Genomic DNA, 133,105 nt, shown 5'->3' on the forward strand with positions numbered 1-133,105 from the left:
TTATTTTCATGCAGGTTTCTACCCAAGCTGTATCAAGCAATCCTGGCCAGTGCCACATTGTCTGAGGATGTCCTCTCATTGAAACACCTCATCCTACGTAACCCTGTGATTCTCAAGCTAGAAGAACCAGCCATTGCTCCTGTATCACAACTAGCTCACTATCACATTCTAGCACAGGAAGATGAGAAGGCAACCATATTGTATACACTGCTCAAACTGAACCTAGTGCAAGGGAAAACCATCATATTTGTCAATACAGTGGACAAGTGTTACAAGTAAGAATGATTATTAAACCAAAATAGTGAAAAACTACTTACATTGGCATTAAACTTGACTTTTCACAAAATACATTGGAGGTTTGATCTAGGGGTCCGAACGTATCAATTCAATGTTACAAGTAAGATTATTAAACCAAAATAGTGAAAAACTACTTACATTGGCATTAAACTTGACTTTTCATTACTTACTTACACTCCGGACATTAAAATCAGCAAAATGTTATCGAGGGGGGGGGGGTCCGAAATACATTGGAGGTTTGATCTATAGTTGAAAGAATTAAGATTTTGATGCCAAAACTCAAAAACAAGGAACTTCTTATATTTTTAGCAATAAAATTTACAAATGTGGAGCTGGGGCAGGTCGATATTTCAAAATCTGAGAATGTGAAAAAATCTAAACCCTGTCAACTATTTGGTTGCCATGGCAGTATCTATGGAAACAAAACTCGCATTTGCGACAGGGGGGGTGGAATCCGGTAGGTCTTTGTTTCCATGGAGGTATGAATATAAGTATACCTCCATGTTTGTTTCCTACTGTCTTTGTTTCCAAGAGGGTGTCACACGAGGTTTGTACTCTAGAGGTCTCAGGTTCAATTCCTGGCATTGTTTTAATTTGCCAGTACAAATGCTAGCCTCATAAATATTATGTTTAAAGGTGATGTGACAAATGCTAAGCCTATGGAAAAACAGAGTGGTAAATTGTATACTTAATTATAAAGTAACAGGTGTCTTCCCATATCACTTATAATTGTATTCTAAAAATTTCCAGATTGAAACTTTACCTGGAGCAGTTCAAAATCTCGACTTGTGTTCTGAATAGTGAACTTCCTGCCAAGGCAAGATGTCATGCTGTATATCAATTCAATCAGGGTCTATACGATGTGATTATAGCATCCGATGAAAAAGCACTGGAAACACCTCAGATAAATTCCACCAACAAGTAAGGAACCATATTAATTTATTTTACTAGGAGTTCAATGAACTGTAGATTTAACTTAACCTCCAGTTTACTTGTCAAGAATTTTGAGTATGTAGATAGCTGAGTAGGTACCTACTCTGAAGTACGAGTGAAAGTTTTTGATTGGTTCAGTCTCAAAGAAGTTACAAACATCAATTTGAATTCTTCCTCTTGTTTTTTTAATTAGGTACCTACTTTAATCTGTGTGCCTGAGTTATTTAAATCTAGAATATGATTTCGTGTTTCATTTCCAGTAGGAAGAGGAAGAGGGATAAGATACAAACATCAATTTGAATTCTTCCTCTTAGTTTTTTAATTAGGTACTTACCTACTTTAATCTGTGTGCCTGAGTTATTTAAATCTAGAATATGATTTCGTGTTTCATTTCCAGTAGAAAGAGGAAGAGGGATAAGGAGTCTGGTGTATCGCGCGGTATTGACTTCCAGTTCGTATCCAATGTGATCAACTTTGACTTTCCTCTTGATATCCAGTGTTATATTCATCGAGCAGGAAGAACAGCCCGGGGTAAAAACCAGGTCAGTAAAACATCAATGATAAAAAAAGTGATATAGTGAACTGCAGAACTCACCCTAGATGAAAGGTCCTTACGAGGCGTCCGATGGTCGGGTCGGGTCAAAATCAATTGAGAAAACTTCTTCCATGCAAGGAACATTTCTGACAAATTTTATACAACCTGGACGAACCCGTTGGAGAATTGTGATGAAAAGTCTGAAATTACCAACTTATGAATGTATACTTTACTTACTACATACAAACAAGATGTGAATTCCTCTTTAATGATGAGAAAAAAAATAGTGATTTGTGAACTGCAGAACTCACCCTAGACGAAAAGTCCTTATGAGGCGTCCGATGGTCGGGTCGGGTCAAAATCAATTGAGAAAACTTCTTCTATGCAAGGAACATTTCTGACAACTTTTATACAACCTGGACGAACCCGTTGGAGAATTGTGATGAAAAGTCTGAAATTGGATACTTACTACATACAAACAAGATGTGAATTCCTCGAGTCAGAACTCACTTCATTGGTTCAATTATCCAGTGTTGGTTTGACTCTGTTCAATTATTACTACTTAGTACTTACCTAAGACATAATAATAAAGAGTACGATAGGTCGAGTGGTAAATCTCTATTTCGCTATGTCAAAGAAAACCAACTCCATGTTGAATACACCAGTTCCAAATATATAAAAACACAAGACACTTTTATGTAGAAAGACTAAGTACGAACATTGAGAAGGAAATCAAAATAAAAACATTATAGGCTATGTAGAAAGACTATGGCACTTGTTATCACAGGAATGAGGAAAGAAGAGGATCTCCCTTGTTATCCCCAGAACTCCCCCAAGGAATATGGTACCGTTTCTAAGAGCTGGCCCTTCAGGGTATTTCTGAACGGCTCAGGACCAAGAGATCTTAGCTCCTTCGGCAAGGAATATGGTACCGTTTCTAAGAGCTGGCCCTTCAGGGTATTTCTGAACGGCTCAGGACCAAGAGATCTTAGCTCCTTCGGAAGTTTATTGTAATGTTTTATACCCTCCTCAAGAAAAGATCCATCCATGATTTTGTTCGAACTGTCAACAATGTTGTTCTTGTATTTCGTATTGTAACCACGAATATCACTTCTCTTGGTGAGGGTAGGAGCAACTTTATGAATTAGACAACAGGAGCCCAGGATTACTTGGGAATACAAGTGTTTAACTCAGTTTGGTTTTGATTCCAGGGTACGGCTTTGTCATTTGTTAGTCTGAGAGAACAAGATCTCATGAATGATGTGAATGAATTATCAGTTTGGTTTTGATTCCAGGGTACGGCTTTGTCATTTGTTAGTCTGAGAGAACAAGATCTCATGAATGATGTGAATGAATATTTGAGAAAAGATCCATCCATGATTTTGTTCGAACTATTAACAATGTTGTTCTTGTATTTCGTATTATAACCACGAATATCACTTCTCTTGGTGAGGGTAAGAGCAAGTTTATGAATTAGACAACAGGAGCCCAGGATTACTTTAACTCAGTTTGGTTTTGATTCCAGGGTACGGCTTTGTCATTTGTTAGTCTGAGAGAACAAGATCTCATGAATGATGTGAATGAATATTTGATGACAAATCTACATGAAGACGATTTCATTATCAAGTGAGTTTCATTTATTTAATTTTTACTACTTGGTACTTACTTACCTAAGACATAATAAAGAGTACGATAGGTCGAGTGGTAAATCTCTATTTCGCTATGTCAAAGAAAACTAACTCCATGTTGAATACACCAGTTCCAAAACAGATCACTGAAGTTAAGCGATGTTGTGTATGGTTGGTGATCAGATGGTCATCAGCTTCTTGAAGTGAGGGTTAAAATTCTAGTGAAAAGGCGAAACATCAAAACCTGTGATATGACAACTTAATGGGAATGAATGTATTCTCTGATTCTCTCTGAAAAAAATGGACCAGCTTTTCCCTCATGTTTGTGGTACCTTTTCTAATTGCAGACCATACCAGTTCAATCTGGATGAAGTGAAGGGATTCGAATACAGAGCCAAGGATGCGTGGAGAAGTGTCCTACATGAAGACGATTTCATTATCAAGTGAGTTTCATTTATTTAATTATTACTACTTGGTACTTACCTAAGACATAATAATAAAGAGTCCGATAGGTCGAGTGGTAAATCTCTATTTCGCTATGTCAAAGAAAACCAACTCCATGTTGAATACACCAGTTCCAAAACGGATCACTGACTTATACGCACGTATTGAACAAGAAAGAAAATGTATACTTACTTAGAAAAACAGATGAAGGAACATTTTTACGGTTACAGTGGTTACAGACATACAGAGCTATGCATTAGAAATTAGAATACAAGTAATTGATTTGATAACTTGGTTGTTCGATCAATGAATAGTTAGCGTCCACCTGTTACGGTTACAAACATACAGAGCTATGCATTAGAAATTAGAATACAAGTAATTGATTTGATAACTTGGTTGTTCGATCAATGAATAGTTAGCGTCCACCTTTCCTCCTCACTTGATGTCACATGCTTCCTCTTCTTCCTTCTCTTCTTTTTCATTTTCTTCTGTTTCCTTCGCTGTGTCCACCTTGTAAGCGCGAGGTCGCGGTTTCAATTCCGCCCGGGACAAACTATATGAGGATGAGGTTTTTGTTTTTCATTGGAACTGTTGGCTTTCTTCTATCCTGTCCTCCTTCTCTTCGATTTCAAGACGATAAGATGAAGTCTAAGTCTCATCTTATCGTCTCATCGTTGAGTTTAATTTTCATCAATCCTCTTGGAAAAAAAATCTCTTTCTGATCACCTACACATTTAAAAAATTTATCCATCTAACAATTCTCGTATTCCCCAGAACTATTTCGAAGACAACCCGACAGATCTGGAGACATTGCGTCATGACAAGGCCTTCGATTTCAAGACGATAAGATGAAGTCTCATCTTATCGTCTCATCGTTGAGTTTAAATTTCATCAATCCTCTTGGAAAAAAATCTCTTTCTGATTACCTACACATATAGAAATTTATCCATCTAACAATTCTCGTATTCCCCAGAACTATTTCGAAGACAACCCGACAGATCTGGAGACATTGCGTCATGACAAGGCGTTATACACGGTGCGTATACAATCTCATCTCGCTGACGTACCGGACTATATTGTACCTCCTGCCCTGAAGAAACTCGCCCGTATTGAAGATGATGGAGACGAGGATGTACGAGCCGAGCCGATCACAGACGAAGAATATAACAAACAATACGAGGAGTATAAGAAACGGAGCAAAGAGAATGAAAGGAATAGTCATTCTTTCTATTTTCTCTACTCTCTCTTTGGAAACCCCTATCTTCTAGAATCTAGATTCTTCTGAATATATATATAAAAAAAGAAATGTGCAATGGACATTTTTCTTTTTAGAAAATCATCATCAAAGCTGATATTTTCATTGCTTCAAGATAATCTGGGATGGCTATTGTGAGTCCCAAATTTGGGCAGATGCCTGGTTTACCCATACTTACCTTGAGATGACCCAACCACAAGTGTACAGGACCAAACAGTGTAAACATTTTATCTTACCTCCAGATCTACAGTCCTATTTTAAATTCTTTTGACATTTTCCCTCTCTGCATTTGCACTGAAGTCACATTGAGTGATAAATAGACCCAGAGATAATATGAGTATGATCAAATGACAAACATTCATGTCAGATCAAAAGGAAATATTACCTACATCCTTTGACTTCAACACAAGTACAGAGACATACGTAATTTCTGTGTCTGTGAGACAGGCACCCACAATATTGCCTACCAACACCCCTATGAATCACCTGAATCAAACCACAGATGACCAGATCTCAATGTAGGTTTCAGAACAAAAAAAAGGACCTATTTGAAACCAACTCACATGAGACAATAGACCCATGGGTTCATTCAGGGATATTACTTTGTAGATAGTGTAGATACCTATCTACTATTTTAAATTCTTTTGACATTTTCCCTCTCTGCATTTGCACTGACGTCACATTGAGTGATAAATAGACCCAGAGATAATATGAGTATGATCAAATGAGAAACATTCATGTCAGATCAAAAGGGAATATTACCTACATCCTTTGACTTCAACACAAGTACAGAGACATACGTAATTTCTGTGTCTGTGAGACAGGCACCCACAATATTGCCTCATTTTAAATTCTTTGGACATTTTCCCCCTCTGCATTTGCACTGAAGTCACATTGAGTGATAAATAGACCCAGAGATAATATGAGTATGATCAAATGAGAAACATTCATGTCAGATCGAGATTGAATTGATCTGAACAATAAAATAAAAAAATCCTACCTACCTACCTAGATCAAAAGGAAATATTACCTACATCCTTTGACTTCAACACAAGTACAGATTTCTGTGTCCGTGAGACAGGCACCCACAATATTGCCTACCAACACCCCTACGAATCACCTGAATCAAACCACAGATGACCAGATCTTCTCCAGATCTACAGTCCCATTTTAATTTTTTTGACATTTTCCCTCTCTGCATTTGCACTGAAGTCACATTGAGTGATAAATAGACCTAGAGATAATATGAGTATGATCAAATGAGAAACATTCATGTCAGATCAAAAGAAAATATTACCTACATCCTTTGACTTCAACACAAGTACAGAGACATACTTAATTTCTGTGTCCGTGAGACAGGCACCCACAATATTGCCTACCAACACCCCTACGAATCACCTGAATCAAACCACAGATGACCAGATCTCCGTTATCATTTGAATGTTCACAATAATGTCAAGGATTATCAATGTCAGCTGTGTGGACTTCAGTTCGAGACAATGATCAAGTTGCGTGATACACCTTGTAGGTATAAAATGTTTCTGGAACACCCTGTGCATAAACAGCTAAGTAGGTGCCTAATAGACATTCATTTTTTTTTTCTTTCAAAGCTCATGTGTTTCCTAAGCCAATCCTTTAGTGTCCAGAGTGTTGTGTACTCTGTTTCCTATTCAACAGGTTGTAACTTAAGAATAATGATTTGTATGTTACAGAGTGGGTAAGAAAGAGAGAAGTCAAATGATTAGATAGTTACCATCTCCTAGTCATCATGGCATACACTCTATCTAACATGAACTCGGCTGCCATGAACTCAGCCATGAGTCAAGCCATGAATATGTTCTCCCATTACAATCATCAGGAATATGTATTGCAAGAGTTGAACCCTCTCATGAAACAGCCCAAACCTGAGCCTATCCATGTGCAACACAATCCTGTACCCCCACCCCCTCCCCCTCAGAATAATATGCCACATGAGTGTCAAACCTGTCATAGGAGATTTGCACAGAAACAAACACTCATTCAACATATGACCACACATACAGGCATCAAAGCTTTCCAATGTCAACTCTGCTTCAAGAACTTTACACAGCAAGGTTCTCTTCAGCGACACATGGCCATCCATAACAATGAACGTCCCTACACATGTGAGATCTGCCACAAATCATTCAGACAGAAGAGTCATCTGACAAACCATGCCAAGTCCCATGTGGATCAGAGAATGTACAAGTGTAACTTGTGTACCAAGTCATTCAATCGATCCGACCATTGCAAACGTCATATGCTTACTCATTCAACAAATCGGCCCATCTACACATGTTTCTTCTGCAATAAAGAATTCAAAGAGAAGTACCTCATGAAGACTCATATTAAGAAGAAGTTGTGTTTCCATGAAGCAACACGCACACGGCGACGTCGGGATAGTAATGAACCTCCCAGGGAACGAATCAAACGAGAGAAATTCCTCTTCCAATGTGAACATTGCTACAAGAATTTCCACCGAAGTACGAAGGAGTTTTCCAACAAGTACTTGGAAAAGTATTGTAAGAACTGTTGTCCTGTGTCCGAGTCGGAGAAGTTTACATTCTTTGAGGAGGAGGTGTACATCTGTTCAGTGTGTAATGGTCCTCCCTTCACCAAGCTCAAGACTTACAACAGACACATGGCCTTGCATAGTCAGGACAGAAAGTTCGAATGTGAAATATGTCACCTGAGATTCCAGAAGAAATATCTACTACGTTATCATTTGAATGTTCACAATAATGTCAAGGATTATCAATGTCAGCTGTGTGGACTTCAGTTCGAGACAATGATCAAGTTGCGTGGAAGTTTGAATGAACGAAGTAAATCCCAAGTTTTAACTCGACGATTTAGCAATTAATTTGTGTGTACTGCCCGTCTGTTTGTTTGTTTGTTCCAAAATAACTCCCGTACGGGTCGCCCGATTTTTAGAAAATTTTGGTATGTTGAACACAAAGGAAATTGAATTTTGGGCTTGATTGGACCTTAGAGGGCCCTTTTCTCGAGTGAATTCTACAGTTTTCTGAATTACTAATTACTAGTTATGTACATAATTCCGATTTCCCTCACAGGAATGTGGCGCTGACTGTGTCAAGTTTCAGAAATCTTGTCTATCTACCAAGTTCACTCAGTCTGCACTAGACAGACCTTATCTCTCCCCTCACGCCTGGGCTAACACATACGGCCAACACAAGCAGCATCTAGAATTCAGTCAGGAGGAATATGTCATGCTTCAGCAGTGTGCTGATCAAGTAGACATCATGTTCACTGCGTCCGCTATGGATCAGGTCAGTATAGAATTCAGTCAGGAGGAATATGTCATGCTTCAGCACTGTGCTGATCAAGTAGACATCATGTTCACTGCGTCCGCTATGGATCAGGTCAATATAGAATTCAGTCAGGAGGAATATGTCATGCTTCAGCACTGTGCTGATCAAGTAGACATCATGTTCACTGCGTCCGCTATGGATCAGGTCAGTATAGAATTCAGTCAGGAGGAATATGTCATGCTTCAGCAGTGTGCTGATCAAGTAGACATCATGTTCACTGCGTCCGCTATGGATCAGGTCAGTATAGAATTCAGTCAGGAGGAATATGTCATGCTTCAGCACTGTGCTGATCAAGTAGACATCATGTTCACTGCGTCCGCTATGGATCAGGTCAGTATAGAATTCAGTCAGGAGGAATATGTCATGCTTCAGCAGTGTGCTGATCAAGTAGACATCATGTTCACTGCGTCCGCTATGGATCAGGTCAGTATAGAGTTCAGTGAGGAGTAAGAAATTTAATATCTAGTACCTACTAAATGACGTGACGGAAAGAAAAATCACATTGTTTTGGGCTTTAAAAAATCGTAAATTTAGTGAGGAGTAAGAAATTTAATATCTAGTACCTACTAAATGACGTGACGGAAAGAAAAATCACATTGTTTTGGGCTTTAAAAAATCGTTTTATTTTTGTATTTACAGACGCACATATCAATATTGTATTGCTCTTTACTAAAGACAAAAGATAAGGTACCTACCCTACCGACTTCATAAAATAAATTTTGTACAATAATTATCGAAATAGCCGCAGTACAAGCGGTATAAACGTTTGAATATTAAACAGACAAAATACAATAAATGATTTCGAACATATTGTGCTGATTGATAATAAGATAATCTACGTACAAAATCCTCCAGGTAAAAAAATCGACACTACCCTACCCACATCATAAAATAAATTTTGTACAATTATCGAAATAGCCGCAGTACAAGCGGTATAAACGTTTGAATATTAAACAGACATGATACAATCAATGATTTCGAACATATTGTGCTGATTAATAATAAGATAATCTACGTACAAAATCCTCCAGGTAAAAAAATCGACACGTTCAGAACGTTTTACCAATACTTCAAGTCAAGTACTACTCTCTGGTTTGCAATAGATTACCTATACACCTACGCAGTGACAATCTGACAATACCTTTGTATTTCCCCCAATAGAAGAAAATCTCTTATTAACAACATTAAATTACATTCAAGACGTTTACCAAGTATACACCTATGCAGTGACAATCTGACAATACCTTTGTATTTCCCCCAATAGAAGAAAATCTCTTATTAACAACATTAAATTACATTCAAGACGTTTACACATGGGCTCTCATTTGAGATTTGAAGACTATTGCTCAAGAAGGGCCTTTTTCGATAAGATGGGTTTTCTAATGCCAAATAAATTTCAAAATCAGTTCCACAAAAAAGAATGTCGAAATATCAGTTATTCACAAAGTTTTGTATTTGTAATTTGTAAAATAGATCGTATCTTTTTGTCAGCAAATGTTGAGTGTGAATCCACTCGTAAAATATTTGTAGCCAAAACCAAAAGTCAGCCCAAGTATAATAACACCAGGGCTGATTGAGAGACTGACGAAAAACGCCGACCCCGTCTGAACACGGGAAAAGGAGAAGAAGACCCTTCTTGAATAACACCCTTCAATTACAAAAATAGGTACTTATCTACATGACAATACATAATTGAATTTTATGAGAGAAGGCCATTTTCTGAATTGTTATCCAATATCCATTGGAAAATGGTTCTTTTTATCATAGTCCTCTGCATTGGCGCAGGCGCACTACCTACCTACTCTAAAGCTGATACCCTCCAACATTGGTGAATACTTGTGCAACTATCCAAATAATATCAAGCTTGCGAGTAACACTTTACACTATTCAATAAATATTAAGTACAATCATTTTTATTTTAATAAATAGGTAAAAACACTACTACAAAGTTCAATAAATAATCTATAGCCCTAAAGTCAAAATAAAGCAACGGATTTCCAGATGTACAAATTAAGTAACACTATTTAAAGCTAAGACCCTAAGAATCAGGCAGGATGAAATGGTTTTAACTCGGTCTAAAAACATGGGCCGAGGTCAATCTAGATGCTAATATGCTATTGCTTTTCTAGACTGAGAACAAAAATATCAATCCCAATTTATCATATTCGATCCCAATTCGAGATAGAAAATAAAACAATACTAATTGCTACCTAATAACAGTAGGTACTGCCACATGTGAAGGTTTGATTGTTGAAAAACGAATTGTCATCTGATAAACAGAATACTCCGTGTTAACATCTGCTAGTTTAAGCTGTCCAATCTGTAGATAAAGCAGCATGTTGCTCACTAAAGTTTGGATTAGATGAGAATGGTTCTACTTGTGCAGGGAATTGCTGCCCCATAGTGAACTGTTGTGTCTGTATGATGTTAGGTACAATATATTGATCCTCATTGTATGCTTCTGATATAGCATGTGGTGCTGGAGCCTCACTGAACTGTGCATGACTAAATGGAGCACCAGTAGACATTTCACTCTTCACTTTGAGTCTCTTGTTACTAGACAACTCTTCTACTTCCGAGTCAAAGTTCTCGCTATAGTCAGGATTAATATGCGCTACATTCTTCACATCCCTCTCCTCTTCCTCCACCTCATTATTCTCCTCTGCTTCTGCTTTGATTTCCAGTGGTAATTCCTCTCCCTCTCCTTCTTCTTCATCATAATCCTCCTCCTCCTCTTCCTCCTCACTTGATGTCACATGCTTCCTCTTCTTCCTTCTCTTCTTTTTCATTTTCTTCTGTTTCCTTCGCTTCCTCACAATCATAGAATCTTCACTTGTCTCGTCATCACTTGTTACTTGCACCTTCTTCTTTCTTCTTTGCTTTCTACTTCCAGATCGTTTCATAGTTGCTGTCTTGCCTTTACATTTTCCTTTTTCCAGATGTCGTTGGAACCCGTTCTCAAACTTAAATGTCTTGTCACACATGTCACACTTAACACTTCTCTTCTTATTATGTGTCTCGAGATGACGACTAAAGTTGAACTTGGTGTAAAACTTCTTACCACATACATGACAGTCCAGTATTAACTTCTTCTCTATTTCATCATGTGTAAGGTAATGTTTACTCAGATGTATCTTCTGTGAGAAGCGTAGATCACACAGATGACATACGAACTTCCTTTCTCCGGAATGCACCAAAGTAAATTTTTGATGGTTAACTTTCAAAAGAGAATAGCTTTCTGTTCTCTCCAACAAAGAAACTGGAAGCCATGTAATGAATGCCGAGTCTGCACTCTACAATGTTGCATTTAAAACTCAACGTATAATGAACGGTACTTACTTTTAACTCACCAAATACACGAAATATCACATTGTTTCCTTGATTTTACCATAATTTAAAGAAATTACACAGTTTCTTTTAAAATAATCATCTTTGGAACACAATTTTAATTTGGAAAAATGCAATAACATTGCAGATTGCACAAATCCTTCATTTTGATTTTTATTTATTTTTTATGCACACGGTTACCAACCGTAATAAAAATAAAACTAATCAGCTGAGGAAAAAAAAAAATCAATCGGACATGTCTACCAATATAAAAAAGTTTTTTTTTTTACAAGAAAAAAATGAGACCAGTGTCGACTCCTCAAATGTTCGAAAAAATTATACGCTCAACTTTTCTCATTAATTTTTCCATTTTTTAGGTTTCCTTCGATTTCTTACTGTCAGCGAATGTTCCATTTATCAAAATCGGTTCTGGAGATTCGAACAATATACCCCTCATAAAATATGCAGCTTCTAAGCAGAAACCTCTGATCATATCAACAGGTAAGTTTATTCATTCCTCCTGATAATTAGGTACATACATAATATACTGTGTAGGTATCGAGATTATCAATTTTATTTGTTTTGATCACAGGAAGCGACGTTGTAAGGACTTTTGCCGTCAAAAATCTCATCTAGGTACCTAGGTCTATTACCTATTACTTCCAACGTTATAGTAAAAAAAAAACTTCTTTTTTCTTTTTTTTTGAGTTTTTATGGTGGGGACTGTAACTGCTAAGGCCTTATCGTCCGAACGCGAAGAGAGAAAGAAGACAGGATAGGAGAAAGCCGGCCGTTCCGAGGACGAACCTAATCTGACCAGGATAAAATCCATCCCGGGCAGGAATCGAACCCGCGACCTAGCGCTTACAACCTGCAAGCTAACTAGGCTGGCAAAAGGAAGCTTGAAGTGTAAATCCGTTTTAATCGACGTGGTGCGGACGGGTTGAAATTTTCGTCACGGGCCTTGCTTAAAATAAGATGGCGAAATGTAGCGCCGTCACTGATGAGTTGAATATTTTTTCCATTTACTCTCTCCCCTCGAAAACAAGAAGTAGTGCGTCTGCGGCGTTGTTGCCCTATGTCACTCACTCCTCTTCCTCACTCTCACTCCATATTATTCATTCCCCATTCAGGTTTTTTTTTTACTTTCTATTTATCTTTACAAAAAATAAAAAAAGTAAGGGGGGAAATTAGCCGAGAAAAACTGCAAAGGGGGTGAATTTTATAAAAATGCGAATGCGACAGAAAAAAAAAATCTGCTTTTTTGATAGGCTTATTAATTTTTACTTTTTCCCCCATTTTATTTCAAATGGAGTGCTGCGCAAGTAATGAGAAATGATAGGAACAGAAAGTTCGACCGCTCGACCTCGTGAAAAGCACACAGCATTTTGCTTTCAATTTTCACGAAATATAAATATGTATACCTACAAAAGTGTAGGTATTTTCCTTTAGTATAGGTACGTACGTATTTATATTAAAATAGGTATCCGAGATTCGAGCTAAAGTAGGTGTCTAAGATCGATAGACCGTCGCTTCGGAAAGTGTGTAGTAAAAAGCTTCAGACAATCAGACCATTTGAGAAACCTCTCGGTGTCAAGTTACACACGTACCGGCGCGGCGGTCTGAGCGTGTATGACCGGCATAATATACGTATGTATGTTTCGATCATATAATTATGTTCGTCTGATTTCGATAACATCTCGGCAGACACGTTCGACACACAAATATCTTCTAGTTAGATTTTAGGATCGATCGGACATCGGGGGCCCTTTTTCTGATATCTACAATCCCCTAGAGCCTGCCACTCAAGATGAGATTTATCGCATCAGCTGATCTGATGAGATTATTTCATGCGATGAAACTCATCGTAAATGGCGGGATTTAGGATTATGTCCTGTACCTACCTGCTACTTGTTCTCACCCATCTGATGAGAGGTATTCTCGTTCTGTCTTGTATTTCGCAGGAATGTTACCTAGTATCGAGCACGTGGATAATATCTACACCACTGTAAAGCAATATCATTCTAACCTATCCATCCTCCACTGTGTATCTGCCTATCCTACCCCATACCATGATATCAACCTCAATGTAATACACACATTGAGATCTCGCTATCCTGACATCCTTATTGGATATTCGGGACATGAGAATGGTGTACATGTGTGTTATGCTGCTGTAGCTATGGGCGCTCAGGTAAGAGTAATACACACATTGAGATCTCGCTATCCTGACATCCTTATTGGATATTCGGGACATGAGAATGGTGTACATGTGTGTTATGCTGCTGTAGCTATGGGCGCTCAGGTAAGAGTAATACACACATTGAGATCTCGCTATCCTGACATCCTTATTGGATATTCGGGACATGAGAATGGTGTACATGTGTGTTATGCTGCTGTAGCTATGGGCGCTCAGGTAAGAGTAATACACACATTGAGATCTCGCTATCCTGACATCCTTATTGGATATTCGGGACATGAGAATGGTGTACATGTGTGTTATGCTGCTGTAGCTATGGGCGCTCAGGTAAGAGTAATACACACATTGAGATCTCGCTATCCTGACATCCTTATTGGATATTCGGGACATGAGAATGGTGTACATGTGTGTTATGCTGCTGTAGCTATGGGCGCTCAGGTAAGAGTAATACACACATTGAGATCTCGCTATCCTGACATCCTTATTGGATATTCGGGACATGAGAATGGTGTACATGTGTGTTATGCTGCTGTAGCTATGGGCGCTCAGGTAAGAGTAATACACACATTGAGATCTCGCTATCCTGACATCCTTATTGGATATTCGGGACATGAGAATGGTGTACATGTGTGTTATGCTGCTGTAGCTATGGGCGCTCAGGTAAGAGTAATACACACATTGAGATCTCGCTATCCTGACATCCTTATTGGATATTCGGGACATGAGAATGGTGTACATGTGTGTTATGCTGCTGTAGCTATGGGCGCTCAGGTAAGAGTAATACACACATTGAGATCTCGCTATCCTGACATCCTTATTGGATATTCGGGACATGAGAATGGTGTACATGTGTGTTATGCTGCTGTAGCTATGGGCGCTCAGGTAAGAGTAATACACACATTGAGATCTCGCTATCCTGACATCCTTATTGGATATTCGGGACATGAGAATGGTGTACATGTGTGTTATGCTGCTGTAGCTATGGGCGCTCAGGTAAGAGTAATACACACATTGAGATCTCGCTATCCTGACATCCTTATTGGATATTCGGGACATGAGAATGGTGTACATGTGTGTTATGCTGCTGTAGCTATGGGCGCTCAGGTAAGAGTAATACACACATTGAGATCTCGCTATCCTGACATCCTTATTGGATATTCGGGACATGAGAATGGTGTACATGTGTGTTATGCTGCTGTAGCTATGGGCGCTCAGGTAAGAGTAATACACACATTGAGATCTCGCTATCCTTGACACAAGTGCGTGAATATCGACATTCACGTCTTCGGTACACAAACGTAGAAGGTGTGATTTTTGTTCATTTTTTTTTAAGCGGGCCCTCGCGGGCCGCGGGTTGGACAAGCCTGCAGTATAGTACGTTCTGTATGTTTTATGTCGGTTCTAAGTGCGAACTTATCTACGCACTGCATTATGATTATCACAAACACTGACGCGAATGTGTTTGTGCTACAGCATTCCCAGTTAGCACGCAAGCTTACATCCAGGGGCTTGATTTTGACAGGATTTCTAAGTCTAACGTCTTAAACTTAAATCCAGTCCGTTGTTACTTACGTTAAGGTACATGTTATAATCCACAGGGAAATATTCGGAGGCAGTGAACGTTAACTCTTCATGACTAATGAGTTCTTCTCGCTATCCTGACATCCTTATTGGATATTCGGGACATGAGAATGGTGTACATGTGTGTTATGCTGCTGTAGCTATGGGCGCTCAGGTAAGAGTAATACACACATTGAGATCTCGCTATCCTGACATCCTTATTGGATATTCGGGACATGAGAATGGTGTACATGTGTGTTATGCTGCTGTAGCTATGGGCGCTCAGGTAAGAGTAATACACACATTGAGATCTCGCTATCCTGACATCCTTATTGGATATTCGGGACATGAGAATGGTGTACATGTGTGTTATGCTGCTGTAGCTATGGGCGCTCAGGTAAGAGTAATACACACATTGAGATCTCGCTATCCTGACATCCTTATTGGATATTCGGGACATGAGAATGGTGTACATGTGTGTTATGCTGCTGTAGCTATGGGCGCTCAGGTAAGAGTAATACACACATTGAGATCTCGCTATCCTGACATCCTTATTGGATATTCGGGACATGAGAATGGTGTACATGTGTGTTATGCTGCTGTAGCTATGGGCGCTCAGGTAAGAGTAATACACACATTGAGATCTCGCTATCCTGACATCCTTATTGGATATTCGGGACATGAGAATGGTGTACATGTGTGTTATGCTGCTGTAGCTATGGGCGCTCAGGTAAGAGTAATACACACATTGAGATCTCGCTATCCTGACATCCTTATTGGATATTCGGGACATGAGAATGGTGTACATGTGTGTTATGCTGCTGTAGCTATGGGCGCTCAGGTAAGAGTAATACACACATTGAGATCTCGCTATCCTGACATCCTTATTGGATATTCGGGACATGAGAATGGTGTACATGTGTGTTATGCTGCTGTAGCTATGGGCGCTCAGGTAAGAGTAATACACACATTGAGATCTCGCTATCCTGACATCCTTATTGGATATTCGGGACATGAGAATGGTGTACATGTGTGTTATGCTGCTGTAGCTATGGGCGCTCAGGTAAGAGTAATACACACATTGAGATCTCGCTATCCTGACATCCTTATTGGATATTCGGGACATGAGAATGGTGTACATGTGTGTTATGCTGCTGTAGCTATGGGCGCTCAGGTAAGAGTAATACACACATTGAGATCTCGCTATCCTGACATCCTTATTGGATATTCGGGACATGAGAATGGTGTACATGTGTGTTATGCTGCTGTAGCTATGGGCGCTCAGGTAAGAGTAATACACACATTGAGATCTCGCTATCCTGACATCCTTATTGGATATTCGGGACATGAGAATGGTGTACATGTGTGTTATGCTGCTGTAGCTATGGGCGCTCAGGTAAGAGTAATACACACATTGAGATCTCGCTATCCTGACATCCTTATTGGATATTCGGGACATGAGAATGGTGTACATGTGTGTTATGCTGCTGTAGCTATGGGCGCTCAGGTAAGAGTAATACACACATTGAGATCTCGCTATCCTGACATCCTTATTGGATATTCGGGACATGAGAATGGTGTACATGTGTGTTATGCTGCTGTAGCTATGGGCGCTCAGGTAAGAGTAATACACACATTGAGATCTCGCTATCCTGACATCCTTATTGGATATTCGGGACATGAGAATGGTGTACATGTGTGTTATGCTGCTGTAGCTATGGGCGCTCAGGTAAGAGTAATACACACATTGAGATCTCGCTATCCTGACATCCTTATTGGATATTCGGGACATGAGAATGGTGTACATGTGTGTTATGCTGCTGTAGCTATGGGCGCTCAGGTAAGAGTAATACACACATTGAGATCTCGCTATCCTGACATCCTTATTGGATATTCGGGACATGAGAATGGTGTACATGTGTGTTATGCTGCTGTAGCTATGGGCGCTCAGGTAAGAGTAATACACACATTGAGATCTCGCTATCCTGACATCCTTATTGGATATTCGGGACATGAGAATGGTGTACATGTGTGTTATGCTGCTGTAGCTATGGGCGCTCAGGTAAGAGTAATACACACATTGAGGCTCAGTCTCGTGGGGAGCTAAAGGGATCCTGGCTGGATCTGAGTGACTGTGGTATTTTCTAATTTTAATATCACATACCTCATAATTATATGAGCGGTTTGGCCAGGCATAAAGTTCGAACAAACACAAACAAACAAATAATCATTTTTATATCAAGCGCGCCGGGAGGCGCGCGAACGTCAAGAGTTCGCAGCACCGCCCGGCCTATATCAACATATTAGATAACAGTTAGGAGTTAGGTACCAAAAAAATGTGCGCATGTAAATCCAGTTACAATGTTACCCAGATCATAACTTGAGTAGAATAACTTGTAGAACGTCAAGAGTTCGCAGCACCGCCCGGCCTATATCAACATATTAGATAACAGTTAGGTCAGTTAGGAGTTAGGTACCAAAAAAATGTGCGCATGTAAATCCAGTTACAATGTTACCCAGATCATAACTTGAGTAGAATAACTTGTAGTTGTATGAGTATAATCCAGTATGTTACTACAGTTCCTATTACCTGAAACCAAACCAACAATATTATTATTTTATCAACCGGCACAATAGCACGTTCAATGCACCAGTTCCCGACAGATCACTGAAGTTAGGAAACGTTGTGCGTGGTTGATATCTGGACAGATGACCGACTGGGACAACACTTGTTTTGCGTCTATTTCGAGAATTCGAGGTGTGCTCAGTCTCGTGGGGAGCTAAAGGGATCCTGGTTGGATCTGAGTGACTGTGGTATTTTCTAATTTTAATATCACATACCTCATAATTATGTATAATTTCACAGTTCTGAACGCTTTTCCTTCACAATACTACAATAGCAATGAAATAAACCTCGCCTTGCGCCCTAATAATAGCTGCATAATAAATAATTAATTAAACAGGAGTAAAAGTTTGAGCTCAAATGCCTTTATAGGTATCACTGTGTACTGTGTAGGTGTACGCTTTTTAAATTCCCACCATTGTTCGCATTTTATCATTTTCCAATTTTCACGTTTTCTGTCCTTGTTATATTAAACAATAAATTTGTTTTTTACCTACTTGAAGTGGCTACTTGTTTAATTTTGTCAAGACGGTTTGCTTAGCTGTTTCGGGGTCCCCGACAGATCACTGAAGTTAGGAAACGTTGTGCGTGGTTGATATCTGGACAGATGACCGACTGGGACAACACGTGTTTTGCGTCTATTTCGAGGTGTCCTCAGTCTCGTGGGGAGCTAAAGGGATCCTGGCTGGATCTGAGTGACTGTGGTATTTTCTAATTTTAATATCACATACCTCATAATTATGTATAATTTCACAGTTCTGAACGCTTTTCCTTCACAATACTAAAATAGCAATGAAATAAACCTTGCCATGCGCCCTAATAAATAATTAATTAAACAGGAGTAAAAGTTTGAGCTCAAATGCCTTTATAGGTATCACTGTGTACTGTGTAGGTGTACGCTTTTTAAATTCCCACCATTCGCATTTTATCATTTTCCAATTTTCACGTTTTCTGTCTTTGATATATTAAACAATAAATTTGTTTTTTACCTACTTGAAGTGGCTACTTGTTTAATTTTGTCAAGACGGTTTGCTTAGCTGTTTCGGGGTGCACTCAGCCTCGTGAGGACAATATTGACTAGGGAAGTTTAGTTGTTACTTACGTTAAGGTACATGTTATAATCCACAGGGAAATATTCGGAGGCAGTGAACGTTAACTCTTCATGACTAATGAGTTCTGTTAACTGTCGCATCTGGTGAACCAAAACACAATACAAGAATCCGTAATTAGTACTTGATAAAAATTGATGCCGATATTTGACTGCCTATAGTACGTTCTGTATGTTTTATGTCGGTTCTAAGTGCGAACTTATCTACGCACTGCATTATGATTATCACAAACACTGACGCGAATGTGTTTGTGCTACGGCATTGTTACCGCTCACAGGGGAGTATCGAACCCGCAACTTCTCAACTGTAAGTCAGAGAGTGCTAGAAGTAGCAAATGTTTGTGCTACGGCATTGTTACCGCAAAACTGCCGCGCCTAGAAACACTGGAAGTAACGAATGTTATATGTCACTTACCTGACTGGAGAGATGTACATCCTTACATTCAACCAGTATCTGTCTGGCACATTGCAAGACTCGATCTGCCTCCTCCTTTGTGTCATGACAGCATTCCACCATCCGGAATAGAAAGAACAAAAGAGTAGAGTTGTGTACTAGTGAGAGACCGATAGGTGCTCCAGCCTCACTGTATGTTACGAATCCTTTGAGTAGAAGTATAACGAAGAGGGATGTGATGAAACATCCAAGCGTAATACCCACGAATGAGACGATGACAGACATTCCACCATCCGGAATAGAAAGAACAGAAGAGTAGAGTTGTGTACTAGTGAGAGACCGATAGGTGCTCCAGCCTCACTATATGTTACGAATCCTTTGAGTAGAAGTATAACGAAGAGGGATGTGATGAAACATCCAAGCGTAATACCCACGAATGAGACGATGACAGAGGATAATATGAACGTGTTGAACATTTTGTTGACGCGTCTGCATGCAGCCACACAGGTATGATGAGTATTGAGTATCTGTGATAGTGTGGACAGGACGGTGCTGGTGGAGGAGGGAGCAGGATTAATACAATGTACACGATGTGCATCACTGAACCACTTGTACTGATCGCCTGGAATATTAGTAGATTCGTATTAGCTTAACCCATCATTTGGGGCTGTTTGCCAAGCGGTTTTAAAGGGTTCTCTCTGCTTTCAAGGAATAAGCACAAGTCCTCACGATGGTTGACTGCGGTTCAGGAGCCAACTATACATGGCCAGAGACCATCACCCCAGTGTATGGCAGATACAAAAAGATATCTTTTCTTTACCCTGCCAACACCATTCGGCGAAAGCTAAAGCCGCTACAACAACAACATCACAATAATAAATATCATTGGAAAGCACCAAACCTATTAGATACAATTCAAAGTTTGTACCTAGGTAACTCATCAGATGGGCGAGAAGAGACACAATCCTAACCTATTAGGTAGTAAGTAAATTAACACGCAAGCATTAGAAAGTAACCCATTGAAATTTTTTGAATCAAATTTTTAACGACTGTGAGAATCGAACCCAGGACCTTCTACATAGCATACAAGCACTGGTCCTAATAAATGTTGCAATGATACTCGTATTTTATTTTTAGACCATGATTTTCCTCTCTGTTTACTAAGGGTTGAAGTTGGATTGTAAAATGACACAAAGTTATTGTAGGGGTAGGAAACCTAATATTACAGCTAATGGCCAATATTTAACAAGTTAATACTCATGGGACATTGCCAAACTTGACCCAATAATTATTGGAACGTACCTACTTTATAGTTTAAACTCCTAATTGAGGTACATATGTATCTTCAGTGCCAATCTAGCTGACAGTACAGTACAAAGTACTCGACCCAGTAATTATGTTAGAAGTTAGAAGATACTTTTTTTTTACATAAGTAAGAAAGTTGAATGTAGGTACTTGTACCTACTAACTTGATTAATGTGTACACAATAATTATTCTGAATTTGATAGTTCCAAGTTCATTACTCTTATATCATTCAAAACAGGAGAAAGGTGGGAGCATAAGTATCTGGTAAAGAACATTACAAAATATTAACCTAATACTGACTGTTAGGTCTAGACTAGTTCAAAATCAAACTTACTTGTCTACATCTAAGCCTCAGAGTTGTTCATGGGAAGGGGGATCACCCCAGGCTTATGCAGATATGTTGACCACTTCCTTAATTCTCCTCACGAGGCTGAGTTCATCCCGACATATCCAGCACCATGTGTTACCCCAGTTATGTTCAAGACACTTTCTGCTAATTTATAGGGCATTAGAGTTGACATGAGACTGTATACCTGGGCCTACATCTAAGCCTCAGAGTTGTTCATGGGAAGGGGGATCACCCCAGGCTTATGCAGATATGTTGACCACTTCCTTGATTCTCCTCACGAGGCTGAGTTCATCCCGACATAACCAGCACCATGTGTTACCCCAGTTATGTTCAAGACACTTTCTGCTAATTTATAGGGCATTAGAGTTGACATGAGACTGTATACCTGAGGATGGGGGGTAAGTTTTTTGAAAGCTAAATCTTACCCATCTCCTGCAGATAAAACACCGGACATTTCTCCTGCCCCACACCTGATGTCAATAGAGGAGGTCCTCCTGATGTTTCCTTTGATAAATCCAATATCACGTCACAAATAACACTGAAGTAAGTTTTGATTATATGAAGCAATGTGACCAGAAACAAATCATGTAGGAGCATTGTAATGTAAGTGAAATAGACAACAACCTGAGAACAAATAAAAGTGGAGGTATCTTTAGAAGTTTAGACTGTCAGCTTAGAACCGAAGTCCCATCTTACATTTAAAAGTCCCATTTACTTCGGAAGTTAGTTGGCTCTTCAAGCTCCATCCAGATACCAACCATGCACGTTGTTCAACTTTACCATCCGTTAAGAACTTACCAACTAGTTAGAGAATCACTGTCAGCTTAGAACCAGAAGTCCCATCTAACATTTCAAAGTCCCATTTACTTCGGAAGTTGGTTGGCTCTTCAAGCTCCATCCAGATACCAACCAGCCACGTTGTTCAACTTTACCATCCGTTAAGAACTTACCAACTAGTTAGAGAATCTAAACTTTACCTCGAATGCGAAGTAGAAGAGTTTGCTCTTGATAAAGGCTTGATCTTGATCTGCACAGAACGTGAGCGTATCAAAGAACAGTCTTATCACGAGATGAAGCATGATGGGCAAGAATTTCATGGCCAGATTAGTCTGAATTTGGAATCGTTTGAGTCGAGTCAGTTTGCAATGGATGTGATCTAGTGTGGCAAACAGGTTGAGTAGGATCTTCTGAGCATTGCTCTGGAAAACACAAGGAGGATTATATCAGATGAGAACAGTACAACAGATGAAATCCCAGAGAAGAAGTGGAGATTAGTCTGAATTTGGAATCGTTTGAGTCGAGTCAGTTTGCAATGGATGTGATCTAGTGTGGCAAACAGGTTGAGCAGGATCTTCTGAGCATTGCTCTGGAAAACACAAGGAGGATTATATCAGATGAGAACAGTACAACAGATGAAATCCCAGAGAAAAAGTGAATAAAGCATAGGTAATGCCAGGGACCACTCTTTACTTGGACCAAAAAAGCCGGGTACTATTTCACCAAATACTGTAAGATGGTATAGAAAAGCTCTTAAGGTAATTAAAAAGGGTAATAAACAAAGATAAAAAAAGGAAAGAAAACGTACTTACTTTCATGGAGAAGAACATGGAGGCCACAACAAACACAGTGTCTGTAATATGGAATATAATCAACGTGACAAACACTATGATGAACTTATGCTCGATAGTTTTGTTCTTAATGTTGAAGAAGTTGACTTCTATGTTAAGAAACGTGAACACGGTGGCTGCGATGGTGATTGCTATGAGTAGATAGGAGTACAACATCCACAATATAGAGGACTTGTCAGACTTCGTGTCAGAGTTCATGTTAACATGCATCAGACCGAACATTTTCAAACAGAAGAACAAGTTTGAGAACTTCACGGAGAGGGTTAATTTGTTATACATTGTGTGCAAAATTATCTTTTTTAAATTTGTTATACAAACTTTTAATTCTAAATTTTAATTTTACAAACTTTTAATTCTAAATTCTAATTTATTTTCACTTTTCTTTGGTATCTGGATCTATGAATTTCTAACAATAATAAAAATCACACTTCGGGTTAACTATATCATCACCACACCACCACTGTACAGATTTATCAAGCATTTTCATTAAAATTCTTTTCAATTTGTTTTTCTTGGTATCATTTTCATAATTTCTTGGGAAGCCATCAAACACGATACACGACAAACTGTTAGCGCTAAATGAGCCGTTTTCATTGCTCGTGGGTTTGGGATATCTACCTCTAGATATGCAAGCTTTCCAGGTAATTAATTAAAAACTTTTAAGGTTGAACAAATTAAAAGTTGAATTGGGCCATTGTATATAAATTACTTTTCCATGGCATACGCGTGTTTTATTGTATCTGAAATCTATACTACCTACGTTGAACATAATTAGGTACATTTTTGTGGATAATTATGTACAAAGTTGCTAACTTTTCGCTAATAGCAAGGTAATTATTAGCCCTATCATTATTAAATCGGAAGATAAAAGGCTAATAAATTAACTTGAGCTTGGACAATAATTATGACGTGACGTTTACAATAGATAGGTAGGTATCTATAGTCTTTAAATATCTATTAGATTTCCGTTAAGGAAAGGGAAATAATATTTTAATATTCCTTGTTTTAAAACTTAACTTCTCGATAGTTACGAGAATAATGAGTAAGTACTTCCAAAAGAGTTTATGAAAAATGTAAAACCAATATTTTGGGTTGTGAAATTTATGTTTTAAATTAGATGTTTGCATGCAGCAGACCAACACTGTTGGGGAACAGAGAGGGTTCGTATAGTGAGTGAGAGGGGAGAGGAGAGATGGGCACGAAATTTCAACGAGTAGCCTGACTAAAAATAGGCGGTAAAAAAAAAAAAAAAAAAACTGTTTAACTAAAAAAAACTGTATTTAAACAGTCAGTCCGATTTGAATGAAATTAGGCCAAAAAATAATACAATAAATAATAACGAAAATAAAATTATATAACAAAAAAAATCAAGCAACGTAACTTTCTCAGAACGAAATGGAAAATTTTAGTCGAAATTTTCCCGACACCCTGAACACTGGATCTATTGTAACATGGATATTGTAAGAAACGTCCTTATTAAAGTAGTTCAAAGGGACACTCATATTAGGAATAGGTATCATTAACTCTAGAACTTCCCAAGTGTCATTATGAACCAAGCATTTCATATATGTCAGCATACGAGGAAATACAGAAAGTCCTATAGTCGTATATTGCGATGCTATGAGCTTTTGAGTTTTGACATAATTTGTTTACGATAGTCCGAAGGGAATATTGAATGTTATAACACTAGTCGTAATGTGCGAAGCTATTCATGCGATTTTAGATAAAAAAAAAATTAGAGTGACGATGCTAAAGAAGCACGAAAAAGAGTAAAAGTAGGACAGTAAATATTTTTTAATCAATTACTTGATTTATTTGCAAAATAAGTTGCTATTAATTATATATATAAAAAAAGAGAAAGGGCTAAAATGAAAGCTATTTGAATACAAAAAGGAAAGGGGTTTTTGGTAACTATTTGTATGAAGATAAAATACAATTTACAAAAGATGAATTAAAAACTTGAACCTACAGAGGCAAAAATCACCATAAAGTCTTGCCTTTTAGATATCGCCACGCCAGTTACTGTGGCTAAAGACAAAACTATTTATGACAAGAAAATACTTAACTTGGTATCTTAGTAAACAACACTTGAACATTAAGGATGTGATGTTCCATCACTTTTCACGAATGAGCCCAGATCATACATGACGAGAAACATTTTTATTCGAACATCATGGGATTGAAACATTGTTGACATCCACTCATCTTCCAGTTGAGATAGGGAACTGATTTTGTTCACTCGTATAGATAATTGCTCCTTAACCCATTTGATTATCATCTGAAAAATGAAGGAAGAGAAAGTATAAAAACATCTTGCCTTAGGCCCGTCCCGCGATATTACCGCACAGGAGTAGCGCGATATTACCGCACACCTGAAAGGGATGTGATGTGATGTTCCATCACTTTTCACGAATGAGCCCAGATCATACATGACGAGAAACATTTTTATTCGAACATCATGGGATTGAAACAAATATATTAGAATAATACCTATTTAGTATGAAACTCAAAGTCACTATTCACTAGCTTCAACTTTCATTTCACATTAGAAACAACACCAATCAACAAAATGTTGACATCCACTCATCTTCCAGTTGAGATAGGGAACTGATTTTGTTCACTCGTATAGACAGTTGCTCCTTAACCCATTTGATTATCATCTGAAAAATGAAGGCAGAGAAAGTATAAAAACATCTTGCCTTAGGCCCGTCCCGCGATATTACCGCACAGGAGTAGCGCGATATTACCGCACAGGAGTAGCGCGATATTACCGCGGAGTAGCGTGATATTACCGCGGAGTAGCGCGATATTACCGCGGAGTAGCGCGATATTACCGCGGAGTTTGTGCTACGGCATTGTTACCGCAAAACTACCGCGCCTAGAAACACTGGAAGTAACGAATGTTGTATGTCACTTACCTGACTGGAGAGATGTACATCCTTACATTCAACCAGTATCTGTCTGGCACATTGCAAGACTCGATCTGCCATCATTAGCTTTTGAAAATTTTCCGTGAGCTGTTGTTGATGTTTTTGTTGTTTTGTAGTTGTTGTTGTTGTTGTTGTTGTTGTTGTTGTTGTTGTTGTTGTTGGTGTAGTTGTTGTTGTTGTTGGTGTAGTTGTTGTTGTGTAATTGTTGTTGTTGTGTAATTGTTGTTGTTGTTCTGTAATTGTTGTTGGTGAAATATCATTTTGATAGGTACCTAACTAAGCCTTTAGTAGTTTAGTAATTAAAACCGCTAGTACTGTTAACTGTAAAAATACAGGAAAATACCGCTAAACGTTGTTCCGATGTTCATAAAAATTACTAATTGGGGGGTTTTAGGTATGGTTTTGGGGGGGTCTACTCTCATAACTTTTTCGATATCTGGCGTGATATTACCGCGGAGTAGCGTGATATTACCGCGGAGTAGCGCGATATTACCGCGGAGTAGCGTGATATTACCGCGGAGTAGCGTGATATTACCGCGGAGTAGCGCGAGATTACCGGCCCGTGGGCGCCGCCCAGTGCAACTTTTGCCGATTTTCAGATTTTTCCCTTTACTTACTCATCAAGACTTACCATCCTGCCAAATTTCATAAAATAAGCGATTTTCAAACCGTTTTTTCTACCCCTTCCGGTAAAGCTAGAACTTCGGAATTTCGCAGGTATAATAAGGAAGTATAGGTTAACATATGGTCCAAATTTCGTGAGATTACATTGAAAATTGACGGAGTTAAGATAGGGGTAAAAATGCGTCGAAATGTTTCGTGTAATATACACACTGGCGTGCTCAGGCCGGAACTTGGCCTGGCGCAATGCCGTGCGCCTAGATTTAGTATGAAACTTTGAAACTCAAAGTCACTATTCACTAGCTTCAACTTTCATTTCACATTAGAAACAACACCAATCAACAAACATTTTGCAAACTTTCTAGGAGAAGCAAAAAAATTGAAATGAATTGGATCAGGATTCCAAAAATGTACAATCCTCATATTCCAAGGGGAAAAATGGTTGCTAGGCGGTGTACATAAAAAGACACGAGTTGCGTCAAAGTTTCATCTAGTAAAATATGACTAGATTATAGTAAGAAAGATTGTCTACAGTAAAAACCAAGATCACAATAATAAGCCTAGCCTAGCCTAGCCTAGCTAGCTGGCAGTTTCAAAGGGTTCTCCCTGCTTTTAAAGAATAAGCACAAGTCCTCACGATGGTTGACTGCGGTTCAGGAGTGGCGGTTTCAAAGGGTTCTCCCTGCTTTTAAAGAATAAGCACAAGTCCTCACGATGGTTGACTGCGGTTCAGGACGAGCCAAAACATGGCCAGAGACCATCACCCCGGTGTATGGCAGATACAAAAAGATATCTTTTCTTTACCCTGCCAACACCATTCGGCGAAAGCTAAAGCCGCTACAACAACAAAATCACAATAATAAATATCATTGGAAAGCACCAAACCTATTAGATACAATTGAAAGTTTGTACCTAGGTAACTCATCAGATAGGCGAGAAGAGACGCAATCCTAACCTATTAGGTAACAAGTAAATTAACACGCAAGCATTAGAAAGTAACCCATTGAAATATTTTGAATCAAATTTTTGACGACTGTGAGAATCGAACCCAGGACCTTCTACATAGCATACAAGCACTGGTCCTAATAAATGTTGCAATGATACTCGTATTTTATTTTTAGACCATGATTTTCCTCTCTGCTTACTAAGGGTTGAAGCTGGATTGTAAAATGACACAAAGTTATTGTAGGGGTAGGAAACCTAATACTACAGCTAATGGCCAATATTTAACAAGTTGATACTCATGGGACATTGCCAAACTTGACCCAATAATTATTGGAACGTACCTACTTTATAGTTTATACTCCTAATTGAGGTACATATGTATCTTCAGTGCCTATCTAGCTGACAGTACAGTACAGTACAAAGTACTCGACCCAGTAATTATGTTAGAAGATACTTTTTTACATAAGTAAAATACTCATGGGACATTGCCAAACTTGACCCAATAATGGGGCACAACCAAATGACAATTTTTTTCGAGATAGATTCCTATTCCGATGTAAAAGTACCCAAAAAGTGCATTGGCGCACTCAAAAACATCCAAAACGGTCCCTAATATGTATCTTCAGTGCCTATCTAGCTGACAGTACAGTACAAAGTACTCGACCCAGTAATTATGTTAGAAGATACTTTTTTTTACATAAGTAAGAAAGTAGAATGTAGGTACTTGTACCTACCAACTTGATTAATGTGTACACAATAATTATTCTGAATTTGATAGTTCCAAGTTCATTACTCTTATATATATCACTCAAAACAGGAGAAAGGTGAGAGCATAAGTATCTGGTAAAGAACATTACAAAATATTACCCTAATACTGACTGTTAGGTCTAGACTAGTTCAAAATCAATCTTACTTGCCTGGTAATCCGGAAGTCACGGGTTCGAATATCTAATAGCATATCACTCAAAACATGAGAAAGGTGAGAGCATAAGTATCTGGTAAAGAACATTACAAAATATTAACCTAATACTGACTGTTAGGTCTGTACACAATAATTATTCTGAATTTGATAGTTCCAAGTTCATTACTCTTATATCACTCAAAACAGGAGAAAGGTGAGAGCATAAGTATCTGGTAAAGAACATCACAAAATATTAACCTAATACTAACTGTTGGGTCTAGACTAGTTCAAAATCAATCTTACTTGCCTGGTAATCCGGAAGTCACGGGTTCGAATATCTAATAGGTAAACTCATACTTGTGTTTATAGGCAGGCCAGCGACACACTGGACATTGGGAATGTCCTCTACGTAACCAGCTCAATACACATGTCTTATGGAAATGATGAGCACATGGTAATGCTAACAGTACAGTACGTAGCTCATAGGATTCCAAACATATGGCGCAGTCCTGTACACGGATCAGTCTACACTCTAGGTAATCACACACATCACTACCAATGTCCACATGTGTGTTCCTATTGTCCACGCCATGTGAATCATTCTCGTTTGATGATATAGGTTGAACAGCCTCAGCTGAGGACGTACCATGAGTATCTCTGTTACTAGAGCGCATATTGCCTACACCTGGGGAAGGCCTATGATTTGTATCTTCACTTTCCGACATCGTGTCTGTGTCCACATTTGAGGACGTGGTATGAACATGAGTAGCTCTGTGTGATATGCTATGTATAGCAGCATGGTTACGAGAGGGGATAGTGTCCACACTGAAGGACGTGCTATGGGTCGTATCTTCACTCTCAGACATGGTATCTGTGTCCACATTTGAGTACGTGGTATGAATAGTAGTAGTTTGGCTGATAGAGGCAGAGGAACGCTTGTCCTCATGTCTGGACACGCTATCAACATCTCGTTTGCTCTCAGGTCTGTTACCAAGACATCTCGGATCTTCTCCATCCATAACACTGACTAGAAGTTTCATCTCCTTGTGTGGACAGGGTCGCCATCCTCTGTATTCAAACACAGGTAGATCTGATATGTAGTCTACACGTGGGGATGCCTGCAGCCACAGGTTAGGTACATTGAACACGCGTGGGGACCTCGTGATCACCAACTGTTCAAACCTGAGGTCGAATGTCACATCTGAGGACAAATGTCTACTAGGCCCTGCTGTATCACTCGGGCGGAATAGCGAGTTTACAATGAATGAGTTACCGAGAGGAAACACATCCCAATACCATGCACTATGACACCGGAATATCTTCCTACTGAGGAATCCATAGAGTACAAAGCTCATTACAAACACTACAGGATGATGGTATAGACACAGGAGATCAGCACGTAGCATAGCGCCTAGGGGAGAACAGTTGAGATGACGTAGGATAGAGATCAGATGGGTGACGGGCAGTGTAGGCCAGGACATGTTGTATAGGACTAAGCTCAGTAGGAACAGAAACAGATTGTAAGTCGTGATCAGGAAACCACCACGTATCAGATATAACCAACCTGTACATCCTTGCATCTGAAACACACAGGAATCAAGTTAAGTAACGGTGTGCGTGGTTGGTATCTGGACGAGTGAACAACACCTTGCTGGCTATTTCAGGGTGAATCATCTAGTTTCATAAGTTCAATAAGAAGTGACATTTATTAGACTTTTCGTAGAGGTTGGAACAAAGTCTCTTACCTGACAGATATCAATGACTGCTAGCATATTGGTTAGAACCAAGGCTACAATAAACACATCATTCATCTCTGGTACTATCAGCTTGAGGAATAAGTTCATATGGAATAAATTGTAATGTTCAGCTGGTAGTTTGCCATACACGGATGTGATGTTCCATCACTTTTCACGAATGAGCCCAGATCATACATGACGAGAAACATTTTTATTCGAACATCATGGGATTGAAACAAATATATTAGAATAATATTTAGTATGAAACTCAAAGTCACTATTCACTAGCTTCAACTTTCATTTCACATTAGAAACAACACCAACCAACAAACATTTTGCAAACTTTCCAGAGAGAAGCAAAAAAAATTGAAGTGAATTGGATCAGGATTCCAAAAATGTACAATCCTCATATTCCAAATTACCGCACAGGAGTAGCGTGATATTACCGCGGAGTAGCGCATTACCGCACAGGAGTAGCGTGATATTACCGCGGAGTAGAGCGATATTACCGCACAGGAGTAGCGTTCCAGTTTCCCTCGCAAGGAGTCCTCTCTTCCAAGGAAAGCATTATGCAACCTCAATAGACTCCGCACAGATCATGGATGCTGCAACTCATGTCTGTTCAAATGGGGGCTAACTGACGACGAAAAATGCGAGTGTGAGTGTGAGAACAGACTACTGACCATATCCTGTATCTCTGTCCATCTCTGTCATTTAAGGGAAATATTGAGGATATCAAAACACTTAGTTCAGAAGCAACAGACTACTGACCATATCCTGTATCTCTGTCCATCTCTGTCATTTAAGGGAAATATTGAGGATATCAAAACACTTAGTTCAGAAGCTGTTGCCTGGCTACAGAGTTTACCCCTATAAGTAGATAGAAGTGTTATTATTGTTTTTATTAAACGTTCCTTGTATATCTTTTGAAAAAATAAAACATCCATAGGATAAACAAAAAACTGTGGAGTAGCGCAATATCATTTGTTTTTATTAAACGTTCCTTGTATATCTTTTGAAAAAATAAAACATCCATGGGATAAACAAAAAACTGTGGAGTAGTGCAATATCAGCACAGAGGGATTCTCAGTCCTCCCTATACAGCATACCTATTGTTGTTGAATTATTTCAGGGTAGATATTTGACTTACATGTATTTTAGGCGTGTTGGATGTTCGAATAATGACATGGTCTTTGGGTCGATTACCTCTGGGTAGTGCCAGTAATAGAATGGGTTCCAGCCAATTCCTTCTGATACATAACCTGTTGGAAAATATACATTTGGTTTAAATTTAACATGCACAAAACATTGTTGAAGTGCCTAATAGAAAAAAAATAGGACTGTAATTTTTGTATGACCCATTTCTTTGATGCTTGTTACACTTGCTCTTTCTAATGATCTTAAATTCTTACTTTTTTTAAATAATACTCACTCCCTATCTGGTAGAATTACTACTACTAGACTGTGGTATACTCGGTGTGTTATTAGAGTCTTCATCTTTCTTCAGAGAGAATATTCCGAATTTGATGGTGACGGGATAGATATTTCCTCACAGAGGTAGAATTACTACTACTAGACTGTGGTATACTCGGTGTGTTATTAGAGTCTTCATCTTTCTTCAGAGAGAATATTCCGAATTTGATGCGACCTGGAAGAAGAAAGGAAGTGGAGTTGTCAATGGTTGGTCGAAGGAGCAAGGTCTTGATTTTTTTTTCTTTTTACTTGACGATTTTATGCGCTTCTTGAATAACATGAACGTAGGTATGTATACAATGATGGGAATAATAATAATTGACTAATTGGTACTAATCTTTCCCAATAGGAATGTAGTTTTGCGGAATATAATTTTTGAAATTACTGTGAGAATTTATTTGTTTGTTTTCTTTATACTTAAAGACCAAGTAACGTTGTGTTGGACTCAACTTGAAAGAGAAAAAGTTCTTTCAAATATACTTTACCAGTAAACTTGATGCTGAGTGCAGCAAAGAAGAGAGGCGTGTGTATCAAATGAGAGAAGAGAACTACTTTAACATTATCATCAGACTTGGTTGTTGACATCCACTCATCTTCCAGTTGAGATAGGGAACTGATTTTGTTCACTCGTATAGATAATTGCTCCTTAACCCATTTGATTATCATCTGAAAAATGAAGGAAGAGAAAGTATAAAAACATCTTGCCTTAGGCCCGTCCCGCGATATTACCGCACAGGAGTAGCGCGATATTACCGCACAGGAGTAGCGCGATATTACCGCACAGGAGTAGCGCGATATTACCGCACAGGAGTAGCGCGATATTACCGCACAGGAGTAGCGCGATATTACCGCACAGGAGTAGCGCGATATTACCGCACAGGAGTAGCGCGATATTACCGCACAGGAGTAGCGCGATATTACCGCACAGGAGTAGCGCGATATTACCGCACAGGAGTAGCGCGATATTACCGCACAGGAGTAGCGCGATATTACCGCACAGGAGTAGCGCGATATTACCGCACAGGAGTAGCGCGATATTACCGCACAGGAGTAGCGCGATATTACCGCACAGGAGTAGCGCGATATTACCGCACAGGAGTAGCGCGATATTACCGCACAGGAGTAGCGCGATATTACCGCACAGGAGTAGCGCGATAGTACCTACAGGTTCTGTGTGTTATCTGGCTACAATACAAAGTGTTGTAAAGAAAGTCATAGCAAAATTATAGAAATAAAAGTGACAAACTCTTCTTATGTGTTATAGTAATCCTGAGGAAAACAATAGTGTAAATTCCTGTAGATCAGTATGTTGTAATCAACAAAATAAGTTTAAAACCATCATTTATCACTACTCAGTTTGATTCATGCTGTTATCAATACAACATATTCCCTGATTTCCCTGATTATTTTTTCTGCTTGGAATGAGGACGTTGCATAGTTTGGTTCTTAGACTGAACAGGTTGCATAGTTTGGTTCTTAGACTGAACAGGTTGCATAGTTTTGTTCTTAGACTGAACAGGTTGCACAGTTTGGTTCTTAGACTGAACAGGTTGCATAGTTTGGTTCTTAGACTGGACAGGTCTCACATTGGGAGACTGTGGAGATGATGGAGGAGGAGGAGAGGGTGGTGGTGTTGAGCTTGTCATATACAATGCTTTGTACCTTTCTTTCGGTTTAGCCTTTATTCCCCCATGAGATCTTTCTATCTTAGTAGCATGTAGTCCAGCACCATAGAGATCTTGGTTGATAATATAGTTATACAGAATAAGAAAAACCAGTGGAAGAATGTAGGGCTGATTGTATAAGAGAGTGTTGAGACCAGTGTTCGTGTAGAGTGCAGAGACTTGGGCAAGAACAAAGCCACAAGAAAAAACTGAAAGTTGCAGAGATGAAAATGTTGTAAGTAATGGACATGTGGGCTAACAAGAAAGGACAGAGAGAGAAATGATAAAATCTGCAAAACTATGAAAGCAGTACATTGAGATGGTTTGAACATGCAGAAAGGAGAGATGAGAGTTACATAAATAGAAAAAAAGTAGAGAATATAGTCATTCAAAGGAAGAGAAAGAGGGGGAGACCAAAACTGAGTTGTAGAGATATTAGAGATAAGGTCAACGGAGACCTGAGAGAGAAGGGATGGGAAAGGGAGGTGTTGGATAGGAGGGTATGGCAGAGATAAAGGAGGCTAACACCCACCCCAAATAAAATTTGAAAAAGATGAAGTGAAAGGATCCCTGCTTCTATCTTCTAATTTACAACATTTAGTTACAGTGGGAATGCTTTCAAATGTATTGTATGTACCTACAGGTTCTGTGTGTTATCTGGCTACAATACAAAGTGTTGTAAAGAAAGTCATAGCAAAATTATAGAAATAAAAGTGACAAACTCTTCTTATGTGTTATAGTAATCCTGAGGAAAACAATAGTGTAAATTCCTGTAGATCAGTATGTTGTAATCAACAAAATAAGTTTAAAACCATCATTTATCACCACTCAGTTTGATTCATGCTGTTATGAAATTTTACAATACAACATATCCCCTGATTATTTTTTCTGCTTGGAATGAGGACGTTGCATAGTTTGGTTCTTAGACTGAACAGGTTGCATAGTTTGGTTCTTAGACTGAACAGGTTGCACAGTTTGGTTCTTAGACTGAACAGGTTGCATAGTTTTGTTCTTAGACTGAACAGGTTGCACAGTTTGGTTCTTAGACTGAACAGGTTGCCCTATCCAAGGCACAATCAAACACTCCTGTTTGTATAGCAAATGGAGCCAGGTGGTGTTTAAGATATCGCCAAGAATAATCGTCTAGCAATGGTTCATGCCGCTTCTTGCTAGCAGGCATCACTTGAACAAGCCACACACTATCCTTTGTATCCTCTACTTTCTCATTGAAATGAGATCCTCCCGTGAATAGAGAGGAAGGAGGCGGGTGAGAATTGACGGTAAGTGGAAACTGATTTTTATTTTATTACTAGCAGGTTGCATAACTCGACATCGGTTTAGATTTCTTCAAAAATCCTTTCTTATAACACATCTAGGACATATGAGGAACATTCCTACCAAAGTACAGATTATTTAGTTTATGGGGAACCTACTCCTATAAAAACAAAAAAAAAAAAAATCATACCAATGTTTTTCATTTAGATGGTGGGGCTATGTAATATAGGTACATATTAGATTTAATTAGCTATTGATATGGCTGTGTAATATAGGTACATATTAGATTTAATTAGCTATTGATATTTGAATTTTGTTTTCCTCAGGTACTAGACGTCTGATGCATATTCCTCACGAGGAGTTTGAGAAAGTGATGAACCAATGTTTCAATGTATTTCTAACTTGGGATGATGAGTTCGAAAAGTTACTCTGCATCATGAGGTAAGTATGTATTTGCTATTATAGTATTTTATACATGGGTTGAGAAAGTGATGAACCAATGTTTCAATGTATTTCTAACTTGGGATGATGAGTTCGAAAAGTTACTCTGCATCATGAGGTAAGTATGCAGTTTGGTTCTTAGACTGAACAGGTTGCATAGTTTGGTTCTTAGACTGAACAGGTTGCACAGTTTACATGGGTTTGCCCGTTGATTTGTTAGAAAAAAAAAACTGTCCATCAAACGGAACCGAAAAAAACTCAGCTACTAACAAAGCCTAACCAGATTTTCGGTTAGTAAAAAAAGGAGCTTTATTTAAGTTTGTGCAATTTCGTCAAACTAAGAAAAGACCTTATTGTCCTCCCCTAGGGATCGTATGAAGAAGAAACGTGATGAATCCACAGGGAAATCAGCATGGCGTGCTGCTCCCTCACATAAACGTCTACAATCCCGTATGGAAGCTATTGATGGAGGAGGAGGAGAGGGTGGTGGTGTTGAGCTTGTCATATACAATGCTTTGTATCTTTCTTTCGGTTTAGCCTTTATTCCCCCATGAGATCTTTCTATCTTAGTAGCATGTAGTCCAGCACCATAGAGATCTTGGTTGATAATCAAGTAGTAAATTTCTCCCTTAGCAGTGATGGTATAGTCAGGATAGAACACAGAATAATACCCCACAAAAACACAAATGTGAAAAAAAGGCCAAGTTCCTATCCAAAAATGTCGGCCCTTAAAAGTGGTGAGATCAGACAAAGTACTTAGTGTGCCAAAGCTCTTCAACAGCAAACTTCTTCTAGACCCTTGGTTCTCAAAATTTGCAGTAGATACCTAACCCATCTAATATTTTCCACATTGTGTGAAAGGAAAAAAAAAAACACAGATTATGGTTTTTTAGAATTTAGATGGCTCTGAATAGATAATATTATGACCTGAGGAAACCAAGAGGAAATTATACCAAGTCTTGAAGGGAAGAAAAAACTCACCAGAATCATTGAGTAATTCCACCAGTTGTTGCTTCTCAAGTACTCCAGTGTAACTGATACCTCTTGAATCTAACAAGAGTTTTAACTGACGTACATTGAGTACTATTGGATCTACAAGATCATTGGGAAGATAGCCATGATGATACCACAGGACCAAGTCTAGGATTCGGGACACAATGAATACCAGGATAAAGTATGTTATGAGAATGAATATTCTGACCCAGTAGTTTTTTACTTCCATGATGTTCCTGGTTTGATTAATTCATGTGATGAAAGGAATCTAAAAAAAAAAAAAAAAAGTAACTGATGGCTACAAAGAAAATTGTCTTCCATCTGGCATTAAATCAGAGCATAGTTCATAGGGTAGTGCTTCAACAGCATTGTTTTGTACTGTGTTGAGAAAGTAAATTAAATGAGAAATAGGAATAAGGTCACTCAACAAGTTTTTAGCCTTGACTATTTCACTGAAGAATTACTAGAGAGATTTCACATCCTTCCCATAATAATCCCCATAATGCAAACCCATGTCGATATAGACACCATGTTCCTTTATCATGTTGTTAGATTTAGCAAAACGTGTGAAAACCAAAATACGATAACCCAAGCAAACCTAGAGGATGCTCAAGTAATCATACCTTTTATTTGTTCAATGTTTCGTCTTGTCCTAATGAATGAAATTAATAACAAATTATTCAAATCATTTTTTGAATTAATTAATTAAAAACAAGAAACAATGATTTCTTAAAATTATTTGTTTTCTCAATTTAATTATTCTACCGTGTTTGTCATCTGTTACATTCTTTTTTGTACAAATGAAAACCTCGTACAAACAGAATTTTCTTACAATGAAATGAAATTATAAATTGCACAAGTTTTCCTAGTACACTAATGTTCTACAGTTTCTTATTCAGTCCACACAAATGATTTATAATATTAATATGATTAGATCGTATGGAAAATCATAGAGTACTAAGCTCAAGACCTCCTATTTGACCTGAGCTCCTAGATAAGAAAAATATTTCAGCCCACACAAATGATTTATCATATTAATATGATTAGATCGTATGGAAAATCATAGAGTACTAAGCTCAAGACCTCCTATTTGACCTGAGCTCCTAGATAAGAAAAATAAATTGCACAAGTTTTCCTAGTACACTACTACACTAATGTTCTAGTTTCTTATTCAGTTCACACAAATGATTTGTCATAGTAATATGATTAGATTGTATGGAAAATCATAGAGTACTAAGCTCAAGACCTCCTATTTGACCTGAGCTCCTAGATAAGAAAAATACAAAGGGTACCTACTTTTTCTGGGTACCCACAGTTAGTGTAAAATTTCCAGTACTCCAAACTCCAAAGTGGAGCAGTGTAGTGAATAAGTCCCAAGTATGTATATTTACCTTCATAGGATCCTTTTGAGCACTGATGAGAACATCAGATAGACCTTGGGTTCTGAGAATAAAATCCGAGATCTCCTTGGTTCTTTCTTGCTATTAAAACACGTAACTTTCGACTTTCAGAAGTGTTCCATTTTCAATTTTCATTTTTGTTGATTTGTTCTGTTCCTTTACTTCCTTTCCTTTTCCCTTTCTGAAATCTGATTTCTGAACTTTTGTTGATATAAAAAGATAAGGCACTTTTGCCTCCTTTTCATCCGATCGTGAAGGCACCTTATACACGATCAAGATCAAAATCAATCACATGAAACAAATCAATCAGCCATGATCACGCCGTTGAACCAATGAAAATAGAGTAGAAAGGTGACCAAATGATCTCATTGGTTGATGCATCTAATGGCAATGGCACTCGATCGGTTGTTTTCTCTTTTTAGTCCGTCCTTCCTTTATCTAATAATAAAAGGTATAGTGGACGGACTATTGTATTCGCTTCGGTGTCTGTCCGTCAGTCTGTCTGTCAGTCTGTCTTTTGAGAAAACTTAACTATTGATGAAAGTGTAGGCAACTCTATCATTCAGCCGAAATGGGAGAAGGCGAGCTAGATAGCCTGGATCCCAACACATCCATCGACCAGACCACAGCCCTCGTAGAGTATTCAGATTTCATCGAGTTCTTCAGGAAGATTGTCAAGTTTTCTCTACTCGATGAACAAGCTGACCAAATCCTTGATTTTGCATTGAAAGAAAAAACCAATCAGGATTACATCAAGAAGTTCATAAAAGACATCCATGTGTCCACACTGTTTGTGCAGTACTCAACGAATAGAGGTAAGAAGGACAAGCATATTGTTAGATTTGTCTATTCCTACTGACAGAGTTGTGAAGTAATGATTACTTGATGTAATTAATTCCTAGTTCTAATTACTAGCTCATGTAGTTGTAATCAGTTTGGGCAATTATTGACTATGTTTGTAATATTGCTTACATCAATATGAGTCACATATCTACCACATAGGTGGCGCTGGGTTAATATTATAGTCTACTGATTGACTATGTTTGTAATATTGCTTACATCAATATGAGTCACATATCTACCACATAGGTGGCGCTGGGTTAATATTATAGTATTTGTTAACTAATGAGAATGCTTGGTTAGACCTGAAGAGCATCTTTAAAGGTTAACATCTCTGAGATCAATGATCTCAACATGTTTTTAACCTAAGGCCAAACTGGTTTACATTTTAAATCTGACTACTTAAAGTGTTTCCATTTTCTAAATTGATTTTTCATAACATTACAAACATATTGTAGGTATTATGTAAATGCAAATTCTACAACTTCAGTGCTCACTGCAGCATTGTAGGATTTTCCCAATATCTCAATAATCCTAAAATCCAATGTTTACGTACCATGCTGGCACCGGTTGCTATGCCATTTATATGTCATAGCTACTCATTTTCCTCACGAGGCTGAGTTGGCCCCGCAACAGCCAGTCACAGAATCAATCATTTGCATGATACAAATTTCTTAACCCTGCCGGGAATCAAACCCGGGTCTCCCACATGCAAGGCAAGTGCAGTGACCACTATGCCATGGGAGCTGACTTACATATTGTATTATACTTTCAGATGAGGAATCCGAGCAAGGTGGAGGTGATGAGGAGAAGGATAGTCCACAGTTCATTATATTCAATGAAGTGCATTTCACCAACACTAAGATGGCAAGGTAAGAAATAAATCTCAAGGTAAAATTAGATGCTGTGTTTACTCCTGTGAATTTCAATGAAAATAAAATTATAGTTATACAGAATAAGAAAAACCAGTGGAAGAATGTAGGGCTGATTGTATAAGAGAGTGTTGAGACCAGTGTTCGTGTAGGAGAACCAATGTGATAGTAGTGATCGTAACGCCCACCACACTGGTAGTGACAGTGTCCAGTACTGTGGTGAAGATAGCATTGACAAGTGTTAGACAGAGGAGAATAGAGCACAGCAAGTAATTCCCCTTCTTGCGGATATAGAACCAATGTGATAGTAGTGATCGTAACGCCCACCACACTGGTAGTGATAGTGTCCAGTACTGTGGTGAAGATAGCATTGACAAGTGTTAGACAGAGGAGAATAGAGCACAGCAAGTAATTCCCCTTCTTGCGGATATTTTACGCTGGTACATTTACCATGCTATTTACGCTGGTACATTTACCATGCTATTTACGCTGGGTCTGTTGGTAAAAACTTTACGCTGGCTTGCGGATAGGCAAGATCTTTTTGGCGTACTTTTGTTCTTCTGGTGTGCCACTGATAATTAACATTTGTAGCTCATACACACTCAATGACATGAGGCCCAGGTTGAGCGCGGAGAATATAAAGGAAATAGTCAGGCAGAGTATCATGGCAACTATATCTATCCAGGACATGAGGGACACATCTGATAAACCAGAAGGATCATGCTCACTACGTAGCTGTTCATGTTGGGGTAATCAGACTATGCCGATTTCTGATCTTACTACTGAGAGTTAACACAGTGTCAAGGATTTTCTTTTGATTCACAGAGGTCAGAATTTCTTAAACTCTAGATTAACTGAAACTCTTTGTGGTAAGATCAGGCATTAATGCAGTAATGGAAAAAGAAACATCTTTTCCCAAGTATGATTTAACTCTTAATTTCTCCCCGCAGGTAAAGGCTGGGAGAACTACATCGAGGGTCAGAAGCTGAAGGCAGACGGTGATAGTTTCCGTCTGCTTTTGATTCACAGAGTTCAAAATTTTTTAAACTCTAGATTAACTGAAAATTCTTTGTGGTAAGATCAGGCATTAATGCAGTAATGGAAAAAGAAACATCTTTTCACAAGTATGATTTACTTAACTCTTAATTTCTCCCCGCAGGTAAAGGCTGGGAGAACTACATCGAGGGTCAGAAGCTGAAGGCAGACGGTGATAGTTTCCGTCTTGGATTCCTCTCTGCTATATTCTTGTTATACAATGGATTTCCTATGATAGTATACACAGGATGAGTTTCTATTTTTTGGATATTGGTAACACATAGAATGAAAAGCATCTTAATATGCCACATATCACTCTGTGATACCCTCATGAGACATTATTACTGAGATTTATGTCCATACATTCAATTTTTATACATCTTTTTATGTAACTTTATAAAGAGTACACTAACATTGTCAGCTATTTTTTTATTTACCTTAACTTTTTTTTTTCGAAATGTAATGGTCAGTATGTTTCATCTTTTAATATGTCTGAATAAATAAATGCCTTTTTTTAGTTTTATCTAATTATGTATCACATGAAATGTGTGATATGGAAGCAGAATACATATTATTAAGTCCTTATTCTATTTTATTGACTCATATCTATCTAGTACTATACTGGTACTAGTAAGTGTAACTTATACCTTAACTTTTTTTTTTTCGAAATGTAATGGTCAGTATTTTTCATCTTTTAATATGTCTGAATAAATAAATGCCTTTTTTTAGTTTTATCTAATTATGTATCTCATGAAATGTGTGATATTGAAGCAGAATATATATTATTAAATCCTTATTCTATTTTATTAACTCATATCTATCTAGTACTATACTGGTACTAGTAAGTGTAACTTACTCAATTTATCTATCTACATTCTACATAATTGACTCACTTGGTTTCAGCATTGTATTTATCAAGAAGAGTCTGGTGATTGAAGCTGACAAGAGTATCAAGTCTCAAGTGCATATTGTTCCATTCAGTGATGGTTCCCCGTTTGAAACACTTCATTCACTCATCAGCAAATATGTGTCGCCTTACTTCAAGAGTTATATTCGACAAGTGGGAAGAGCAGAAAGGTAAATACTTGGGAGAAAGCAACGTTGAGCGTGGTTGGTAACGGGATGGGTGACTGATTTTTTTTTATATTATTATTCTTTACCGCATTTTTTTACTATCCATTTTTAGGTATAAGCCATAGACCGAATTGAGAGCATTGGCAGACCCTAGTTAAAAAAGTCCTTATTTTAGCCCTATGAATCAATCACCTCTTTCTGTTTGGTACCTTCAAATTTACTTATAGTTACTGGTTTTTCCCCATCAACATGTAATATTTTTCATTTTTTATCCATCATTTAATTTCTCGTCTCGTCAGGGATGGAGATAAGGTGGCTATCTCAGTGGAGAAGAAGATGGCGGAGTTGGATTCAAATTTACTTAGTTACTGGTTTTTTCCCCATCAACATGTAATATTTGTCATTTTTTATCCATCATTTAATTTCTCGTCTCGTCAGGGATGGAGATAAGGTGGCTATCTCAGTGGAGAAGAAGATGGCGGAGTTGGGTCCGTCCTTCCTTCATTATTACAATAGTAATAAAAAGGTATAAGGGACGGACTATTGTATTCGCTTCGCTAATAAAATCATCTATTTCGTCCGTCCTTCCTTTATTATTACAATAATAATAAAAAGGTATTAGGGACGGACTATTGTATTCGCTTCGGTGTCGTCTGTCTGTCTGTCACTCTGTCTGGGTCTGTCTGTCTGTCCCCATAGACCTGGTCGACCTATATATCAAATTAAAGGTCTCTTTACCAGGAACACGAAAATGGTGGTGCAAATTTTGTCCAGAAATAGGTAGGTAAGTACATAAGTATTGATTTTCCTTGACCAAGATCGAAAAATTCCCGGAGGGACGGGCCCCGCTTGTTATTTATCATTTAATTTCTCGTCTCGTCAGGGATGGAGATAAGGTGGCTATCTCAGTGGAGAAGAAGATGGCGGAGTTGGAGATGGGTTTGCTTCACCTCCAGCAGAACATTGATATCCCGGAGATCTCCCTGGTTGTACATCCTCAAGTAGCTGCTGTTATTAAGGAGTGTGCAGACAAGGGTTACAAAGCAAAGGTGGCAGACTTCGGTGACCTGGTGGAAAACTCAACGTTTCTCAATCAACTTCAGAACGGTGTCAACCGATGGATCAAGGAGATACAGAAGGTATTTGTATTTCATTTTTGGAAAGATTGGCACAGGTTTATATAAAGTCTCTTGGACACTGAATATATCTATGTAAACATTGTAAACTCCTTCAATGTCCGAGATATGTTTAGTATATACAGAATAATTTAGTAAATGAAAACCTCAGTGGTTACCGCGGTGGACTTTGGGTCTGTAGGTTGGTGGTTCGAGTCCAAGGCATGTCAGTGTCATTGTAGTTTATTATGATTGGGGATTAATTCCTAGTTTCATTGATATTACTTGTATTGTTTGATCTCACATTGGTTTATTACTGTATCTGATCTGACAGGTGACTAAACTAGAGCGTGACCCTAGCTCAGGAACTGCAGTACAGGAAATCAGCTTCTGGCTTAACCTAGAGCATGCCCTACATCGGATTCAAGAGAAGAGAGAAAGTCTCGAGGTTACCCTAACACTGGAGATACTCAAACATGGCAAACGATTCCATGCCACAGTGAGCTTCGATACGGATACAGGTAAATGAGAAAATGGAACAGCTACTTCCTTCTGGACAACCCTAACCTGACTCAAAAAAAAAGTTATATAAGAAACCTTTTTTTAAGGTTCAATAGAGGGAACTTTAACTACGGAGGTCTTATCGTCCCGAAATGGAAGAGAGAAGGACAGGATAGCCTCAAAAAAAAGTTATAAAAGAAACCTTTTTTTAAGGTTCAATAGAGGGAACTTTAACTACGGAGGTCTTATCGTCCCGAAATGGAAGAGAGAAGGACAGGATAGAACTCAAAAAAAAAAAGTTATTAAAGAAACCTTTTTTTAAGGTTCAATAGAGGGAACTTTAACTACGGAGGTCTTATCGTCCCGAAATGGAAGAGAGAAGGACAGGATAGTTTTTAAAAAAAAAGTTATTAAAGAAACCTTTTTTTTTAAGGTTCAATAGAGGGAACTTTAACTACGGAGGTCTTATCGTCCCGAAATGGAAGAGAGAAGGACAGGATAGCAGAAAGGCAGCTATTCCGAAAACGAACCTTATCTGTTTACAATAATGTTCGTTGTAGGCGGGAATCGAACCCGATTCAATGTAGATACCTACCTAATATTAGCTTCAAAATAATAATAATAATAAACACCTAATCTCCATTTCTCCTCTCGTGTTTTGTATCAGGTTTGAAGAACGCTCTGGACATGGATGGGGACTACAATCTCTACCTTACTGGGTATCCAAGCTAGATGAAGAAGTTGAGAAGAAACTAGGAGCCAGGTAAATGTCCTTACCTTCTGGCTTCTGGGTTCGATTCCCGGAGTAAAATTTATTTTATTTATCGCCGATTAAGTATTGTTTAGCAAATCCTAGACAGATAAGGTTTGTTCTCAAAACGACTAGCTTTCTCTTCTACGTTCTCCTTCCTCCTGTCCTCCTTCAAAGAAACTAGGAGCCAGGTAAATGTCCTTACCTTCTGGGTTCGATTCCCGGAGTAAAATTTATTTTATTTATCGCCGATTATTATTGTTTAGCAAATCCTAGACAGATAAGGTTTGTTCTCAAAACGACTAGCTTTCTCTTCTACGTTCTCCTTCCTCCTGTCCTCCTTCGATTCCCGGAGTAAAATTTATTCTATTTATCGCCGATTATTATTGTTTAGCAAATCCTAGACAGATAGGGTTTGTTCTCAAAACGACTAGCTTTCTCTTCTACGTTCTCCTTCCTCCTGTCCTCCTTCACTTCTGCGTTCTCCTTCCTCCCTTTTTAATTCCCGGAGTAAAATTTATTCTATTTATCGCCGATTATTATTGTTTAGCCAATCCTAGACAGATAAGGTTTGTTCTCAAAAAGACTAGCTTTCTCTTCTACGTTCTCCTTCCTCCTGTCCTCCTTCACTTCTGCGTTCTCCTTCCTCCCTTTTTAAGTAGAACAGATTTATTTTAGATGTTCTAACTTCTAATTCATTTTGGATATTGTAACATCTGACTCATGTCCTCTGTATTTGTTCAGATTGGAAGCTGGAATCAAAGCATGGACTGAAGCATTGGATGGTAAAGAGAAGGAAGTGTTAAATACAATGGATACAGAAACCCCCGTACATAATGCACATAAACTGGGAGGAGATCCTCATGTAAGTAAGACAGAAAGAGACTTGGTGAAGTAAAGAAGAGAGAAAAGAAAACAAAAAACATATTGCAGACTTAAAATATGATACATAAAAAAAAAAACATGCATACGTAAAATACGTACGTATGTTGTTTTTATGCATCATTATCCAATATGAAAGATTTTTTTTTTTTGTGACAAATCTCATACATTTTTGCCTTCTATTATTCAAGACTGTGTTTTTCTAAAAAAAAAGGTTAGGTAAAGGACCTATCAGTTAGTTAGAAGTTAGTTTATAAAGTCTCATGAGATGGGTAATTTGACTGTGGGAATTCATTCTATTATTCATTTATTGTATTATTTTTTATCCACTAAAACTCGTATGTTGCAGATCCCCACCATGAACTTTGAGATTCGTATTCAGAATCAGATCATGTATTTATATCCGAGTGTAGATGATGGTAGACTTCAGATCATGCGACAACTCTATGCTTGGGAAGCTATTGTTACCTCACAAACCAGACTACGTAGCTCTACATATCAAGTGGGACTGGACAGGCCTGTCTCGGAGACTTACAGGTTAGTGGAGAGTTTTTATAAGTTCGGAACAGAAAGAGCTAAACTTAGTAGAACCGTCTACGCTGTTAAGGTAGAAACACACTGCTTTCACTTCACATGAACTCATAGGGAGTCAGAAAGAGCTAAACTTAGTAGAACCGTCTACGCTGTTAAGGTAGAAACACACTGCTTTCATAGGGAGTCAGAAAGATGTGGTTCAAAGTTCTCCTATAATGTAGGTTATAGGAGGTGATTTAGTTCACGATAACTACACTGATCTTAGGTTAGTGGAGAGTTTTTATAAGTTCGGAACAGAAAGAGCTAAACTTAGTAGAACCGTCTACGCTGTTAAGTTAGAAACACACTGCTTTCACTTCACATGAGCTCATAGGGAGTCAGAAAGATGTGGTTCAAAGTTCTCCTATAATGTAGGTTATAGAAGGTGATTTATAAACTTTGAAAACGGGATACCATGTCAAGTACTAATTAATACTAAAATAAGAAGAGAATAAGTCTTCACTTGACTAAATAATGAATCAGAAAGATGTGGTTCAAAGTTCTCCTATAATGTAGGTCATAGGAGGTGATTTATAAACTTTGAAAACGGGATACCATGTCAAGTACTAATTAATCTTAAAATAAGAAGAGAATAAGTCTTCACTTGACTAAATAATGATTTCACGTCACGTGAGAGTAGTGTCCTTCTATTCTACATTTATTCACTTGCTATCATAGTATTTTAATACATGGGATTGCCCGTTGATTTGTTAGAAAAAAACTGTCCATCAAACGGAACCGAAAAAAAAACTCAGCTACTAACAAAGCCTAACCAGATTTTCGGTTAGTAAAAAAAGGAGCTTTATTTAAGTTTGTGCTATTTCGTCAAACTAAGAAAAGACCTTATTGTCCTCCCCTAGGGATCGTATGAAGAAGAAACGTGATGAATCCACAGGGAAATCAGCATCACTTCACCTGAGAGTAGTGTCCTTCTATTCTACATTTATTCACGACCATACTGTAAACACTGGCTTTGTTTAAAAACTTGGTATGTGTAAAACAATGTAATTCACATTGTAGTAGGTTAAATATAGCAAACATCAGAATTGGATAGGATAAGTAAGGAAGTTTTATATATAGTTCCCTTATTTACCATATATTATGTATTGCTGATTTAGAACCCAAGTACCAATAACAATGAAGGTACCAATACCAATACCAATGAAGGTATCAATACCAATAACAATGAACTTCTAATTGAACCAATCAGGCGGCCTAAATGAGGCAATCAAACTACTCAGAGTTCTGGTAATGGTTGATACGTGGAGCAACTAAATACTTACCACCGCCGCGCCGTACACATGGAATGATTCAAGGGAACTTACCTAATGCATCTGAAACAGAGAAAGGAGAAGTCATAGGTTAAAATAAAGTATGTAAAGAGAAAAACGAGACAAGTATATTACTAGTACTAATGTTTACAATGGTGACAGAGATCAAACATGAATAAATATCAAGAAGTATCAAAAATACTACTTCCTTGTGGATACAGCTATGGAACTGGTTTAGTGCTAGCCAAAAATTGGCAAGGTTTAATAAATTCTGGAGGGACCTTAGCCTGTTATATTGAAAAGATCCCTCCGATACCTACATATTTAAATAAAACAATAAGTTCTCTTTGCAATATCAGCAGAAAAAACAAAGAAAGCACAATTCCTTCATGCTAGTATTTCGTGAAGGCACAAGTGAAATATCCTTCTTAAGAATTTAAAAGAAATAATTGCTCATTTAGAGAAGCGAGGAGAGAAAAATATGAAAGATTAAAATCAGAAGACAAGCTATTAGATTTAATAGACGATGCTGCAAGGACTACTTAGATTGTAGGGGACTTGGTAATTAGAGGTTATGTCGTCCAATAGCTCTAATGATAGAGGACCCTGCGATAATAACCGTTATTAGGAAGCTGTTTATGAAAAACGCGTGCCTCTGAAATGTGAAACACGCCCAAGAAATCACTTGAACGTGATGTGGAGCGTATGTTTGAGAATACGAGTGAGCGGATTAGAAAGTCCCATTATTAGCGGAGTAGCCGGATTGAGAAGTCCCATTGTTATTTGTTATTGAATTAAGGAGCGCGGTAGCGCTCCGCCCCGCCAAGTCAAGAAAGTTTGACCGCGCTACTAGAGATATTATACGCGACAGGGAACAGGTTAGTGGAGAGTTTTACTAAGTTCGGAACAGAAAGAGCTAAACTTAGTAGAATTGTCTACGCTGTTAAGGTAGAAACACACTGCTTTCACTTCCCATGAACTCATAGGGAGTCAGAAAGATGTGGTTCAAAGTTCTCCTATAATGTAGGTTATAGGAGGTGATTTAGTTCACGATAACTACACTGATCTGACTTCACGTCACGTGAGAGTAGTGTCCTTCTATTCTACATTTATTCACGACCATACCGTAAACACTGATTGTAAAATCAGTATTCAGATAGATGTGTTCCATTCTCTCTCAATCTCGACTTGTTCTCTCCTCTGTATTTCAGGAACCTCCTGACCAAACTCCCCAGTGGTAATGTAGTGATCGAGTCTGCATATCGCGCTATAACAGATAAGATGAGTGAAATGCAGAGCTATCTGAAGGAATGGCTGAAGCATCAGAGTATCTGGGATGTACAGCCTGACTTCATATACGGTCGTCTGGGCAACAATATTAACATCTGGATGAAATGTCTGAATGATATTAAGAAGTCACGGACTACTATTGATACGTCTGAGACGAAGAGACAGTTTGGTCCTCTTATTATTGATTATGGCAAAGTACAGAGTAAGGTAAGAACCCCACCCTCTCTGAGAAATTATCTGATTACACCCAAGTAAGCGCAACTGATCTATTGTAAATCTAATCTAATATCTCCCTTACAGGTAACTCTCAAGTAATGAACCATTCTAATGTTACTCTCTGAGAAATTATCTGATTGCACCCAAGTAAGCGCAACTGATCTATTGTAAATCTAATCTAATATCTCCCTTACAGGTAACTCTCAAGTAATGAACCATTCCAATGTTTGTTTACAAGATCATTTCAATGTCTGCTTACAGGTAACTCTCAAGTATGATTGGTGGCATAAGGAGCTACTGAGCAAGTTCGCTTCACTCCTGGATAACGAGATGGACACCCAAGTAAGCGCAACTGATCTATTGTAAATCTAATCTAATATCTGCCTTACAGGTAACTCTCAAGTAATGAACCATTCTAATGTTTGTTTACAAGATCATTTTAATGTCTGCTTACAGGTAACTCTCAAGTATGATTGGTGGCATAAGGAGCTACTGAGCAAGTTCGGTACCCAATTATCTGATTACACCCAAGTAAGCGCAACTGATCTATTGTAAATCTAATCTAAAATCTCCTTTACAGGTAACTCTCAAGTAATGAATCATTCCAATGTTTGTTTACAAGATCATTTTAATGTCTGCTTACAGGTAACTCTCAAGTATGATTGGTGGCATAAGGAGCTACTGAGCAAGTTCGCTTCACTCCTGGATAACGAGATGGTACATTTCCACAGTCAAATATCCAAGAGCCGGAGTGAACTAGAACAGAAGTCTATAGAAGCATCGAGTACATCGGATGCTGTTAGTTTAATTACATATGTGCAGAGTTTGAAGCGGAACATGAAAGCTTGGGGTAAACAGGTCGAGGTGTATCGGAATGGACAGAACATATTGGAAAGACAAAGGTAATCTGATTGAAGTGAATTTTCACCGGGAATCGAACCCGGTACTTGTGGTTTATACCTACTCGACCACGGACTTTTATTTGATATTAAAATAACTACACCGAAAAAGAAGTGTTATGTTTATTTCCAGGACTAGGATTTGAAGTACATCGGATGCTGTTAGTTTAATTACATATGTGCAAAGTTTGAAGCGGAACATGAAAGCATGGGGTAAACAGGTCGAGGTGTATCGGAATGGACAGAACATATTGGAGAGACAAAGGTAATCTGATTGAAGTGAGTTTTCACCGGGAATCGAACCCGGTACTTGTGGTTTATACCTACTCGACGACGGACTTTTATTTGATATTAAAATAACTACACCGAAAAAGAAGTGTTATGTTTATTTCCAGGACTAGGATTTGATTTAAGTTAAACCAAGCTTAGGTGTAATACCTACTCGACCACGGACTTTTATTTGATATTAAAATAACTACACCGAAAAAGAAGTGTTATGTTTATTTCCAGGACTAGGATTTGATTTAAGTTAAACCGATTGTCTGAAGTAATTCAATTGGTTGATTTTCAGGATTCTCAATCCACTATCGGGTTAACTAAAACCAACTCTGAACTTTTAAGTATGTATTGCTATTTAGTTTAAGAAGTAAAAATAATAATATAAAATTAAATTCTGGACTCGAGTAATTATGACATATGTTGTGTGTTAACAGGTTCCAGTTTCCGAGCAAGTGGCTTCATATTGATAATATTGAAGGCGAATGGGATGCATTCAATGAGATTATTCGACGTAAGAATGCATCTATTCAGAGTCAAGTACAATCCCTGCAGATGAAGATCATAGCCGAAGATAAGGTAATACATAATATTCTCTTGGAGGGTTTCAGCAGTAGCAGTGAAGCTCTGAAGATGGAGGGAGCCCCTCCGAAACATGTAGGCGTTTAATTAAAAATAAATCATAAGTTTTTGAAGTTCTGTATATTATAATTATATACCTTTTTGGTTCTCCTTTTCAAGGTGATTGATTAATAACCGGGCTATAAACAAATCTATTTAACTCAGAGACTCAACAATGCTTTGGTTTACTTGTTTTTCTGCGGGATCTGAAGATTTGCTTAGTCGATGATCCCTATAGAGGTCAGATTGTTCTTTTATTTAATGTAATACTTACTCTTTAGTAATCTTGTTCTGTTCTATCGATTCAAAGGCTGTCGAGTCTCGAACCAATGACTTCCTGACAGACTGGGAGCGTAACAAACCTATTGAAGGTAAACTACATCCGACTGAAGCATTACAACAGCTGAAGATATTCGAAAGCAAGTTTGCTAGACTCAAGGATGAGAGAGATAATGTCAGCAAAGCTAAGGAAGCGTTGGAACTACAGGACTCTACTGGGTAAGTATAAGCTCTAGACTTGACGTGAATCGAACCAGAAACCTTTGGTGTACAAACCTTGTGTTATACTGAGGCTAGTCTTACTTAATATTTATATCTCTTTGGGAGGCTTTTTTATGTAACTTTAGGAGTTTAGGCCTAGTTTCCCCAATACACAAGCATCAAGCATAGGAAAACTAGCCCTTAAGCCAAGACCCACAACTATTTTCCTATCTTAAAACTGGACAATAAAGTTGCTAAACCATTGAAACCATAACAGAGAGAACTGATGTGGTTCGAATCCCATCAACGACATAAGGGTTTGCCTAAATTTGAACAAATAAAATGGGCGAGCAAATGAGCTTTAGCCACGCGTCTAGGTAACAACCACGCACAACATTACATTGGATCATTGGAAACTGGTACATTTACCATGCCATTTAAGCTGGGTCTGTTGGTAAAAACTGTTATCTACATGGGTAAATTGGTACAACTTTTAACCTTTTCGATGCTATACATATTTCAGACTATGATAAAATGGGCGAGCAAATGAGCTTTAGCCACCACGCACAACATTATATTGGATCATTACATTTACCATGTTATTTACGCTGGGTCTGTTGGTAAAAACTGTTATCTACATGGGTAAATTGGTACAACTTTTAACCTTTTCGATGCTATACATATTTCATGATGATCCCTATAGAGTTCAGATTGTTCTTTTATTTAATGTAATACTCTTCAGTAATCTTGTTCTGTTCTATCGATTCAAAGGCTGTCGAGTCTCGAACCAATGACTTCCTGACAGACTGGGAGCGTAACAAACCAATTGAAGGTAAACTACATCCGACTGAAGCATTACAACAGCTGAAGATATTCGAAAGCAAGTTTGCTAGACTCAAGGATGAGAGAGATAATGTCAGCAAAGCTAAGGAAGCGTTGGAACTACAGGACTCTACTGGGTAAGTATAAGCTCTAGACTTGACGTGAATCGAACCAGAAACCTTTGGTGTACAAACCTTGTGTTATACTGAGGCTAGTCTTACTTAATATTTATATCTCTTTGGGAGGAGTGAGTGCACTTTTTTAAAACTGTTTGATGGAGGGAAGTGGAAAAATGGAGGTCTTATCTTCCCAAACTTGAGAAGAGAAAGAGGACAGGAAAGCCAACCGTTCCGAGAACGAGCCTTATCTGTTTCGGATAAAGTCTGCCCCGGGTCAACCAGCTTCAAATTTATTGTAAATAACCAGTTTTGTATCTATGAAATGCAGACTTTCTACTTGCCTAGCTTCTTTATGTTACTTACAAACTCCTATGAACGCGAGTCTGTTGTCTAATTGTCCTGCCACGGAAGCCAGCAAAGATATCGTAGAAAAATATTGGGATGCTCGGGGAAGAATGACCTAATATGTACCTAATAGTTAACGTCAATATAAACAACAACACTCCCTAGCTAACCCTACAAGACTAATCGATTTCCATTCTATCACCAGGTACAACTACGTACTCCTGTATCCACAGTGCAATATCCGAAGATTAATGAATGGCTCACCATGTTAGAGAAAGAAATGAGAGTGACCTTAGCTTCCTATCTAGCAGACGCGGTACAGGATATTAAGAAGTTCAGAGATGGAGACATTACGGCCAAAGATTATATGGAATGGTGTGACAAATATCAGGTAGGTGACGAACATTATAATAGAGAGAGCCCCTATAGGCCCTACTCAGCCCAAAATCTCAAGAGTAAATGTACCTACTTTCTCTTTATGTGTTAAATAGGAGTATGATTACCAAATTTCATTATATTTGTATGAACCATTCGCAGCTAAAGGAAAAATCATGGAGTTCAAATTTGAGACTGACTTTGTTAATAAAAGATAATTTTATTTCCAATGTGTTTTCACAGGCACAAATCGTAGTCCTGGCAGCTCAAATCCTCTGGTCTGAAGATGTAGAGGCTGCTCTTAGTAGTATGAGTAATGATAACGGGGCGTCTAGTGAAGGCCTTGGACCTCTGGATAAAGTTCTAGCTCAAGTATCTACCACACTGAATGTATTGGCAGATAGTGTACTCCAGGAACAACCACCCCTCAGACGCAAGAAACTTGAACATCTGGTAAGATATTGAAATATTTGGTCGGAAATTAAAACACCTTTTCCGATGTGTGGGCCAAACAATTCAAACATGTTGCCTGTTTAGTAATCTAACTGTCAACTTGTCCATACAGTAATCAGCTCCCATGGCGTAGTGGTCACTGCGCTCGCCTTGCACGCGGGAGACCCGGGTTCGATTCCCGGCGGGGTCAAGAATTTGTACCCAAAATCTTCAGAGTAAATGTACCTACTTTCTATTTATGTGTTAAATAGGAGTATGATAACCAAATTTCATTATATTTGTACGAACCATTCGCAGCTAAAGGAAAAATCATGGAGTTCAAACTTGAGACTGACTTTGTTAATAAAAGATAATTTTATTTCCAATGTGTTTTCACAGGCACAAATCGTAGTCCTGGCAGCTCAAATCCTCTGGTCTGAGTAGCTACGACATATAAATGCGCATAGCGTTTGGTGCCAGCATGGTAGGTAAACATTGGATTTTAGGATTATTGAGATATTGGGAAAATCCTACAATGCTGCAGTGAGCACGAAAGTTGTTGGACCTCTGGATAAAGTTCTAGCTCAAGTATCTACCACACTGAATGTATTGGCAGATAGTGTACTCCAGGAACAACCACCCCTCAGACGCAAGAAACTTGAACATCTGGTAAGATATTGAAATATTTGGTCGGAAATTAAAACACCTTTTCTGAAGTGTGGGCCAAACAATTCAAATTGAGATATTAACAAAATCCTACAATGCTGCAGTGAGCACGAAAGTTGTGACATAATAACACAAAGAAACTGCATTTACATTTGTCCATACAGTAAGCTATGTTCTTGATACTGTTTTGCAGCTTAACTTTGTTATTTTGTATTTCGGGACTAAACTCTAGTCCCTTCTTTGGCGCATACAGTAAGCTATGTTCTTGATACTGTTTTGCAGCTTAACTTTGTTATTTTGTATTTCGGGACTAAACTCTAGTCCCTTCTTTGGCGATTTATGATCACATGGAATTTTTATCACATGAATCATTCACGAATTCTTTTAGGTTTTTTGATGAGATTTTTAATAATGTTTGTTTGTTCCTCACAGATCAATGAGTTCGTACACAAGCGTACAGTAACACGTCGTCTAATAGCTCATGGAGTGAAAAGTCCCCGCGCCTTCGAGTGGTTAACAGAGATGCGATTCTACTTTGACCCTCGCCAATCAGAAGTATTACGTCAACTTACCATACTATCACATGGAATTTTTATCACATGAATCATTCACGAATTCTTTTAGGTTTTTTGACGAGATTTTTAATAATTGTTGGTTTGTTCCTCACAGATCAATGAGTTCGTACACAAGCGTACAGTAACACGTCGTCTAATAGCTCATGGAGTAAAAAGTCCCCGCGCCTTCGAGTGGTTAACAGAGATGCGATTCTACTTTGACCCTCGCCAATCAGAAGTATTACGTCAACTTACCATACCATGCATACGTAAAATACGTACGTATGTTGTTTTTATGCATCATTATCCAATATGAAAGATTTTTTTTTTTTGTGACAACATTTATTCACGACCATACCGTAAACACTGATTTTAAAAATGTATTCAGATAGATGTGTTCCATTCTCTCTCAATCCCGACTTGTTCTCTCCTCTGTATTTCAGGAACCTCCTGACCAAACTCCCCAGTTTCTACATCTATCTACATTCTACATAATTGACTCACTTGGTTTCAGCATTGTATTTATCAAGAAGAGTCTGGTGATTGAAGCTGACAAGAGTATGTCTGACCACTAAACTTAAGGAATTACCATCACGACTTAGACAGTATGCGTCCTATGATCATGTTAAACAATTGCTGCAAAACTATACTAAGGTAAACTTCTCTTTATCCTGCCCTTATTTGTAGTCGTCGAGCTCTCCGAGTACTGAAGAACATCCTCTTCGTTCAGAAGGTCGTCCATCTCTGGAAATTTGCTCCTCAGCATGAAGATTAAGTTTGACTTTTCCGCTCCCTTGTTCACAATGACCGCCATATTTTTTTCTTCTGTTTAAATGCTTTTCCAAACTACATTATAACAATCCTGTACTGTTGTCTACATGATTAGGTGAAGGAGCACATCAATTCTATCGCCGCTATGAAGCTCTCCTCCTACTACAAGGTGTTTGAGGAGGATGCACTCATCTGGGAAGAGAAGCTCAATAGAATCAATGCTTTGTTTGATGTATGGATAGATGTACAGAGACGATGGGTCTACCTGGAGGGCATATTCTCTGGTTACGTTTTCTTCCTTCATGTCTTTGATATTTTTTCTTCTGTTTAAATGCTTTTCCAAACTACATTATAACAATCCTGTACTGTTGACTACATGATTAGGTGAAGGAGCACATCAACTCTATCGCCGCTATGAAGCTATCCTCCTACTACAAGGTGTTTGAGGAGGATGCACTCATCTGGGAGGAGAAGCTCAATAGAATCAATGCTTTGTTTGATGTATGGATAGATGTACAGAGACGATGGGTCTACCTGGAGGGCATATTCTCTGGTTCTGCTGATATCAAGACTCTGCTACCTATTGAGACCTCACGCTTCCAAAGCATTAGGTGAGTATTAGCTTGATATATTCTATGGTTTAGCTCCAACACACATGCTAAACAGGACAGAATGGGCTAGTCCCAAAGTACATAAAAGACTTTAATACAAATAAATAAAAGAATTTCAATATTCTTCAAATAACTTTATTTCAGCTTTCTTTCTTTCTTTCTTTCTTTCTTCCTCTCTCTTCTTTTTCTCTTTCTAAGAGGTTTAATAGAGGGAACTGTAACTTCTAAGAGGTCTCATCGTCCCGAATCGCTAAACAGGACAGAATGGGCTAGTCCCAAAGTACATAAAAGAATTTCAATATTATTCAAATAATTTTATTTCAGCTTTCTTTCTTTCTTCCCCTCTCTTCTTTTTCTCTTTCTAAGAGGTTTAATAGAGGGAACTGTAACTTTGCTGAACAGGACAGAATGGGCTAGTCCCAAAGTACATAAAATAATTTAATACAAATAAATAAAAGAATTTCAATATTCTTCAAATAATTTTATTTCAGCTTTCTTTCTTTCTTCCCCTCTCTTCTTTTTCTCTTTCTAAGAGGTTTAATAGAGGGAACTGTAACTTCTAAGAGGTCTCATCGTCCCGAAAGCAGAGAGAGAAGGAAGACAGGATAGGAGAAAGCCAGCTGTTCCGAAAACTAACCTGTATAAAATCTGCCCCGGGCGGGAATTGAACCCCCGCTACCTAACTAGGCTGACGATTGTTTTGTTTAAAGATATTTTTTGTTAACTAGGAAGATTCAGCCTTTTCAACGATTGTTCCTTCGTGATGATTTGTGACTATTATTTCGTGTTTTGTATTTCAGTTCGGATTTCCTGAGTCTAATGAAGAAGGTATCCAAGTCCCCCATGGTAATGGACATATTGAACATACAGGGCGTTCAACGTTCACTCGAGAGACTCTCTGATCTACTCGGTAAAATACAGAAAGCTCTCGGAGAATATTTGGAACGCGAGAGAACATCTTTCCCACGGTAAGTTACAAGAGGGATCTTGAGAGAAGAGAAAAAAACCTAACATAATTATCCATTTGTAAGTACATGCTTTTTTCTCGTTATTTTGTTAATCAATGACTCAAATGATAATATCCCAAGAAGAACTCTACTTGTAATGACAAATGTCCTTTAGATATTGAACATGTTTGTCAAATTTTATCAAAATCGGATAAACCATCCATGAGTTATCAGAAAATGAAGAATTTCTTCTAAAGGTCCCCCACGGGTTCCCCGAAAGTTGTATTGGTTCTAAATTCTAATGAGTTCCTTTGTGTTGAATATTTTTGCCAAATTACAAGATAAATTGTCCAAGTTAAAACATAAAATTCACTTCGTTCGGTGATGGAGAATATTTGGAACGCGAGAGAACATCTTTCCCACGGTAAGTTACAAGAGGGATCTTGAGAGAAGAGAAAAAAAAACCTAACATAATTATCCATTTGTACATGCTTTTTGTTCGTTATTTTGTTAATCAATGACTCAAATGATAATATCCCAAGAAGACCTCTACTTGTAATGACAAATGTCCTTTAGATGTTGAACATGTTTGTCAAATTTTATCAAAATCTGATAAACCATCCAGATGAGTTATGAGAAAATGAAGAATTTCTTCTAAAGGGCCCCCCGGGTCCCCGAAAGATGTATTGGTTCTAAAATCTAATGAGTTCCTTTGTGTTGAATATTTTTGCCAAATTACAAGATAAATTGTCCAAGTTAATAATCCTTTAATTTTATTAGCTAGGTAAGATTAGGATAGGATAGGCATGTCAGTTGTTGCTTTTCTTGGATAAATCAATCCAATTAAAGTGTAGACATTATGTAAAAAAAAAAAAAAGTTAAAACGTAAAATTCACTTGGTTCGGTGAGTTTTTGTGAAGTACTTACCCTATTCTATTCATATTCCATTCCTCATTGGAATCCTTGCAATGTTGTGTTGTGACTTGTGGTTCTCAGGTTTTACTTCGTGGGAGATGAGGATCTGTTGGAGATCATAGGTAATAGTAAGAACATACAACGTCTACAGAAACACTTCAAGAAGATGTTTGCCGGAGTAGCGTCTATCATGTTGAATGAAGACAATACCATCATCACAGGCATTGCATCTCGAGAAGGAGAAGAGGTGAGTGCACTTTTTTAAAACTGGTTTGATGGAGGGAACTGGAAAAATGGAGGTCTTATCTTCACAAACTTGAGGAGTGAAAGAGGACAGGAAAGCCAACCGTTCCGAGAACGAGCCTTATCAACCAGCTTCAAATTTATTGTAAATGACCAGTTTTGTATCTATGTAGTGCACTTTTTTAAAACTGGTTTAATGGAGGGAACTGGAAAAATGGAGGTCTTCCCAAACTTGAGGAGAGAAAGAGGACAGGAAAGCCAACCGTTCCGAGAACGAGCCTTATCTGTTTCGAATAAACCAGCTTTAAATTTATTGTAAATGACCAGTTTTGTATCTATGAAATGCAGACTTTCTACTTGCCTAGCTTCTTTATGTTCCTTACAAACTCCTATGAAGGCGAGTCTGTTGTCTAATTGTCCTGCCACGGAAGCCAGCAAAGATATCGTAGAAAAATATTGGGATGCTCGGGGAAGAATGACTTAATATGTACCTAATAGTTAAATCTTATTTATTAACAGGAGTAAACAACAACCCTACAAGACTAATCGATTTCCATTCTATCACCAGGTCAATAAACTGCATACCAATAACTTATGAACTGTAGATGGGGAAAATTATCTAAATTAGAATATTAAAAAAATGCCTGTCTCCCTCTTCCCTCCAAAAAATGCTAGGGAAAGGAATAATAGTTTGAAAAATACATTTTTGTTTCCAGGTGAATTTCCACCCTGAAGTGATCACATTGTCCAAGGAGGTTCGTAACTTCAAGAACCTCGGGTTCCGTGTACCCCTGTTTTTCAATAAACTGCATAAGTACCAATAACTTAGTGGTGGTCTCATGAACTGTAGATGAGGAAAATTATCTAAATTAGAATATTAAAAAAATTCCTGTCTCCCTCTTCCCTCCAAAAAATGCCAGGGAAAGGAATAATAGTTTGAAAAATACATTTGTTTCCAGGTGAATTTCCACCCTGAAGTGATAACATTGTCCAAGGAGGTTCGTAACTTCAAGAACCTCGGGTTCCGTGTACCCCTGGCAACTTAGTTTTTCAATAAACTGCATACCAATAACTCATGAACTGTAGATGGGGAAAATTATCTAAATTAGAATATTAAAAAAATGCCTGTCTCCCTCTTTCCTCCAAAAAATGCCAGGGAAAGGGTCAGAAAGATGTGGTTCAAAGTTCTCCTATAATGTAGGTTATAGGAGGTGATTTATAAACTTTGAAAACGGGATACCGAACCAGAAACCTTTGGTGTACAAACCTTGTGTTATACTGAGGCTAGTCTTGCTTATATCTCTTTGGGAGGCTTTTTTATTTAACTTTAGGCCTAGTTTCCCCAATACACTACACAAGCATCAAGCATAGGAAAACTAGCCCTTAAGCCAAGACCCACAACTATTTTTCTATCTTAAAAACTGGACAATAAAGTTGCTAAACCATTGGAACCATAACAGAGAGAACTGATGTGGTTCGAATCCCATCAACGACATAAAATTTTAGAGTCTGAAGAAAACTTTTATTAAGATGAAGACCTCAGAAAAATAAATTATTTCCCGTTTCCCTGTTCCACAGTGGTAACAGCAATGACTCTCGTATGCTGGTTGTGTTTGAGGAGTTACAAGATCTTAAATTATTTCCCGTTTCCCTGTTCCACAGTGGTAACAGCAATGACTCTCGTATGCTGGTTGTGTTTGAGGAGTTACAAGATCTCCATGGTGTCTGGTCTGAACTAAGCTCAGTATGGAATCAGATCGATGAACTACGGGAGAAACCTTGGCTCAGTATTCATCCGCGTAAACTAAGACAGCAGCTGGATGCTCTCACCACTAAACTCAAGGAGTTACCATCACGACTTAGACAGTATGCGTCCTATGATCATGTTAAACAATTGCTGCAAAACTATACTAAGGTAAACTTCTCTTTGTCTTGAGTATTCATCCGCGTAAACTAAGACAGCAGCTGGATGCTTTGACCACTAAACTCAAGGAATTACCATCACGACTTAGACAGTATGCGTCCTATGATCATGTTAAACAATTGCTGCAAAACTATACTAAGGTAAACTTCTCTTCTGGACCTCTGGATAAAGTTCTAGCTCAAGTATCTACCACACTAAATGTATTGGCAGATAGTGTACTCCAGGAACAACCACCTCTCAGACGCAAGAAACTTGAACATCTGGTAAGATATTGAAATATTTGGTCGGAAATTAAAACACCTTTTCTGAAGTGTGGGCCAAACATCTTTGTCTTCATACCTCATATGAAAATTGAAATTTCTGGATGGAAAAAAAAAAAATCCAGAAAAAATTAGATCAGAAAATTTTCATAAAAAAGATCAATTTGTCTGACGATGGCGATTGGAACTTGGTTGCCAGCCTAGTTCGCTTGGAGTGCGCTAGGTCGCGGGTTCGATTCCCACCCGGGGCAGATTTTATCTTAAACAGATAAGATTCGTTTTCGGAACGGCTGACTTTCTCCTATCCTGTCTTCTTTCTCTCTTTGCTATCTGGACGATGAGACCTTAGCATTTACAGTTTCCTCTATCGAATTTCTCTTCTTAATGTCTTGCAGGTGAACATGATGATCATTGAGCTGAAATCTGACGCGTTCAAGGAGCGCCATTGGAAACAACTGATGAAGAAGTTACGTGTGAACTGGGACGATGAGACCTTAGCATTTATCGGGACGATGAGACCTTAGCATTTATCGGGACGATGAGACCTTAGCATTTACAGTTTCCTCTATCGAATTTCTTTTCTTAATGTCTTCCAGGTGAACATGATGATCATTGAGCTGAAATCGGGATTCGTTTTCGGAACGGCTGACTTTCTCCTATCCTGTCTTCTTTCTCTGTTTGCTATCGGGAGGATGAGACCTTAGCATTTACAGTTTCCTCTATCGAATTTCTTTTCTTAATGTCTTCCAGGTGAACATGATGATCATTGAGCTGAAATCTGACGCGTTCAAGGAGCGCCATTGGAAACAACTGATGAAGAAGTTACGTGTGAACTGGCTCCTATCTGATCTAACATTGGGACAAGTATGGGATGTAGATCTACAGGTAAGATAATAGAATAGATTTTATAAAATCAAATCCAATCATGGTATCTTTGTGGTAAAGCAGGGAGCTTTCTCACAACTTTGTGGATAGCAGAGTATTAGTCTTTCATTTAGTCAATCATCATATTTATTATCGCTTGTCTATTCGACTTGTAATGCCACCACTGGTCGCTACTCGATTAAAATAGCTACTCAATTGTCCTCACGAGGCTGAGTGCACCCCGAACTCCAAGCACAGAGCCGGAAAAAACCTCGGCCCCGCCGGGAATCGAACCTGAACCTCCTGCGTGCAAGCCTAGTGTGATACCTACTCGGCCATGGAGGTTGGTGAATCTTATATTATTCTTAACTTACATATATGTGCTGTTAGATGTTGATGTCTCCAGAATTTGTTTTTCATAACCATTTAAGGAAACGAAAAGTCCATGTCCGTGCTACTGGCATGGTACCTATGTATAATATTACCATTACCGAGACATTATCTTCCACTCAACCCGTGTTGTATTCCAGGACCCGCCGGTACGGGCAAGACAGAATCAGTGAAAGCTCTAGGTCACCAGCTGGGGAGATTTGTTCTCGTATTCAATTGTGATGAAACATTTGACTTCCAAGCCATGGGCAGAATATTCGTAGGACTTTGTCAGGTAAGTGATATCGTACTTCTCTTCTCGCTCAGTAAATCTTCTTTGCACTCCCCCATTTAATAGGTCTAAATTTAATTCCTATCAGAATAATAGAACCTGGTTCATAATTTATATGTTAGAAAAGATTGTGCTCTCCTCTTGATGTTAGAAGAGATTTTATTTCTTTCTTTATGTTAGAAAAGACTTTGATCCCTTCTTTATTTTGGGAAAGATTGTGCTCCCTTTATGTTATGTTTTTTTAGATTACCTTTTTTATATACAAAATCAGTCCAAAAGTCATATAAAAAAAAGTTGACCCAAACTAATTTTAAGCAATCTGATAGTCAAGCTAGTACTCACATAAGCTAGCACGCAGCAGCAGTTAGTTACCACACCCTACTGTACACCTTTTTTATGTACAAAATCAGTCCAAAAGTCATATAAAAAAAGTTGAGCCAAACTAATTTTAAGCAATCTGATAGTCAAGCTAGTACTCACATAAGCTAGCACGCAGCAGCAGTTAGTTACCACACCCTACTGTACACAGCTGTCTAATGCTTCCCTTACTGTGTGTTGTGATAGTGGTGTCTTGCTGTACTCCACCCTACTGTACACAGCTGTCTAATGCTTCCCTTACTGAGTGTTGTGATTGCTGTATGCTTCATACCACTAGACGGGGACTATGTTTGTTGTGTCCTTAATATCCCTTGCGAGTGTTTTGATAGTGGTGTCTTGCTGTACTCCACCCTACTGTACACAGCTGTCTAATGCTTCCCTTACTGAGTGTTGTGATAGTGGTGTCTTGCTGTACTCCACCCTACTGTACACAGCTCTGAGCACCCTACTGTTCCCTTACTGTGTGTTGTGATTGCTGTATGCTTCATACCACTAGACGGGGACTATGTTTGTTGTGTCCTTAATATCCCTTGGTTTCTATACTTTGGTTCCCCGTTATAACTGATTTGGATTCCCTACACTCTAGTGCCTGACACACACTTCTCAGTTCAGGTTAGACCATCACCCTACCCTAGGCTTGTACTACCAAGGGTCCGGGTTCATTTCCCGACAGAGTGGACATGTTTTTACTTTTGGATTTCGGGGTACATTCAGGCTTGTGAGGACAATTGAGCGTATTAAACATGATTCTTATACAACATAGCACACAGACATTCTGCACAAGTGGCCCAATAAAACTCTACAACTTAGAAAAAGGCCCGAAAGGCCCAATCTAGTCGAAAATTTTACGAGAAAAGTTTCTTATTGTGTGTTGTTTGGACAATTTGCTAATTTTCATCAAAATTGGACTACTCGTTTGAAAGCTATGCTGAAACAAACAGACAAACTAAACCCACTTGATTGATTGAATTGTTTGTATAAAGTTGTGTTGTTGTTTTGTTACTAACATTATTTCTCTCTCCATTCAATTTTCATCAAAATTGGACTACTCGTTTGAAAGCTATGCTGAAACAGACAGACAAACTAAATCCACTTGATTGATTGAATTGTTTGTATAAAGTTGTGTTGTTGTTTTGTTTACTAACATTATTTCTCTCTCCATTTTGTTGGTTTTGTTCTGTGTGTCCTTCTGTCTGTTGCCTTGTGGTTTTCCCCTGGGATGTTAACAGACCGTAAGTCCAGCCTGATATTCTATCATACGTATCCAGCATTTCATTTTGGTTTCACTTCTCTAGTTTGGAGTTTCAGTTTTGTTTTCTAGTCCTCGTAATGTAATGTCGTTTTAGAGGGTATTTTATGTTTGTTTAGATTTGCATGGGGAAACCCAAAACGTTACTCTCATCCTATCATGTCCCGTAGGTATCTGAATTTTGTAAACAATAATGTGACCATATGATGCAGTAATAGAACTATTCTTACCATAGCGCTTACAAATGTACGAAAAATGTCCAAAAATGGACCAACATAAAGTCAACATGAAATTGTAGTGGAGGTTCTCTGTTTAGAAGTAATCTAAATGAAATAGAACTATTCTTACCATAGCGCTTAAAAATGTACGAAAAATGTCCAAAAATGGACCAACATAAAGTCAACATGAAATTGTAGTGGAGGTTCTCTGTTTAGAAGTAATCTAAATGAAAATGGAGAACCCACTATCAGTCTACCTATCTATCATTATGATTTTATTATTTTATTTTATCCCGGGTTCGATTCCCGGCGGTGTCAAGAAATTTGTATCAAGCAAATGATTGACTCCGTGACTGGATGTTGCGGGGCCCACTCAGCCTCGTGAGGAAAATGAGTAGCTATGACATATAAATGCGCATAGCGACCGGTGCCAGCACGGTAGGTAAACATTGGATGTTAGGATTATTGAGATATTGGGAAAAATCCTACAATGCTGCAGTGAGCACCAAAGTTGTGATATAATAACACAAAAAAATCCTACAATGCTGCAGTGAGCACCAAAGTTGTGATATAGTAACACAAAGAAACTGCATTTACATTTTTTTACATTTTATCCTATGGTCACACCTACACATACATAGCTCGTTATTTTTCTAAAGTTCCATTTTATTTGCATCTCATTTTATTTTATGTATTCATTATGATTTTATTATTTTATCCTATGGTCACACCTACACATACATAGCTCGTTATTTTTCTAAAGTTCCATTTTATTTGCATCTCATTTTATTTTATGTATTTTTGGCGCTATGCCTCATGAGATTTTTGTCCTAGGATTTTGTATATTTATTTTTATAAATTTCTCGAGTACGTCACATTGATATGTATGGTCTCAAGTGTTTCTTAAGAAGGAAACTTAAGGGTAAGTAAGGTATCTTGAGTCCATTTCTCATTATTGATTTCGATAAAATCACACACAAAAGGTATACCTAATTTTATTATTATTTGTTTTGTAGTTAATTTTGTAGAATTTTCATTGTTTTCGAGTGTTGTATCTAGTTACTAGAATAGTCTGTACCTTTTTCTGATAAATTATAATGGACAATCATAATTTTTTTCATGTCTGCTTTACATCTCACTGAATTTGCCTTGGAACAAAGAGTAATATTTTAATCTCATCCCTGAGGAAAAATAAAAAATTAGGTCAGTACAGCATTGAACTCAGAAATATGAATGTGTTGATGTTACTCGTACATATTGGAGTTGAATTGGAAATGTAGTTGAGTTTTGTTATTAACTGGAACCCTTTCCATTTGTTCTGTGTTTCAGCCATCAGTATTGAGTTGGTTGGGAAACAAGTGCGTGTGTCTACAGACATCATAGCCGGGTCAGTGCAGCATTGAACTCAGAAATATGAATGTGTTGATGTTACATATTGGAGTTGAATTGGAAATGTAGTTGAGTTTTCTTATTAACTGGAACCCTTTCCATTTGTTCTGTGTTTCAGCCATCAGTATTGAGTTGGTTGGGAAACAAGTGCGTGTGTCTACAGACATGGCTATCTTCATCACGATGAACCCTGGCTATGCTGGTCGCTCTAACCTACCAGACAATCTGAAGAAACTATTCCGCTCCCTTGCCATGACCAAGCCAGACCGGCAACTCATAGCAGAGGTTATGTTATTCTCACAGGGCTTCAGATCTGCTGAGAAGTTAGCCTGCAAGATTGTCCCCTTCTTCAAACTGTGTGACGAGCAATTGTCGAATCAACCGCATTATGACTTTGGTCTGCGTGCACTCAAGTCTGTCTTGGTGTCTGCAGGCAATGTGAAGCGAGATCGTATCCAGAGGATTATAGATCATAAGAAGGGCGAGGCAGACCTTAATCTCTCCCTCACTGAGAATCTGCCGGAACAAGAAATCCTCATCCAGTCTGTCTGTGAGACCATGGTCCCTAAGCTCGTAGCAGAAGATATCCCGCTCCTCTTCTCTCTACTCAATGATGTGTTCCCTCAGGTGCAGTACACGCGGGTAGAGATGACAGGACTGAAGGAGAAGATCAAGGAGGTCTGCAGAGAGGAGTTCCTGGTATGTGGCGAGGGGAATGAAGAGGGAGACGGGTAGAGATGACAGGACTGAAGGAGAAGATCAAGGAGGTCTGCAGAGAGGAGTTCCTGGTATGTGGCGAGGGGAATGAAGAGGGAGGACCCTGGATGGAGAAGGTCCTGCAGTTATATCAGATCTCTAATCTGAACCATGGTCTCATGATGGTGGGACCGAGTGGCTCTGGTCGTATCCAACTTCAACACAGAAATGATAACAGATGAGGTACGAGAGAAGATGCACTCCAGATATCTAAGTAACCCAGACTATTCCTATGAGAAAGCTAACCGTGCGAGTATGGCATGTGGTCCTATGGTAAAGTGGGCCATAGCTCAGATCAGCTATGCAGACATGTTGAAGAAAGTAGAACCCTTGCGACTAGAACTGAAATCATTGGAAGTACAAGCATCTGAGAATAAAGCCAAGGGAGAGGAGACAAAGGATTTGATCACTCAGCTAGAGAAGAGTATAGCATCGTACAAGGATGAGTATGCCCAGCTCATAGCACAGGCCACGGCTATCAAGACAGATCTAGATAATGTACAAGCCAAGGTAGAGAGATCCATGGCGCTTCTCAAATCCCTCGGTATAGAGAGAGAGCGCTGGGAAGCTACCAGTGAGACATTCCGCTCTCAGATGGCCACTATCATAGGAGATGTACTCTTATCCTCTGCCTATCTCGCCTATGCTGGCTACTTTGATCAGCATTATCGTCAGAGTCTATTCTCTACCTGGAACTCTCATCTGATTGCTGCAGGAATTCAGTTCCGCCCTGAGATAGCATTGACTGAATATCTCTCCAGTCCTGATGAACGACTCCGCTGGCAAGGCAATGCCCTTCCATCTGATCATCTCTGTACAGAGAATGCCATCATGTTACGTCGGTTCAATAGATATCCTCTCATTATAGATCCATCGGGTCAAGCCACAGAGTTTATCCTCAAGGAGTTTGAGTCAAGGAAAATCACCAAGACGAGTTTCCTGGATGATGCATTCCGTAAGAACTTGGAATCTGCACTGAGGTTTGGTAATCCTCTGCTTGTACAAGATGTCGAGAACTATGATACTATACTGAATCCGGTACTCAATAGAGAGTTACGTAGGACAGGGGGACGTGTACTGATTACATTGGGAGATCAGGATATTGATATCTCTCCTACATTTGTCATCTTCCTATCTACACGAGAACTCTGTACTTGATGATAACAAGTTATTAACATTACCTAATGGAGAACGTCTATCCTTACCTCCTAATATCCGTATCATGTTTGAAGTACAAGACTTGAAGTATGCGACATTAGCCACAGTATCACGATGTGGCATGATCTGGTTTAGTGAAGCAGTATAGCAAGCGTAAGACGATCTGTATGTAACATGCCACGCGCGACCCGGTGATAACATACATTGAATAATTCCTTGGTGATAATATCCAGACGAAGCTGATGATCTGTGGTGGATTGTAGTTCTGGATTAGAGCTAGCAGTATAGCAAGCGTAAGACGATCTGTATGTAACATGCCACGCGCAACCCGATGATAACATACATTGAATAATTCCTTGGTGATAATATCCAGACGAAGCTGATGATCTGTGGTGGATTGTAGTTCTGGATTAGAAAACAGAACAGCATTGTAAATATCCAGGAAGAACTTGAGTGAGTATTGATAGAGGAAATGTACCTGGTTGAGTGATTCTATCGTGAAGATGATGACACTGTTATTACAACATTAGAGAAACTCAAGGGAGAAGCGACAGAGATATCTACCAAGGTGGATGAGACAGATATACGATGACACTGTTATTACAACATTAGAGAAACTCAAGGGAGAAGCGACAGAGATATCTACCAAGGTGGATGAGACAGATATAGTGATGAAAGAGATAGAGACAGTGTCTCTCCAATACAAACCTCTGTCACAAGCATGCAGTAGTATCTTCTTCACGATAGAATCACTCAACCAGGTACATTTCCTCTATCAATACTCACTCAAGTTCTTCCTGGATATTTACAATGCTGTTCTGTTCTCTAATCCAGAACTACAATCCACCACAGATCATCAGCTTCGTCTGGATATTATCACCAAGGAATTATTCAATGTATGCTATCACCGGGTCGCGCGTGGCATGTTACATACAGATCGTCTTACGCTTGCTATACTACTAGCACGTATTCGGCTCAAGGGTATCCCGAGTATTCAGAATCTAGATGATGAGTTTAACTTCTTCCTCAGAGGCAAGGAAGGCATATTGAATGTGAAACCCTCCACAGTGGAAGGATTGTCTGGTGAACAACAGGAAGCATTGCAACGTTTAGCCACCAAGGTACCAGCATTCCGCAATGTGACTAAGAAGTTACAAGATATGCCAGAGTTTGGTGCATGGTTACAGCAGAGTACACCGGAGCAATGTGTCCCCAAGCTATGGGAGGAAGAAAAGTCATTCAGTGAGACTGCAGTGGCAATGTATCAGTTATTATTCATACAAGCATAGAGCAATGTGTCCCCAAGCTATGGGAGGAAGAAAAATCATTCAGTGAGACTGCAGTGGCAATGTATCAGTTATTATTCATACAAGCATTGCGCAGTGACCGTGTACCGGCTGCTGCGCACATCTTCGTGTCTGCTGTGTTTGGGGAAGCATTCATGTTATCTGCAGAGCGAGAGTTGGATCTGCCACATATTGTAGAGCATGAGTTACGAGGCAATGTTCCTGCTGTCCTCTGCTCAGTCCCAGGATATGATGCGTCAGGTAGAGTGGACGATTTAGCAGCAGAGCTTGGCAAGCAGATCGCATCCATTGCCATTGGATCAGCAGAAGGTTTCAATCAAGCAGACAATGTCATCAATGTTGCAGTTAGATCTGGGAAGTGGGTTCTATTGAAGAATGTACATCTAGCACCACAGTGGTTAGTTCAGTTAGAGAAGAAGCTACATAGTCTACAGCCGCATGCGAACTTCAGACTATTCCTCACCATGGAGATTAACCCGAAGGTTCCTGTGAATCTGTTACGAGCAGGGAGAATATTTGTATTTGAACCTCCACCAGGTATCAAGGCGAATCTCCTACGTACATTCAGTACTGTTCCCGCTACCAGAATGATGAAAGCACCTAATGAACGTGCCCGTCTCTATTTCCTACTGGCCTGGTTCCATGCTATTGTACAGGAGAGATTACGCTATGTACCACTCGGATGGTCCAAGTTCTATGAATTCAATGAATCTGACTTGAGAGTCGCGTGTGATACGTTGGATACTTGGATTGACTCCACAGCCATGGGTAAGAGAGATTACGCTATGTACCACTCGGCTGGTCCAAGTTCTATGAATTCAATGAATCTGACTTGAGAGTCGCGTGTGATACGTTGGATACTTGGATTGACTCCACAGCCATGGGTAGAACCAATCTCCCCCCTGAGAAGATACCATGGAATGCACTGATTACATTACTCTCACAGAGTATCTACGGTGGTAAGATAGACAATGACTTTGATCAGAGACTCCTCGGCTCCTTCCTATCCAAACTATTCACAACCAGATCATTTGAAGCAGACTTTGCCCTGGTCGCTAATGTGGACGGCGCCACACGACATATCAATATGCCGGATGGTACACGTAGAGATCATTTCCTACACTGGATAGAATCCTTACCAGACAGACAGACACCCTCCTGGCTAGGATTACCCAATAGTGCTGAGAAAGTACTCCTGACAACACGAGGGACAGACCTGGTGGCTAAACTACTCAAGATGCAACAGCTAGAAGATGAAGATGAGTTTGCATACACAGAAGCTAATGAGAATAAGACAGAGGAACGAAATGTAGATGGACGTCCTGCCTGGATGAGAACACTACATAATTCTGCCTCCACCTGGCTCGAACTCCTACCCAAGGCCTTGCAAACCCTCAGACGAACTGTAGAGAATATCAAGGATCCACTATACAGATACTTTGAGCGTGAAGTTAGCTCTGGTGCAGCATTGCTACGAGATGTTATTAGTGATCTAGAGGATGTTATTCTGATCTGTAGCGGTGGTAAACGTCAAACCAACTATCATCGTCTCCTACTGAGTGATCTCGTGAAGGGGATGTTACCTGCACGTTGGTGTAGATACAGTGTACCACGAGGCTGTACAGTTATACAATGGGTGACTGACTTCCGTCTCCGTATCATACAACTACAGCAAGTCTCTCTCCTTGTATCACAAGGCGGGGCTAAGGAACTCAAAGTATATCCTGTATGGCTAGGAGGTCTGTTCAATCCTGAAGCATACATCACTGCTACACGACAATGTATTGCTGAAGCGAATGGTTGGTCACTGGAGGAGTTGGTATTGGATGTTAGCATTACAGACTGCATGGAACCAGAGAAGATTAACACAGATGATTGTAGTTTCCGAGTGGTAGGACTCAAACTCCAAGGAGCACAATGCAGGAATAATGAACTTGTTCTTACTTCTACTATCCTCATGGATCTACCTGTCACACTGGTACGCTGGGTCAAAGTAGAATCAGAGACACGACAAGACAAGCTATCTCTACCTGTGTATCTGAACTCAACTAGAACTGAACTGTTGTTCAATGTAGATCTAAACATTACTTCAGGACAAGATCCCCATAGCTTCTATCAGAGGGGTGTGGCTCTGCTTACTTCTACTTCTCTCAACTAGATCCTATCATTATTATATCCTTAACCTTTCTCAATATTTAACTCTACTATCAACTAATTATTCATCTATATGTATTCTTTAATTTTTATTGATTTCTGCTATCTTACTCATATCATGTTAATCAGTGTTAACTAATTCTGTTATAATGTAGAAAGGGCAATGCTGAAATATGAAACACTGAAACACCTTTAGGAGATTTAGATTGAAATCAGTGTTTTCTGTTTGTATTTTTTGTTTAGTTCTCCACTATTAATTGATGGAAAATTATATCCTTAACCTTTCTCAATATTTAACTCTTATAGGTACCTACTAACAACTAATTATTCATCCACATATATGTATTCTTTAATTTTTATCTTACTCGTATCATGTTAATCAGTGTTAACTAATTCAGTTATAATGTAGAAAGGGCAATGCTGAAACACCTTTAGGAGATTTAGATTGAAATCATATATGTATTCTTTAATTTTTATTGATTTCTGCTATCTTACACGTATCATGTTAATCAGTGTTAACTAATTCAGTTATAATGTAGAAAGGGCAATGCTGAAACACCTTTAGGAGATTTAGATTGAAATCAGTGTTTTCTGTTTGTATTTTTTGTTTAGTTCTCCACTATTAATTGATGGAAAATCAATATGTTTATGGAAAAGAATATAATGGGTTTTTGTACGTTTATGCCTAAAATTAAGATAGCTAGGTATAAAATTAAGATAGCTAGGTAATTATTTACTCGAAAATTTTATCAAGAACTAAAGTTTAATGCTTCACATATTTTGTTTGATATACTTAGATGGTTTTTGTACGTTTATGCCTAAAATTAAGATAGCTAGGTAATTATTTACTCGAAAATTTTATCAAGAACTAAAGTTTAATGCTTCACATATTTTGTTTGATATACTTAGTTTATGATCCTGTTCTTCTGTTTAGTTAATAGTTAATATTAGCACGGCTTTTATCTATCTTTCACAATTATTATAACCTATGGCTTATTTATTATTTCTAAAATATAAATCAGTACTTCTTATTTTAAAAGCAATGGAGTAGTATTTCAAGTTAGTTGATATAGGGTAAAAACTCATAGAGTCTGATCTCTGCCACACGTTAGTCACCAAGAGGTGTAGACTACATGGGTCAAGCCTCTCTGATCAACATCACGACCATATTATATCCAACATCATTCTAGTATCTAGAAGATAGATCTATTTAAACCCTAATTACTATTACGAATATGTCGTCGCACTGAAACAATTCAAGTCCTATTGTGATAGCCGTCGCGACGTCACACCCAATGTTGCTTAACTTATATGATCTGTCTAGAACCGGTGTGGCTAACATGGTCATACTAGATAGCAACTGGCTCTGTGTTCAATTAGGATTCTTTGATTCAGTTTTAACTGGCATAGCCTTGAATTTTGAATGAAGAGATAGATCTAGTTGAATGTGGTCTAAATTCTTCCTTTTAGTAGGTAATTTTATTTTTGAACAATCTAACTCGTAGGTATTTTAGAATCAGCATAATCTGCAGACGTTCGGATTCGCGAGATTTATTACACAAGATATAGCAAGCTATCACTAATCACTATGATTGTGTTGAACTTATTGCAATGAACATGTGGATGTTTCTTTTAGTAGGTAATTTTATTTTTGAACAATCTAACTCGTAGGTATTTTAGAATCAGCATAATCTGCAGACCGTTCAAATTCGCGAGATTTATTACACAAGATATAGCAAGCTATCACTAATCACTATGATTGTGTTGAACTTATTGCAATGAACATGTGGATGTTTAGATATACGTGGGTCAGACAGACTGACTGTCTCCTCTGGAGACACTAGACTGTCAAGAGAAGCAACCAAGAGGTAAAGTTGTAGCTGGTGTCCTTACCATGCAGAAGGTAGGCTCGACTTACCATTATCCGTTCAGATCACGCTCCAGTCACAATGCGCGCAATGGAGGAAAATATTTTACAAATGACTAAATGGGAGTGAACCAGTGAACTACATTGGCTTGAACGGTAGATGTGATTTTGTAAGTAGGTACCTGCCTATTAACCTATCTGTTCCCTTTTATTCGCCAATAAGAATATCTTAGCCAGGCTTGGAGAGCGCGCCTGCTTTGTGCCATTGTATACTTGTAATCGCTAGGTAGTGGGTTCGATTCCCACCCGAGGGCGAACTTTATCCTACACAGATGAAGTTCCTTCTCGGAACGACTAGCTTTTTTTTCCAAGAACAAATTTAACAAAGTCATGATCTTTCTCTGATTCAATTATTCATGTCCCTTCTGGTATTCAAACTGCATCCACATCCACTATATCGACAGCTGCATTACTGGGATTTATAATAGGTACAATGCGATGGCACACTAGCACAGACAATGTCCTTAGCTATTGCTATTGGTAGGTACAATGATATCATTGATACTGTTACAATTTACAATACCTACATGGTATTAAGACTCCAGTAAACCACACTCAACATCTGACCACACATAGCGGTATAAACATTTACACACAAGTCTAGAACTACGCCCTTAAGACAAGATCAATAGCTCACCTTCATAAATTACCAAGTTAGCGTTGGTAATAGTCAGGTATACTTACATCTCGTACATTATCCAATTATCAATTACTCTAATTACTTTTCATCACTAATCAGAGCAGTGTTGCTAAATTTCGATTCAAATTTAGGGGGTAGTATAAACATGTTTGGTTTGACAACAATGAGTGGTTTTAGTGCACGCTGAATGGTTGAATGGTTTTGGTATAAAAGCTACTGACCGGTACAACTTTGGCATCAGTTCTCATTTGTCTCTCAGTAAGTGAGTAACATTATCCAATTATCAATTACTCTAATTACTTTTCATCACTAATCAGAGCAGTGTTGCTAAATTTCGATTCAAATTTAGGGGGTATAGAATAAACATGTTTGGTTTGACAACAATGAGTGGTTTTAGTGCGCGCTGAATGGTTCAATGGTTTTGGTATAAAAGCTACTGACCGGTACAACTTTGGCATCAGTTCTCATTTGTCTCTCAGTAAGTGAGTACCGACACAGCATACCTCATCATGTCTTCAAAGGTTCGTACTTTTGTTTGTTTATTACTTGTTTTAATATTCTTGTAAAATAAAACTACAGCTTTAGCTGTGAATTTGTTCAAATAAAGGTTCGTACTTTTATCACTATTCTTCTACCGACGCGACGAGTGTTTTTTATTTTTCTTAATTCTCGTAAATTTATTTTTGGATTTGTTTTCACTATCAAATCGTGATTTTGGATAATAGGTACCTACCTAGGTATTTAAGTGTCTAGTTGTGTGAAGAATTGGCTTTTTCTCCGTAAAGTTCCAAACATGTGTTCATCTTTTTGTAGGAATATAGCTTAGAGTCCAGAAAATACGACGTAGAAGGGAAATATAGGTACTTGGATTTGTTTTCTACATAAATCTCACTCCTAAGTTTCTACCTACCTATGTAGAAGAGTGAATTCCCCTCAGGTCAAGTAGCATCTACTCTGGATGAGGAAGATGACCCCAGTGCTCAACACTTGATAGATTTCTCCCCTGTATATCGCTGTTTGCATATCTACACTGTACTGGGGGCGCAGGATGAGTTTCAAAGTTACTACAGGAAGCAGAGACAGGAACAGGCTCGTCGCAGGCTCGTCTTATGTTACAACCTCCTCCTAATATGGTACGACATACTCACTCTAGAATCTAGAATTAGGAGGCTCTGTGACCTAGTGGGTATCACACTAGGCTTGCATGCCGAAGGTCCCGGATTTGATTACCGGCGAGGTCAAAGTTTTTTCTGCTGTGCTTGGAGTTCGGGGTGCATTCAGCCTCGTGCGGACAATTGAGTAGCTACTTTTCGAGTAGCGACCAGTGGGCAGTGGGGCATTATTAGTGTAAACTGTAAAAATATAGTATCGCTGTTTGCATATCTACACTGTACTGGGGGCGCAGGATGAGTTTCAAAGTTACTACAGGAAGCAGAGACAGGAACAGGCTCGTCTTGTGTTACAACCTCCTCCTAATATGGTACGACATTCTCACTCTAGAATTAGTAGGCTCTGTGACCTAGTGGGTATCATACTAGGCTTGCATGCCGAAGGTCCCGGATTTGATTACCGGCGGGGTCAAAGTTTTGTCTGCTGTGCTTGGAGTTCGGGGTGCACTCAGCCTCGTGCGGACAATTGAGTAGCTACTTTTCGAGTAGCGACCAGTGGGCAGTGGGGCATTATTAGTGTAAACTGTAAAAATATAATTGAAATATGGACATTGATTGTAAAGGAGGCACTAAAATGCTGGGTTCTACATATTTAGATTCGCGAACTCCGCGTTTACAAGTTGTACGTTCTACGCAAAAATGCATGGCACATTGGTGCTGTGGGTTCTAAAATCGACTGAACCACTTGTATATCGAAACCATACGATGAACTAGGTATATCTTAATGTATATTATTTGGTATTGATTTCCTACAGCATGAGAACATCGCTAGTTACGGATTCGCGAACTCCGCGTTTACAAGTTGTACGTTCTACGCAAAAAAGCATGGCACACTAGTGCTGTGGGTTCTAAAATCGACTGAACCACTTGTATATATCGAAACCATACGATGAACTAGGTATATCTTAATGTCTATGATTTGGTATTGACTTCCTACAGCATGAGAACATCGCTAGTTACAAGAGCTATGTACACAGTGTAGTAGGATTCTTCGTAGTGGAGGACCATGTGCTGAATATTTCGAGTAGCGACCAGTGGGGTATTATTAGTGAAAACTGTAAAAATATAATTGAAATATGGACATTGATTGTAAAGGAAGCACTAAAATGCTGGGTTCTACATATTTGGATTTGGATTCGCGAACTCCGGTTGATGAAATCTCGCGAGTTGTGCGTTTACAAGTTGTACGTTCTACGCAAAAATGCATGGCACACTAGTGCTGTGGGTTCTAAAATCGACTGAACCACTTGTATATATCGAAACCATAAGATGAACTAGGTATATCTTAATGTCTATTATTTGGTATTGATTTCCTACAGCATGAGAACATCGCTAGTTACAAGAGCTATGTACACAGTGTAGTAGGATTCTTCGTAGTGGAGGACCATGTGCTGAATACGACGGAGAATCTGATCAGCAGAGCATACCTGGATCAGCATTGGGAAGCAGCACTAGGCAAGATTAGTAATGCGTTGCGTACTCAATCAGCATACTGTACAGATGCCACGCTACTCCTACATATCAAGGATTTGATTATGTTGTTCATTACCACGCTACGTATGTCATCAACATATCTAAACCATTGTAATACACTAGCCAATAAAGGGTTCTTTGTGTTAAAAATCTTCTCCTCTATATAATCCATGAAGATTTCTGCCATCAAAGGGCTGATTGGGGATCCAATCGGTAAACCCGATTTAATTTCAAATATTTTATCATTGAAAAGGCAGAAATTCTGATCTAAACAGATGTTCAAAGTTTTGATCAGTTCATCCTGATCAGACTGAGGAAGGTGTTGTATTCTACTCAGTATGATCTCTTTGACTTCCTGGACTGGTACAGAGGGAAAGAGATTTTTCACATCAAAGCTAATTAAATCAAAGTTAGCAAGTTCCTACCACATCGGGAAGTGCTTCATAATTTTGGTGAGTCAGTCACTCAGTCTTAAAATAAGCGATTTTCTAGGCCCCTTTTCTACCCCTTCATTAAAAGCTAGAACATCGGAATTTCGCAGGCATAATAAGCAAGTATAGCTTAACATATGGTCCAAATTACAATACGTAACAATACGTGCGTAATTAACGGAGTTATGATAGGGGTAAAAATGGCTCGAAATGTTTCGTGTAATATACACACTGGCGTGCTGAATTTTTTTTCCACATTGACTTTGTACTATGTATTTACCTTCTTCTTCGCCTTTTCCCATGTTTAGATGGAGTCGGCGTTTGTCGTCGGCCTCTCAATCAGCTTTAGAGTGATCGCTTTGAGGCCAACTGGTTTTGGCTAAACAAAATTTTCACATAATCAAATCCTTGATATGTAGGAGTAGCGTGGCATCTGTACAGTATGCTGATTGAGTACGCAATGCATTACTAATCTTGCCTAGTGCTGCTTCCCAATGCTGATCCAGGTATGCTCTACTGATCAGATTCTCCGTCGTATTCAGCACATGGTCCTCCACTACGAAGAATCCTACTACACTGTGTACATAGCTCTTGTAACTAGCGATGTTCTCATGCTGTAGGAAATCAATACCAAATAATAGATATTAAGATATACCTAGTTCATCGTATGGTTTCGATATATGCAAGTGGTTCAGTCGATTTTAGAACCCACAGCACTAGTGTGCCATGCATTTTTGCGTAGAACGTACAACTTGTAAACGCGGAGTTCGCGACTAGACTGTCCAGAGAAGCAACCAAGAGGTAAAGTTGAAGCTGGTGTCCTTACCATGCTTGTCATGCAGAAGGTAGGCTCGACTTACCATTATCCGTTCAGATCACGCTCCAGTCACAATGCGCGCAATGGAGGAAAATATTTTACAAATGATTAAATGGGAGTGAACCAGTGAACTACATTGGCTTGAACGGCAGATGTGATTTTGTAAGTAGGTAGGTACCTGCTTATTAACCTATCTGCTTCCTTTTATTCACCAATAAGAATATCTTAGCCAGACTTGGAGAGCGCGCCTGCTTTGTGCCATTGTATACTTGTAATCGCTATGTAGTGGGTTCGATTCCCACCCGAGGGCGAACTTTACCTACACAGATGAAGTTCCTTCTCGGAACGACTAGCTTTTTTTTCCAAGAACAAATTTAACAAAGTCATGATCTTTATCTGATTCAATATTATTCATGTCCCTTCTGGTATTCAAACTGTATCCACATCCACTATCAACAGCCGCATGACTGGGATTTATAATAGGTACAATGCGATGGCACACTAGCACAGACAATGTCCTTAGCTATTGGTAGGTACAATGATATCATTGATACTGTTACAATTTACAATACCTACATGGTATTAAGACTCCAGTAAACCACACTCAACATCTGACCACACATAGCGGTATAAACATTTACACACAAGTCTAGAACTACGCCCTTAAGACAAGATCAATAGCTCACCTTCATAAATTACCAAGTTAGTGTTGGTAATAGTCAGGTATACTTACATCTCGTACATTATCCAATTATCAATTACTCTAATTACTTTTCATCACTAATCAGAGCAGTGTTGCTAAATTTCGATTCAAATTTAGGGGGTAGTATAAACATGTTTGGTTTGACAACAATGAGTGGTTTTAGTGCACGCTGAATGGTTGAATGGTTTTGGTATAAAAGCTACTGACCGGTACAACTTTGGCATCAGTTCTCATTTGTCTCTCAGTAAGTGAGTACCGACACAGCATACCTCATCATGTCTTCAAAGGTTCGTACTTTTATCATTATTCTTCTACCGACGCGACGAGTGTTTTTTATTTTTCTTAATTCTCGTAAATTTATTTTTGGATTTGTTTTCACTATCAAATCGTGATTTTGGATAATAGGTACCTAGGTATTTAAGTGTCCAGTTGTGTGAAGAATTGGCTTTTTCTCCGTAAAGTTCCAAACATGTGCTCATCTTTTCGTAGGAATATAACTTAGAGTCCAGAAAATACGATGTAGAAGGGAAATATAGGTACTTGGATTTGTTTTCTACATAAATCTCACTCCTAAGTTTCTACCTACCTATGTAGAAGAGTGAATTCCGATCAAACACATACATACCTACATAATTAGACTAATAATGTTTTCTACCTCTCTATCTCTAGATCAGTCTCGTCGTCCTGGCTGCTGTCGTCATGGTGGCTCAAGCTCAATATCACGCCCCTGCTTATGAAGGTCACGCTTATGCCGCTCCTGCTTATGCCGCCCCTGCTTATGCCGCTCCTGCCTATGCCGCCCCTGCCTATGCCGCCCCTGCCTACGTCGCCCCTGTTTACAAAGAAAAGGAAGTCTATGCCGATGCTTACCCAAAGTATGAGTTTGAATATGAAGTTCAGGATCCACACACTGGTGACTACAAACAACAACATGAGAGCCGAGATGGTGATGTTGTCTCCGGATTTTACTCCCTGGTAGAACCTGATGGTTCCAAGAGAATCGTTGAGTACACCGCTGACGAACACAACGGATTCAACGCTGTCGTCAAGAAGGAAGGTGGTTATGCTCCAGCTTACAAACCAGCAGCTTACGTTGCTCCTGTTGTCCAGGCGCCAGCTTATGTTGCCCCAGCTTATGTAGCTCCAGCTTACCATCCCCCAGCCTATGTAGCTCCAGCTTACTCCAAGTACCACTAAGCATGAGGATCACCACAGCGGATTATCTCAGCTTTGGAGCCGGGTATGAATCATATAGAAATCCTTGTTCCATCTCAATCCTGAGTTAGGAAATCCTTGCATATGACATTCCTCTGTTTGTTTCTCTAGTCTCTACCTCATTACTCATCATTTGACTCATTACTATACCGCTATACTCTATAGTTGAAGACCCTTTACCTACCCTGTTCTTCTGAAAAACATCTGGTCTCAAGTTCCGACAGTTATCCTAACTCAAACCTTCATATTATTATATTCCCTGAGTTTACAATAAGTCTCATGTTGACATGAATGTCGGACTTCGGGCTCAGTATTCACAGTCATTTCATGTCATTCTACTAATAAAATTGACAATATTAGCTGATATCTTTTCGCCACTCTGTCCTAGGTATCTAATCCTCTTTGTTTCCCTTTTCTACTTTTAATCATTCTTGTACATAATATACCAATAGCTCCCATAATATCTATCCTAGATCTTTACCCGTCTTCACGATAGTTAATCACATTTACGTTCATTGTATTTTCTACTCTAGTCTCTATTAGAGCTTATTATATTCCCTGAGTTTACAATAAGTCTCATGTTGACATGAATGTCGGACTTCGGGCTCAGTATCCACAGTCATTTCATGTCATTCTACAAATTGACAATCTTTTCTCCAATCTGTCCTATCTAATCCTCTTTGTTTCCCTTTTCTACTTTTAATCATTCTTGTACATAATATACCAATAGCTCCCATAATATCTCTATCCTAGATCTTTACCCGTCTTCACGATAGTTAATCACATTTACGTTCATTGTATTTTCTACTCTAGTCTCTATTAGAGATGATACCTGTTATAATCTTTGTCAGACCTCTCTGTATGTATGTATTTATTGTTAGTTTTATCGTGTGATTCATGTGTATTTAAAATAAAACACAAATCCTTACAAGTCACTTCTTCTTGGAAACAGTTTTGATTCCTGTAAGTTGCGTGTTCGGGAATGAAAAACATATCGTGTTATTAGAAGCTTGATGTTTCTCTGATCTCAAATTTGGAATCAAAACGGTTTCTGACGAGAAGTGATAGTTGTTATACCAAAAAATTTATTTATCTATCTAAAACCAAAATCACTTCTTATTATTTCATACCTACCTAGTTATGTATTGGAAATTTCAGGACTTTACTTCAACGTAGATCGATATCGCTCCATTTTTTTTATTATTATTATTACCTATCCTTTTGCGGACAGATTTACACTTCTATGTCGTTCGCAGAGATCCGTGAAATGCCATCATATTATCTATCTACTTACCTACTTGTCTAATTATTATTATTACCTATTTAACCTTTTGCGGACAGATTTACACTTCTATGTCGTTCGCAGAGATCCGTGAAATGCCATCATATTATCTATCTACTTACCTACTTGTCTATAGGTACTTACTTACCTTTAAACTATAATTCCTTCTTAATCGATGATTTCACAATAGTAGTTTGTCCATCTTTCTCTTTGCTACGTGTTAGTTACCTATAGTTGATTACTGTGGAACATGGAGGTAGTAGGTACCCTGGTACCCACTACCCAGTAAATCAGACATCTCCACTAATAAAAATAATGTTGCATATTGCATACTCAAGTAGTTAAGTGGCGTTCATATAAAAATCGATCTGCTATTGGAAATTTTCAGAACTTTACTTCAACGTAGATCGATATCGCTCCATTTTTTTTTTTTTTACTATTTAATGAAGTGTGCTTTGGCTTGAAGATTTACACTTCTATGTCGTTCGCAGAGATCTGTGAAATGCCATCATATTATCTATCTACTTACCCACTTGTCTATAGGTACTTACTTACCTTTACACTATAATTCCTTCTTAATCGATGATTTCACAATAGTAGTTTGTCCATCTTTCTCTTTGCTACGTGTTTGTTAGTTAGTTGATTACTGTGGAACATGGAGGTAGGTAGTAGGTAGGTACCTACTCAGTAAATCAGACATCTCCACTAATAAAAATAATGTTGCATATTGCATACTCAAGTAGTTAAGTGGCGTTCATATAAAAATCGATCTGACGTTGTCTAGTGTACTCAGTGGCCTTCGGTGAATCTGGCAACACTGGATTTTTTATGATCCGATATCCGATCGATATGAATCCACCAATTATTTCGTTTGGTTACATGATCATTCTCTTCTGATTGGTGGATCATTTTCGATTTTTGATAAAAAAAAAATTGAAAATCGATTATTATTATTTTTTTGATCTTGACGAGACGTCAATCAAAAGTTTGAAGGAGGACCATGTGCTGAATACGACGGAGAATCTGATCAGCAGAGCATACCTGGATCAGCATTGGGAAGCAGCACTAGGCAAGATTAGTAATGCATTGCGTACTCAATCAGCATACTGTACAGATGCCACGCTACTCCTACATATCAAGGATTTGATTATGTTGTTCATTACCACGCTACGGAACTATGGGTAAGCACTGGGTAGTCATTTAGTTGAAAGCTCTGGGTTCGATTCCTGAGTGGTGCAGAGATATTTTCCTTGACTTTTAAAATAAATAAATAATTATGAAAATTTCATTTGTTTTGTTTTACCTATTGGCCAGGTACTCAGTGACTCAGCTGTTTGATTTATTGCATGAGATCGGAGACCATTACAACGAAGTGTTAATGCAGAGATGGGTGCAAGTATTCCGGGAACTGTTGGAACAAGAGAGCTTTATACCTATACAGGTAAGTCCTTTTATTTATCATTGATTAAGGGAGAAAGAGCTGAAAAATATATTAAGCCACGAGATTCACGAGAATTGCAATTTGGTGTTGCGGTTTTTTCTTATGATCTGATTGGATAGTAAATTGTACCGTGTGTATCATATTTTACAATTTATATATTATTCACTTTCCAGGTAGAAACTCAGGAGGAGTATGATGATATAGTAGAAACATTTCCATTCATAGATGAACATCTAGAGACTGCTCCATTTCCCAAGAAGTTCCCATTCTCTCAGATGGTGCCCAATGTTTACCAGCAAGTCAAGGAGTTTATATACGCGTGCTTGAAATTCTCAGAGGATCTTAATCTAAGGTAAGAGGAACAATCATAGGCGGTTCTTGCCTAAATTTTTGGGGGGGCTTGATTTTGAAGGTACACCTTCAAAATTTTGATTTAGCTTTATGTAAAATGACTAGGTGAGTCATTTAAGGATCTCTAGTACGTCTTCACGAGTCCGTTTTGAAAGTCATAAAATATAATGAAATTAGACTGCTGGATCAAAGACACTTTCTATTCTTGCCCTAAGTCAGTGAATATATATAGCACATTTAATGCTTTATCGGAAAGTGGTAAAAAAAAAACCTCAGGAGTCAAGTAACGTTGTGTGTGGTTGTGGACAATCACATTTTCGGGTGTTTCCAGCCTCATGAGGATAACTGAGGAGGTGATAGTAATCTACGTCAAATAATCCACAAGAAATCACTTCATCCGCCCACCACGATCTTCTGATTCAAGAAATAGAAAGTGTTGATGACTACCTGGGTCCTACTTTCAGGTAAAACATCTTATCTTTTGAATATGAATGATAAAGGCTACGTTTATAACGGCCTTTTAGTGTACGACCTTTGTATCGAGTGCACTGCGCATGTTATCTCTACTACCTCCTCTTCTCCAGTATCAACCTTTATTTGATAAACAAAAACACTTCTCCTTACCTACACTATCATGCTTTGAACATAGAAGTTGATTGTTTAGAGGTGAATTTAATTAAAAATAATTAAACATTTCAGTCAAGAAAAAGGGCTCAGATAAGGTGTTTTCTTTATTTGAAGCATGTTACAGAAATGGTCTGTTTTATTCTGTTCTAAAAATAACACCATTTGATTTTTAATTATGTCAAATGTGAAAAGTACTGCAACTCAAACCAAGTTTGATCATTTGATAAAAGAACTAGAGGCTACTTATAATACAGGCATTAGCTCTGTTATAAGGTAGGTGTGTCAGTGAATAAAATGTATGAGATTGTGATACCTTGAATCACTGTGATCAGTGTAAGTAAATATTAAAATAAACAATCTAGTATGTATCTGTTTGAAAAACTCAACCAGTCCCAAGGTTGATTTAATTCATTACAATCAAGTCTGCCCTGGGAGTTGAATCTTTTAATTCAGTCCCAGTCTTTCCAGTCCCTGGATCCGATATCCGATCGATATGAATCCACCAATTATTTCGTTTGGTTACATGATAATTCTCTTCTGATTGGTGGATCATTTTCGATTTTTGATAAAAAAAAAATTGAAAATCGATTATTATTATTTTTTTGATCTTGACGAGACGTCAATCAAAAGTTTGAAGATTTGAGAAATTTGGAAAATTAGAACTTTTGTTGGATTCCAATCCGATATCCGATCGATATGAATCCACCAATTATTTCGTTTGGTTACATGATCATTCTCTTCTGATTGGTGGATCATTTTCGATTTTTGATAAATAAAAATTGAAAATCGATTATTATTATTTTTTTGATCTTGACGAGACGTCAATCAAAAGTTTGAAGTTTGAAGATTTGAGAAATTTGGAAAATTAGAACTTTTCGAGAAGCTTTAAACTTTTTCTTCGTTTCTAACACCTCTATCTTTGAATGCCGAATGTTAAAATGGCAACGGCGAGTTCTACTGTAGAAGGGAAATATAGGTACTTGGATTTGTTTTCTACATAAATCCCACTCCTAAGTTTCTAATGTTTTCTACCTCTTTATCTCTAGATCAGTCTCGTCGTCCTGGCTGCTGTAGTCATGGTGGCTCAAGCTCAATATCACGCCCCTGGTTTATGAATACTACTTACATATCATGTTTAATTTTATTCCAGGGCAATCTATGATGGTGGTGAACATGAGCAGTTTATGGAACATCTGGAGAACAACATCAAAAACCATGAAGAAGCTTTAAACTTTTTCTTCGTTTCTAACACCTCTATCTTTGAATGCCGAATGTTAAAATGGCAACGGCGAGTTCTACGTCAAATCATTATTCTTCTACCGACGCGACGAGTGTTTTTTATTTTTCTTAATTCTCGTAAATTTATTTTTGGATTTGCTTTTACTATCAAATCGTGATTTTGGATAATAGGTACCTAGGTATTTAAGTGTCCAGTTGTGTGAAGAATTGGCTTTTTCTCCGTAAAGTTCCAAACATGTGCTCATCTTTTCGTAGGAATATAACTTAGAGTCCAGAAAATACGATGTAGAAGGGAAATATAGGTACTTGGATTTGTTTTCTACATAAATCTCACTCCTAAGTTTCTACCTACCTATGTAGAAGAGTGAATTCCGATCAAACACATACATACCTACATAATTAGACTAATAATGTTTTCTACCTCTCTATCTCTAGATCAGTCTCGTCGTCCTGGCTGCTGTAGTCATGGTGGCTCAAGCTCAATATCACGCCCCTGCTTATGAAGGTCACGCTTATGCCGCCCCTGCTTATGCCGCCCCTGCTTACGTCGCCCCTGTTTACAAAGAGAAGGAAGTCTATGCCGATGCTTACCCCAAGTATGAGTTTGAATATGAAGTTCAGGATCCACACACTGGTGACTACAAACAACAACATGAGAGCCGAGATGGTGATGTTGTCTCCGGATTTTACTCCCTGGTAGAACCTGATGGTTCCAAGAGAATCGTTGAGTACACCGCTGACGAACACAACGGATTCAACGCTGTCGTCAAGAAGGAAGGTGGTTATGCTCCAGCTTACAAACCAGCAGCTTACGTTGCTCCTGTTGTCCAGGCGCCAGCTTATGTTGCCCCAGCCTATGTAGCTCCAGCTTACCATCCCCCAGCCTATGTTGCCCCAGCTTACTCCAAGTACCACTAAGCATGAGGATCATCACAGCGGATTATCTCAGCTTTGGAGCCGGGTATGAATCATATAGAAATCCCCATGCCCCAGCCTATGTAGCTCCAGCTTACCATCCCCCAGCCTATGTAGCTCCAGCTTACTCCAAGTACCACTAAGCATGAGGATCATCACAGCGGATTATCTCAGCTTTGGAGCCGGGTATGAATCATATAGAAATCCTTGTTCCATCTCAATCCTGAGTTAGGAAATCCCTGCATACGACATTCCTCTGTTTGTTTCTCTAGTCTCTACCTCATTGCTCATTTGACTCATTACTATACCGCTATACTCTATAGTTGAAGACCCTTTACCTACCCTGTTCTTCTGGGAAACATCATCTGGTCTCAAGTTCCGATAGTTATCCTAACTCAAACCTTCATATTATTATACTCCCTGAGTTTACAAGTCTCATGTTGACATGAATGTCGGACTTCGGGCTCAGTATCCACAGTCATTTTCATTTCATGTCATTCTACTAATTGACAATATTAGCTGATATCTTTTCTCCACTCTGTCCTATCTAATCCTCTTTGTTTCCCTTTTCTACTTTTAATCATTCTTGTACATAATATACCAATAGCTCCCTTAATATCTATCCTAGATCTTTACTCGTCTTCACGATAGTTAATCACATTTACGTTCATTGTATTTTCTACTCTAGTCTCTATTAGAGATGATACCTGTTATAATCTTTGTCATACCTCTCTGTATGTATTTATTGTTAGTTTTATCGTGTGATCCATGTGTATTTAAAATAAAACACAAATCCCTACAAGTCACTTCTTCTTGGAAACAGTTTTGATTCCTGTTTAAGTTGCGTGTTCGGGAATGAAAAACATATCGTTTTATTAGAAGCTTGATGTTTCTCTGATCTCAAATTTGGAATCAAAACGGTTTCTGACGAGAAGTGATAGTTGTTATACCAAAAAATTTATTTATCTATCTAAAACCAAAATCATTTCTTATTATTTCATACCTACCTAGTTATCTATTGGAAATTTTCAGAACTTTACTTCAACGTAGATCGATATCGCTCCATTTTTTTTATTATTATTATTACCTATTTAACCTTTTGCGGACAGATTTACACTTCTATGTCGTTCGCAGAGATCCGTGAAATGCCATCATATTATCTATCTACTTACCTACTTGTCTATAGGTACTTACTTACCTTTAAACTATAATTCCTTCTTAATCGATGATTTCACAATAGTAGTTTGTCCATCTTTCTCTTTGCTACGTGTTAGTTACCTAGTTGATTACTGTGGAACATGGAGGTAGTAGGTACCCTGGTACCCACTACCCAGTAAATCAGACATCTCCACTAATAAAAATAATGTTGCATATTGCATACTCAAGTAGTTAAGTGGCGTTCATATAAAAATCGATCTGACGTTGTCTAGTGTACTCAGTGGCCTTCGGTGAATCTGGCAACACTGGATTTTTTATGATCCGATATCCGATCGATATGAATCCACCAATTATTTCGTTTGGTTACATGATCATTCTCTTCTGATTGGTGGATCATTTTCGATTTTTGATAAAAAAAAAATTGAAAATCGATTATTATTATTTTTTTGATCTTGACGAGACGTCAATCAAAAGTTTGAAGTTTGAAGATTTGAGAAATTTGGAAAATTAGAACTTTTCGAGAAGCTTTAAACTTTTTCTTCGTTTCTAACACCTCTATCTTTGAATGCCGAATGTTAAAATGGCAACGGCGAGTTCTACGTCAAATAATCCACAAGAAATCACTTCATCCGCCCACCACGATCTTCTGATTCAAGAAATAGAAAGTGTTGATGACTACCTGGGTCCTACTTTCAGGTAAAACATCTTATCTTTTGAATATGAATGATAAAGGCTACGTTTATAACGGCCTTTTAGTGTACGACCTTTGTATCGAGTGCACTGCGCATGTTATCTCTACTACCTCCTCTTCTCCAGTATCAACCTTTATTTGATAAACAAAAACACTTCTCCTTACCTACACTATCATGCTTTGAACATAGAAGTTGATTGTTTAGAGGTGAATTTAATTAAAAATAATTAAACATTTCAGTCAAGAAAAAGGGCTCAGATAAGGTGTTTTCTTTATTTGAAGCATGTTACAGAAATGGTCTGTTTTATTCTGTTCTAAAAATAACACCATTTGATTTTTAATTATGTCAAATGTGAAAAGTACTGCAACTCAAACCAAGTTTGATCATTTGATAAAAGAACTAGAGGCTACTTATAATACAGGCATTAGCTCTGTTATAAGGTAGGTGTGTCAGTGAATAAAATGTATGAGATTGTGATACCTTGAATCACTGTGATCAGTGTAAGTAAATATTAAAATAAACAATCTAGTATGTATCTGTTTGAAAAACTCATGATGAACTCTAAATATCAAAGGATTAATCTATTATGCAAGCTCAGTGATGTACCTACCTAGTGGTTATCATTGAGAACTTGGATCCAAAGGTTGGTGGTTCAAATCCAATGTAACTACATAGTGCATTAATCTAGGTGGTCAAAATTATTCAAGAAACTTTCTTTTTTTTTACATCAAATAATTGACATTATGTTTATGAATACTACTTACATATCATGTTTAATTTTATTCCAGGGCAATCTACGATGGGATTACATAGTGCATTAATCTAAATGGTCAAAATTATTCAAGAATTTTTTTTTACATCAAATAATTGACATTATGTTTATGAATACTACTTACATATCATGTTTAATTTTATTCCAGGGCAATCTACGATGGTGATCCAAAGGTTGGTGGTTCAAATCCAATGTAACTACATAGTGCATTAATCTAGGTGGTCAAAATTATTCAAGAAACTTTCTTTTTTTTTTTTTACATCAAATAATTGACATGTTTATGAATACTACTTACATATTATGTTTAATTTTATTCCAGGGCAATCTATGATGGTGGTGAACATGAGCAGTTTATGGAACATCTGGAGAACAACATCAAAAACCATGATCTACGATGGTGGTGAACATGAGCAGTTTATGGAACATCTGGAGAACAACATCAAAAACCATGACAAGGATATTGAGCGAATGTGCAATTTTCACTACCAGGGATTCATTGATTCCATACGAGAACTACAACAGGTGAAAGCTCAAGCAATGCTGCAATTTTCACTACCAGGGATTCATTGATTCCATACGAGAACTACAACAGGTGAAAGCTCAAGCAATGCATTTGAAGGTAAGAATATTTTATTTATTGAAGACAAACAAAGTGCATATGAACAAAGTGCATAGATACACTGAAATTTAAACATGAATGAAACAACTATTGATATTACATATTTATGTCGCCTTTGAAAAAATGCATAGGTATAATACTCTCTAATGGCAATAAATTACAAAATTATATTTGGTGGTACCTACTGCTCAATCTAATATCAAAAATAATTGATTATTTCTTACAGAGTGAAGTTGTGGATCTCAATGATGCTCTGCAAAGTTCAGCGAGTAATGTTCTGAGTAAAGGAGAAGACTTGGTAGAAGCTAGACGAGTTGAAAAGAACATTCAAGTCAGTATAGAGAAGTTAACACAATGTCTGCCAGTGTTCCCTAGATACATTGAAATTTAAACATGAATGAAACAACTATTGATATTACATATTTATGTCACCTTTGAAAAAATGCATAGGTATAATACTCTCTAATGGCAATGAATTACAAAATTATATTTGGTGTTACCTACTGCTTAATCTAATATCAAAAATAATTGATTATTTCTTACAGAGTGAAGTTGTGGATCTCAATGATGCTCTGCAAAGTTCAGCAAGTAATGTTCTGAATAAAGGAGAAGACTTGGTAGAAGCTAGACGAGTTGAAAAGAACATTCAAGTCAGTATAGAGAAGTTAACACAATGTCTGCCAGTGTTCAGCACCTATGCCAAGCTACAGAAGCAAATGAAAGATAAGAGGTAAACAATTTTGGAGTTATTTAGAGTGATCAATTTACATTCATAGATTTTGTGAGCAACATAATTGGATTACTTATATGTATTGTTTGCCTGATTTTGACCAAGATTCCATTACTTTTGAGTGTTGCCACTAATTAAGTCTTGAGATTTAAAAATCTGACTGACGCGCTCCCTTAAAACTAACTAGGCTTGTATAATTTAATTTTTTACTTTCTACTACATTTTTCATTTTTTTTTAAAACTTGAATTCAAAATAGAGATGTGTATGTATGTGTATGTTGCAAATGTCGGGATCTTTGACCATTAGGCCATTTTTCCTCTCGCATCCCAATATTTTCCTACAATGTCAGAGATGTTATATTTCAGGTCACGCCTCGAGTTTCATCACGGATCTGATAGCATTCCTACAGAGTATCTTCCAATCCTTCACCAATATACCATATGTATTGTTTGCCTGATTTTGACCAAGATTCCATTACTTTTGAGTGTTGCCACTAATAAGTCTTGAGATTTAAAAATCTGACTTGACTTTCTCTTATTGCAGGTATTATCCAGCATTGAAAACTCTGGAGCAGTTAGAGCAGGTACATTTACCTCGGGTTTCCAACTACAGGTTCTTCCAACAAATGAAAGACAATATTCCCAAGTAAGTGTGCATAGATTCAGAATGTGTCTAGCTGTGGGAGTATAAAGTATAGAAACAGGGAGAAATACAGCTAACTTTATCTTGTTTAGGCAGCTGGAAGTTTGTGTTTGTTAGGTGCCTTATGTCCAGGTCCCATTTTTTCTCCAACTGAGTGATTTCATTCAGTAGCAACAAAGCAACTGCTGCATCACACTTGTGTCATAGCACTAGAAAGTATAGAAACAGGGAGAAATACAGCTAACTTTATCTTGTTTAGGCAGCTGGAAGTTTGTGTTTGTTAGGTGACTTATGTCCAGGTCCCATTTTTTCTCCAACTGAGTGATTTCATTCAGTAGCAACAAAGCAACTGCTGCATCACACTTGTGTCATAGCATGCCGTAGTATAACTCTCATTAGATGGTTAAGAAGAGCCACAATATTTTCTATTGAGAAGCTGGGTCAACACAAGTTTAAACTGATAACTTCTTTTGTTTCAGACTAAGAGAAAATATCAAAGTAGCCTCCATGTCAGATTTGAAAGACTTCTTATAGATTCAGAATGTGTCTAGCTGTGGGACTAGAAAGTATAGAAACAGGGAGAAATACAGCTAACTTTATCTGGTTTAGGCAGCTGGAAGTTTGTGTTTGTTAGGTGCCTCATGTCCAGGTCCCATTTTTTCCCCAACTGAGTGATTTCATTCAGTAGCAACAAAGCAACTGCTGCATCACACTTGTGTCATAGCATGCCGTAGTATAACAAGAAGAGCCACAATATTTTCCATTGAGAAGCTGGGTCAACACAAGTTCAAACTTCAACTTGTTTTGTTTCAGACTAAGAGAAAATATCAAAGTAGCCTCCATGTCAGATTTGAAAGACTTCTTAGAAAATATTAGGAAATTCTCTTCTCTGTAGCAACAAAGCAACTGCTGCATCACACTTGTGTCATAGCATGCTGTAGTATAACTCTCATTAGATGGTTAAGAAGAGCCACAATATTTTCCATTGAGAAGCTGGCTCAACACAAGTTTAAACTGATAACTTCTTTTGTTTCAGACTAAGAGAAAATATCAAAGTAGCCTCCATGTCAGATTTGAAAGACTTCTTAGAAAATATTAGGAAGTTCTCTTCTCGCATTGGAGAAGTTGCCATGAAGCATGTAAGTACAATTTCTTTTGTTTCTGATATGTATCTTACATTATCTCACTTACAGTAATTATTGTTTCCTGAGAGTTTTTGGAGATATTAAACAAATTTTTGCACATCTTGACATTTCGGACATACTTACACAGTAATTTTATTATTGTTTCCTGAGAGTTTTTGGAGATATTAAACAAATTTTTGCACATCTTGACATTTCGGACATACTTAGATGAAATGAACGTTTTGTAAGCAGTAACGATAGTGAATTGAGAATGAAAGCTATTTTTTAAGCAACCTCCTTGGCCGAGTGGGTATCATACTAGGCTTGTACGCAGGAGGCCCGGGTTCGATTCCTGGCGGGGCCGAGGTTTTTTTCGGCTCTGTGCTTAGAGTTCGGGGTGCCACTCAGCCTTGTGAGGACAATTGAGTAGCTACTTTAATAGAGTAGCGACCAGTGGTGACATTACCCGTGTAAGAAGATTATTGAAACGTGGAAATTGATTGCAAAGGAGGTACTTAGTGATGTTGTGATATCCACAAAAGTTGTGGAAAAGCCCTGCTTTACCACAAAGGATTTGAGATTTTTTTTTTTTATATGTTGAAATTTATCTGATTTTAACCAGTCACATATTTCCCTAATATTCCAGACAGCAGAGCAGCTTACATCTGATGCTACCATGATATGTTGAAATTTATCTGATTTTAACCAGTCACATATTTCCCTAATATTCCAGACAGCAGAGCAGCTTACATCTGATGCTACCATGATAGGAAAGAAAACCAAGAAGAAGAGACCTGCTCCTGCCCCTCCTAATCCTTTCACTGGTAAGTATTCTACTAATCAGAAGGGTTTACTTAACTTTGATCCCACAGACATAGGTATTGGCAGGTTTAGCCTTTAGAAGTGGAATATGCCTGAAAGCACACGTTATGAGTTCTAATCCACTCCACCCTTAAATGTAATATTGAAGAATAGAAATAATGGACTATCCTGTAAAATACAAGTACAATAAAAAGTTCTAATCCACTCCACCCTTAAATGTAATATTGAAGAATAGAAATAATGGACTATCCTGTAAAATACAAGTACAATAAAAATATTCAAAACTACCTAAAACCAAAGATCTTTTTGCATTTCTTCTCAATTCATGCTGGTTCTAAGAAAAACCTAGAAAGTAGAAAGCATAAATTCTGGGACACTATCGTGAAGAAATCTATATTTTTGTTATTGATTCCCCCTCAGGTCATTTTTTTTTTTGCTTCAAACTATTTTTTTTTTTTAAGAGGTTTGACAGAGGGAACTGTAACTGCTAGGGTTTTATCGTCCCGAAATCGAAGAGAGAAGGACTGTACAGATGCCACGCTACTCCTACATATCAAGGATTTGATTATGTTGTTCATTACCACGCTACGAAACTATGGGTAAGCACTGGGTAGTCATTTAGTTGAAAGCTCTGGGTTCGATTCCTGAGCGGTGCAGAGATATTTTCCTTGACTTTTAAAATAAAATAAATAAATAATTATGAAAATTTCATTTGTTTTGTTTTACCTATTGGCCAGGTACTCAGTGACTCAGCTGTTTGATTTATTGCATGAGATCGGAGACCATTACAACGAAGTGTTAATGCAGAGATGGTGGTGCAGAGATATTTTCCTTGACTTTTAAAATAAATAAAATAAATAAATAATTATGAAAATTTCATTTGTTTTGTTTTCCTATTGGCCAGGTACTCAGTGACTCAGCTGTTTGATTTATTGCATGAGATCGGAGACCATTACAACGAAGTGTTAATGCAGAGATGGGTGCAAGTATTCCGGGAACTGTTGGAACAAGAGAGCTTTATACCTATACAGGTAAGTCCTTTTACTTGTTATTGATTAAGGGAAAGAGAGCTGAAAAATATATTAACCGCAATGAAAAGCCACGAGATTCACGAGAATTGCAATTTGGTGTTGCGATTTTTTCTTATGATCTGATTGGATAATAAATTGTACCGTGTGTATCATATTTTACAATTTATATATTATTCACTTTCCAGGTAGAAACTCAGGAGGAGTATGATGATATAGTAGTATTGATTAAGGGAAAAAAATCTGAAAAATATATTAAGCCACGAGATTCGCGAGAATTGCAATTTGGTGTTGCGATTTTTTCTTATGATCTGATTGGTTAATAAATAGTACCGTGTGTATCATATTTTACAATTTATATATTATTCACTTTCCAGGTAGAAACTCAGGAGGAGTATGATGATATAGTAGAAACATTCGGCAGGTTTTTAGCCTTTAGAAGTGGAATATGCCTGAAAGCACATGTTATGCGTTCTAATCCACTCCACCCTTAAATGTAATATTGAAGAATAGAAATAATGGACTATCCTGTAAAATACAAGTACCTACAATAAAAATATTCAAAACTACCTAAAACCAAAGATCTTTTTGCATTTCTTCTCAATTCATGCTGGTTCTAAGAAAAACCTAGAAAGTAGAAAGCATAAATTCTGGGACACTATCGTGAAGAAATCTATATTTTTGTTATTGATTCCCCCTCAGGTCAAGTAGCATCTACTCTGGATGAGGAAGATGACCCCAGTGCTCAACACTTGATAGATTTCTCCCCTGTGTATCGCTGTTTGCATATCTACACTGTACTGGGGGCGCAGGATGAGTTTCAAAGTTACTACAGGAAGCAGAGACAGGAACAGGCTCGTCTTGTGTTACAACCTCCTCCTAATATGGTACGACATACTCACTCTAGAATTAGTAGGCTCTGTGACCTAGTGGGTATCATACTAGGCTTGCATGCCGAAGGTCCCGGATTTGATTATCTGATCAGGATGAACTGATCAAAACTTTGAACATCTGTTTAGATCAGAATTTCTGCCTTTTCAATGATAAAATATTTGAAATTAAATCGGGTTTACCGATTGGATCCCCAATCAGCCCTTTGATGGCAGAAATCTTCATGGATTATATAGAGGAGAAGATTTTTAACACAAAGAACCCTTTATTGGCTAGTGTATTACAATGGTTTAGATATGTTGATGACATATTTGTGATTGTTGTTGGTTCCTGGAGACAAATTGATAAGTTGCTAGACTTTTTGAACCTCGTCCACCCTAATATCATGTTTACTCTTGAAAAAGAGGTAAATCAAAAGCTGAACTTCTTGGACCTAGGTGTGACGAGAGTTCAGAACAAATTAGAATTTAATATCTTCAGGAAAAACACTTTTACAGATTGTGTCATCAATAAAAGATCGAACCATCCGATTAGCACTAAACATGCCGCGTTTCATTCTATGTTACATAGACTCGTAACGATACCTATGTCCTTGGAAAATTATTTGAAAGAATTAGGTACCATACACCTAATAGCAAAAAATAACGGATGGTTTACCCTTGAAAAAGAGGTAAATCAAAAGCTGAACTTCTTGGACCTAGGTGTGACGAGAGTTCAGAACAAATTAGAATTCAATATCTTCAGGAAAAACACTTTTACAGATTGTGTCATCAATAAAAAATCAAACCATCCGATTAGCACTAAACATGCCGCGTTTCATTCTATATTACATAGACTCGTAACGATACCTATGTCCTTGGAAAATTATTTGAAAGAATTAGGTACCATACACCTAATAGCAAAAAATAACGGATATTCCCAATCTGAAATAAACCATTTACTGCGAAAAAAATTAAAAAAACAAAGACGGGAGAAAATATACATGAAAGTTCCCAAGGATTTAGACCTGAATTGGAGGAAAATAAGGTATCTAAACGAGGACTGCCTCAAAATTGGTGAAGAGTTCAAGAAGGTAGGAATCCAACCAGCGTTTTATAATGATAAAACGACAGGCAAATTTCTGATTAACAATAAACCTAGGTCGGACATAGATAAGAAAAGCGGCATCTACTCAATCAAGTGTGCTGACTGTGATGCCGAAGAATTGACTAGGTGAGTCATTTAAGGATCTCTAGGACGTCTTCACAAGTCCGTTTTGAAAGTCATAAAATATAATGAAATTAGACTGCTGGATCAAAGACACTTCTATTCTTGTCCTAAGTCAGTGAATATATATAGCACGTTTAATGCTTTATCGGAAAGTGGTAAAAAAAAAACCTCAGGAGTTGTGTGTGGTTGTGGACAATCTTGTGACTATTAGAGCTTTCACACACGTACCTTTACATTAGGACTATACACATTGCGCAAGGAGCACAAGGCCTGGGCAGGACTCTGACACACGGATGAGATACAATCACATTTTCGGGTGTTTCCAGCCTCATGAGGATAACTGAGGAGGTGATAGTAAATCTCATAACTTGATCCTAGTTCTGGAAAGAGCATCCTTTTTATTGTTCTATTTTGTAAATTTATGTTTTGTTTTCTCTGTACAGTCAATCAGAAGTGGATGACATGATGAGGAAATCCACTAATCTCCTGTTAACCCGAACATTTAGTGGATGTCTATCATCTCTATTTCATAAGCCTAGTCTAGCTCTCAACCAAATCATTCAGATCATTATAGACACCAGATATTTGGAAGATGCTACTGTGTATTTAGAACAGTTTGTGTCCAACATTACTGGGTAAGTTATCGTGTTCTGCCGTGCTAAAAGAAAAGTCTCTGAAAAATAAATTGATTTTGGGTTTTTTGGCTTCAAACTATTTTTTTTTTTTTAAAGAGGTTTGACAGAGGGAACTGTAACTGCTAGGGTTTTATCGTCCCGAAATCGAAGAGAGAAGGAAGACAGGATAGGAGAGAGGGAACTGTAACTGCTAGGGTCTTATTGTCCCGAAATCGAAGAGAGAAGGAAGGCAGGATAGGAGGAAAGCCAGTCGTTTCGAGAACGAACATCCCAGCAGGATGAAATACGCCCCGGGCGGGAATCGAACCCGCGGCCTAGCGCGGCCTCAAACTATTATTATAAGCCTAAATATTTAGTTTGTCTGAAGAAGCTTTTTTTTCGATCCTTTGGCTGTATTGCATTAAAAATACTGGATAGGTTGTAATCTTAGTTTTTTTCAGTAGCTCTCTGTGTAATGTGTATACGCTCTATATTCGAGTATCTGAATGTCAAAGGAATAAGTTTGTATTAACTTATTTGTTGGTACACACACTTGGTAAAACAATTCAAACACTAAAAATGATTTTGGGTGAAGCCAGCCGTTCCGAGAACGAACATTATCCCAGCAGGATAAAATACGCCCCGAGCGGGAATCGAACCCGCGGCCTCAAACTATTATTATAAGCTTAAATATTTAGTTTGTCTGAGAAAGAAAAGAAGAAGCTTTTTTTCGATCCTTTGGCTGTATTGCATTAAAAATATTGGATAGGTTGCAATCTTAGTTTTTTTTTTTTTCAGTAGCTCTCTGTGTAATGTGTATACGCTCTATATTCGAGTATTTGAATGTTTTGTTGGTTTCAGATCTATGGTGGAAGGTCAGTTAGGTTCCCGCGGTGAAGGACATTTGTTCCGTGTAGCCAGGGATGACCAAATATTGGATAGGTTGTAATCTTAGTTTTTTCAGTAGCTCTGTGTGTAATGTGTATACGCTCTATATTCGAGTATCTGAATGTTTTGTTGGTTTCAGATCTATGGTGGAAGGTCAGTTAGGTTCCCGCGGTGAAGGACATTTGTTCCGTGTAGCCAGGATCTGAATGTTTTGTTGGTTTCAGATCTATGGTGGAAGGTCAGTTAGGTTCCCGCGGTGAAGGACATTTGTTCCGTGTAGCCAGGGATGACGCAGAACGACAAATCTGTGAGAAACTCAAAAACAAACTCGATAGTTTCCTGGAATTAGAAAACTATGACTGGCTCCTAGTAGAACCGCAAGGTAATTATAGAGGGAACTGTAACTGCTCTAAGGTGTTGTCGTCTCGAAAAGGAGAAGAAAGACAGGGTAGGAGAAAGCCAGCCGTTCCGAGAACGAACCTTATCTGATAAAATTCGCCCGGGCGAGAATCGAACCCGCGACCTAGTGCTTACAAGGCAGACGCACTCCCTTAAAACTAACTAGGCTTGTATAATTTAATTTTTTTTACTTTCTACTACATTTTTTTTTTAAACTTGAATTCAAAATAGAGTTAATGTTATATTTCAGGTCACGCCTCGAGTTTCATCACGGATCTGATAGCATTCCTACAGAGTATCTTCCAATCCTTCACCAATATACCATCCTCTGTAGCTAAGGAAGTGTGTAAGTCAGCATGTGAACACATCGCCAAGTCTCTGCTAGGATTCATGCTGAGTGAAGATGTGAAACAGATCAGCATGGGCGCTCTGCAGCAGATAAACCTAGACACAATACAATGTGAACGTAAGTGTAATATTAACCTAGACACAATACAATGTGAACGTAAGTGTAATATGATAGGTGAGACATTTCATACAAGATCCAGCCCTCTAACTGCTAATGCTAAGCCAATATGAGATTTGAATTAGCAAGGTGTCCCAGATTGTAACTTTTCTCGATACCAATCAAGCAAAACATTGCTTATCTTTAGTAATCTGTTGGGGATTTTATTTCAGAATTTGCAGCATCAGACCCGGTGCCTGGGTTAGAGGATGGGGTTCTGCTTCACTACTTTGTTATTTTATTTCAGAGTTTGCAGCATCAGACCCGGTGCCTGGGTTAGAGGATGGGGTTCTGCTTCACTACTTTGCTCATCTCAGACAGGTGCTGGATTTACTGATGGCATGGGACTGGCCTACATACTTCCATGACTATGGACAGGAGGATACCAAGTATCAATATGTGAACCCCAACAGGAAGTGTGTAAGTCAGCATGTGAACATATCGCCAAGTCTCTGCTAGGATTCATGCTGAGTGAAGATGTGAAACAGATCAGCATGGGCGCTCTGCAGCAGATAAACCTAGACACAACGACTTTATTCTCTTGAAGTGCGAAGCCAACAGGGGGCGCGCAGCGCGACCATATTCTATCAAAGTGCAAACCCAACAGGGAGCGCGCAGCGCGACCATATTCTATCAAAGTGCGAAGCCAATAGGGAGCGCGTAGCGCGACCGTATTAATTCAAAGGGAGAAGCCAATGAGGAGCGCGTAGCGCGACCGTATTGTTTCAAAGTGTGAAGCTAATGGGGAGCGCGTAGCGCGACCGTATTTTCTCAAAACCTAGACACAATACAATGTGAACGTAAGTGTAATATGATAAGTGAGACATTTCATACAAGATCCAGCCTAACTGCTAATGCTAAGCCCATATGAGATTGAATTAGCAAGGTGTCCCAGATTGTAACCTTTCTCGATACCAATCAAGCAAAACGTTGCTTATCTTTAGTAATCTGTTGGGGATTTTATTTCAGAGTTTGCAGCATCAGACCCGGTGCCTGGGTTAGAGGATGGGGTTCTGCTTCACTACTTTGCTCATCTCAGACAGGTGCTGGATTTACTGATGGCATGGGACTGGCCTACATACTTCCATGACTATGGACAGGAGGATACCAAGTATCAATATGTGAACCCCAACACCGCCATTATACTCTTGGAAAAGTAAGTGCTCCTACCAGAATTTATACATATGTAGAGTCTATAGCAGTGTTTATCTTCATTTATTGTAGGTTATGGTAGAGTAACATTTAAAGTTATGGTGTAACAAAGAGGTAAATTAAAAGTGAAATCGTGGAGTTAAATTCAATAATGTTTGATGAGATGTTTGTGTTTTGTTTTCAGATTGAGAGAAGCAGATAAGAAAAGGTATACTTATGTAGAGTCTATAGCAGTGTTTATCTTCATTTATTGTAGGTACTAAACCCACCCGAAAAAATGAGTTGTCAATTCACAGCAAATTTTCTTTGTGTTTAAGGACTAATAGGTGAAAGTTATGGTGGAACAAAGAAGTAAACTAAAAGTGAAATCGTGGAGTTAAATTCAATAATGTTTGATGAGATGTTTGTGTTTTGTTTTCAGATTGAGAGAAGCAGATAAGAAAAGTGTGTTCTCTGCACTGAAAAAAAGTGAACGAGATAAGAAGAAACTACTTGAAACTGTACTCAAACAACTGAGACAGCTCGCTGTAACAGCAGCTACAGCTGGAAACTGAGACAACTCGCTGTAACAGCAGCTACAGCTGGGAACTGAGACAACTCGCTGTAACAGCAGCTACAGCTGGGAACTGAGACAACTCGCTGTAACAGCAGCTACAACTGAGTAAAGTATCAGAGGAAAAACATACTACATATTACTACTACTATTGTTAAACTTCCCGTATCAAATCCCGTGACAGCAGCTACAACTGAGTAAAGTATCAGAGGAAAAACATACTACATATTACTACTACTATTGTTAAACTTCCCGTATCAAATCCCGTGTCCCAAGATATACATAAGGTTAGAACCTATGTAATAGCGGTACTCGTGAATACTATTAGTTTTTACTTTGATAGAGTTTTATACATATATTTTTATCTGAAGCACTTTTCTTCATTTCCTACTAGGATAGGTCCTGCTTATCTTGGATGTACATTTGTACATACATTTATATTCAACGCAATAACGTTTGTATAGAAATAATAATCAGGAGAACCTAAGTATGTAGATATGTGTATTACTTCTAAAATTTACATACATTTATATTCAACGCAATAACGTTTGTATAGAAATAATAATCAGGAGAACCTAAGTATGTAGATATGTGTATTACTTCTAAATTAATACGTTACCCCACCTGTTTATACTTAATGTCATTAATAATGCAGATTTATTGTATTGTGTACCTATATTCATAGTTTTATACGTAAATATTATTGTTATATCTACACAAGCTAGAATTATAGCTAGATATTGGTTGATTAAAAAAGTCTAGCTGCTCTAGCACATCTTACCAAATTTTTACAATGTGTTCTTCTTTTCTGTCGACTGTTATCTGAGGAAGAGTTTGGGGTGGTTTATTACGGGAAACAAATACTTCCAGGAATTATAGCTAGATATTGGTTGATTAATAAAGTCTAGCTGCTCTAGCACATCTTACTTATCAAATTTTTACAATGTGTTCTTCTTTTCTGTCGACTGTTATCTGAGGAAGAGTTTGGGGTGGTTTATTACGGGAAACAAATACTTCCATTCATTAAATTAAATACAACTTGTATTCCTTATAATAAAATCACCAGTTAGGTAGCTATAGCACATCTTATCAAATTTTTACAATGTGTTCTTCTTTTCTGTCGACTGTTATCTGAGGAAGAGTTTGGGGTGGTTTATTATGGGAAACAAATACTTCCATTCATTAAATTAAATACAACTTGTATTCCTTATGATAATAAAATCACCAGTTAGGTAGCTTTATATTAGATTATAGACATTTACATTTTGTACATAACTAATTAATTTTGTATACAAAGGTAAACTTAACAACTATGTAGGTACCTATTAGAGTTAACATCAACATATCAGTGATTCGTAGGTAACGACTATCTACGATACGAACCTTACAAGGAGTACCTTGTATCATTAACTAAGGTCAGATCGGGCTGAATTATCATGAGATCGGAACTTGTTGATTATAGACATTTACATTTTGTACATAACTAATTAATTTTGTATACAAAGGTAAACTTAACAACTAGGTACCTATTAGAGTTAACATCAACATATCAGTAATTCGTAGGTAACGACTATCTACGATACGAACCTTACAAGGAGTACCTTGTATCATTTACTAAGGTCAGATCGGGCTTTTTGTGGAACCTTTGTGTACCCACCTGTTGATTGATAAATTTGTAGTTGAGTTGTGTAGCTGTTACGTGTGTCCCCTGGATTAAAATAGAATTCACATTAAATTTGTGACATTTCGGACGTAAGGTTTCACAGCCAGGAACTTTCATCAGGTAAGAGCTTTTTTTTTTACTGACACATGAGTAGGTAAGTACTGAAATGACCGTCACTCACGCTCAGACGGTCTGACAGACCTAGTAACGGGTGTGGCAGAAAAAGCTCGAGAATAGTTGTCAGACCTTCTCGCGTAGGTAGTCGCGTCTGAGATACTCTGTAACAGCAGCTACAGCTGGGAACTGAGACAACTCGCTGTAACAGCAGCTACAGCTGGGATTACTAAGGTCAGATCGGGCTGAATTATCATGGGCCTGGATGCCTTGAACTTGTTCCTTAAATTACACGCCAGTGCGCCAGGCCAAGTTCCGGTCTCAGCACGCCAGTGTGTATATTACACGAAACATTTCGAGCCATTTTTACCCCTATCATAACTCCGTTAATTACGCACATATTGCTACGAAATTTGGACCATATGTTAAGCTATACTTGCTTATTATGCCTGCAAAATTCCGAAGGTCTAGCTTTTAAGGAAGGGTAGATCGGGCTGAATTATCATGGGCCTGGATGCCTGGAACTTGTTCCTTAAATTACACGCCAGTGCGCCAGGCCAAGTTCCGGTCTCAGCACGCCAGTGAGTATATTACACGAAACATTTCGAGCCATTTTTACCCCTATCATAACTCCGTTAATTACGCACATATTGTTACGAAATTTGGACCATATGTTAAGCTATACTTGCTTATTATGCCTGCGAAATTCCGTAGTTCTAGCTTTTAAGGAAGGGGTAGAAAAGGGGCCTAGAAAATCGCTTATTTTAAGACTGACTGACTCATCAAAATTATGAAGCACTTCCCGATGTGGTAGGAACTTGAAATTTGGCAGGATGGTAGGTCTTGATGAGTAAGTAAAGGGAAAAATCTGAAATTGGGCAAAAGTTGCTCTGGGCTCCGCCCACAGGCGGATTTAATACGGGGAACACACTTTGAGGTCAACAAAACTTTTCCTGTGTTTATTATTTCAGATTTAATTTCTTCGAAACAAAACTCAGGCACGATATAAGGTCTCAGGGGGTCTAGCTTTTAAGGAAGGGGTAGAAAAAGGGCCTAGAAAATCGCTTATTTTAAGACTCACTGACTCATCAAAATTATGAAACACTTCCCGATGTGGTAGGAACTTGAAATTTGGCAGGATGGTAGGTCTTGATGAGTAAGTAAAGGGAAAAATCTGAAATTGGGCAATAAACTGGTTCTCGCGAGGCTAAGTGGAAGAGCCAGAGAAGCACGTGAAGTTCCAAATGTTTATTATCCAAACACCAACCACGCACAACGTTTTTTAACCTTAGTGATCTATCGGGAACTGGTTCATTCAATATCCTAGACAAGAACGTTTACGATTTTTCTTCGATTCGTCGACCGGAAGGGGTAGAAAAAGGGCCTAGAAAATCGCTTATTTTACGACTGACTTACTGATTCACTCATCAAAATTATGAAGCACTTCCCGATGTCCTAGGAACTTGAAATTTGGCAGGATGGTAGGTCTTGATGAGTAAGTAAAGGGAAAAATCTGAAATTGGGCAAAAGTTGCTTTCATTGGTAAGTTCTCTCTACGTCTATGACTATGCACATTGTCCACCTACTCTCCCTTACGCTAACGTTATTATGTAGATAGGTACAGTTATGTCGCACGTTAGTTACTCGTAAGTCGGGTTGGTAGTAATAATGTTAGTCATAATATTTGGCACTCCAAGTGAAGTGCTAGTATTGTCTGTCAGTCAAGTTGAGATAGGATTTACGTCCTCCAATGTGTATGCGATTCATTGTGCACCTACCTTGTATTGTACATTGTGGGTACCTACCTACCTACGATCATTTCGAAATTAATGGAAACACATGTAGGTATATTAGATAGCTCAACGCAACATCGCGACGTCATAAATCAGCAAAGAAAATCCGTACTACTAAACCGTTTAGGTGATCACGTGCTCACTGTGGGAAAACAGTAGTCTGGTGAAAAGTTTGCAATGGTAACTGCAGGGTTCCCTCTTAGACTTAGGTCACACTGATAGGTTAGCAAGTAAGTCGTTAGGAGTTAAGGCTAGTTGTTCTAGTCAAGTAGTGGGTGTATCGGTATGCAGATGATTCACAAACAGTAGGTTGGTCTGTTGGTAAATTTAAAACTAACCAGTTCTCTCTACACCTTTGACTATTTATGCACATTGTCCACCTACTCTCCCTTACGGTAACTACAGTTATGTCGCACATTAGTTAAGTCGGGTTGGTAGTAATAATGTTAGTCATAATATTTGGCACTCCAAGTGAAGTGCTAGTATTGTCTGTCAGTCAAGTTGAGATAGCTACAGGTATTAGGTATACTTACTTACCTACATGTCTAATTTTACTATGAATTTTCTACTTGGGAACTCATCCTTGATTATTTCATTCATAAAATTAATTTTAGTAGGTACCTTTTATTATGAATTTTCTACTTGGGAACTCATCCTTGATTATTTCATTCATAAAATTAATTTTAGTAGGTACTTACTACAGGTGAAATATTAAGTATTAGGTTTCTTTATTTTTTACTTGTTAATCTTTTTCTACTGATCAAATTCATAACAAAGTGTCAGTCCATTTGTTCACTACCTACACATTCAAGTTGGCTTCAACTAATGTGTCTGTTCCTGTTGTTCTTATGTCCAAGCTTAGGTTTTTAGATGAAATTCCAGCCAATCATTTATCGCTCTCTTATTTTCTGATCCAGTAGGTACTACAGGTGAAATATTAAGTATTAGGTCTCTTTATTTTTTACTTGTTAATCTTTTTCTACCGTTCAAATTCATAACAAAGTGTGTCTGTTCCTGTTGTTCTTATGTCCAAGCTTAGGTTTTTAGATGAAATTCCAGCCAATCATTTATCGCTCTCTTATTTTCTGTAGGTATTGATCTACGTATGTGAGTTTGTCTCATCAAAATCCCTCGTTGCCTTTATTAAATTCTACCAGTTAGAACTCAGCTAGGTACATGGAGCCACAATGGATTGAAAGTCCAGTTGCTGGATGAATAAATAAAGTAATAAGATGAGTGTGCACTTAGTTTGCTTGACTTGTTTCACCATAACTCTCTAACAGTTTGTCTGATTTTAATGATACTTGGCAAACATGTTCAACATCTAATAGCATTTGCCCAATAGATCTTGGGCTTGATTGGGTCTATGGAGGGTCTGAGGTAGCATTTTTTTTTCTTCTTCTACAGTTCATTAAACAAATATAGTTATTTAAAATTTTTAAAAACTTACTTAATAGAGGTCGAGTTTCGGCCACTGTTGGCAAAACCATGTCATTGGCTGATAGTGACACTAGCAAAGAGAATCTTCTACAGTTCATTAAACAAATATAGTTATTTAAATTTTTTAAAAACTTACTTAATAGAGGTCGAGTTTCGGCCACTGTTGGCAAAACCATGTCATTGGCTGATAGTGACACTAGCAAAGAGAATGGTACCAACCATAGACACAGAGTGAAGAATGCCATCACCTGTTGGGAAGGAATTCCATCATTTTATTGGTTGGATTAAAAAAAAAAAAAAGTTACATGATTTGACCCACCCAAATTAAAGTAACAAAACCAAAAGCCATAGTTTTGATTTTCAAAGTTTAGATAGGTATGTAGGTAGTTTGTGTTAATAGCTTGTTAACAAATTAGATAAGTTTTTCCTGTGGTACCAAGGGACTATTGTTTTAGGCAAACTTTGAGAATTATCTATCATCTTACCTCTGCAAAAGAGTGGTAATTGCTTTGGAAGTAACTCATAGCATAGTAGTGATTTACAACAATTAATACAACAGCTGCTATCGGAACCAAGGGACTATCTTTTTAGTTAAACTTTGAGAATTATCTATTATCTTACCTCTGCAAAAGAGTGGTAATTGCTTTGGAAGTAACTCATAGCATAGTAGTGATTTACAACAATTAATACAACAGCTGCTATAAATGCTGGAGATGTTAGAGACACATATGGAAAATTCTGAATGATGATTAAATGAAGTACTTGGGCCAATACACCACAGATCAATAGAATAGTTGGCAAGTCTTCAAAACAAAAGAAGCCTGCATATATCAATAGGGTTATCTGGAATGAGAAATACAACATATTGTTTAAAAATATATTTAAGGAGAGGACCTCATAATTTAATTTTAAATTACCTAGCTGACTGGGTCGAGCAGTAATAAGAAGAAATTCAATGGTGGGTGATTTCCATTAAAGTTTTCTGATTAGCTCACAGGGTAATCCTTATGTTTTAACACATAAGGATTGAATGTTTTACTTAACACATAATCAAGTGGGTACTAGATCATGTAGTAAATTAGCAATTAGCTTTGAGGCTAAGGTTTAGATGGACATGCTTCTACACAGACCTGTAAAGTCCAATGTCACAAAAAAAGGAGGGGGAAAAGTGGCAAAGTAGCCATTATCTCACCATTCACCATGTTACCAATATTCAGCACTTTTATTTTCAGTATTAACAAATGTGTATTTCAACCTGACATTTTAAACCTAGGGGGTCGGTAAATAGCTCATGTAATGATTGTGATATACTTACAATGATTAGCCATTGAATGACTTTCTTTGCTAGTACAGAATATTCCTCAACTAGTTCAGCTAAATAGTACAATCCAGCCGCTGAAATAGAAAGTAAATTAAATAACTGTAATCCTTATGTTTTAAAACAATCAAGTGGGTACTAGATCATGTAGTAAATTAGCAATTAGCTTTGAGGCTAAGGTTTAGATGAACATGCTTCTACACAGACCTGTAAAGTCCAATGTCACAAAAAAGGAGGGGGGAAAAGTGGCAAAGTAGCCATTATCTCACCATGTTACCCTGACTGGGTCAAGCAGTAATAAAAAGAAATTCAATGGTGGTTGATTTCCATTAGTTTTCTGATTAGCTCACAGGGTAATCCTTATGTTTTAACACATAATCAAGTGGGTACTAGATCATGTAGTAAATTAGGAATTAGCTTTGAGGATAAGGTTTAGATGGACATGTTTCTACACAGACCTGTAAAGTCCAATGTCACAAAAAAAGAGGGGGGAAAAGTGGCAAATTAGCCATTATCTCACCATGTTACCAATATTCAGCACTTTTATTTTCAGTAGGTATTAAAAAATGTGTATTTCATATTTCAACCTGACATTGTAAACCCAGGGGATTGGTAAATAGCTCATGTAATGATTGTGATATACTTACAATGATAAGCCATTGAATAACTTTCTTTGCTAGTACAGAATATTCCTCAACTAGTTCAGCTAAATAGTACAATCCAGCCGCTGAAATAGAAAGTAAATTAAATAACTTTTTTTCTATCATTTTTTTTTTTTTAAGATGGATGAGCATTCCAGTGATCTATTGGAAACTGGTGCATTCAATGTGTTTTATTATTATGATTCTTCACTGTTATCACACTCCACTGTTCAAGTAACATTATCGACAACTCCCATCCTATTGCTTGTAAAATATTTTGATCATTTGTTGAATTACTATGACTGGACTATAGGTACCAGATAGTTGTACTTGGTTTAGCTTTTGAATGGTTTGTGCAACTATTCTAATTTGGTAAAAAAAAAACATTGGATTTTATCTCATTAGACCCCTCAGCAGAGGGTCCCCTCTTTTGAGAAGTGAGATCTTGTTTGACGAGTGAATCAGGCAACAGTGACTGAAGTACGATAAAGAGTGAATAGATTCAAGAAATAAAGAATTGGGTGAAGTTATGATGATAATGCATGATTTACTTGTATCATCAATTTTTTTTTAAAGATGGATGAGCATTCCAGTAATCTATTGGAAACTGGTGCATTCAATGTGTTTTATTATTATGATTCTTCACTGTTATCACACTTCACTGTTCAAGTAACATTATTGACAACTCCCATCCTATTGCTTGTAAAATATTTTGATCATTTGTTGAATTACTATGACTGGACTATAGGTACCTTTTACAGATAGTTGTACTTGGTTTAGCTTTTGAATGGTTTGTGCAACTATTCTAATTTGGTAAAAAAAAAAAACATTGGATTTTATCTCATTAGACCCCTCAGCAGAGGGTCCCCTCTTTTGAGAAGTGAGATCTAGTCTGACGAGTGAATCAGGCAGCAGTGACTGAAGTACAATAAAGAGTGAATAGATTCAAGAAATAAAGAATTGGGTGAAGTTATGATGATAATGCATGATTTACTTGTATTCTAGTGTTGTGTGTTAATGTAACATGTAACATACCTGTAGCAAGAACAACAAAACATATTTGCAGAAATATAGCAAACCAAGACAAGATGTAAAAGAACCACATATTTTATGTGACTCTAAACAGTACCCTCAGAGCTGTCAGGAAGTTTATGTTTCTACAAAACAACTTGGAACTTTTGTTCAAGAGACACATCCACAAATAGAAAGTAAAAATAATCTGGGAAACTGTTGAAAATTCACTAGTTGAAACCGTTGTACTACCTACTTCTGCAATCTGCTTCCGATTTCCGATTTTCAACTTTCCGAGTTCCGACAAAAACAACAGCAAGAGTTGTTTTGTTTACATTTCTTCATCATCATCAGCTGATTTTTCTGCCGGGAATTTTTTTCAAAATTTCATTGTCACGCAGTGATTTCATTGGTTGATCTCAAACAGTGATCTGATAAAATCCGATCACCTGAAAAAAAATCGGTTTAAAAATAATATGTATATTAGATAGCTCAACGCAACATCGCGACGTCTTAAATCAGCAAAGAAAATCCCTACTACTAAACCGTTTAGGTGATGATCACGTGCTTACTGTGGGAAAACAGTAGTCTGGTGAAAAGTTTGCAATGGTAACTGCAGGGTTCCCTCTAGTGTAAATCGAATGGTACGGTGATTCCCTTGAGTTTATACAATTCGCAATGACTCACCATACCAGAGTAGGTAACAACTCAACCCATAGTATACACCTACCTCTATCAACACACATGGTACTTGAGATATTGACAGAGTGTGCTATTAATACTAGATATAGAGATAGGTCAATAGATAAGATGTATTAGAATAGATGAGTCAGAATGCATCATACCTGGGCGGAAGTGTTAAATACATAGGAAATACTTGTGGGTACTCCCAAGATGAGGTTCTGTGTTTCTTGGAAACATACATAAGTGATGTCAAAATGCCATGCCTATTGCCTGTAATATTGGTTAGTTTTAAATTTACCAACAGACCAACCTACTGTTTGTGAATCATCTGCATACCGATACACCCACTACTTGACTAGAACAACTAGCCTTAACTCCTAACGACTTACTTGCTAACCTATCAGTGTGACCTAAGTCTAAGAGGGAACCCTGCAGTTACCATTGCAAACTTTTCACCAGACTACTGTTTTCCCACAGTACCTAAGCACCTGATCACCTAAACGGTTTAGTAGTACGGATTTTCTTTGCTGATTTATGACGTCGCGATGTTGCGTTGAGCTATCTAATATACATGTGTTTCCATTAATTTCGAAATGATCGTAGGTAGGTAGGTACCCACAATGTACAATACATGAATACAAGGTAGGTGCACAATGAATCGCATACACATTGGAGGACGTAAATGCCGACGAATCGAAGAAAAATCGTAAACGTTCTTGTCTAGGATATTGAATGAACCAGTTCCCGATAGATCTCACTAAGGTTAAAAAACGTTGTGCGTGGTTGGTGTTTGGATAATAAACATTTGGAACTTCACGTGCTTCTCTGGCTCTTCCACTCAGCCTCGCGAGAACCAGTTTGAGGAGCTAAGAGCTGGTTTGATATTCAAGAAAAGGCAAGCTAGCTACAACGCTGAGCCGATCAGGCTTACTCCTTATGAAACTTAGGTAGCACTAAAATATGCCCACCACTCACCCTCAGACCGTCTGAGTGTGAGTATCTCAGACGCGACTACGCAAGAAGGTCTGACAACTATTCTCGAGCTTTTTCGGCCACACCCCTTAGGTACTAGGTCTGTCAGACCGTCTGAGTGTGAGCGGCGGTCATTTCAGTACTTACCTACTCATGTGTCGGTAAAAAAAAAAGCTCTTACTTACCTGATGAAAGTTCCTGGCTGTGAAACCTTACGTCCGAAATGTCACGAATTTAATGTGAATTCTATTTTAATCCAGGGGACACAAGTAACAGCTACACAACTCAACTACAAATTTATCAATCAACAGGTAGGTACACATTTACACAAAGGTTCCACAAAAACAAGTAGGTATACGTAAACGATAAATATAGGTAGGTACCTTAATAAATGATTAGGTATGTACAAAGATGTATTGGAAATTATCAACACAGCACAACTAAAATAAACCTATTATAATAATCAATTTAACAATAATTGCATGAATTAATTTAAAAGAAACGAAAAAAATTGAGGGTTAAAAAACTTTTTTATTGATTAGATAAAGGATAATTGATTACCGATCAATTTTTTAATTTGGCATTTACGTCCTCCAATGTGTATGCGATTCATTGTGCACCTACCTTAAATTGTACATTGTGGGTACCTACCTACCTACCGATCATTTCGAAATTAATCTAACCACATGTATATTAGATAGCTCAACGCAACATCGCGACGTCATAAATCAGCAAAGAAAATCCCTACTACTAAACCGTTTAGGATTAGGTGATCAGGTGCTTACTGTGGGAAAACAGTAGTCTGGTGAAAAGTTTGCAATGGTAACTGCAGGGTACCATCCTAGACTTGGGTCACACTGATAGGTTAGCTGATTCGTCGGCATTTACGTCCTCCAAAATGTGTATGCGATTCATTGTGCACCTACCTTGTATTGTACATTGTGGGTACCTACACCTACCTAGTCTACCTACCTACGATCATTTCGAAATTAATGTAAACACATGTATATTAAGGTGGATTTCCACCAACGCGACCTCTGTCGTGCGACAAAATCGCGCGACAATGTCATTTACGTCCTCCAATGTGTATGCGATTCATTGTGCACCTACCTTGTATTCATGTATTGTACATTGTGGGTACCTACCTACCTACGATCATTTCGAAATTAATGTAACCACTTGTATATTAGATAGCTCAACGCAACATCGCGACGTCATAAATCAGCAAAGAAAATCCGTACTACTAAACCGTTTAGGTGATCAGGTGCTTAGGTACTGTGGGAAAACAGTAGTCTGGTGAAAAGTTTGCAATGGTAACTGCAGGGTACCATCCTAGACTTGGGTCACACTGATAGGTTAGCAAGTAAGAAGTAAGTCGCTAGGAGTTAACGCTAGTTGTTCTAGTCAAGTAGTGGGTGTATCGGTATGCAGATGATTCACAAACAGTAGGTTGGTCTGTTGGTAAATTTAAAACTAACCAATATTACAGGCAATAGGCATGGCATTTTGACATCACTTATGTATGTTTCCAAGAAACACAGAACCTCATCTTGGGAGTACCCACAAGTATTTCCTATGTATTTAACACTTCCACCCAGGTATGATGCATTCTGACTCATCTATTCTAATGATTCTTATTATTTATTGACCTATCTCTATATCTAGTATTAACAGCACACTCTGTCAATATCTCAAGTACCATGTGTGTTGATAGAGGTAGGTGTATACTATGGGTGCTTAGGTACTGTGGGAAAACAGTAGTCTGGTGAAAAGTTTGCAATGGTAACTGCAGGGTACCATCCTAGACTTGGGTCACACTGATAGGTTAGCAAGTAAGAAGTAAGTCGCTAGGAGTTAACGCTAGTTGTTCTAGTCAAGTAGTGGGTGTATCGGTATGCAGATGATTCACAAACAGTAGGTTGGTCTGTTGGTAAATTTAAAACTAACCAATATTACAGGCAATAGGCATGGCATTTTGACATCACTTATGTATGTTTCCAAGAAACACAGAACCTCATCTTGGGAGTACCCACAAGTATTTCCTATGTATTTAACACTTCCACCCAGGTATGATGCATTCTGACTCATCTATTCTAATGATTCTTATTATTTATTGACCTATCTCTATATCTAGTATTAACAGCACACTCTGTCAATATCTCAAGTACCATGTGTGTTGATAGAGGTAGGTGTATAGGTACTATTGAGTTGTTCTAGTATTAACAGCACACTCTGTCAATATCTCAAGTACCATGTGTGTTGATAGAGGTAGGTGTATAGGTACTATGGGTTGAGTTGTTACCTACTCTGGTATGGTGAGTCATTGCGAATTGTATAAACTCAAGGGAATCACCGTACCATTCGATTTACACTAAGTACCTACGAACCAGTATTGACTACTTACAGGGACTTTAACTAGTAAGTACTTACTTTATAAATATTTATACCAGTAAGTAGGTATCACATGATAATATCTACCTACCTTGTGAATCAGGAATTGAAATCCAAAACCACAGTAGGTAATACTACCTAATACCTCTCTACCTATAGCTATATTCTTATATCTACTTATTGAATTATTGAACCAGCGAAGGGAGTTCCAAGTTTTCACTCGTCGATTTTAGTATTGACTACTTACAGGGACTTTAACTATTACTTACTTTATAAATATACCAGTATCACATGATAATATCTACTTACCTTGTGAATCAGGAATTGAAATCTAAAACCACAGTAGGTAATACAGTCGAACCTGGATATAAGAGAATCCAGGGAACCACCCTTTTCTTCTCTTATATCCAGTTTTCCACTACATCGAGGTTCAGCATGAAGGGCCCAGAAAATTTTCTCTTATATCCAGGTTCGACTGTACTACCTCTCTACCTATAGCTATATTCTTATATCTACTTATTGAATTATTGAACCAGCGAAGGGAGTTCCAAGTTTTCACTCGTCGATTTTTCATTTTGTTTGATTTGTTTGTTTCGTGAATTATCATCTTCATTTCATAAAGATTCTTCTAATACCCTGGTGCCCATACCGAGCGAAACCGAAACATCTCAAATCAGAAACCATTCAAGTTCTCACGTTTTTTACATTATATATACCTACAATATACCTACTTATCCGAAACCTTTTTTGTTCTCTCTCCTCCTTGCTCGTTAAATTAGGAGTTGCCAAGCAACAACAGACTCGTTATTGCCAAATTTCTGTTTGGAAAGGAATGTTATACGCCGAGAGTAAGTACTTTAGTAGTACTTACTAAATAGGTTTACTTCAGTACATTTGTACATAAAACATAAAACCCACGTTACAACCTATACTTAGGCATTAACTTTCACCTAAACTTTGTGTTAAGCCTATGGTCAAGTTCAGCCTGGAGAATGCTGCGATTTCAATAAACATCTTTTTCCAAAATGTATGTAAGTACTTTAGTAGTACTTATTAAATAGGTTTACTTCAGTACATTTGTACATAAAACCCACGTTACAACCTATACTTAGGCATTAACTTTCACCTAAACTTTGTGTTAAGCCTATGGTCAAGTTCAGCCTTTAGAATATGTGAATGTCCTGTCTGGTGCATATTTTTACCTCTTCAGAACCAAGTACAAATACAACAGGTGATCCTCTTCAGGACAGCAAATACAACAGGTGATGCTCTTCAGAACTATCAATACAACATTTTTTGTTCCTCTTCAGGACAGCAAATACATCAGGTGATCCTCTTCAGAACTACAAATACAACAGGTGTACCTCTTCAGAACTATCAATACACCAGGTGTTCCTCTTCAGCGCTACAAATACAACAGGTGTTCCTCTTTAGAACTACAAACACAACAGGTCTTCCTCTTCAGAACTATAAACATAACAGGTGTTCCTACAAATACAACAGGTCATCCTCTTCAGAACTACAAATACAACAGGTGATCCTCTTCAGAACTACAAATACAACAGGTGTTCCTCTTCAGAACCACAAATACATCAGGTGTTCCTCTCCAGAACTACAAATACAACAGGTGTTCCTCTTCAGAACTACAAATACAACAAGTGTTCCTCTTCAAGAACTATCAATACAACATTTGTTCCTCTTCAGGACAGCAAATACAACAGGTGATCCTCTTCAGAACTAAAAATACAACAGGTGTACCTCTTCAGAACTATCAATACACCAGGTGTTCCTCTTCAGCGCTACAAATACAACAGGTGTTCCTCTTCAGAACTACAAACACAACAGGTCTTCCTCTTCAGAACTATAAACATAACAGGTGTTCCTACAAATACAACAGGTGATCCTCTTCAGAACTACAAATACAACAGGTGATCCTCTTCAGAACCACAAATGTTCCTCTTCAGGACAGCAAATACAACAGGTGATCCTCTTCAGAACTACAAATACAACAGGTGTACCTCTTCAGAACTATCAATACACCAGGTGTTCCTCTTCAGAACTATAAACATAACAGGTGTTCCTCTTCAGAACTACAAATACAACAGGTGTTCCTCTTCAGAACTACAAATACAACTGGTGTTCCTCTTCAGGACTACAAATACAACAGGTGTTCCTCTTCAGGACTACAAATACAACAGACGATCCTCTTCAGAACTACAAATACAACAGGTGTTCCTCTTCAGAACTACAAATACAACAAGTGTTCCTCTTCAGAACTACAGTCAGAAAAGAAGTAAACACCGAAGAGGTCATATTATAGACATGAAAGTGAAATGTTCACTTTTACACTGAGCTATGCAGGTACAAGATGGACGTTGCCCCCCGGCAGACAAAGCAAACCTTATCAATACAATATTAGATTAGAGACATTCACTGAACTTACAGTCTCACTAAGTGTTTATAGAGATTTTTTGTTAACTTTGCTTTTTTAGTGGAGTAACCTAAACAAGATTTACTTTTCATTGCCTAATAATACCTTGTGAGTGAGATACCTATTTATACCTTATAGTCTTATACTAAGTAAGTAGAAGTATAGTTAGAAAAGGCAAAGTTCGGTAGGTACCGACAACCATTACGTACTACTTCCCTGGTTATAAGTATTTCGCATTTTAAAATATTTTTACCGTCACGTCACCGCGAATATTAGATCATGCTTTGTTTTTGTAAGGTTTGTTGTCTACAATATGACGTCATAGTTTTGCCGCCTTATTCTGGGCTTTTCTGGAGAACACGATTACCTATACCTACACAAAGGATTGTGTGCTCAGTAGGTATAGAGTTGCTTCAGAAAGACTCGTGCTAATGATATAAGGAGGTAGAGTATCTCGTGTTGGTGGGAGTGTCGATAAACACTTCTACATATTATAATATATCTTAGGTGTGTTTCCCGCACTTTGCAGAACTAATAAGAATAGTGAGAACAGTAACTATGTATATTGTTTTCAAATAGATCCTCGAGGACAAACATGAAAGGTAAATGTTAGATATACCCAATCTAGGTAGGCATAGAGACATAAGGAGGTAGAGTATCTCGTGTTGGTGGGAGTGTCGATAAATACTTCTACATATCTAGAATATATCTTAGGTGTGTTTCCCGCACTTTGCAGAACTAATAAGAATAGTGAGAACACGGCAATAACTATGTATATTGTTTACAAATAGATCCTCGAGGACAAACATGAAAGGTAAATGTTAGATATACCCAATCTAGGTAGGCATAGGCAATCTAAGTAAGTAAAGAAGTACTTCTACATATAATATATCTTAGGTGTGTTTCCCGCACTTTGCAGAACTAATAAGAATAGTGAGAACACGGCAGTAACTATGTATATTGTTTTCAAATAGATCCTCGAGGACAAACATGAAAGGTAAATGTTAGATATACCCAATCTAGGTAGGCATAGATTGTTTTCAAATAGATCCTCGAGGACAAACATGAAAGGTAAATGTTAGATATACCCAATCTAAGTAAGTAAAGAAGGATGTAAATATTCTACCCCAGAATGAGAGCTATTCATTTCCGTGAATAAACTGGTACTTGTCTTGATACTCTCTAGCACTAGCACTGTATCAAGTGCAAGAACATGGTCCAAGCTCCATGATTTATACGGAATCTGGTTAGAAAGTTCTAAAAGCTGCAAGTTCCCCAATGCAATGAACTCAACATGGTCCAAGCTCCATGATTTATACGGAATCTGGTTAGAAAGTTCTAAAAGCTGCAAGTTCCCCAATGCAATGAACTCAAGTTCTTCTATAATGGCAACTCTTACCTTAGGTACCTGGTTCATACTAGAAGGGAAGAGGTATTCAAGTTTTGGAACGAAGTAGGTCTATAGTGTTCAAAGGGGTACCTTGTGAGTGAGATACCTATTTATACTAAGTAAGTAGAAGTATAGTTAGAAAAGGCAAAGTTCGGTAGGTACCGACAACCATTACGTACTACTTCCCTGGTTATAAGTCCTTGTGAGTGAGATACCTATCTATACGTTATACTAAGTAAGTAGAAGTATAGTTAGAAAAGGCAAAGTTCGGTAGGTACCGACAACCATTACGTACTACTTCCCTGGTTATAAGTCCTTTAGGTACACCTATTCACTTCATAGGTATGTGGAATTATACATATTGGCACCATAAGCTTTTGTTTCTCCTGCCTGGAGCAGCGGAATTTATTAAAGGTACTGTTAAGAAGTCTAGAATGTCTATGAGACTCTTCATGTTCCCTTTAAGAATCTTCTTTATTAGCGTGCTTTCACACTAAGCATACCTACTTATGTATTTTGAACTCAGCATGGGTGTTTCAGTAAGTACATAGATTAGTAAAGGTACTGTTAAGAAGTCTAGAATGTCTATGAGACTCTTCATGTTCCCTTCAAGAATCTTCTTTATTAGCGTGCTTTCACACTAAGCATACCTACTTATGTATTTTGAACTCAGCATGGGTGTTTCAGTAAGTACATAGGTACATACTTAGTGGTGTTGCTATGAGATTATTTTCAGGTGTGCCTCGATTAATTACACTGATCAATCAAGTGCTAAAAGTAACCAAAGTAGATACTTTGTCATCACGTGGAATCTCCAGCATTTCTTCCAGTAATAATATACGTAGTACGTACGTATGTAGGGCTCAGGGAGGTATATCAACATATGCTATCAGCTATACCTACTGCATACTAATAGGACTCTGATATTGGTATTGACAATAATCACAATCTCAGTGATGTCAAATCAGCATGGAGTGTTGAATACTAGACGTAAGCAATGTACTTTACAGGAAATAATAGCAGCGAATCATTTAGCAGATAACGGTGAAAACATTTAATCACTTTTATCAGCAATTTCTACGCGTGACTCATCTTGTATTATTGTCATTCTGATTGATTGTACATATCTATGTCTCTTATCTTTTGTCAATGAAATTTCGTTATTATTTTGTGACGTACCTGATGAATGGTCCATCTATTTAGGTATCTGTTATCTCTACATTTTCTTTGATAAAATAGGTACTTTACTTACCCACTTGATTTGTATACGTCATAATCATGAAGTAAGTATTGACTACGTCATATCACATATCAGATTACTTAGTGTGAGGGAATCAAGTGATAAGGATAAATCTTGAAGAGCTACAACTTAGGAATCGTTTCATAATAATGGCAGTATTGTGATCCTACCTATAGAAGCGAGGGAGAACATGAGACATATTCTTCCCGTGTGACTTTTATTATGAGCCTCACCTTATCACAAAACCAAACAGACATAAGACACATGTACAGAAGAAAACTCCAACAGTAACCAATATAATATTAGTCTAGGTGCAATGGTAGGTACATACCTTGGTACTGTTGTAGTAAAGTAAAGGGACTTTTCAGTCCGATCAGTATAAATGAGCACCATTATTGTTGTTTAGAAGATAATTTAGACATAAAATAGCAAGTTCCTAGTCTAGCACCTACACATGAAATACCAAGTAACAATCTAACACCTACCACAAGGCGTAGCAGAGGACACTTGACCCTGTACTTTGATAATTCAATATTCAGGCTACATCAATCACTAGCTACGTCATATTTGACAAACTTCATTTCATTGGTAAGTTCTCTCTACGTCTATGACTATGCACATTGTCCACCTACTCTCCCTTACGCTAACGTTATTATGTAGATAGGTACAGTTATGTCGCACGTTAGTTACTCGTAAGTCGGGTTGGTAGTAATAATGTTAGTCATAATATTTGGCACTCCAAGTGAAGTGCTAGTATTGTCTGTCAGTCAAGTTGAGATAGCTACAGGTATTAGGTATACTTACTTACCTACATGTCTAATTTTACTATGAATTTTCTACTTGGGAACTCATCCTTGATTATTTCATTCATAAAATTAATTTTAGTAGGTACTTACTACAGGTGAAATATTAAGTATTAGGTTTCTTTATTTTTTACTTGTTAATCTTTTTCTACTGATCAAATTCATAACAAAGTGTCAGTCCATTTGTTCACTACCTACACATTCAAGTTGGATTCAACTAATGTGTCTGTTCCTGTTGTTCTTATGTCCAAGCTTAGGTTTTTAGATGAAATTCCAGCCAATCATTTATCGCTCTCTTATTTTCTGTAGGTATTGATCTACGTATGTGAGTTTGTCTCATCAAAATCCCTCGTTGCCTTTATTAAATTCTACCAGTTAGAACTCAGCTAGGTACATGGAGCATCTGAGGGCAGAGATCCGAGATCTTGAAGTAGAACGAAACAATGCTTTGTGTGAGAACAAACGTCTGCAGATGGATCTCTATCAAGCCACACAGGAGGCGCTACATTCCAAACGATTACTCGATGCTACCAACACAGATGTTGAAGAGTTGAAGCGTCAGGTGCAGCAATATTGCTGCGATGTAAAACAAATGGATGATATGCTAAACAGAAAGGAGAAGGAACGAGTAGATCTGCTTAAACATTTGAAATTCATCAGTCAGGAAACTGCTGCTCTCGAGAACAGCAATCAAATCCTGGACACTGATCTGAAGCGTTGCAGACAACAGTTGACTGAAGCGGAGAAGGAAATCATGCGCTTGGAAGCTTGTATTCAAGACAAGGAATGTGTGATCAAATCCTTGGAAGGGAAACTCCAGGAGTTGTCCTGTCTGACGTCACAACTAGAAGGACAACTGCAATGTGCACGGGAGGAGAAGTATCATCAGAGTGAAGAACTTACCCGATGTCAGGAATCTCTACAGCAATTACTTATGCAGAAATGTAGCTACTACTACGAGGCGTATAAAGTAATCCACTCTAACGTAAAGACCCAGGTCCACATTCCCTTTCTCTTGGTCTAGGTACAGTACTCCTTTATTTCTTACTTCATTCACGACCTTTGAACAATTTCTATAACAATTTATTCTAATCTGTAGACACATTTCAAACTCTCACTCTAGTTCATATAAATATGTGAGTTCCTGGGATGACCAAACGCCCAAACGGTTCTAGTCTGAAGCTTATTACAGAAAGCAATCTTGACGTCGAAATAACGTCATTCCGGATGTTATAAGTCATGCAATGTTCCTCAAGGTTTTTTCCTTTGTAGTATTACGTCACAACTTTTGAAAAATGCCAATTTAAACTTGGTTCTCAATATTGTCCTCACGAGACTGAATACTTATCCTACTACTACGAGGCGTATAAAGTAATCCACTCTAACATAAAGACCCAGGTCCACATTCCCTTTCTCTTGGTCTAGGTACAGTACTACTTTATTTCTTACTTCATTCACGACCTTTGAACAATTTCTATAACAATTTATTCCAATCTGTAGACACATTTCAAACTCTCACTCTAGACTCTAACTAAAGTAGATAGTATAGTAGACCAACTCTAATATGAGATAGATAGAATATTCACGACCTTTGAACAATTTCTATAACAATTTATTCTAATCTGTAGACACATTTCAAACTCTCACTCTAGACTCTAACTAAAGTAGATAGTATAGTAGACCAACTCTAATATGAGATAGATAGAAAGTAAAGAAGGATGTAAATATTCTACCCCAGAATGAGAGCTATTCATTTCCGTGAATAAACTGGTACTTGTCTTGATTGCTTTTCTGGAGAACACGATTACCTATACCTACACAAAGGATTATGTGCTCAGTAGGTATAGAGTTGCTTCAGAAAGACTCGTGCTAATGATATAAGGAGGTAGAGTATCTCGTGTTGGTGGGAGTGTCGATATCTACGTATGTGAGTTTGTCTCATCAAAATCCCTCGTTGCCTTTATTAAATTCTACCAGTTAGAACTCAGCTAGGTACATGGAGCATCTGAGGGCAGAGATCCGAGATCTTGAAGTAGAACGAAACAATGCTTTGTGTGAGAACAAACGTCTGCAGATGGATCTCTATCAAGCCACACAGGAGGCGCTACATTCCAAACGATTACTCGATGCTACCAACACAGATGTTGAAGAGTTGAAGCGTCAGGTGCAGCAATATTGCTGCGATGTAAAACAAATGGATGATATGCTAAACAGAAAGGAGAAGGAACGAGTAGATCTGCTTAAACATTTGAAATTCATCAGTCAGGAAACTGCTGCTCTCGAGAACAGCAATCAAATCCTGGACACTGATCTGAAGCGTTGCAGACAACAGTTGACTGAAGCGGAGAAGGAAATCATGCGCTTGGAAGCTTGTATTCAAGACAAGGAATGTGTGATCAAATCCTTGGAAGGGAAACTCCAGGAGTTGTCCTGTCTGACGTCACAACTAGAAGGACAACTGCAATGTGCACGGGAGGAGAAGTATCATCAGAGTGAAGAACTTACCCGATGTCAGGAATCTCTACAGCAATTACTCATGCAGAAAGAAGCTTTACGTCATCAACTGGCAGTGTCTGAGAATTGTAAAACCAAGATAGAAGATGAGCTCCATGATAGAAAAGGAATCATTGCGACTATACAAGATCAACTGAACAAGGAAAGGTGTCATTCCGCCAACCTGGAAGATGTCTTGCGACAAACTAAAACTGAAATGCATGAGGTGTGTCTGAGTAACCAAAGATATCAGGAAGAAATCACCGGGCTGAGTGAAAAGGTAGAATTCCTCATGAGAAAGTTGCATGAGGAGCAGGAGGAGAATGAAGCATTTCATCGGAATATTGAAGACATTAGGAAAGAGATCACTACTGCAAGATACAACAACCATGTATCTAGTGGTGATCAGCGGGATAGATTAGGATCACCCTGTCGGCGGTATCCACTAGACACCACCTGTCCCCCGTCCAGTGTACGTCGGGACTTCCCCAGGTCTCAAGATACCCAGGCCTCCCCAGGGCGTCTCTACCCCAAGCCAGGACCATGTCCTTGTCCTAACCCTACACCACCTATCAACAAACGGAATACTTCCATGCTACATCAACATCAACAGACCGAACTACTGAACTTTTCCAATAGGCTCAATAGTATAAGAAATAAACCCAAATATTAAAAATCTATAAATAATAACCATTTCTTATTTCTATACTATGTATTTGACGCTACATTTCTCATCGAATAGGTTTGGTAGGAAGTGGGGTCTGTCGTCTGAAGAAGACAAGACGTACGGTACAGGGACCATAGGGTATCACTTGCTTCAAATCATCATAATATCATCTGCACAATAACGCAACAGATGATTCAGATCAGATGATGAGCGCTATTAGATTCGTAATACGGGATACTTGAGCAATTCAATCAAACAAACCTAATAATAATCAAGTAGGTAATCATCATCGTGATTCAGTAACAAGGTCGTGATGAACTGAATTGAATTGATTGGTAAGGACAGTGTTAATCCTTGATGCAGAGAAGTCAGGTGTTGAACAAATGTATTATCTTTCAATTTTGAGCATTTTGAGTTTTGTGACTTTTTTTTGTGCGATTGTCACGACGACCTATGAACTCAAAGCGAAAAAGTTTTAGATAACACTTCAGTCGTTAATTTAAGACCGGTTTCAGCGTTACCTATGTTAAGCTACGCCGAGGAAGGGCAATAAATGGATGGGTGACTTAAGCATTATATTGGGAATAAAGGGAGAACGGGCTTTAGTCTTGATTTTAAATCATTACATGAAAGTAAAAAAAAAAAAAATCAAATCAAGAATAATAATAAACTGAATTTTAAACAAATTAGGTAGGTACATAGGTACTGATTTTCTCTAATCACGATCGAATAAACTACGGAATATGTGAATCCCAACACCGCCATTATACTCTTGGAAAAGTAAGTGCTCCTACCAGAATTTATACATTTGTAGAGTCTATAGCAGTGTTTATCTTCATTTATTGTAGGTACTAAACCCACCCGAAAAAATGAGTTGTCAATTCACAGCAAATTTTCTTTGTGTTTAAGGACTAATAGGTGAAAGTTATGGTGGAACAAAGAAGTAAACTAAAAGTGAAATCGTGGAGTTAAATTCAATAATGTTTGATGAGATGTTTGTGTTTTGTTTTCAGATTGAGAGAAGCAGATAAGAAAAGTGTGTTCTCTGCACTGAAAAAAAGTGAACGAGATAAGAAGAAACTACTTGAAACTGTACTCAAACAACTGAGACAGCTCGCTGTAACAGCAGCTACAGCTGGAAACTGAGACAACTCGCTGTAACAGCAGCTACAGCTGGGAACTGAGACAACTCGCTGTAACAGCAGCTACAGCTGGGAACTGAGACAACTCGCTGTAACAGCAGCTACAGCTGGGAACTGAGACAACTCGCTGTAACAGCAGCTACAGCTGGGAACTGAGACAACTCGCTGTAACAGCAGCTACAGCTGGGAACTGAGACAACTCGCTGTAACAGCAGCTACAGCTGGGAACTGAGACAACTCGCTGTAACAGCAGCTACAGCTGGGAACTGTACTATTGAGGTAGTAAGGTAGTTAACAATAACAAGGATTACCCTGTGAGCTAATCAGATTTGATTCAGAACCAGAAGACTAGATATGTGGCGAGAGAATCTCATATGAGTTTCAAAAAACTTTCTTAGATCGCTGAGGCAATATGGATTCCTTGGCATAGTTGAAAAAGCTGGTAGCGACTTACTTGCTAACCTATCAGTGTAAACTAAGTCTAAAGTACCTACGAACTAGTATTGACTACTTACAGGGACTGTAACTATTACTTACTTTATAAATATACCAGTATCACATGATAATATCTACTTACCTTGTGAATCAGGAATTGAAATAATAACAACACAATGGATTGAAAGTCCAGTTGCTGGATGAATAAATAAAGTAATAAGATGAGTGTGCACTTAGTATTCATAATATTCATTAGTTTGCTTGATCACTTGTTTCACCATAACTCTCTAACAGTTTGTCTGATTTTAATGATACTTGGCAAACATGTTCAACATCTAATAGCATTTGCCCAATAGTAGTTAACAATAACAAGGATTACCCTGTGAGCTAATCAGATTTGATTCAGAACCAGAAGACTAGAAATGTGGCGAGAGAATCTCATATGAGTTTCAAAAAACTTTCTTAGATCGCTGAGGCAATATGGATTCCTTGGCATAGTTGAAAAAGCTGAGTAGTCCATACTTCTTAGCTCTCCGGGAGAAATAGTTTGTTATCACATCTTCATTATCACCTGGAACAGATAACAATACAATGAGTTCTATAACACAATGGATTGAAAGTCCAGTTGCTGGATGAATAAATAAAGTAATAAGATGAGTGTGCACTTAGTATTCATAATATTCATTAGTTCTTAAGTACCTACGAACTAGTATTGACTACTTACAGGGACTGTAACTATTACTTACTTTATAAATATACCAGTATCACATGATAATATCTACTTACCTTGTGAATCAGGAATTGAAATCTAAAACTACAGTAGGTAATACAGTCGAACCTGGATATAAGAGAATCCAGGGGACCACCCTTTTTTTCTCTTCCACTACATCGAGGTTCAGCATGAAGGGCCCAGAAAATTTTCTCTTATATCCAGGTTCGACTGTACTACCTCTCTACCTATAGCTACAGAACCTCATCTTGGGAGTACCCACAAGTATTTCCCATGTATTTAACACTTCCGCCCAGGTATGATGCATTCTGACTCATCTATTCTAATGATTCTTATCTATTGACCTATCTCTATATATCTAGTATTAATAGCACACTCTGTCAATATCTCAAGTACCATGTGTGTTGGTAGAGGTAGGTGTATACTATGGGTTGAGTTGTTACCTACTCTGGTATGGTGAGTCATTGCGAATTGTATAAACTCAAGGGAATCACCGTACCATTCGATTTACACTAAGTACCTACGAACCAGTATTGACTACTTACAGGGACTTTAACTAGTAAGTACTTACTTTATAAATATTTATACCAGTAAGTAGGTATCACATGATAATATCTACCTACCTTGTGAATCAGGAATTGAAATCCAAAACCACAGTAGGTAATACTACCTAATACCTCTCTACCTATAGCTATATTCTTATATCTACTTATTGAATTATTGAACCAGCGAAGGGAGTTCCAAGTTTTCACTCGTCGATTTTTAATTTGTTTGATTTGTTTGTTTCGTGAATTATCATCTTCATTTCATAAAGATTCTCCTAATACCCTGGTGCCCATACCGAACGAAACATCTCAAATCAGAAACCATTCAAGTTCTCACGTTTTTTACATTATATGTACCTACAATATACCTACATATCCGAAACCTTTTTTGTTCTCTCTCCTCCTTGCTCGTTAAATTAGGAGTTGCCAAGCAACAACAGACTCGTTATTGCCAAATTTCTGTTTGGAAAGGAATGTTATACGCCGAGAGAGAAAGAAAAAATGTCGGATTAAAATAATAGCCTGCCTTGCACATAACTCGCAAATTCCCTAAGGCCCTAAGGTTAAATTCAGTAAAGAAAAAATGTCGGATTAAAATAATAGCCTGCCTTGCACATAACTCGCAAATTCCCTAAGGCCCTAAGGTTAAATTCAGTACTTTACTTCTAAAGCTACAAATGCTACAATACTGAGATATCTTTCATTTCGTTTCTTACAGTTCCCTCTATCAATATCAAACCTGTAAAAAAAAAAGTTTCTATGGGAAGCTTTACGTCATCAACTGGCAGTGTCTGAGAATTGTAAAACCAAAATAGAAGATGAGCTCCATGATAGAAAAGGAATCATTGCGACTATACAAGATCAACTGAACAAGGAAAGGTGTCATTCCGCCAACCTGGAAATGCTACAGAGGTACAATACTGAGATATCTTTCATTTCGTTTCTTACAGTTCCCTCTATCAATATCAAACCTGTTAAAAAAAAAAAAAATCGTTTCTATGGGAACTTCCCGATAGAGCACTGAAGTTAAGCACCATTGAGCGTGGTGTTTACTAGGGCTGATAATGCCCGGGTCCCTCAGCCAGATAGCTAGCTCAACTGTCGTAGTCGCGTCTGATCTCGTGAGCACCATGTTACCAATATTCAGCACTTTTATTTTCAGTATTAACAAATGTGTATTTCAACCTGACATTGTAAACCCAGGGGGTCGGAGTTTCTATGGGAACTTCCCGATAGAGCACTGAAGTTAAGCACCATTGAGCGTGGTGTTTACTAGGGCTGATAATACCCGGGTCCCTCAGCCAGATAGCTAGCTCAACTGTCTTCGGTTTATCTTCTCTCGTGAGCACTTCTCGAGAAATATCAAGTGACAAATCTTCACCAGGAAGACTTCTTGTCTATGGTGTATAAACAAAGAAGAAACAAGTAAACAAAAGATTTCTCTAATGAGAATGATAGATAGGGACGAGGGCGTGTAATTGACTCTGAATATAAACAAAGCGTGCTGGTATGATGGGTGCTGACTGCTGGTACTGCTTGGTTAATTACCAACCTGTTCTTCTATTGTGAATTGGTGTGAATATCATTACACACACCTGAATACCGACTTCATACCAGCTGTCTGCCGTGAAGAACAAATAAATACACTTCTATTGTGAATATCATTACACATTACACACACCTGAATACCGACTTCATACCAGCTGTCTGCCGTGAAGAACAAATAAATACTTCCCTTACTCATTGGTAAGGTTTGTAGACGAGGGCGTGTAATTGACTCTGAATATAAACAAAGCGTGCTGGTATGGGTGCTGACTGCTGGTACTGCTTGGTTAATTACCAACCTGTGTTTCTATTGTGAATTGGTGTGAATATCATTACACACACACACACCTGAATACCAACTTCATACCAGCTGTCTGCCGTGAAGAACAAACAAATACTTCCCTTACTCATTGGTAAGGTTTGTGACATTGTGACTGATGCCATAGCATAGTAAATTTTGGCTTGTGACCATGTGAAAGATGAGGGCGTGTAATTGACTCTGAATATAAACAAAGCGTGCTGGTATGGGTGCTGGTGCTGCTTGTTTAATTACCAACCTGTGTTACCTGTGCTTCTATTGTGAATTGGTGTGAATATCATTACACACACCTGAATACCGACTTCATACCAGCTGTCTGCCGTGAAGAACAAATAAATACTTCCCTTACTCATTGGTAAGGTTTGTGACATTGTGATTGTGACTGATGCCATAGCATAGTAAATTTTGGCTTGTGACCATGTGAAAGACAGAGGGAGTCCTTCAAACGCTAAGGTCATAGGCTCATCCCTCTCCTTTTCGCTGCGATTTCAATAAACATCTTTTTCCAAAATGTATGTAAGTACTTTAGTAGTAGGTACTTACTAAATAGGTTTACTTCAGTACATTTGTACATAAAACCCACGTTACAATTGTAACGTGGGTTAACCTATACTTAGGCATTAACTTTCACCTAAACTTTGTGTTAAGCCTATGGTCAAGTTCAGCCTGGAGAATATGTGAATGTCCTGTCTGGTGCATACTTTTACCTCTTCAGAACCAAGTACAAATACAACAGGTGATCCTCTTCAGGACAGCAAATACAACAGGTGATCCTCTTCAGAACTATCAAGTACTTTAGTAGTACTTACTAAATAGGTTTACTTCAGTACATTTGTACATAAAACCCACGTTACAACCTATACTTGGGCATTAACTTTCACCTAAACTTTGTGTTAAGCCTATGGTCAAGTTCAGCCTGGAGAATATGTGAATGTCCTGTCTTGTGCAGATTTTTACCTCTTCAGAACCAAGTACAAATACAACAGGTGATCCTCTTCAGGACAGCAAATACAACAGGTGTTCCTCTTCAGAACTATCAATACAACATTTGTTCCTCTTCAGGACAGCAAATACAACAGGAGATCCTCTTCAGAACTACAAATACAACAGGTGTACCTCTTCAGAACTATCAATACACCAGGTGTTCCTCTTCAGCGCTACAAATACAATCTACATTTCTCATCGAATAGGTTTGGTAGGAAATGGGGTCTGACGTCTGAAGAAGACAAGACGTACGGTACAGGGACCATAGGGTATCACTTGCTTCAAATCATCATAATATCATCTGCACAATAACGCAACAGATGATTCAGATCAGATGATGAGCGCTATTAGATTCGTAATACGGGATACTTGAGCAATTCAATCAAACAAACCTAATAATAATCAAGTAGGTAATCATCATCGTGATTCAGTAACAAGGTCGTGATGAACTGAATTGAATTGATTGGTAAGGACAGTGTTAATCCTTGATGCAGAGAAGTCAGGTGTTGAACAAATGTATTATCTTTCAATTTTGAGCATTTTGAGTTTTGTGACTTTTTTTGTGCGCTAATGCAACGCGGGGTTATTATGGGTTAAAAGCATACCATTGGATTTTGATTATACTGTTCATTGGTTCGTTCTACTTCTGTGGGTGAGGGGTCAGCGTCAGAGATGTAGAAACTTAATCGGTAAAAAGGTGATTGTAGACAATTTTTTAGTGAGAAAAAGCGCTTTGCTTTAATCATACCAAGTAAAGCGCAGTGCACAACATTGACATTTGAGAGTTTGAAAGTTCAGTTCCAAGCAAGTCTCAAACATTGAAGCAAAAATAGGTCTATTTTAGTTGTGCTGTGTTGATAATTTCCAATACATCTTTGTACATACCTAATCATTTATTAAGGTACCTACCTATATTTATCGTTTACGTATACCTACTTGTTTTTGTGGAACCTTTGTGTAAATGTGTACCTACCTGTTGATTGATAAATTTGTAGTTGAGTTGTGTAGCTGTTACTTGTGTCCCCTGGATTAAAATAGAATTCACATTAAATTCGTGACATTTCGGACGTAAGGTTTCACAGCCAGGAACTTTCATCAGGTAAGTAAGAGCTTTTTTTTTACCGACACATGAGTAGGTAAGTACTGAAATGACCGCCGCTCACACTCAGACGGTCTGACAGACCTAGTACCTAAGGGGTGTGGCCGAAAAAGCTCGAGAATAGTTGTCAGACCTTCTTGCGTAGTCGCGTCTGAGATACTCACACTCAGACGGTCTGAGGGTGAGTGGTGGGCAATGTGGGCATATTTTAGTGCTACCTAAGTTTCTTAAGGAGTAAGCCTGATCGGCTCAGCGTTGTAGCTAGCTTGCCTTTTCTTGAATATCAAACACTCAGATGGTCTGAGGGTGAGTGGTGAGCATATTTTAGTGCTACCTAAGTTTCTTAAGGAGTAAGCCTGATCGGCTCAGCGTTGTAGCTAGCTTGCCTTTTCTTGAATATCAAACCATAAGGAGTAAGCCTGATCGGCTCAGCGTTGTAGCTAGCTTGCCTTTTCTTGAATATCAAACCAGCTCTTAGCTCCTCAAACTGGTTCTTTACCTATACCTACTACATACTAATAGGACTCTGATATTGGTATTGACACTAATCACAATCTCAATGATGTCAAATCAGCATGGAGTGTTGAATACTAGACGTAAGCAATGTACTTTACAGGAAATAATAGCAGCGAATCATTTAGCAGATAACGGTGAAAACATTTAATCACTTTTATCAGCAATTTCTACGCGTGACTCATCTTGTATTATTGTCATTCTGATTGATTGTACATATCTATGTCTCTTATCTTTTGTCAATGAAATTTCGTTATTATTTTGTGACGTACCTGATGAATGGTCCATCTATTTAGGTATCTGTTATCTCTACATTTTCTTTAATAAAATAGGTACTTACCCACTTGATTTGTATACGTCATAATCATGAAGTAAGTATTGACTACGTCATATCACATATCAGATTACTTAGTGTGAGGGAATCAAGTGATAAGGATAAATCTTGAAGAGCTACAACTTAGGAATCGTTTCATAATAATGGCAGCATTGTGATCCTACCTATGGAAGCGAGGGAGAATATGAGACATATTCTTCCCGTGTGACTTTTATTATGAGCCTCACCTTATCACAAAACCAAACAGACATAAGACTATAAGACACATGTACAGAAGAAAACTCCAACAGTAACCAATATAATATTAGTCTAGGTGCAATGGTAGGTACATATTATGTACCTTGGTACTGTTGTAGTAAAGTAGAGGGACTTTTCAGTCCTATTCGATCAGTATAAATGAGCACCATTATTGTTGTTTAGAAGATAATTTAGACATAAAATAGCAAGTTCCTAGTCTAGCACCTACACATGAAATACCAAGTAACAATCTAACACCTACCACAAGGCGTAGCAGAGGACACTTGACCCTGTACTTTGATAATTCAATATTCAGGCTACATCAATCACTAGCTACGTCACTAATAGAATAGAATAGTTTACGTGGGGTAATAGAATTCCATATTTATGATTCTAATCACTCGTTTAGATTGGTTTCAAATACAAGGTGTCTGGATATTAGAAAGGCAGGTAGGCTGGTGCACCACTACTAACAGAGGCCCAGAAAACCAGTTCTACCAAGGGAAAAGGTCAGGGACTTTGTAGAGAGAGAGAGCATGGGTAAATGAAATAGAAACACAAATTACTATTTTGTATTGTTCATGACTAGTTTTATCCTATCTTTCTATTATCTCATACATTATCATCGTTCTGTGTTGTGTAGTCTATTCTTTCTATTGTATTGTATGCGTCAACCAGAGCTATTTTGTTGTGGGTTCTCTCAGCGTTTTTTTATGGGTCTTTGTACCCTTTCTGAAAGACGAACCCTTTTTCTGAGCCTTAAAATAATAATGATTACCTACCTTTTTCGTTTTCCACACATAGGTAAATGAAATAGAAACACAAATTACTATTTTGTATTGTTCATGACTAGTTTTATCCTATCTTTCTATTATCTCATACATTATCATCGTTCTGTGTTGTGTAGTCTATTCTTTCTATTGTACCTATACCTATTGTATGCGTCAACCAGAGCTATTTTGTTGTGGGTTCTCTCAGCGTTTTTTTATGGGTCTCTGTACCCTTTCTGAAAGACGAACCCTTTTTCTGAGCCTTAAAATAATAATGATTACCTACCTACCTTTTTCGTTTTCCACAGGTCTTTAATCGATTCTCTAATTTGGTCTCTTTCTTTTCTCTTTTAGTATTTAAGTTCCTACCTTGTATTGTATGCGTCAACCAGAGCTATTTTGTTGTGGGTTCTCTCAGCGTTTAATTATGGGTCTTTGTACCCTTTCTGAAAGACGAACCCTTTTTCTGAGCCTTAAAATAATAATGATTACCTACCTTTTTCGTTTTCCACAGGTCTTTAATCGATTCTCTAATTTGGTCTCTTTCTTTTCTCTTTTAGTATTTAAGTTCCTACCTACATATGATGTGCTTATATTGTACTATAAAGTGGATATAAATGTGTAGTGCTGTTGTCTTTTGATGAAAATTGTCATATTGACTACCTACATTATTTTGGTCTTCTTATTAGTCTGTTGACTGTTCACAAGAGACTATTTGTTAATCAGGATTCATGCCTAAAATCAGCCTAGTTTAATTTTAGCCTAAAATCTCTATGACTGTACCTTTGCAGACGTGTTGTCCGCAAATTATCAAGTTCTTCTAATGGCAACTCTTACCTTAGGTACCTGGTTCATACTAGAAGGGAAGAGGTCTTCAAGTTTTGGAACGAAGTAGGTCTATAGGGTTCAAAGGACTGATAAATTCCTTTGCCATCATGTGGAATCTCCAGCATTTCTTTCACTCGATAGGGTTCAAAGGACTGATAAATTCCTTTGTCATCATGTGGAATCTCCAGCATTTCTTCCAGTAATAATATACGTAGTACGTACGTATGTAGGGCTCAGGGAGGTATATCAACATATGCTATCAGCGTACGTAGGGCTCAGGGAGGTATATCAACATATGCTATCAGTAGGTACTTCAGTATATTGTGGTGCATTCATCAGAGGACATTGAAAGTATTTGGCTCAGGGAGGTATATCAACATATGCTATCAGTAGGTACTTCAGTATATTGTGGTGCATTCATCAGAGGACATTGAAAGTATTGAATCTCAGTAGGTACTTCAGTATATTGTGGTGCATTCATCAGAGGACATTGAAAGTATTGAATTACTCAACACTAAACTTAGTGATCTATTGTGCTCAGAGTTACCTGGTAATTTGATCCTACAGATACAGATAGTAATAGAATAGAATAGTTTACGTGGGGTAATAGAATTCCATATTTATGATTCTAATCACTCGTTTAGATTGGTTTCAAATACAAGTGTGAAGGTGCTGTGTTGTGATGATAATTGAAAATGACTTTCCCGCTGCCTTTTGTTACGACCAAGAATTTGAAAAGCTATGTTTATCGATAAAATAGGTACTTTACTTACCCACTTGATTTGTATACGTCATAATCATGAAGTAGGTATTGACTACGATGACTACGTCATATCACATATCAGATTACTTAGTGTGAGGGAATCAAGTGATAAGAATAAATCTTGAAGAGCTACAACTTAGGAATCGTTTCATAATAATGGCAGTATTGTGATCCTACCTATAGAAGCGAGGGAGAACATGAGACATATTCTTCCCGTGAATCCCGTGTGACTTTTATTATGAGCCTCACCTTATCACAAAACCAAACAGACATAAGACACATGTACAGAAGAAAACTCCAACAGTAACTGGACTACCTATGGAAGGAGCATAACACTACCTATGGAAGCGAGGGAGAATATGAGACATATTCTTCCCGTGTGACTTTTATTATGAGCCTCACCTTATCACAAAACCAAACAGACATAAGACACATGTACAGAAGAAAACTCCAACAGTAACCAATATAATATTAGTCTAGGTGCAATGGTAGGTACATACCTTGGTACTGTTGTAGTAAAGTAAAGTGACTTTTCAGTCCTATTTGATCAGTATAAATGAGCACCATTATTGTTGTTTAGAAGATAATTTAGACATGAAATAGCAAGTTCCTAGTCTAGCTAGCACCTACACATGAAATACCAAGTAACAATCTAGCACCTACCACAAGGCGTAGCAGAGGACACTTGACCCTGTACTTTGATAATTCAATATTCAGGCTACATCAATCACTAGCTACGTCAGGACTTTTCAGTCCGATCAGTATAAATGAGCACCATTATTGTTGTTTAGAAGATAATTTAGACATAAAATAGCAAGTTCCTAGTCTAGCACCTACACATGAAATATCAAGTAACAATCTAGCACCTACCACAAGGCCTAGCAGAGGACACTTGACCCTGTACTTTGATAATTCAATATTCAGGCTACATCAATCACTAGCTTTATTTCATTGGTCAGTTCTCTCTACGTCTATGACTATTTATGCACATTGTCCACCTACTCTCCCTTACGGTAACTACAGTTATGTCGCACATTAGTTAAGTCGGGTTGGTAGTAATAATGTTAGTCATAATATTTGGCACTCCAAGTGAAGTGCTAGTATTGTCTGTCAGTCAAGTTGAGATAGCTACAGGTATTAGGTATACTTACTTACCTACATGTCTAATTTTACTATGAATTTTCTACTTGGGAACTCATCCTTGATTATTTCATTCATAAAATTAATTTTAGTAGGTACTTACTACAGGTGAAATATTAAGTATTAGGTTTCTTTATTTTTTACTTGTTAATCTTTTTCTACTGATCAAATTCATAACAAAGTGTCAGTCCATTTGTTCACTACCTACACATTCAAGTTGGCTTCAACTAATGTGTCTGTTCCTGTTGTTCTTATGTCCAAGCTTAGGTTTTTAGATGAAATTCCAGCCAATCATTTATCGCTCTCTTATTTTCTGATCTACGTATGTGAGTTTGTCTCATCAAAATCCCTCGTTGCCTTTATTAAATTCTACCAGTTAGAACTCAGCTAGGTACATGGAGCATCTGAGGGCAGAGATCCGAGATCTTGAAGTAGAACGAAACAATGCTTTGTGTGAGAACAAACGTCTGCAGATGGATCTCTATCAAGCCACACAGGAGGCGCTACATTCCAAACGATTACTCGATGCTACCAACACAGATGTTGAAGAGTTGAAGCGTCAGGTGCAGCAATATTGCTGCGATGTAAAACAAATGGATGATATGCTAAACAGAAAGGAGAAGGAACGAGTAGATCTGCTTAAACATTTGAAATTCATCAGTCAGGAAACTGCTGCTCTCGAGAACAGCAATCAAATCCTGGACACTGATCTGAAGCGTTGCAGACAACAGTTGACTGAAGCGGAGAAGGAAATCATGCGCTTGGAAGCTTGTATTCAAGACAAGGAATGTGTGATCAAATCCTTGGAAGGGAAACTCCAGGAGTTGTCCTGTCTGACGTCACAACTAGAAGGACAACTGCAATGTGCACGGGAGGAGAAGTATCATCAGAGTGAAGAACTTACCCGATGTCAGGAATCTCTACAGCAATTACTCATGCAGAAAGAAGCTTTACGTCATCAACTGGCAGTGTCTGAGAATTGTAAAACCAAGATAGAAGATGAGCTCCATGATAGAAAAGGAATCATTGCGACTATACAAGATCAACTGAACAAGGAAAGGTGTCATTCCGCCAACCTGGAAGATGTCTTGCGACAAACTAAAACTGAAATGCATGAGGTGTGTCTGAGTAACCAAAGATATCAGGAAGAAATCACCGGGCTGAGTGAAAAGGTAGAATTCCTCATGAGAAAGTTGCATGAGGAGCAGGAGGAGAATGAAGCATTTCATCGGAATATTGAAGACATTAGGAAGGAGATTACTACTGCAAGATACAACAACCATGCATCTAATGGTGATCAGCGGGATAGATTAGGATCAACCTGTCGGCGGTATCCACTAGACACCACCTGTCCCCCGTCCAGTGTACGTCGGGACTTCAGAGATCACTACTGCAAGATACAACAACCATGTATCTAGTGGTGATCAGCGGGATAGATTAGGATCAACCTGTCGGCGGTATCCACTAGACACCACCTGTCCCCCGTCCAGTGTACGTCGGGACTTCCCCAGGTCTCAAGATACCCAGGCCTCCCCAGGGCGTCTCTACCCCAAGCCAGGACCATGTCCTTGTCCGAACCCTACACCACCTATCAACAAACGGAATACTTCCATGCTACATCAACATCAACAGACCGAACTACTGAACTTTTCCAATAGGCTCAATAGTATAAGAAATAAACCCAAATATTAAAAATCTATAAATAATAACCATTTCTTATTTCTATTCTACATTTCTCATCGAATAGGTTTGGTAGGAAATGGGGTCTGACGTCTGAAGAAGACAAGACGTACGGTACAGGGACCATAGGGTATCACTTGCTTCAAATCATCATAATATCATCTGCACAATAACGCAACAGATGATTCAGATCAGATGATGAGCGCTATTAGATTCGTAATACGGGATACTTGAGCAATTCAATCAAACAAACCTAATAATAATCAAGTAGGTAATCATCATCGTGATTCAGTAACAAGGTCGTGATGAACTGAATTGAATTGATTGGTAAGGACAGTGTTAATCCTTGATGCAGAGAAGTCAGGTGTTGAACAAATGTATTATCTTTCAATTTTGAGCATTTTGAGTTTTGTGACTTTTTTGTGCGCTAATGCAACGCGGGGTTATTATGGGTTAAAAGCATACCATTGGATTTTGATTATACTGTTCGTTGGTTCGTTCTACTTCTGTGGGTGAGGGATCAGCGTCAGAGATGTAGAAACTTAATCGGTAAAAAGGTGATTGTAGACAATTGTTTAGTGAGAAAAAGCGCTTTGCTTTAATCATACCAAGTAAAGCGCAGTGCACAACATTGACATTTGAGAGTTTGAAAGTTCAGTTCCAAGCAAGTCTCAAACATTGAAGCAAAAATAAAATGCTTGAAAAAAGAAAGAAAGCTAGGTACTATGGATCAAACTTGTCAATCCTTTACATGTGAATGTAGGTATGTTGTTGGTTTCCATTCACCAAATTACCTACAACTACTTACATCTGTATATTCAATGCGTGATGTCTGTGTCTACCCAAAAGGTTCAGATAAACCATCCATTGACACATTAGTATCTAACTTACATTCTCACAGGTACAAAACAACTGCTTGGTAATTTTTCTTCAATGAAAGAACATCATCACGACACTTGTAGAGAGATTGGCAATGTTTTGCCAATGCTGAAGTTCAATGTCTCTCACGATAGAGGTGTCTTTGATATGGTGTGTGGAAATGAGCATGCAGAATACATCAATGAAACAAAACATCATAAAGGTTCAGATAAACCATCCATTGACACATTAGTATCTACTTACATTCTCACAGGTACAAAACACCTGCTTGGTAATTTTTCTTCAGTGAAAGAACATCATCACGACACTTGTAGAGAGATTGGCAATGTTTTTCCAATGCAGAAGTTCAATGTCTCTCACGATAGAGGTGTCTTTGATATGGTGTGTGGAAATGAGCATGCAGAATACATCAATGAAACAAAACATCATAAAACATGCCACTATTGAGACGTGACATGCTGGCATGTAACAATACACGCCTGTATTTGCATGTGAACCGCATGACATGTGAAGGTGAAGGTTCAGATAAACCATCCATTGACACATTAGTATCTACTTACATTCTCACAGGTACAAAACAACTGCTTGGTAATTTTTCTTCAATGAAAGAACATCATCACGACACTTGTAGAGTGATTGGCAATGTTTTGCCAATGCAGAAGTTCAATGTCTCTCACGATAGAGGTGTCTTTGATATGGTGTGTGGAAATGACTTGTAGAGTGATTGGCAATGTTTTGCCAATGCAGAAGTTCAATGTCTCTCACGATAGAGGTGTCTTTGATATGGTGTGTGGAAATGAGCATGCAGAATACATCAATGAAACAAAACATCATAAAACATGCCACTATTGAGATGTGACATGCTGGCATATAACAATACACGCCTGTATTTGCATGTGAACCGCATGACATGTGAAGGTGCTGTGTTGTGATGATAATTGAAAATGACTTTCCC

General features: G+C 38.0%; 10 protein-coding genes across 11 annotated transcripts in view; 8 read left to right on the forward strand and 2 right to left on the reverse strand.

Annotated features, from left to right (window-relative positions):
• The window catches only part of LOC103515444 (probable ATP-dependent RNA helicase DDX56), a 26,244-nt gene extending 2,093 nt beyond the window's left edge, over positions 1-24,151 (forward strand). The window contains exons 4-11 of the mRNA XM_008480390.3: positions 15-275; positions 1,048-1,218; positions 1,628-1,772; positions 3,291-3,391; positions 3,741-3,814; positions 4,770-5,036; positions 11,513-11,518; positions 24,105-24,151. Coding sequence (XP_008478612.2) covers positions 15-275; positions 1,048-1,218; positions 1,628-1,772; positions 3,291-3,391; positions 3,741-3,814; positions 4,770-5,036; positions 11,513-11,518; positions 24,105-24,151 — 1,072 coding nt within the window. The remainder of the gene's footprint in view (positions 1-14; positions 276-1,047; positions 1,219-1,627; positions 1,773-3,290; positions 3,392-3,740; positions 3,815-4,769; positions 5,037-11,512; positions 11,519-24,104) is intronic.
• A 4,460-nt stretch (positions 24,152-28,611) lies between these two features.
• Positions 28,612-37,496, reverse strand: LOC103515342 (E3 ubiquitin-protein ligase RNF103-like). The gene is made up of 11 exons (XM_008480286.3): positions 37,305-37,496; positions 35,858-36,181; positions 34,258-34,495; positions 32,970-33,413; positions 32,318-32,710; positions 32,026-32,268; positions 31,589-31,715; positions 31,218-31,329; positions 30,490-30,619; positions 30,077-30,234; positions 28,612-29,911 (listed from the first exon to the last, which is right to left on the reverse strand). Exons 2-11 carry the CDS (start codon positions 36,140-36,142, stop codon positions 28,670-28,672), a joined length of 3,372 nt encoding a protein of 1,123 aa, XP_008478508.2. The 5' UTR covers positions 36,143-36,181; positions 37,305-37,496; the 3' UTR covers positions 28,612-28,669.
• Positions 37,497-37,840: 344 nt separating this feature from the next.
• LOC103515500 (dynein heavy chain, cytoplasmic-like) lies at positions 37,841-69,395 on the forward strand. The gene is given in 39 exon segments (XM_026827944.1): positions 37,841-38,128; positions 38,929-39,025; positions 40,964-41,137; positions 42,018-42,273; positions 42,584-42,770; positions 43,418-43,454; positions 43,457-43,513; positions 44,246-44,366; positions 44,733-44,920; positions 47,439-47,724; positions 48,379-48,635; positions 49,346-49,487; positions 49,840-50,027; positions 50,136-50,145; positions 50,781-50,942; positions 51,501-51,686; positions 51,914-52,123; positions 52,502-52,536; positions 52,651-52,771; positions 53,201-53,323; positions 53,438-53,560; positions 53,872-53,976; positions 54,209-54,382; positions 54,478-54,704; positions 55,505-55,672; positions 56,648-56,819; positions 57,526-57,623; positions 58,388-58,675; positions 58,747-58,996; positions 59,389-59,466; positions 59,744-59,819; positions 60,289-60,579; positions 63,871-64,430; positions 64,520-64,652; positions 64,654-65,711; positions 66,163-66,212; positions 66,214-66,919; positions 67,003-67,684; positions 67,801-69,395. Coding segments are annotated over 39 exon segments (9,651 nt in total). The 5' UTR covers positions 37,841-37,884; the 3' UTR covers positions 69,132-69,395.
• Positions 69,396-73,066: 3,671 nt separating this feature from the next.
• On the forward strand, positions 73,067-74,503 carry LOC113469917 (exocyst complex component 6B-like). The gene is made up of 2 exons (XM_026827949.1): positions 73,067-73,174; positions 74,183-74,503. Exons 1-2 carry the CDS (start codon positions 73,172-73,174, stop codon positions 74,501-74,503), a joined length of 324 nt encoding a protein of 107 aa, XP_026683750.1. The 5' UTR covers positions 73,067-73,171.
• A 1,998-nt stretch (positions 74,504-76,501) lies between these two features.
• Positions 76,502-83,414, forward strand: LOC103515362. The gene is made up of 7 exons (XM_008480307.3): positions 76,502-76,574; positions 76,957-77,481; positions 79,757-79,965; positions 80,099-80,225; positions 80,399-80,577; positions 82,255-82,303; positions 82,878-83,414. The coding sequence occupies exons 1-7, from the start codon at positions 76,563-76,565 to the stop codon at positions 83,358-83,360; spliced, it is 1,584 nt and encodes a 527-aa protein (XP_008478529.2). The 5' UTR covers positions 76,502-76,562; the 3' UTR covers positions 83,361-83,414.
• LOC103515519 (exocyst complex component 6) lies at positions 82,062-97,332 on the forward strand. Its single transcript, XM_026827953.1, has 19 exons — positions 82,062-82,080; positions 85,027-85,211; positions 86,128-86,152; positions 86,391-86,501; positions 86,572-86,598; positions 87,144-87,328; positions 87,873-87,974; positions 89,008-89,110; positions 89,829-89,919; positions 90,435-90,516; positions 90,822-90,948; positions 91,323-91,365; positions 91,648-91,832; positions 92,876-93,048; positions 93,489-93,680; positions 94,772-94,929; positions 95,197-95,412; positions 96,421-96,607; positions 97,025-97,332. The coding sequence occupies exons 2-19, from the start codon at positions 85,081-85,083 to the stop codon at positions 97,155-97,157; spliced, it is 2,271 nt and encodes a 756-aa protein (XP_026683754.1). The 5' UTR covers positions 82,062-82,080; positions 85,027-85,080; the 3' UTR covers positions 97,158-97,332.
• Positions 97,333-101,834: 4,502 nt separating this feature from the next.
• On the forward strand, positions 101,835-116,071 carry LOC103515536 (kinesin-like protein KIN-7O). The gene is made up of 2 exons (XM_008480474.2): positions 101,835-101,902; positions 115,442-116,071. Exon 2 carries the CDS (start codon positions 115,442-115,444, stop codon positions 116,069-116,071), a length of 630 nt encoding a protein of 209 aa, XP_008478696.1. The 5' UTR covers positions 101,835-101,902.
• LOC103515529 (protein TEX261) lies at positions 101,884-105,427 on the reverse strand. Its single transcript, XM_026827958.1, has 5 exons — positions 105,161-105,427; positions 103,482-103,561; positions 102,788-103,009; positions 102,303-102,414; positions 101,884-101,933 (listed from the first exon to the last, which is right to left on the reverse strand). Exons 1-5 carry the CDS (start codon positions 105,228-105,230, stop codon positions 101,884-101,886), a joined length of 534 nt encoding a protein of 177 aa, XP_026683759.1. The 5' UTR covers positions 105,231-105,427.
• Positions 116,072-117,043: 972 nt separating the features above from the next.
• LOC108253205 (kinesin-like protein KIN-7O) lies at positions 117,044-118,213 on the forward strand. The gene has a single exon (XM_017446734.1). It carries the CDS (start codon positions 117,044-117,046, stop codon positions 118,211-118,213), a length of 1,170 nt encoding a protein of 389 aa, XP_017302223.1.
• Positions 118,214-129,914: 11,701 nt separating this feature from the next.
• LOC113469953 (kinesin-like protein KIN-7O) lies at positions 129,915-131,294 on the forward strand. Of its 2 annotated transcripts, none has more exons than XM_026828036.1 (2): positions 129,915-130,936; positions 131,064-131,294. In XM_026828036.1, exons 1-2 carry the CDS (start codon positions 129,987-129,989, stop codon positions 131,281-131,283), a joined length of 1,170 nt encoding a protein of 389 aa, XP_026683837.1. In that variant the 5' UTR covers positions 129,915-129,986; the 3' UTR covers positions 131,284-131,294. The 2 variants fall into 2 exon arrangements, with proteins under 2 accessions (XP_026683837.1, XP_026683833.1); XM_026828032.1 differs by having other exon boundaries at positions 129,915-130,847; positions 130,975-131,294.
• The last annotated feature ends 1,811 nt before the right edge of the window (positions 131,295-133,105 follow it).

Source organism: Diaphorina citri, unplaced genomic scaffold (assembly GCF_000475195.1).
Source record: "Diaphorina citri unplaced genomic scaffold, Diaci psyllid genome assembly version 1.1 scaffold49, whole genome shotgun sequence".
Classification (NCBI taxonomy): domain Eukaryota; kingdom Metazoa; phylum Arthropoda; class Insecta; order Hemiptera; family Psyllidae; genus Diaphorina; species Diaphorina citri.

Coding starts and splice junctions, on each gene's coding strand:
- LOC103515342 (XM_008480286.3), bottom strand. CDS start 36,142: ATGGAAGTAAAAAACTACTGGGTCAGAATATTCATTCTCATAACATAC. Junction 32,269..32,317: donor TATCGCGCTACTCCTGTGCG/GTAATATCGCGC, acceptor ACTCCTGTGCGG/TAATATCGCGGGACGGGCCT. Junction 29,912..30,076: donor CAGTCATTGATATCTGTCAG/GTAAGAGACTTT, acceptor TGTGTGTTTCAG/ATGCAAGGATGTACAGGTTG.
- LOC103515362 (XM_008480307.3), top strand. Junction 79,966..80,098: donor ACCACGCTACGGAACTATGG/GTAAGCACTGGG, acceptor CCTATTGGCCAG/GTACTCAGTGACTCAGCTGT. Junction 80,226..80,398: donor AGAGCTTTATACCTATACAG/GTAAGTCCTTTT, acceptor TTCACTTTCCAG/GTAGAAACTCAGGAGGAGTA.
- LOC103515519 (XM_026827953.1), top strand. CDS start 85,081: ATGCCGAATGTTAAAATGGCAACGGCGAGTTCTACGTCAAATAATCCA. Junction 87,329..87,872: donor AAGCAAATGAAAGATAAGAG/GTAAACAATTTT, acceptor CTCTTATTGCAG/GTATTATCCAGCATTGAAAA. Junction 90,517..90,821: donor ACCACGCTACGAAACTATGG/GTAAGCACTGGG, acceptor CCTATTGGCCAG/GTACTCAGTGACTCAGCTGT.
- LOC103515529 (XM_026827958.1), bottom strand. CDS start 105,230: ATGTGGTTCTTTTACATCTTGTCTTGGTTTGCTATATTTCTGCAAATA. Junction 103,562..105,160: donor TTTTGTTGTTCTTGCTACAG/GTATGTTACATG, acceptor TTTCTATTTCAG/CGGCTGGATTGTACTATTTA. Junction 101,934..102,302: donor CGAAACTCGACCTCTATTAA/GTAAGTTTTTAA, acceptor TTATTCATCCAG/CAACTGGACTTTCAATCCAT.
- LOC103515536 (XM_008480474.2), top strand. CDS start 115,442: ATGGAGCATCTGAGGGCAGAGATCCGAGATCTTGAAGTAGAACGAAAC.
- LOC108253205 (XM_017446734.1), top strand. CDS start 117,044: ATGGAGCATCTGAGGGCAGAGATCCGAGATCTTGAAGTAGAACGAAAC.
- LOC113469953 (XM_026828036.1), top strand. CDS start 129,987: ATGGAGCATCTGAGGGCAGAGATCCGAGATCTTGAAGTAGAACGAAAC. Junction 130,937..131,063: donor CGGCGGTATCCACTAGACAC/CACCTGTCCCCC, acceptor TCCACTAGACAC/CACCTGTCCCCCGTCCAGTG.